Source organism: Anguilla rostrata, chromosome 3 (assembly GCF_018555375.3).
Source record: "Anguilla rostrata isolate EN2019 chromosome 3, ASM1855537v3, whole genome shotgun sequence".
Lineage (NCBI taxonomy): Eukaryota > Metazoa > Chordata > Actinopteri > Anguilliformes > Anguillidae > Anguilla > Anguilla rostrata.
Window position 1 is genome coordinate 28,587,020 of NC_057935.1, and position 112,433 is coordinate 28,699,452.

At 40.4% G+C, this 112,433-nt stretch overlaps 1 protein-coding gene across 1 annotated transcript; it reads right to left on the bottom strand.

The window, feature by feature from the left end:
- Positions 1-3,954: 3,954 nt before the first annotated feature.
- Positions 3,955-74,849, bottom strand: col8a1a (collagen, type VIII, alpha 1a). The gene is made up of 5 exons (XM_064329875.1): positions 74,592-74,849; positions 74,212-74,249; positions 72,615-72,744; positions 16,058-16,349; positions 3,955-8,621 (listed from the first exon to the last, which is right to left on the bottom strand). The coding sequence occupies exons 1-5, from the start codon at positions 74,592-74,594 to the stop codon at positions 6,709-6,711; spliced, it is 2,376 nt and encodes a 791-aa protein (XP_064185945.1). The 5' UTR covers positions 74,595-74,849; the 3' UTR covers positions 3,955-6,708.
- Positions 74,850-112,433: the final 37,584 nt, after the last annotated feature.

A 112,433-nucleotide genomic window follows, 5' to 3' on the forward strand; every position in this document is an offset into this window, starting at 1 on the left:
CTATCTGAACAAATGAGTCTTTAGACACCGCTTAAAAGTGTCCACAGTGTTAACATATCTAATATCAATGGGAAGGCTGTTCCATAACCTAGGCGCCACAGTGGCAAAAGCACGATCACCCTTCGTCTTCCGTCTAGACCGAGGGATAGCCAGTAGTCCTTGGTCCGAAGACCTAAGAGACATACCGGTGGAGTATGGAGACAGCAGATCACTAATGTATGCAGGAGCCTGACCATGCAATGCCTTGTAAGTAGTCAACATGATTTTAAAATCGATCCTGAATTTAATTGGCAGCCAGTGAAGCATGGCCAACATGGGGGTAATATGAGCCCTTCGGCAGGATCTAGTCAACAGCCTGGGGTGACATAGCTCAGGAGGTAAAAGCGGTTGTCTGGCAGTCGGAGGTTTGCCGGTTCGATCCCCTGCCCTGGGCCTTTCGAAGTGTCCCTGATCAAGACTCCTAACCCCTAATTGTTATCAACGAGCTGATTGGTACCTTGTCATGGTCCTGTGTTCTTGTCTGTGTTTTCCCTGTTGGGCCGCCAGATGGCGGCACTTCTGTTTTGTGTCCTGCTCCCCCCTGTTAATTGTATTATTGTTGTCTCGTTATTCTATCATTGTTCCCACCTGTGTCTTGTTATCCCCTCCTTTTTTGGTTTGATTGTTTTTTGAGTTCACCTGTGTCTTGTTACCCCTGTCTATTTAAGTTCTCTGTTCCCTTGACTTGGGTGCTGGTTCCTTGCGTTTGTTCTGACTTGTGTTTGCTCCAGAGATCTGTTTTGTTCCTGACCTGTGTTTGTTCCCGAATTCTGTTTGTTGCAAACCGTATGTACCTGCCTGTGTTTGTTTCCGATGTTTCAGACCCTTTGTACCTGCCTGTGTTTTTTTTACCTGTTTGTGTTTGTTCCCGACATCTGTTTCACCATATCTACCTGCCTGTGTTTTGTTTGACCTTTCCTTGTGCTCTGCCTTCCCGTGTTCTGCCCTGCCCGTGTTTGTGAGTTCCTCTTGTTTTCTGTTTTATTTCGATTTTTTATGAGTTTGTGTTTTTGCCCATTGTGGCCTTGTTTGTTCCCTGTTTGTTTGCCCTTCGTGTTAGTAAAGTCTTTGTTAATTTTCCCTTTTGAGTTTGTGTTTTTTTTTTTCCCCCTCTGCGTTTGGGTCCCCCCTACCCGTACCGTGACATACCTTGCATGGTAGCCTTTCACCGTTGGTGTGTGAGTGTGTGTGTGAATGGATGACTGAGAGGCATCAATTGTAGAGCACTTTGGATAAAAGCGCTATATAAATGCAGTCAATCCATTTATCATTTAGCCTAGCAGCAGCATTCTGGACCTACTGGAGTCGATCCAATGCTGACTTGCTAAGGCAAATAAAAATGGCATTGCAATAGTCTAGGCGGGACGAAATAAAAGAATGGATAATTGTTTCCAGCTGAGAAGTAGACACCACACCAACTTGCAGCAGGACAATTAACTGAAACATGCGGCTAAAGCAACCAAGTTTTTTCAGGGCCAAGAGGGGAACGTTCGTGACTTGTCAAGTCAGTGACCCGTCCTGAATCCTATTGAACATGGTTTTATTTACTGAAGACAAAACTGAGGGGAAAATACCATAGAAACAAACCAGAACCGAAGATGACTGCAGTACATGCCTGGTAGAGAAACACCAGGGAAGATACCCAATGTCTGGTGATGTCTATGGTTCACGGAATTCAGGCTCAGTCATCGAATGCAAAGAATTTCCAACCAAGTACTAAATATGTTGACTTTTTCTAACATTATGAATGTTTTTCTTTTAGTTACTTTTAGTTACTTTTAGTTACTTTTTCCAGTTGTTCCCCTGAAATAGGGCAACTATGTATTAAAAAGGCTGTAATTCATACACTGATCACCTAATATGGATGTAAATGCCCTCAAATTAAAGCTTACAGTCTGCACTTTTCATATTCATATTCATTATTTTATTTCAAATCCAATGTGCTGGGCAATGTGCAGAGACAAAACAATAACATTCACAACAAAATGTTATGAAAAAAAATATATATATATATATATATATATAGTGACCCAATGCTTTTGTATTTAACTGTATATATGTATATATACAGACGGGTGACAAATTGAAGGAAAAACCAACATAAAGTGTCTTAGTAAGGTGTTGGGCCACCACGAGCCTCCAGAACAATGTCAATGCGCCTTGACATAGATTCTACAAGTCTTTGTTTATCTACTGGAGAGATGGAACACCATTCTTCCAAGAGATGTTCCCTCATTTGATGTTTTGATGATGGTGGTGGAAAGCGCTGTCTAACACATTGGTCTAAAATATCCCATCAATGTTCAGTTGGGTTGAGACTGGCCATAGCATATGATTCACATCATTTTTATGCTCATCAAACCATTCAGTGACCCCTCGTGCCCTGTGGATGGGGGCATTGTCATCCTGGAGGAGACCACTCCCATCAGGAAAGAAATGTTTCATCACAGGATAAAGGTGAATAACTTTGTATTGATTTGCAGTGACCCTTCCCTGTAGGTGGACCCAAACCATGCCAGGAAAATGACCCCCACAGCATAACAGAGTCACCAGACCCCCTCACTGTCGGGTTCAACTATTCAGGCCTGTGCCGTTCTCTTGGTGTACACCACATATGTAGTTGTCCAGTTGTCAAGAGTATGGGTAACGCTGACTCATTTGCTGACCATATCACTTTTTTCCTCATCTCTGTAGATCAGTGCCTATGGTTTTTGCTCCACTGCACTCTCAAATGTGCATTCATCTTCGTAATAAGCGGTTTTTGCACTGCAACCCTACAATAATATCCCTCTATATGTAATTGTCGATGGATTGTTCTTGCTGACAGTCTGATCACATCCTGCATTGACGTTCTCAGTCTCTGAGGAAGAGTTGCTCTTCTGTTTTTCCATACAAATTGCAGTAATGCATGAGCCTTACGGTCATCAAACATGCACTTTCGACCACAATTTCCAATCTTATTTGCTGATGTCTTTCCCATATATCTAAATGCATATGTCACTTTAGTCACTGTTCCTATTGAAACACTAGCCAATTGGGCAGTCTTTGTGACTATCTTTGCTCCTACCATCTGTGCCCCAATTATGAACCATCTTTCAAAGTCACTTAGTTCTTTTCCTCGTGCCTTCTTGTCCAAAATTGAGGTCAACTGGGCTTGCATAGTATTTTTATACATGTCACAGAGCATGATAGGCTATTAATTGCATAATTGTATCATGCACTACACCTGTATGAAAACATCTGCATTCGTTATATTTTCCCATCATTATTCAGGTCAACGTTATGTTTCGGCCAAAATATTTCTCTTGATTGGCTCTGACATAGCATATGCCTTAATGGCTCAAAATCTATATATCAATCCCCAATTTCAATGTCGTTTTTCCCGCCATTCATGGCACTTACTAAATGCACATGATCACCTCATGCAAGCAACTTTCCTTTAAACATAAACAAGCATCTGTTGATCATCATTGACTCGCACAGCTGAATCAATGAAGCCACTCAATGCATCAGATCTTGAGGGTTGCCAACTGGTGCCATATGCGTTCCAACTATGACGATCAGGATGTAGCTCTTGCATGACATCACGCTGGACAAGAAACAGCAGAGCAGACAAAAGGCACTTGGCGTAAAATATACTCTATTGGAGTGGACATAATTAATGTAACATAATTCACTGTGTTTTATTATACTAACTAATAGATACCTCATTGCAACTAATGGAAATATAACAAAGCCTGTGTGCTATTCTAGGGTACCATCCTCATAATCATCATGGTGTTTTTTCCCAAAAAGCTTTAATATTTCAGGGTTACCCTGACTATGGCCACCTCGATTAATTAATTCAATGTACATTCACCATTCATATAAAAAGATTATAAAGCAGATCTGTTGGAAGGCAAATGAATGACAATCTTTTCATGAGTTCATCTTTATTTAAAAAAAATAATAATAAAAACATTAAAACATCATACTTCATTTGGTTATATGTTTAGCACCATTGTTCAGACAAAAAAGAATTTATACATGGAGTTCATTTTATCCTAATGTTTTTTCATAATTAGCCCTCTTCTGCACATATGCAAACTCAGGAGATCAGTAGTCAAACAAATAAATTACAGAAACAAATATCGAAATAAACCCTTTAGTCATTTCATCTGTGCCTTGCATTGATCGCGAGCGCGCACGTGTGTGTGTGTGTGTGTGTGCATTTGCATGTATAAATGAGTGTACACATGCACATGTACAGCGGGTGTTACTCTCCTTAGTATCACTGAAGTTCTTTCCTGGGCTGTGCCATAAAGCATCCCAGCACAAACTTTGGATTGTCACCTTACTGCCTTTGGGTTGTCAGTTTACTGAACTCCACATCTTAGCATTTGGCCATCTCTTATCCTAGTGCCTTACGGGTTCTTGGTAAACATTGAATTGTATATATACTATATATTACGTAGTAATGATGAAATTTATATATATATATATATATATATATATATATATATATATATATATATATATATATATATATATATATATATATATATATATATATATATATATATATATATATTCTATATTCTTATACATGGCCACAAACACACACACACACACATGCACAGTACAGGCCAAAAGTATTAACCCACCTGTGGTTTAAAAAAAACCTTAGGTTTTTAGGCTGAGAATTATTCAGTTAGTTATTCAATAAATATGCGTATTTATTGAATAACAAACCAAAGTACAAACACTTTTTTTCCATTTCTACCTACAGTACCACAAAAAGAGTTTTACTTCAAATTAGCATCATTTGGATTTAATTACAATTAAATAAATTATTGAAAGTCTATCCAAACATTTCTCAAATGGGGGGTGAAAGGGAGGTGAAAGGATAGTTAAATTGACTGAAATTTTAGTTTTATTCTCTGCCTCAAGTCTTTTTTAAACTATAGGTGGCCTAATTCGTTTGGCCTGTACTATAAATATATATATGTGTGTGTGTGTGTGTGTGTGTGTGTGTGTTCTTATATATAACATGTATTCATCACTACTCTTCAAAAGATCCAAGAGGCAACCTCAGCAGAATGTTTCAGTCTACTGTCAAGCCACTAAATTTACACTTACTACTTAGGACTTATACAATACTTTACAATACTTCCCTTCTGAAAGAAACATGCTCAATTTAACTGACTCATCCTTGTACATGGTGATATTTTATATTGTCTATTATGCACATACCATAATTTAAGGCTTGAAGAAGATCCCTTGTAACAGGATCAAGAGTTGCCCCTTGCATTAAAGGTAAAACACAATAAATACATAAGAAACACTATCACCAAAATGGGGGTAACTGTGGTCTCCTACAGGGTGTTGATTCTATAGCCTAAATTGGTTGATTGTTTTTATGCAGACAAGCAGTCCAGATTCACTTTAATAAAAAAAAATAAAGTTTAGCATTATATTACAATTATTTACTGGTGGGTGAAATACTATGCTTTGGATATGGACTTGCCCTTCTCATGCCTCTTCCCGTTGTGATAATTACACATCTGAATCTTTATCCATATCACCAGAGACTCCAAATGAGTACCACAACTTGATGTGCGATAATTCACTATGATAAAAATATGGAGGAACACACACCACTCCTGTTTCTAATTTTTTTCCTTTCAAAATTAACACTCACATAAAGTTCCTGGCTGCAGAACACAGTTCACAGTTTGCACAATACTGGGCAAATACGTCCATATTGTTTCAGCGGCTAATGTGACCTTCCATCTCTGCAGGCACCACTTTGCTTGTCAAATTCACAGATTGTCAACTTCAAACCCATTCTAATCTTCCATTCTACTGCAATGGCAGCTTTTCTGTTTATGTAAAAAAAAACTCTGTTCTCTAAAATAAATTTATCACAATCCAACTTTTCAAATTAGAAACAAAAAGAAACATAAACAAAAAACAAATGTGTTATCTTGCACAAACTCCTCAATGTCTATTTCTCTCCTTCAGTTGGTTTGACATGTCCTTTGTAAATATTTGGGCATGAATTCAAAAATTATTTATTCATTCTGTTCTGTGCTGAAAGAATTTCCAAAGATGGAAACATTTTGAACATTTTAAAGCTAGTTTTCATAGATTTGCAAGTCTCATATTTCTGTATTTCTGTCTGAGGGCAGCTAACAGTGACATACAAGCAAACATGTGCACAGCAGAACAGTTGATCCTTTTGGGGAAAAAAACATAATTATGTTTATTGCTGTCAAATTTGTTATTGATTGTAAAAAATAAACATAAAAAGTCCTTACACACATTCTGTGGTTGGTCTCTCTTGAATTGAAATGAAATAAACTGACATGCAACAGTCTTGTGTTTTATACATACATATAGATAAACTAAAGTGTAATACAATTAGTTTGATGGTAAAATTGAGTTGTAACTTCTGGTTTGTTTGTTATCGGAAATACTGATATGTTGTATTTTGTACCATGGTTATAAAAACAAACAACAATCTGCATATATTCTCCTTTACACTCACGCATCTACTGGATGTTTTAAGAGCTGGTCCAACTTGCCCATACGTCACTGTTGATTCAACAGCGCAATCAGATTATCTCTTTTACATAAACAACTACATGTGTACCTTTGATTTCTTTCTCTCTGCTTTCTTTATTTTTTTTACATGGGATACAGTAAGTATCCAGAGAAAGAGGAGTGAACGTATTGGCCGGCATATAGTCCTGCTGCTTGGTCTGATGGGAGTTGGATGTGCACAGTGTCGCCTAATCTTAGTGGGACTACAGCGCTCCCAGACGCCTGGTCCAGGAAGCCCTTCTTGTACTCATCGTATGTGTACATGGTTGGTTCATTGTTCCTGAAGAGAGCCACCCACACGTTGGCACCCTTGCAGTGGACATGGTAGACAAAGTAGTAGATGCCAGGGATTTCACAGGTGAAGATGCCGGTCTGGGCATTGTAGTTCTGCCGGCCGTTGTACAGGAGCTTGTTGAACACGATAGGACTGCCCACGGGGGGGAATGGAGTGGTCAGTAGGGCAGTGAAGGCTGGCATCTCCAGGGCGTTCCTGCTCAACACCTCCACACCGGCCTTGCCTTTCTTGTAGCCATATTTCTTCATGCCGTCCAGACCTGGGCCCATCTCGGGTAAAACCTGCCCCATGCCAGGGGGGATGGCCGGAGGGCCAGGAGGACCTGGGGGCCCTGGTTGCCCGGGTTGTCCTGGTTGGCCATTGAGCCCAGCAGGGCCTGGTTTTCCTTGGGGCCCCATCTGGCCTTGAAGGCCAGGTTTACCCAGACCTGGTGGGCCTGGTTGGCCAGGTGGCCCCATTTCACCTCTTAGTCCTGGAGGCCCTGGAGGCCCAATTGGCCCACCAGGACCCATAATTCCTGGAATGCCCTTAGGGCCTTGTTGACCTTGATTGCCTGGTAGACCACTTTTTCCTTGTGGACCGGGAACACCAGCAGCTCCAGGCAAGCCAGGTATTCCTTTGTGTCCACCCTCCCCTTTAGGACCCATTGGCCCAGTTGGACCACGTGGGCCTGGCTGACCTGCCTCTCCTGGAAATCCAGGCTTGCCTGGAAGACCTGAAGGCCCTGGCTCCCCTTTAGGACCTGCTTTTCCCTGTGGCCCTTCAGCACCTCCCTCTCCTTTCAGTCCAGGGAAGCCAACACCTCCTGGTGGGCCCATGGGGCCAGGCAAACCTGGGGGTCCCACAGGTCCTGGGGCCCCTATCATACCAGGGAGGCCTCCGTGACCTTTGTCTCCCTTTGGGCCGGGGGCTCCTGGTAAACCCGCATATCCTTTGTCACCTTTTGGTCCTGGGTATCCAGGCTTGCCAAATCCTGGTAGGCCAGGCCCCCCTGGTAAACCTGGTGGGCCTTGTTCTCCTTTTCCACCAGGAAACCCTGGCTGCCCTGGTAAGGCATCTTGGCCTGGTTTGCCAAGGCCTGGCAGCCCTGGGGGCCCTGGTTGTCCCCCTTCCCCTGGTGGGCCAGAGAGCCCTGGCTCACCAGGGGGTCCTGCTTTTCCTGGTGCTCCTGGGGCCCCTGGAAGCCCATTAAGACCAGGCTTACCTATCCCTGGGAGACCCCCCTGACCTGGGGGCCCTGGTGGCCCACCTGGTCCTTTCAGGCCAGGCAGCCCCGGCTGACCAATCCCTTTGTCACCTTTTGGCCCTGGAAGACCGGGAAGTCCAGGCAGGCCCTTATGACCAGGCTCTCCTCGGGGCCCTGGTTGCCCTGGCAGCCCCTGCCCCCCTGGTTTCCCCAGCCCTGGCAGCCCTGGAGGGCCAGGAAACCCTGGAGGCCCAGGTAAACCAATGGGCCCCTCAATACCGGTGGGGCCCAACTCTCCCTTTGGACCTGGCGGTCCTACTGCACCTGGTTTGCCTGGCATTCCTGGCATTCCTGGTTTGGCAATACCTGCATATCCAGGAGGACCAGGTGGTCCTGGTTTTCCTGGGGGCCCTGGCATTCCATGGCCAGGCAACCCTGGAGGACCCTGGGGTCCAGGTGGCCCCTTGGGACCAACATCTCCTGGGTTGCCCTTCTCACCTCTTGGTATAGTTTCGCCTGTAGAAAAAAGTATATCGTATTATATCTTGCTGAAGTGTAGTATCAAATGATATAACTGTTCATTTGAAAATCCCCCAGCTCTCACAAATAAAGGTAACTATGTCAGACAGCTCCAAAATTGATGTATATGAAACGCCCATATTTCTGAAAATATATACCATGACCAATTGACATTCATTTAATTTATCATCATGAATGATTAATTATTATGCCTATCTTATCACTTTCATTGTGTAGGTACCATGAAGGCACTAAAATTACAAAGCCCATATGTCTAACTCATAGGGACTCATTTTAACTACACCTCCTACCACAGCTTTCCTGTTACAGTATTGGCTTGCTGTAAATTTGAAATGTGCAACCTTCAATAAAACTGAGGTTGCCATTGTTTCACGCTCCCTGATCCATTTTCCTCTCCCTCGACTCGCCACCCTTCTCCTGTCTCCCTCTCGCGTGAGTCCACACGCCAGGAAGAGTTACCAAGGCCTGCAACAAAGCAAGGCGCATATACCCTCGGCTACTGGCTGCGGGAGGAACGAGGCGCTCTGAAGCGCTCCTATGATTAGTGGTGGTCGAAGAACCAGGAGAGCTACGCATGACCGACACATCCTGCAGAGCAAGTCCCACAAGGCAAGCGGCCTGCGACAAGGATCAGGCTGCGTGTTTTGGAACCACAGAAGGGCGAACGGCTTCCCCTTCCTCTTGGACAACTCCCACAGGCTTCGCACTGGAAACCAGGAAACATTCTTAGCAACTAACCCAAAGCAAAGGACTCAAATAAGGCTGTAACTCTGGGCATAATATAATTAGCTACGGACCTAATGTAGCCACATTTATGACTGGATTATGTAACTGTGACGGTTATTGTGTTTAATGATTAATGTAAGCGTTTTGTATGTTCGGTTGGCTCCAAGCCATCCACCGCACCGCGTTAGTTCTCATATATCATGCACGGAACAGATCCCACGTGTGATCTATTACTAACTGGTCATAACATTGCAAGATCTCGAAAAACGCACACCAATAGCTATTCAGTTACCCTGTACCCGTTTGGTATGCTTCATGCACCATTGTTTTTTCACTAGCTTTGTCTAGTTCCAAGGAGAACATACATACACACATGCACGCACATGCACACTCAACACCCTACACACACATGCACTCACATAGTTTATTATACATCATTGTATAGAATTGTGCTTTTCCCTTTTCGGTGCTTCGTATTTAATAAATTTTATTATATTTACAAGGTTGTCTGCATTGATATTATTCTTGTATTGAATTAAGTCAGCCGCTGCTAATCTTAGAATACCTTCAGGTCTTAGCTAAATCATTTACATGAATTTAGTATTCGCTGAATGTATGATATTCTGATTTGGTTAAGAGTGACTATTAATGTGTAATTTTAATAATAATTAATTTAATTTAAGTTGCCAATTTATAGTTTGTATATTTAATTAATGAGACTGATTACAAAATGTTTGGTGCCCCACTATGAGAAGTAATGGCATGTCCCCTACATTTTGGTGTGCAGATTAGCGTGAGGATTTGAGGATTTGTATTGCTGACTTTTATTCATACTTGTTTAATATTAAAACGGAAAATCTCTGGTCTCATTTCTAAATCAAAATTCTGAGCCCTGGAAAGCCTACAGAAACAATTTCAAGCCCCACCACTTGATGGTACCAAATCCATTGAGCCTGCTAAAGATAATAGGCTAGGTGTACTTTAAAAAAGTGCATTGTGGTGATTGTTGTGTTAAATTGATTGATTGTTTAATTCAATTCATACTTAGCTAACAAGCTAGTGCAAGGTTAATACAATAATAACATCATTTTTATTTTAATACATATTAACTGTTAATAGTGTTACTAGTCTGTACTACTTACTCGTTCGTATAACTAAGTTCCTGCTATTGCTGCCCTAGTCCTTTGTGTGCACTTTACAGCCAATAGAAACTGAAAAAGGTTCTTTCCTGCATTGCAGCGCTATTAGAACACTGGGAAATTCAGTGCTATTAGAGTAGTTGCTTTTAACCGTTTTAATTCAACAACTTATTTTATTGAACCATTGCATGTTACTGGCCCAATGAAGTCCCAAAGAACCATTAAAGTTCTAGGAGAATATTAAGCTTGTTACTGCCTAGCTGTTACTACCGTGTATTTCAGCTTGCACAAGTCGTTTAAGTAAAGTTCTGCAACCGTCTAGCTGCTACTACCTCGTATTTCAGCTTGCGAGTGTTGTGAAGCATAAAGCAATCTCCCGCCTAGCTGTCACTACCTTGTATTTCAGCTTGCATGAAATTTATATATGTATAAGCTTTCTACCCTCTAGCTGCTGTTACTTCCTTAACTCAGACAGCCACTCTTACCAAAACCAACAGGTGGTGCTGTAGATTCCCTGTGCTATAGTTTTAGCGTGAGGTTGTGAGTGTGAACTATGCACTCCATTTAAGCTTAGACCAGTGCGCTCACCCTGTGCCACTGAAGCACTCACTGCTCAAACTCTATAGGAACCAGTTACCAATCTGTAACTACCCTCCATTCCAACTACAGAGATGGAGCCCAGCATAGACAAATATATTTATTCCTTGGCACAAAACCTAGCCCCTGACTATCTTGAGCTCATGAACAAGTCGAGCTTTGGTGACTGTAGGAAGGAAATATCATCACTTATTAGCAAAACATGTGACCTGCACATGGTGTCTAAAGCCCAGCTGCTTTCCTGCTTGATTGTGAACTTCCAGAGGCAGATTTGTCTTGCCCTCCAAAGTAACACAGCATTTGCAGAGGAGATTAAAGTGCTCAAAGAGCAGAATGTCAGTCTCTTCCATGAGGTCCATACTGCTAATAAGAAAACTGTGCGCTATTTAGAAGATTTGCATTCAACTGAATCAAATCTGTGCTCCTACAGAGAGGAGTTATTTCATTTTAAAAGTGAACGGCTCTCGCCGACACCGTCTGTGATTCTTTGTTATTTCTTTCCCAAGCTAACACTCTGTTTGATCACTCTTTTCCACCACCAAATAAAGATGGGAAAGGGGGGGTCTATCTCTGACTCTGGTATCTCTAACTGTCTTTCCTCCAGTGACTTCAGTTATGATTGTTCATATTTGTCTGAATACTCCACCAGAAGTTCATCTGTCTTGTCTCTTCAGCGCAGAGAGGTGCAGAGCGATGCTCCATTTCACCACCTTTCTGCTCATCAAGCAGAAAGACCTCCATCTTCAGCTTCTTGTTCTTCCCTGCCACAGGGGCGAGAACTCTCCACTTTTACTTATCCCTCCAAAGGGGGGACCAGAAAGTCTTCAGACTTTCCTTCTACACTTCCCATCCACCTCAAAAGCAATTAACATCTTTCAGCTTTAGCCTTTCAGCCGGAGAGAGTACACAAAGCCCAACAAGGAACACAAAGATCTGTCTCACCTCCACCACATAGGCAGGCTCAGAAGACTTCAGACTGTTTTTGCTTTGAGGAGCTTGAGGTAACTGCTATGGATTTAGAATGTTATGATCCTGCCAATCCAGATCATAACACTGAAGATTATTTGCTAGAGATTGAACACAGTCTCTCGTACTTGTCCCATGCAACACAATGGGAGAAAACCTGACTGATTTGGAAGACTAGCTCTAAGTCTGTTGGCACTTTCATAGATTCTCAACCTTCCACCATCGGACACAACTTCAGCTTTGTGAAGCCTTGACTGAAGAGTATTCCTCTTTTGCTGATGAGACGTTAGCAACAATCGCAGCCATCCAGGTAAAACATTACCGTTCTGAGCACCGTTGTGAGTATTACCGACATTTGAACCATGCATTCTTTCAGTGCAAGAACAAGCCTGGCCTAGAGGAGACCCTCGCCTTTAAGTCCCTCTTCCTACACAATCTCCATCCTTGTGTACAAACGCAGGTCACCCTCAGGACCCATCAAGGTAACCCTCCAATGCGGGAAATCCGCAAAATTACTCAGATGGCTTGGGAGATTGTTGTCCGTCCCAGTGAAGAAAAGAGGGAAAGCAAAACTTCCCACTTGAAGCCGACAGGCTCAAGTGTTATTGCTGGAAAAACCCTCCGTTCACACACCTCACAAGACCGCCCTTTGCAGTGCAACATAACAAAGGGGGGTAACAATCATCCTCAGAAGGATACACTGAGCAAACGGTGTGTCCATAATAATAGCAGTGACTGTAGGTCCAAAGGTAAAGGCAAAAGGCCTGACTCAAACCTCTTGGACCAGAACAGACCTGAATTTCACTCCTCAGATTTGTTAGCTGACTTTCCTACAATGTCTGACCATCCCAGGACTTTGGTATTCTGTTTTGTGCTATCTTTGCTCACTGTCTTATTTTGTTTATTTCGACCTGGTCTTTATAAATGTATTATGACATGTTGTTCTTGCATAGCCAAGTAGTTAGTACCAACAATATGCCCATAATGTTTACAGCCAGTATGATAATGCTCGGTGTGTTCGCAGCTAATATGTACGGCCCAGATGTTACATGCCTGAACAAACTGTTGTGAACTTTTCAGCCATGGACCGTACTTAACTCTTGTGCTCTCAATGATTACACCAGCAGTATAATCCTGAGACCAAAAGGGGGATGTAGGTACCATGGACTACAAAAGGCACTAAAACTACAAATCACATATGTCCACCTCATAGGGATTCATTTTAACTATGCCTCCTACCACAGCTTTCCTGTTACAATATTGGCTTACTATAAATTTGAAATGTGCAACCTTCAATAAAACGGAAGTTGCCGTTGTTTCACGCTCTCTGCTCCATTTTCCTCTCCCTTGACTAGCTACCCTTCTCCCAACTCCTTCTCGCGTGAGTCCACATGTCAGGAAGAGTACGCAAGGCCTGCAACGTTGCAAGGTGCAGAGCCTACGCCTATACCTCGGCTACCGGCTCCTATGATTAGTGGTGGTCGATCCTGCAGAACAAGTCCCATGAGGCAAGCGACCTGCGACAAGGATCATGCTGCGTGTTCTGGAACCAGAGAAGGGCGAATGGCTTCCCCTTCTTCAGGACAACTCCCACAGACTTCGCACTGGAAACCAGGAAACATTCCTAGCAACTAACCCAAAGCAAAGGACTGAAGTAAGGCTGTAACTCTGGGCATAATACAATTAGCAACAGAGCGAATGTAGCCACATTTATGACTGGATGTATGTAACTGTGACGGTTACTGTGTTTAATGATTAATGTAAGCATTCTGTGTGTTCGGTTGGCTCCAAGCCATCCACCGCACGGCGTTAGTTTTCATATATCACGCACGGAAAAAATCCCACATGTGATCTATTACTAACTGGTCATAACATGGCAAGATCTCGAAAAATGCACACCAATAGCTATTCAGTAACCCTGTAACCGTTTGGTACGCTTCATGCACCATTTTTTTTCACTAGCTTTGTCTAGTTTCAAAAACCTCTCTATTCACACACTCCATTTTTTCCGTTGTTCTCCGTGAACACGTGTCCGCAGTACACAGCCCCCACGCAGGAGAACATACACACACATGCATGCACACACAACATCGTACATACACGTGCACTCACATAGTTTATTATACATAACTGTATAGAATTGTGCTTTGCCATTTTCGGTACTTTGTATTTAATAAACTTTATTATATTGACAAGGTTGTATGCATTGATATTATTCTTGTGTTAAATTACCTTTACGTCTTAGCTGTATCATTTATTTTAATTTAGTATTAGCTCAATGTATGATATTATGATTTGGTTAAGACTGACTATTAAAGTGCAATTTTAATAATTTAATTATTAATTTAAGTTGCCAATTTATAGTTTGCATATTTAATTAATGATTATAAAATGCTACAGTTTGGTGCCCCACTATGAAAAGTAGCAGCATGTCCCCTACAATTGCAATCCTTCAATTTAGATTTATTTCTGCTATTACTATTTTCTGATTTACTTTATTTGTACTTTTATTTTACTTTCATTTATGAGTCATGCAACTTACAATACATTGCAGTACTACACACTACAGCATTGACAAGCAGAGTAAAACTGATTAATGTTCTCTTACTGCATCTTAATAATTCTACTAGAAAACATATTCTTATTATGAAACAAGCTAGCATACATGGCCTTATATCTCTGCATATTTAAATATAAACACCTGATCCTCTTCATAGCTATTTTAAAGTTTGGTGTCTTCAGCAATTAATCAAAAGCTGCATGCTCATGTGGGAAATTCCTCTTGAAATCCTTTATAGATTCTTTGAATTATGTGCTTAGTCAAGAATGTAAATAATTGCACTCTGAATCCTCAATTCAGGCTTAATTTTCAGGCAGATGCAAGAAGAGACTATGTTTTTTTTGGCGAGAGAGACAATTTTTCATAACTGCTGTCTTTGAAAAATGAAAAAATGGTCAGGTGTTTTGAATAGCATTGGAGGCATAATTGGTTCATGTTAGACTCTAATATAGCTCTGGCTGGCCACTGACTGTGAGATGACACTACTATGGTTCAAATTTCCTGCCGCCCATGGAGCACAGTTTGTGCTAGATTTTTTTGCCAGAGATTGTGATGAGAAGAATTTCATTTTCTTGGTAAAATCATTTAAATTCAAAAGAAAAATCATGAAATACTCAAATATACATATGCCTTGCCATTTGAATCTTTTGCACATTTGGTTTGTGGGCCTAAATAGTTCTCTACAAAAGAACCTGAATATTTTCTTAAAAAGAAAAAAGATGAATTGTTGCTTACTGAATAAAAGATATATATATATATATCTGAAGATGGCCTATTTATAGCCCAAAAACCATTCACTTGCAGCAGTTCTTAATGGAATTAAAATGGGCAGTTGCTGACTTTAAATGGAATGCCTGGTAAGTTATAGCGCATCTTGAAATCTGCATCAGCTGCTTAATCTTCTCTTCCTGCAGGTAGGTTCACGATGTGATTTTGATTTGATAGAATTTGTTGCTTTGTGACTGCCAGATTGCTGGGGTGAGAATAAATCACTGTAAAAATAAGTGAAATGCTGTTATCATTTAGCCTTATCCTATAAATATATTTTAAAATGTATTTTGTTCTTTTGCCAACCAGAATGGAAGGCGTTAAATTTCCTGGATTTTTATCATTCTTACCAGCTAAAAACAGCAATTGCCAGTTCTGCCATGAAAACCGTGACCTAAGTAAGTAAGATAAGTTTTGATTTTTAATAGGCTAATAATTTATTAGCTATTTTACCTATTCTTTTCTTGACTTACCCCAGTTGCTACAATATAATTTTGCATGTTTTGCAAGATTGTTTGCTAGCCCATTTAAAATCACCCAAGGAACTGTACTGCAGTGATGGGAGAGTCAACATAACTGTTCTAAATCTAGAATCTGCAGACAGTGGTTTCAGAATCACAGGCAGGCATCTACAAATCCACTTCTGTCAGTCATACCTTTACCGTCCTTGCGTGGCATCTCTTTGCCCAAGTGCATGGGCAGCTGTGGAAACTCCTTGCGGTACTGTGGGATCATGTGTGGCACTTCCTTGCCCAGGTACTGCTGCTGGGGCAGCCCATCCTTGCCCAGGGCCATGTGAGGTAGCTGTGGGAGGGGCTGGTGCTGTTGTGGCAGCTGCTGAAGCTGCTTGTGCCCATAGTACGCCCCCCCATGGGCGTAGTGAGGCAGGGTCAGCTGGAGGACAAGCAGTAGGATGAGACCAGTGAAGTGAAGAGGCACAGCCATGACCTGTATATGCCAGGAGAGAGAGAGAGAGAGAGATAGAGAGAGAAAGCGAGAGAGAGAAACAAACATCACACAATGCTACAGTTCACAAATGTAGATGCACATACACAAACTGTTTTATGTGTGTGTGTGTGTGTGTGTGTGTGTGTACATATATATATATATATACACACACACATACGTGTGTACTTGTATGTGTATGTGTATATAAATGACATTATTTGGTTATTACTGTTTGTCATCTAATGTTTCACCATGCTTTGGCAATACAAATGCAAATTTGTCATGCTAATAAAGCACTTTGAATTAGAATTTGAGAGAGAGAGAGAAATGGACTTTTCTAGTGTCCAAAGCCTTCTGATGGTTCAAGTAATCAACTGCAATCTACAGTTCACTGGCCTAAATGAAGTGAGGAGAAGGCAGTATAACATTCAACCTAAAACAGCAGAGCTGTAAAGACTCTCCAGTTTGAAACAATGTACAGATCCAATAGGCAGCTGCAGGGCTTCCAAAATGTCCGACCAGTCCAAATTATGAGGGAAACCAGAAAGAAATTGATATGGCCATCAAAAAAGAATTTCTCAAAAAAGCATGAACTTCGCTTTCTTTAGGGGATGTATCCACTAAGCACCTTTTCAGGCACTGGAAATGACCAGCTCCCAGCACTCTGCCTGCACATTTTAGAATACAAATTCTTGAAAAGCGACATTAACTAGCAAGTTCTGAAAACTTGAGGAGATTCCAGCTCTGGGCACTTAAAGTGACCATACAAAAGAAGTGGTGGGCACTTTAGTGACAAGTCATGATACTCTAGCACAAATTACATTTTTAATCTAGAAGAGTGCACTCAGTAGAGTGCAGATCTCCGCCAGGCGTGTTAGCTTTGCTGATGCAACAATAGAGGCTACACAATCAATGCAACCAGACAAATACATTACAAGTTTTTACCATGTGCCACTGAAAATCCCAAAAACGCTGGTTCAGTGAAGTAACGCTAAAGGTGGTGGTGACATTCATTCATATCAGCCACGATGTGTTAGACGTTGAAGTTATCGTCTGGCACTTACATTTCAAATCTGGACAGGAACAATTTGAAAAGACCAGCGATGTAAAATATAAATTTCAACGTGAAAATGCCAACAAAATAATTGCCACAGATTCAAACATTAACGTACCCTGTTAGTTGGAAGACTATTTTGTTGGCATTTTAAAGTAGAAATTGACATTTGTTCTTTCATTCTAAACGGAAGCAGTTGTTGATCACTTGCGGCCCCTACCGGCCGGTTAGGAGGAGTGAGGAGTTAGAACTCAATGTATTTCAATGGACAATGATGGAAATTAATTCAAATAAAAATACTTGTCGTTGAACAATTTGCTAAATATTAAAGAATTCAGGTCCTTGGCCTGCTGCCAGCATGCACAACAAGTATTAGGCTGATCAGCCCAGTAGTATCCGAGATTAGCTGCGGACAGATACACAAACAAACACACACACGCGACCAAACGCATAAAAAGATGCTGATATCCTAGCCCTGCTCACCAGTTTTTAATATTTTTTTTTATTATGTTCAGGTGAAAATGTTACACAAGCACTTAAACATTTTAATGTTTTGTTAATAACATAAATAAGTGTTAGATATCTAGTTTTTAGATTATCACCTTTGAGGAACTGACAATATAATTTAATTTTGCAAACTTGCTCTGTGTGACCAAAGAAATGTTATCTGTTTTCCATCTGTCTTCTTTAGCTGCTCTCCCCTCCACAAACATCAAAGGAAACATCTTTGGGGCTATTAAAAGTCATGTTGCAGGTCTTATTTCTATACAAACCTGGGTATCCTGGGGTATTCTCTCTCTTGAAAGTTTTATTACTTTATTACATTCTGTAAGGAAGACAGGACCCCCAAACTATGTAACCAGAGGCCAACGCACAAAGATCATGCTTCTTTTGAATTTAAGTTTGAACACAATCTGTGACATTTCATTGAAATCACTGATTGAAAATCTTAACCCCTTTGCGCAGTCCCCCTAGTGGTCAGCACACCAGTGTGCCTAGATTGCTCAACTCAGACATTCACTGCTCCTACAACCAATCTAAGATCAAATATTGTCTTGGACGATCTGTTTATGAAATAATGAAATATACGCTCATTTGTGATGCCTGGGTACCTTCCAAAATAGCTGCATGTAATACCACACATCTTGTTTACGGTGTTGTCGCCCTTTGTAGTACAATCTGGCTTGACTGAAAATTAATCTGTCCAAAAATATTTTGCCTGAAGGTGGAGCTACAACAGGCTGGATTTAACAATTATTTGCATACAGCTATCACCTCTTTTGTTAGAAGCAGAAGTAAACTTCCATGTTTTTCAGAGGACTCCCTCAATCAGTGCAACCATGCCCTCCCTCAGCCATTCCTACTCTCCCTCAAGGAACAACTCTAATATGCTGATTTTACTTTAGGATAGTTTTTGGGTGCTTAATTTCAGCCAGTTAACATCCGTTGCAGTAGACATTTGGGGGTTGATATCTGCTGTTTCCATCTGAAGAATCTGAACCTTGCATCTGAACCATTTGGGCCTGGTGTTTCTTGGTGTTTTGTGTGCACGGGATCTTTTTTTTTACATTTTCATCTCTGCCCACCCATCCACCTCCCACTTTGCAAAATGATTTGCTCTTCTAAAAATTGGTTTATTTGTAATTAAAGCCAAAGGAGGCTATTTTGAGGAAAGTTGTGCCTAAGATTATTTTTAAGAAAACTCATTGTGTCATTTGGTCCGACGGAGAAGGAGATTTCGGTTGCGCTGGCTGGTGGAGAGAGCACACGCACCTGGGTAGTGTTAGCTAATCAGCCCAGGTGTTTAAAGGTGTGCTGCTGTCAACAGTTTGGGGATGAGCCCGGGAGCTATTGACAAGCTAATTGGAGGGAAGTGTTTCTTTGTTTGATGCAAACCATCTTGGTACTAATCATTTACAACACAAAGGAACCAGCTATGTTCGTCCCACACTTTCAGTTTTTGCTGGTGGCTGATCTGCTGAGCCCAGTGGGACAAAGAAATGCAAGGAATGTCACATAGACACCCAGCTGCATTTTCTCAGTCACCCTTTTATCCAGGAAATGTGAGATGCATACACATACAAGCAGGGCATTTTCAATTCCTATTCTTTTACTTTATTTTAATTTTAATTATATTATTCCTTTGCTTCCTTGATGGCAACCAGGAAAATCACTGCACAGCCAGTGCTGGACGTGTGTTTGGAAAGGATGTGTGTTCAGAGAGCAATGCTAAATGCAAATCAGAGAAGCTTTATGCCAGTACCGGTTTATAGCTTGCAATAAAACTGTTTGTGAAGAATGGCTAAACCGATTTGTAAGTATTTATTTACAAAAGTACTGTGAAATGAAAAAGAAAAATCTAACACTGTTCAATATACTTTTGTGCATTTGGAAACCAGCTGGATTGTTGTTCCAAATATATATAGAAACAATTTTGTCGAGCACTGCAGTTCCCAGCCTCTTCCGACTCACGGCCCACTTGAAAATCTCAGAAGTGTTTGCGGCCCACATCCGACCGATACGGGAGCAAAGCGCATTCTCAGAGCACATTTATTTTAACGATCTAAGCAGCTGTCCATCAGCACCACACAGCAAAAAGATACAGACAGTGAAGCACAGGCTATAATTACAATAGCCTAATTTCAATAATGGTAAGTTATCATTTGCATTGTCATACATAGCAGTTCTGGCAGTCGGAGGGTTGCCGGTTTGATCCCCCACCCCGCGCATGTCGAAGTGTCCCTGAGCAACACACCTAACCCCTAATTGCTCCCAACGAGCTGATTGATACCTTGCATGGCAGCCTTTTACTGTTGGTGTGTGAGTGTGAGTGTGTGTGTGTGAATGGGTGAATGAGAGGCATCAATTGTAAAGCGCTTTGGATAAAAGCGCTATATAAATGCAATCTGCACGTTCGCCTGCTTCCCCTACCCTGCTAGTTTTCGTCCTGTCTCTGTCGTGTTGCATGTCAGTCACCTGTCCTGTTCGCAGTCCAGTCTTCGTGGTTGTTCCTGGTCCTGTCTTTGTCCTGTCTACCCCTTCTCCCGTTTTAGCTTGCCAGATCCAGCTCACCCTTCGCCGGCCTCCCAGTCCAGCCCGGTCCGGTCCGGTCCGGTCCGGTCCCGTCCAGTCCAGTCCAGTCCAGTCCTCACCTTGCCAGCCCGGTGACGGCTCCTTGTCCGGCTCGTCTCCTCGCCAGCTCCCTGCCGTGATTCGTCTTGCACGTCTGTATACCCACCTGTCTGCCTGTCTGTCCATATGTCAGTCTGCTTGTTTATTGTCCTGTCTGCCTGTCTTTCAGTTCATGTGCCAGTCCAGTCCGTGCTCCGCCCAGTTCCTGAGCCCGGATCCCATCTGAGTTCAGTCCCAAGCCCGGATCCCATCTGAGTCCAGTCCCTTTCCTGTCTGAGTCCAGCCCCGAGTCCTGTCTCTGTCCTGCTCCAGTCCCGAGTCTGTTTCTGTTTCTGTCTGTTCCGTTCCCGAGTCCAGTCTTGTCCGGTCCTGTTCCGTTCGAGAGTCCAGTCCTGCTTAGTCCCATTCTGTTTTTCACCCCCTCCCCAGGTCAGTCTTCTGGGACGTCAGGAGCCTTCCCTTGGGGTACTGTCATTGTTCTGTGTTTCTGTGTTTCCTTTTTGGGCCACCAGATGGCGGCACTTCAGTTTGTAGTTCTGTTCCTTTTCCCTGTTTAATTGTATTATTGCTTTCTATTATTCTGTCATTGTTTCCTTTTGTGCCTCGTTATCCTATTCCCCTCTAATGTGATTGTGCATTGTGCCCTCCTGTGTCTCATTAGTGTCCTGTCTATTTAAGTCCTTTGTTTCCCTGACTCGGGTGCTGGTTCCTTGTGTTTCTGCCTGTGTGTTTCTGCCTGTGAATATCTGCCTGTCCGTTTCTGCTCGCGTTTCTGTTCTGTGAGTTCTGCCCTGCCCGAGTTCTGTTTCCGCATGTTTTTTGGTTTTTGGAAATTCTGCTGTTTGTTTTTGAAGAACTTTTTGTGCTTTTGAAAGTGCCCTGCACGGCCTTGTTTTTGTTCCCCTGGTTTCTGCTCCCGTGCTTGGATTTGCCTTTTGAGTTCCTGCTGTTTATCCTTACTCTGCGTTTGGGTTCTGGTCCCCGTTACCTGACAGTAGCTGTCTACCAACATAGTACCTGTCTATTGGTTCATCACAGTGATGATGCATTTTTCAAGAAAAAAAAATCATTTTAAAATTAATTTTTTAAATGAATGTTTTATTTGCATTAAAATATTAGTGTTTTGCTAATGTAACGGGTATAGCTCGGCTAGTTCCGGAGCGCAGTGAAAGCAAGGAGGCCTGTAGCAGTGGTTACTGTTACTCTCTAGAGACGATGCCCTCAGGTTCAAAAATACGACATTGCCCTTAGCTAATGGCGAGTTCACCTTTAGCTGACTGGTAACATATTGGACTTGGAGTCTTTGGTGCAGTGCGAATTTGAATCTCACCTCGGGCGAGTGCATTCTTAACTGTAACACTAATGATTTGGCGGCCCACTTGCAATACCCAGGTTGGGAATCGCTGGTCTAGCAAAAATATATTTAGTATAATTACATAAAGTATAATAGTGGTGTAAATAGGAATTGTGCATGTAGTAAGAGATAGACAACAGTACAGTGAACAATGGGCGGTCTTGCTTGAGGGTTTTGAGATAAGGCACTTGGGTTGTTTTGTTTTTTATTTGAGTGATAAATCATTTTGTGTGTGTTTTCTGGTATTCTAAACATTCAGACTAATGACAGTAATTAAATGTTCAGGGGGAAAACCATGGAGATGCATGTCCAAATATATAAGAAAAAGAAAAAAGTGCCAAGCACACTTTAAAAAAATTATAATATAAAAAATAAAATTATCGGACCATATTCACCTGCAAAATGTATATTTAGTGTAATAATCACATTGTACAAAAAAAGAAAAAGTGTTCATGGAAACGTTTCACAAGGTTTTTCTGTTTGCTCAGGAATGATGTGTATTTGGTTGTGTTTATATTTTGTTCGAGTAATCAGGTTGTATTTGAATGAGACAGGTTATATTTGAAACATTTAGAGACAGAATACGTGGGTTGTTCTTGTGCTGTACTTGCTAGTTCAATTGTAAGTTCAAGAAGCCTGCAGTTCTCAAAGCTGTGTGCTCTGGTGATCTTTGCCTCGCCATATTGGCAGCGCCAGCAGTGCCAAGTGGCTGTCTACCTCATTTTGGACAGAAACATTTTTAAGAAGTGGCATAGCTACATTCTGATATGATTATTTTGTATATACAGTAGTTATTGCTTTTGTGTGGTCTGATGTGTTTATTTGAAGAGCATTTCTTACCCAAGGCCATAAAAAAACAATATTACAGTATGAATTCAAAGGTTTTCCATCTTGTTGTGTCCTATGTTTTTAATGGCCTTTCTGTCCATTTGCCATTTTACAGTCTCCTAACATGAATCTACAATAAAATAAGAGAGGACAATTTTGTACTGAAAAAAGATATGCAAGACCAGATGTGTTAAAAAAAAAAATGTAAAAAAATCTGAGGGCCCCCCAAAATGGGGAAAATAGCCCTAGGCCTCTCGGGGTTAACTCAAAACAAGGCAATTCAATACAATTCCATGTTGCATTATAAAGTCTTTAATTTATTATTTGATTACATTTACGTTTATCGTGGCCTACCTATTTCATTGAAAATGTGTCACTGTAAGACTACATTATTCTCTGGTTCCCATATTTAGCATTATTAAAAAAAAAATATTTATTGAACTCTCCTGCTGTTTGTTGTAGACAAAGAGATGGTAATTAGGTTTTGCCCCACTCTCCCCTTCACTGACAGAGGCAAAGTAGAAACAGATCCTGTCCAAGTACAGGCTTAGTGACCACAGCCTGCCATTGAGAAAGGCCTTTATAAACAGTCATGGCTGCCAAAGGACAAAAGGCTATGTGGTCACTGTGAGACTGAAGTGGAAACTAGGGATGGTGATTTTCAATTATTTCACAGTTTGATTGATCATATAATTTGCCCAAATTGATTCCTAGCATGGGGAAGAATCTATTTTTAGAAGATATCTTGGACGGTGGCACCACTCGTAAAGAAAGTGGAATGCATGCATAACACACATCAGTACTTAAGTTTTTCCTTCATAATAAAGTCATAATGCTTAGCCTATTGTGTCAATAAACACTGCCGTTGTGAGAGGATACATGTTGTGTGTCTGCAAAACCAATATACATCAGCTTGGCTGAATACTGAATTCTGTTTGGCTGTGACGTGGGCATTACTTTTTCATGTTTTGCTCTGCTATGAAGTAGCGCATGCAAAAGTTCAATTGCCATTCTATGTGAATACATATTGGGATGGCAGGTATGCCATCCAGCCAAGTTACGCCTTGGTGGGGCAAGCCCCATACCTACACATCACCAAGAGTTTGGCAGTTTTCAGGGTTCCCCACAGAAATAACCACAACCACAGACTCTCAGCCCTTAAAAACATCAATTCCTGTACATTCTGACCCCATTTTAGCAGACAGAATTCATGAACAACATCACATGTCCACACAATAAAGCCCCAAACTAAGGGGATTTTGCGTTTTCTCCTTATTTTTCCTGCCACAAATGCTCCTAGCCCACAAAGAATACGTCACCCCATTGGTCATTTTATGTACATCAACCAATAAAAACATTGGATACAAACACAAAATTAACATATATACAAGTACAAAAGAGTACAACTTTGCAGCTCTGATGTCAATTTCCTGTGTAGCTCACTAGGCAGTCATGTTGTCTTTTGGAACTGTTTACAGAACTGAAAGCCAAGGGTTCAATGCCCCCACCGATTGAAGCAAATCTCTGTGCTTTTCCACTGTAGGGCCGAACGGTTACCAGGGCCGCTCCGTGCTGCTCAGGACTCCTGGGAACAGTTACCTTTTCTGTTTCCATCTGTCGGGCTGCTAAAACCAGGACTAGGAAGTAGATCTATGACTCATTACACTAGCTTGCTGGCTAACTAAAAATACAACATTTAAACTATTGCTATTGCATCAGTAAAATCTTTCCAGGACAGTTCCACTTTTGGCATTTTCATCGTGTTTGACGTTAGCTACCTTGTGTTGGAGTAACTTGCCATTTTTGTGCATTCAAAAAATATTTTTCATGACAGACATATTACTGCAAAAACATTTTTGTCTCTCACTTAGCTAGTGCAATACCAGCTGACGCCAGTATACGCCAGTCAGTGTGAGATTCGCAGGCACACTGGCACAGGACGTCTTGCTTGGTAGCAAGCTTTGCTGGAATACTAGCAACAAGCTAAACGAGCTGAGAGCGAGTGTCTGCGTATGTGGTAAGCTAAAAGCTTTTATGTTTTATTTGCAGGTAAGACCGTTTGAAGGACGCATTTTCAATTGATTTAGTATGCATACAAATTCCTGTTGACTTTTACATGGTTATACACGAGAATGTTGTAAGATAATGTTGGCTAAACTGCTTAGTAATATAACTAGCTTGTGTGCTAGCCACAGGCTATATTGTTGTTCACATGGTTAGTTAGCTACGTTACAGTGGGTTCTTCATGAATGTTATAATGCTTATTTTGGCATTGTTGGGCTTAATTACTTTTAGGAGATTAATCATTTCTGTTACAGCAAAACAGTGAGATACAGAACAGTGCTGTTACCCAAGGAAACATTGGGTAACATTGCTTTGGAACAGCTTGTTTCATTTGTGTGAGGCAAGATAGCCTATATTGTTTGTAGTAGCCTACAGTAATTTGGCATCATTTTTTGATATCATTACTTTTAATGACAGGCCTATATTTTGCCAGTTTGAATGAATGACTTATAGACAGTGTTTTGTATGTGTGAGTAACTTGGCATTTTTGTACGTTGAAAATGTGTTTTTCATAAGATTTATTTTTTCTGCACATGCAAATGTTAATCAAGGAAACAAATTTCCAATGGTAAAGTGAGACCAGCCACATCAGATTATGAAGTATGAGGCTTTATTCACAAAATAGAATGTTCGTAAACATTGACTCATAAGCAACTTTGTAATTTACCATGGTCCTCCTTACAGAAAACCGTGTAGAGATTTCACTGGGTGCAGCATACTGGCAAGGTAGTCATTGGTACATTTGAGATCAACAGAGGTTGACCACCACTGCATTAAACTGTCCAGAGCTCTTAGTGTTTTTGCATTGCTACCTCTCAGGAACTGAGACTCAGGAAATGCAACCTGATTCCTGGCCAGGCAGACTCTGCTCAGAAGTGACAGACAATTTAAAGACCTTATTAAATAGACTTAATGTCCAAGAACAGACATGATGACTGACCAATATACCACTTGTGCGTATTAATATCTCAGATTTTCACTGGTTAATAGCATAGTTTTGGCTTCACTGGAATTGTTCAACAACAGCCTGGAGTCAGAATCCATTTCCAAAGCTCCAGGCAAAGGCTATCCTGAAACAACCCCCAAATAATGAGAATGGAGTTGATACTCACTCCTGGGTTGTATGTTTTGGACAGAAAATACTGACTAGAGACTGTCTGAAATTCCCTAGTTCATGTAATTACTGTTGGAAGGTAGAAGCTGTAACCTACAGACAAAGAAATAACAGAGCAATTCCTCCACTCTCCCTTTCTGCCAAAACTGCTGTTGCTTTTGATCATCACCCCTTTACAGCTTTCCCCCTGAGCCATCACACTGTTTTTCACGTGATCTCTCTTCAACTAATCTCAGCCATTGAGATATTTCCTTTATAATGCTCTGGCCATTTTAGGACTTCAATCTGTTATTTATTTGCCTCTGAATCCCTGATTTCTAAAGCTTAAATCTAGAGTCTTATGCTTGATTTTATTTAACAAATGTGTTGTCAATATGGAAATGCTGAAGTGGCTTTTTGTTATACAATATATGAAGCACCTGAAATTACTTCCATGCTTAACATAATAACATGTTAATAGTTGAATAGATTTAATAAAAGGAAAACAAATGCTGTGATATGGAACTTTGTTCAAAGCTTTATATCAAATTTATGAACCAGGTACATGCAATGCACAGGTACAGTTGCTACCATTAGGTAGCAGTTAGCTATATAGAGAAGATTGCAAATATAGGGGAAAAGTCAAGACAAAGTAGCTGTAGCAATGCCTATGGTTAAATATCCAATTTTGCAAAATTTGAAGATCACTATCCATAAAAAAATAATTCACAACAGAGGAGAGAACAGAACCTAAAAATAGCAGTATGTAAGTAATAGTAAGCTTGCTATCTCACACTTTACCAGGCTGAGGTAATTATTCAAAAATATTCTGCTGTGCCATTTCAGTTTTGATGTGCTTTAGAAGATCAAGAATCATTAATTCAAGTAGTGTGGCTGTGCTACTGGCTAGCTTCACTGACAATATAATATAAAAGAAAATTAGGGCTGGGCATTTGGATGATTTTTAGTGCTCAGGTACACGGGATGAAGTTTGAGTGCTTGTTCCCTCCGAGGAGGGGGGTGGGGTGCATTTGTGGCAGTGTCGTTACTTTCTGTTTTTAAAAAAAACTTCCTTTTTTAACCATTCCACGATTTCTATGTTGTACCTAAACAAACTTGGAAGGAATAAAACAAAACAAAAAAACATAGCAATGAACAGGGCAACTGAAAATTCAACATAAATAATAGCCTAATTAAAATATTACTCAAGCTTAAATAAACATATTGTAGACTAAAAAATCCTTAAGTGGAATTTTAATATGATACACAATTTTGACTTGACTTTCAACTGACATTTTGACGTAATTTTCAAAGCAACTGAACAGTGGTCAAATAACATTGTGTTAATTGGGTTTGTATCCTTCATTAGACTGACAATGTTGAAAACTCCGCCACTTTAAAGTCACACCTGTTGAAATAGCTACAGACTGCGGAGGGAGGATTTCGGAAACTAACATTAATACCATAAAACTCTTATAGCTCCCATGTAAAAATAAATAATGAAACTAAACGCTAATTCACAGGAATGTATTTTCAAGTAATTTTCCCCCCAAGCACTGTATAATGCTCGAGCAGTGTGGAAACACAATTAACAGTATACAAGCTGTAGGCATGTGTTAGCTAAGACAAACGCAGCAATCCAAATAATGTTATCAAAAGTGTTGAAGTATTGTTATGTGAAGTGTTCTCACCGTACATGAATATTGGAACATTTGTGGTAGGCTATAGGCTAGGGGAAAACTGACTAATGAACTGGTTTTATTTAGCCTACTGTTATTTGTGTTGCAATCAAAACAGTGATATTAATTACATTTGGGCATTCTATGGAGGACTTCTATACAGTTAATGAGAAAATAATTCTCACCATAATGAAGAGAAACCACCAAACACCTTTCCGACAGATCAGAAACACTCTTCAGGCTACCACATGTACTGGCTCACTTGTCCTCACTGATGAAGACTAAGGGGTGTCCAGATACTTGGTCACATAGTGTTGTTATAGGGTATGGAGGGATGTTGGTATGTTGTTATGCTGATATGGTGGGTGGCTGGTGTGCTGGTATGATAGGATGTTACTTGGTATGTTGTTGGTATGATGATTTGATGGTATGGTGGGATGTTATTGGTATGGTGGTATGCTGGTATGACGGGATGTCACTTGGTATGGTGCATGTACCTCCATCCAGCACTTATATTGTACTTTGGATCATTATCTTGATGTTGTAGCTTGTCATGCCTCCTAGTTTGACTCAGCATAGGTTAGGTCAGAGTAATGTTCACTGTGTGAACTGGACTTAACCTCTTAAGGCACAAGCCAAATCTTGCCAATCCTTGCCCATTTAGGGGGTACCCTATTTAATGTGTTCATGGCTATGAATAACTGTTAAAAAATGAGTGTTTTGTAGTTGTTCCAATGACCTTTGGTATGCACGTATTGTATGTTGTTTTGGATAAAAGCATCTGTCAAATAAATTTAATGTAATGTAATGTGTTGTCAGCAGTCTTCATAAATATTGTTAAAGTAAAAAAAAAGTTAAATAGTAAAATATGGAAAGATGTACCTGTGTTTAGTTAGCAATCATTCTCTATGTTATTCACATGAGCTACACAATTATCACTAAAGCCCAATGTGACAGAATTTTGCAACCTAAGTGGTAAAATTTAAAAATGGGCTCCAGAAATGTGTTCCTTGAAGTCCATTGGTTTGTTTTGTATCCCTCATAATTTTTCTTTATGGTAAAGTGGGTCTGGGTCTTTATGAGCCAAGTCAAAAAAAGTATGTAGGTATTTATTGAAGATCAAACAGTTCTTGTTGTGTCAACCTTTCACCTTGAAGACCACCTTTTCTCAGCTTGGCATTGATTCCACCATCCTATGCAACACCATCTTCAGTTTCATCCAAGCACTTTCTGAATACTTTCCATACATGATCTGTTGATGTAACTTAATGTTTGGCCTTCTTCCTCTTCAACTGCTCCTCCAGATGTTCAATTGGGTTCAGGTCCAGCGACTGTGGTGGAAATGCTATCCTAATAAGCGTTCCTTGTTCTCAATGATTTATTATTCAACAAGAGGTATAACTGGAGTGCCATAATTGCACTATCCCTTTCTAAATAATGAAAACAACCAGGGGTTTGTTGTTTCCTCAGACTTTTGGTCCCCAAAATTAGGATATCAGCTTTGCTTCTTGTTTAACTTTGCCAGTACTCATGATTCACTACACCCCATTTTTTGGCTTTATTTAAAAATGGTATTATTATCTGCCCACACTAAAATAAATATGGGAGTTTTTTGACTGAAAATAATAATCTATGTGGTAGCCTCCCAGGCTGGGTTTTGGAATGTTTCTCTCTTTTGCGTGGCAAATTGTGGTCACTCTCTCACTCAGTCACTCACGGACAATCTTTGAGGGAGTTTTGGGGGAACGCATGCACAGGTGGTGCTTCGTTTAGTAGGACGCATGCGCAGGTGGTACGGCACAACATTTTTAAGCACAGCTTTATCGCCTAACGTTAGTTTAGCTAACCCTAACATGTTCGCGTTTCGCCTACTTTAGCTAACCTAGTTAGCGTGTACAGATCGCCTGCTTTAGTTAACCTAGTTAGCGCGTACAGATGCTATCCTGCACGCATGAGTAAGAGCTAAGGACACACAGCTACTACTACCGATACAGATATATGGACACACGGAGGACAACAAATAACGTTACAGAGGTGAGGATGTGCCATAGCTAGCTAGCTATAGTACGGAGGGCAAAACGGAGCTTTAGAATGTCGCCAGCAGTGTATGCGCGTGAGCTCGACAACACATTTCTCATAGAAAAGGTAGTTTGTGGCCTTTTTTTTGTTCATTACAGTGGTGGTACAAGTGACAAGAAGTAAGTGGTACTGTGCTGTTAGCCTTTATTGATCCCCGTACAAGGTTCATGTAAAGTAGCTAGCACAATCTGACAGCACTAACCCATAAAAATGTACTGTGAATGGTACTTCGCTCAATCGTGAAAAACATTAGATTACAGTCAGTGGCACCAAAATTTTCTGCCACACCCTCAATAAATAGCAAAAATCCCAGGAGAAGATTGAATTAAATCTTTTAACGTTATATATGTTCTGAAACGTTATCAATTCCGCTTGGCCACAGTGAGTGAAATTAGGCGATCTGAGCATATAGTTTCTAATTACATCAAAAGGATTCAGCCTTGTTGTTTGCTACCTAAACTTCAAAACACAGTCATTGCCGTTATCATGATTGTAGCATGAAGTGTCTAGTTTCAACCAACTGCCATCAACCAGAAAATATAGTTCGCCAAGTTGCGCCGTGGGTCTGGATGGTTTTGTGCTTGTTGTGGTTCATGACCACTTTGCATCAAATATGTGTGCCGAAACTAATAAAGCAGTTATAATGGTGTTTGCAAAAACATGCTTTAAATTCTGTTGCAACACAATGAAAGTCAGAGAATCTAGAAGAAAACATACAGTGTGTCGGACAAGTAAGTATTAATTAAGAATATGTTTATTTTCTGAATCCAGTGGTTCCAACTACGGTTGCAAAATTCTGGGAATATTCAAGGATGGAAACTTTCCATGGGAATTAACGGGAATTTATGGGAATTAACGGGAATAAAATGGAAATATAGCCGTATTTGCTCAGGCTGCATTTACCATGTCATATGCAGATAGAAACAAACATTTTATCATATCATAAGCAGACATAATTGCAAACATTCCCTATGACCCCCCTCCAAAATAAAGATTTTTCTCTTAACATCTAAAAAAACCGTCTTCCGGGTGTTGTTTTAGAATTCTATTTTTTAGATAGTAGAAGCGCGAGTTTTTATTAAAAGTCAAGGAATGACAGACGTGGAATAAACATGAACAAAATACATTCCATTTTACTCTGCAAGGGGTCAGTTGACTCCGCGGTTCTAGTGACGAGCAGTATACCGTGAGTAGTGCCAAGTGACGTCAGCAGCACACTACGTGACCAAAGACGGAAAATTTTGAAGAGAAGCTAACTACTTGTCCAAAATTAGCAATATTTATATGACGTCTCCATGCCGTTTCACAGCGATAAAAATATCCGACTTATCAGACAGGGTTAATTTTGTCAACAAAAAATATTTGTTACGACCCCTTTTTCCATGACGAAAACAAAACATAACAAAATAACAATTCAGAGTAGGCCTTAGGGTTTAAAGTAAACAACTCATTTATAAAATAAATGTTTTACAATAAAGAATGAATGGAAATAGATTAATTAAAACTCCTCAATTAGCATGGTCAATCAAGCTACATCACATGGTAACGTAACCGCTAGCTAGCAGAAGGTGTTGAGGTATAAACTGTGTACTTTGCATTAGGCTACTATCTGCCGGTTAACTGAAATATCATAAAAAATATAAAATATATTCACTCCAGTAATATAATCAAAACTTACCTGAAAGCATTCAGTCCTTTGGCTCCGACAGTGCGGTAGTGTTGGCAGTAATGTGGGCTGCACACGTGATGGGAGAATGTAATTTTACTGAATTCCTATTAAAAGGTGCAGTGTGTTGAATTTAGTTGCATCTAGCGGTAAGGTTTCAGATTGCAACCAAATTAATACCCCCTCACCTCCCCTCACCCCTCCCTTTCCAACAATGTAGGGGAAGCTACGGTGGCCTGTAAGTTCCAAAAATGATGTCATCGTCTACGACAGCATCGAGTAGCCAAGTGTCAAGTGATGAGGTTCCTTGATAAACTTATAAATTGCATTTAGTTACTTAGTCTGTAAAACTATAGGTCATAGCTTACAAGTAGGTTAGCGATTATGATTGTTAATTGTTCTGCATTGTGGTAGCGTTTTATTGGTAATGTTAGCTAACGTTAGCTGCTTTGCATGGTAAATCATAGAAAGACATGATGCGTCACAAAAGCTATTACACTACTAACAAACGCTTACATTACAGTGTGAAAAATTCTCATTATAAAACACCACTAACTTATTTAAAGACACTCAATTTCAAAAATAATGTATATAACCGAAATATTTCGAACGGTAATACTTACATAGCAATGATGAAATCTTATCCGTTTTCAATAGATAGAGACAGAGACAGAGTAAATCAATGATGATATTTCTATCCGCTTCTGTCTTACACCAGAAAACGATATCAGCTAGGTCCATCAGCAAACGTATGGCTTAGCTATGCCCAGAAGTCCTCAATAATAATAGTATTTCCAAGAAATTACGAAAAATCCTTAACAATGTTTCATTAGGTGCAGCGTATTTTACTGCTACCACAGAGTGAATGTGTAAGGGAATGCGATGATAACTTTAGATTATGCTGACCAATGAAACGCTATTCCAAAAGCAAAATTATACATCGTTAGAAAACTTATACTCTCACCCAGTGAATAAATGGATTGTCAATCAAGCCAGACTGTACTAAAAAAACACGTGTGGTATTACGCACAGGTATTTTGGAAGGTACCCAGGCAAATGCGCCCCCTCTAGAGCCGTTTGTCCATTCTGGGCTACTGTAGAAACATGGCGGTGCAACATGGCGGCCTCCGTGGAAGAGGACCCGCTCCCTATGTAGATACAAAGGGCTCATTCTAACGAAAACACAACGATTCTTATTTTCATGGGATTATACACTAATTAAAACATACTTATGAATATTATATTCCATTTCTGCCAAGTCTGTTCCGCTAGATGCCACTAACTTCTACACACTGCACCTTTAAAGGGATGCTGGCAAATTATCAGTACAATTCATTGATAGGTCATTCTACAGTGCACTCACTGGTGGAATCAACCAACAAGTCAAAACATGCTCTATACCAGGTTTTAAGATTAAATGATTGAATTAAATAAGCAGTCAATTATATTAATGAATTGAAAACATACATTCTTTATTGAATGCAGGCACTCTGCTTCTAAATGACCCAACAGAAGACATAATACAAAACATTAAACAACTAATCTAGAAATACCAGAAAAGAGAGAGAGAGAGAGAGAGAGAGAGAGACAGAGAGGGATAAGCCAGACCATGCCAAAATATCACCCAGTTCCAGTATAGGCGCCACAGGATGAAAGGAAACCAGCTACAAGCACACAACCAAGGAACCACCACCAAAATAAAAATAGGAAAACTCTGAAACCAAATGCAACACAAACAACTTTCTCCTGTGGCCATCTTAGGGAGTTTTCATACCTGAAAGTCCGCACCAAGGTCTGAACCTAAGTTCATGTTTTTGTTACACTTTTTGTTACATTTTATCCGGTTAGTTAGGGTTTCACATTGCAATTATGCGAGCGCACTTTACAACTTTATAACTTTACATGACATACTTACGTCCTGTCGTCATCACCTACGTGATCACCTACATCACCTCCCTATACTTGACATTGACTTGGTTTGTAAATGGGCGTGCGTCTGACGTCAGCGTGTTGTCAATTCGGCAGGTAGCCTTGAAAAACTTACATTGCTTGAGAAAAATGAATCAACAAATTTGTGTCGTTGTCACTATAATATTATTATGGCATTTCTACCTGCAGCACTAATTTCAAGTGCAATACTCAAGGCTTGTTCAAATTCGAAAAACGAACGTCCTCGTAGTGCGAAGATTATATCCTCGCCGGCAGGAAAGGAGGAGAAGACTGCAAGCAATCCTGCGAGCCCTGGCAACTCCGTTTCGGGAGAGACCAATGATGTGAGTGGCAAATACTTATGTCTCTTATTTGCTTCCATAGTGGCAGTCTATTTCAAAAGATGAGCTGTCACGAGCGATTTATTATTGTGTCCTTATTGCAATGCATTTCTCCGTGCAGTAGCATAAAGAAGATGCTTCTAGTTCAAAACTGTAGCAGGCAAGGCTACAGCATTTGGCTGGTGGCTAGTGCTAATTTCCGACCCTGCCTACGTTACTACAGCGACTGAAATAGAACAACAAAATTTAAAATGAAATGTTCATGACAGCCTACTGACAGCTGTAGGCCTGCAGTATGTCAACATATATATGCTAATAGACTATGTTCATTGCAGATTGATAGTGTGTTTTATGATGTTAATAGGGTGTTTTATAATGTGTTTTATTTAGATCCTCATTTTTTAATTATTTAATAGGGGCTAATAATGCTATCCAGGTCGTCATAAAAAGGGCATTTGACCTTTTCATTTGTCGACGCACCGCTTTTTCTCATGGCATCCCACACCTTTGGATACTGCTGCCGCAGTTTCCTTATCTTCAGGTGGCATTGCTCTCCCATCCTCTCATACCCTCTCTGTCTCATCCTCTCCAAAAATACCTGGAAAGTGTCGGCATTTTTGTGCGTTTTTTCTAGTAGACTTTTTATATTGTCGTTGGACCATATTTCCATTAAAAACTTTGTCTTCTCCTCTCCCCATGCGCTATCGCGGCTCATTTTTTCCTTCGTCTTCTACTTCTTCTTCTCTCGGTTGTTTCCTGCTCTGACGGAAACCACCGGAAATTCCTGTAAATGGTCCGAAAGTCCGAACCACCCAAAAAAATGTTTTCACACTAGAAACGAACTGAACTATGGATCAGTTTGATCCGGACCGAGACCACCTCTTTTCGTCTGACCAAATGTCGGCTGTTTGGTCCAGACCGTAGTCCGGGGGAGGTTTCACACCTGTAAATTTTCGGATCAAACTTAAAAGTCCAAAAGTCGAGGCCAAAAGGACCAAACCAGGTAGGTGTGAAAGGGCCCTTAAATACCTTACCCAGCATGGCTTGAGGATGTTTGCCCTGATTGGGTGATGATTGGGTTAAGGTTTAGAAGAGAAAGGAAGGGGGGGTCAGCTTAATTTATGGCAAGGACTAGCCTACCTAAAGGTTGCATTCAAACTAAAAGTAATGGGAAATGTTAGGCATGCAGGGTCTCCAACCCCCAATATGGTGTCCTGTGTCATATGGTTTGTCTCTTCTGAGGAGGTGAGACCCATAGATTGTCAGCATAGATTAGGAATTTGAAATTGCCCCAATCACATTTGCTTTGATGCTTGTGATGGGGAGGCCAGGCCACATTCTCATTCACTGTTTCCCTCTCTAAGGCCAAAATCTAAACACTACATATCCTACAAGTGTTTGTTATTAATTCCCAGTTTTCTATATAAAACCCACAAACTGAAAAGGTTGTTTAGTCTTTGAATCAGTATGTCACTTTGACTGATGCAACTGGAGTATTTTTGTTGATGTTATACCTAATGTTGCATCTAACTGGGGGGCTGATAATTCCCTTCTGACATTTACATGGCCAGAAAATGTATAATCTTTCAATACACATCAAATATAATCTACAACAATATCTAAATAATAACAATCTTATGTCATGTCATATTGCTGTAGACAGTCATATGAGAATCTAATGTGGGCAATCTCTCTTTTGCTGCTTGTTTTATAGTTATTCACATTTGTTCTTTTGTTTAGTGAGCGGTTTTTAAGGGCACTAATGTGAGAGGTGGAGGGTTCATGTACTGACTCTGTGTGTAGCCATGGTGAGCCGAGGCCAGTGAGCCGAGGCAAGACATTAGCTGCTGCCTGCATATTGACTGTAATAGTAATCGTATGAATTGATTAAAAAGAAAATATAATTATTAATGTGTACCTAGCTACAACTACACTACACTTATGAACCCCTGCTGGGGCATGTTTCTGCCAGAAGTGTGATTTTGATTGGGTGTTGTCACACTCTTGCATCAGTAGCCTGGTTTTGATTAGGCATTGTAGCACTCCAGTCTATAGTTTAATTTTGATTAGAAGCTGTCACACTACTATCAATAGTGTGCTTTTGATTGGATATTGTCACACACTTGCATTCATGTGACATTGATGGGGTATTCCTGATGTGCTCTGACTTTGCCCTTATTTAGGATCTTGCAGCAAGCCCTATTTAGTGTGAGATTCCCCTTGGTATAATTAGGACAACAGAAGGGAGACGCAAGGCTGCTCCCTATTCAAAATGAAGTGACATAACAACATTTAATTTATTTGCTACAAAAGTACATTATGTTTAAGTACAATGACAACTTAATCATAGTATACAGTATTTTATTTGAAAAATCAGGATATATAAAAAGTTTATGAATGATTTTCCTCAAAGTCAACATGATGCTGTTGCAATATGTGACCATGTGGAATGACAGTGTTACAGTACTATAAAAGCATTGATTTTAAACGTCCATCCATCCATCCATTATCTATACCCGCTTATCCTGAGCAGGGTTGCAGGGTGATTTTAGATGTGAAATGTAAAATAATCAGAAGTGCTTTTGGCATCTACAGAATAAAAATCACACAGCAAGCTTCTCCTTACACTCCAAAGCAAAATCAAGCACCAGCATAGGGCACACATCACACCATTTCAAACTGATTTAGTCATTAATTGCAGGATATTTGTAGTTATTTTTCTGCAGGGTAATTTTTCACAAGGTTCAAATTTGTTTACTCTCTGACTGGACAGAGTGACTTCAGTGAACTGGATCGCATTCTGATTCTGAATTCTTTCACTTCGGTTTCCTCCCCCTGTGTCTGCACGGAAACGATCCGGACATGACATGTTTGACTGCAACAGGCAATTCCAGACATAACTACACAAGTAATGTTTTCTCTGGAATATATGAAAAGGGGAAAGAAAACCAATCATGTGCCAGAGAAACCATGCTTAATGACCCTTGAATTTATAATTGCCAGCTTTTCAGCAACTCTGCTATGACAGAATGCAGTTTATAGGCAGCTGCAATGTCAATGTGCTAACTTCCTGCAGGTGGATGCAAGTGCACCAGACAGCGTAGCCAAAACACACTGTCTCCCCATTAAAAGATCAAGCATTTTGGTCTCTGGCAGAACTTGTTGGAGTGACCCCTCTTTCCCAAACATCTTTAAAATATTCAGTGGAAGATCAAAGCCAGCTAGCGGCAATTTGTTCCAAAATAACACTCACCACACTTCCTTGATGAATAACTGCATACCGGAAAAATATATTTTAAAAAAAGGCTGAAATATACCCAACAAAAACATAACTTGAGAAAATAAACATAACTTCTTTTTACTGGCTTTACACAAATGTCTTTAACTTTCTTTCTCCCCTTTCTTGTCCCAGGGTATTTCTCTCTCATTCTCTCTGTCCTTTTCTCTCTTTTTATCTCTCACTCTGTTCCTCTCTCTCTTCTCCTCTACTGGCTTGCTGAATATATTTGAGTAATCTGGACAGATCCCCGTGAGTCACCTTTACTTAAATGTTCTAAGTGATGTTTATCCCATGCTAAAGCCTTTGAGACAAATTAAGTCTTGTCATATAAATATCTAATAATTTACATTGATCATTAGCTGTCATTCATACCACATACAGATAGTCTCACTAAAAAATTGAAAAGAAAACCATCGAAAATAAATCACGTCTGTCATCTGATAGCAGGAAGAGGAGGACAGAAATTACCATCGTATTTAACACAATTGACCTGGAATAAAATCATTTGCAGAAAGATTCAGAATGCAGAAAACTCTTTTTAGTTTTAATGCTGCCTCGTTTCAGAATAGTCTCCAGGACAAATTGAAACTTGAGTGCTTTGTGACTGAGGGCCAGGACTGCACGCTAACAGGTGACCTGATTACACAGGAATTAGCTGCTGTGGTTTGCATGGCCTTGAAACATTTTCAGTTAGTGACTGGCCAGGTCTGTGGGGTGGGGGGGACATGTGGTGGACATTAAGCAGACCCACTGAGGCCTCTGTTTGTGTTGCTAGTTTAATATGCTTATTGATGGAGAGGTTCCAGATAAAGCATGCTGCTTTTCTCATGCTGTACGGCGGATACGCTCCTAACCTACCCCCCCCCCCCCCATCTTTTCTTTGATAGTTTTGGAAGATTTTTCTCTGCTGTTTTGTTTTCTAGGAAACTAGCTAGCTATATCACCATCTCTGTGGTATCTCTACAGTGACAGCGCTGTGAACACACAACATAATTCACAACTGTCCACATTGGTCTCCTTGCAGATAGCTGTCCTGATTGGTTGTTAAGATTCAGTTTTATTTCTTAGAATTGATAAATTACTGATATCTGTTGCATTACAGAAGTGTTCTAAAAAATTTTCATATTGCACCTTTAAGAAACATATGGTATTTTGGTTAATTTAATATGTTAATTTGAAAGAAGGAAAACATTTTCCACTTGCAAATCAGTTTACTAATGTATAATTCATCAATGCATCATTCAACATATGAAAATATCCATAACTGGCCAGTATACCTGGGGAGCAGGAATGATAATGCTTGCACTGGGGTACACTAACAGAGCCTCAGAAACCACAACAGAATATGTTACACTAAAGCCGCGTTTCCACCAAAATTACCTGGAACTTTTAGTCCCAGGAACTATTTTTCAAGGAACTAAAAGGTTCCTTTAGCCCATGGTTGTCTACGTTTCCACCGCTGTCTAAAGTCCCGCGAAGATTAGGCAAATTAGCCCACTGACGTATGAAAAAGCGACGTCGTCGTCGGTCCATCTGTCCTATGATTTCTTCTGTAACCCCATACTACCACCGAAGTAGCCTACATTATTTTCTAATAACCGGGACAGCCCGGAGGGGTTTATTCCACTTATATACAACGGGCTACCAACAATGACTGTATATGGTTACTTTTGTATTTATAGATTTTTATCGATTTAATCACCTGGAATTGAAATATTCTTCTGCAGCCGTTTGGGCATATTTTACCGTTGTCAAGCAAATATGTCGTTGGTAGTTGAACTTGGACCGTTGTTATGCAACAAATAGTATATAACAGGCCAATAGTCAGATTGTAACTGTTTTATATATCCTCTCAAACACATTCATTATGTTTTTATGCAAACATTCGCTTTCATGTCTTGACATCCGAAGCGACAGAATGCATTCACATTTCCAATATAACTGGCAACAACAGCAGAAAACATGCACACGTTGTAAACAATTTGCTGTTTGATTACTTTCTCATCGTAAATTCCATATAGGCTAATCGCAAAATGACAATAGAACGAAAATTCGGACTTGCGTGAAAATTTAAATTAGTAGTGGTACAGCCACCGTTTGCTTTCCTTCGAAGTTACTGCTAGCCGAGCAGCGAAGTGTGCCCTCCAGATGCGAACCATGCACCATAAATGAGTCCATAGTCTTCCTGGTCTTTTCGTGGAATTGAAGAATGGCAGTAAAATGGAGTAAAATTACGGCAGTCTGAAAAAGCTAAAGGGACGATTACTAGAATTAACCTGTTATTTTACCCTGACAAAAAGTGCGGAAGGTGATTTCCAGTTTGCTTTTACTGTATCACCAATGTGAATTACGCAGAACTACCGCATACCTCACATAACTGTATCAAACGTTTTGAGTCAATTACAACGGGCTAACAAAGAAAATCCGGAAGAAAATATTCAGCAACCGAATTAATCCGTTTGAATGTTTTGGTAGCCTACGTAATATGCTGTCCCAGCACGAATGCTTAGCATTTTATAAAACAAATACTAAAGCAAGAAAAGAACAGAAGAGCACACGTTATAATTCCAAGATGTTGGCAGGATATAACCAAAAGTAGGCTACTGCGCCGCGTAACATACAAGTTTGATTTGAAGTTATTATGAAAATAAATTGGTTTGCGGCTGCATATTTTCAAACATGAAAATGCTATTTAACACATGTGTTACAAGAACTTGAAAATAAATACAAAAAAATGCTGCGAGTACTCGACCAATCAGAAATGTTCAGCGCTGCAAGCTCCACCCAAAAGGTTCCTGTACTTTCGGAAAGTACTACCCCCCGAGCAGGAACGTTTTGGGGGGTAAAACAAAGCCCCCAGAACTAAATTTAGACCCTAGTTCCTGCGGTGGAAACACACTGAGTTCCTCAAAAGGTTCCTAGTTCCGGGGTAAAGTTCCTGCGGTGGAAACGCGGCTAAAGTGTACCTGGCCTGACTGGGGAGGAGTTGGTTGCATAATAGTAGTTGCTACTGGCAGAGGGTGAAGGATGAGACCGTTAAATTCAGAGAAACATTTAACTTACACTAAGCCAGACAGCACCCACTCCTCCTGCTGTGCCACTGTGTGTGTGCGTGCGTGCGTGCGTGCGTGCGTGCGTGCGTGTGTGTACCTGTACCCGGAGCAGGGCCCCTGTTCTGCGTATGTGTGTACACATACAACTGGAGAAGTGCATAGTCTGGTGAAGGGTGACTGTATCACACTTCACTGTGAAACTATTATCCCTTTGCCAACAAAACTGTGTCCTGTTACTCTCTCATTAAACACCCTACAGGAATACCATTCATTCATGTGAATCCATACCATTCCAGCCACTTACAGCTTGAATGATATCACACATCCACATCCATACCCCTGTCACACTCTGCCACATTTGAATGAAAGCCATCCCATTAAATGACAACGTGAAAAGACCAGGTGGCCCCCAAGTGCCTCATCGGTGAGATACCACCATTTCAACCACAGTGAACTTAAGAGTGTCTGTTTAATGTTTTCACTGCTTGGGTAATAATGGCAGACCTTTGTGTTGCATCCTTTCCTGTCCTCTCCAGTGAGATATGCTACTTTGGTGACACCCCTTGTATTGCTTTTAGCTGTAGGTGGCTCTTCCAGTGATAGGTTGTTCTGGCTTGAAAGGAAGGCTACATTCTGAGGCAAATATCATACAGCAGGTTTGGAGCTGCTGTGGTGGAGCCAGGGGCCAGGATTTATCTCCTAGCGCATGCCAGTGGAAGTAACCATTTTTGGGCTGCAACCTTGAAGGACTGTACTATAATGTTTGAAGAAGAAGCTCCCTAAAAAGCCTTAAACTTCAATGGAGGTTTGCCATATGGAAAGTGGGAAACTATCATCCCCATACATATAATAGTGAGTTATTCTGAGAATATGAGGAATAATTTCATACATCAAAATGTGTAGGTTGATTTTTGAATCGTGACTTTGCGTGCTAACATCGATGCTGTAATCTTAGTAATTCTACAGTGCTGCTATGACACGGAGAACATCTTTTGAATCACAAACTAGAGCCTGTGCAAGGTCTCAAATCTTGTGCATTCCCAGTGTCCATTGCTCAAGAGGCTGGCCAGGGACCATTGAAAATAGTGGTGTCCCATTGTCCATTTATGTCAATGGGTGGAGCATGAGCTGCATATAGAGTATATCCTGGGAAACCAAAAGCTAAGTGGGAAATATTCATTACAAATATGTCCATGTTTTTGGTCTTTTCCTGTCCAAAAGGTGCCATAAACATGCTTCAAGACAATGGCAATTATCATAAGCCATGATACGGTTACACATTTAGCTAACAAAAAGGTACAAAACAAAAAGGTAAGAGAAATGTCTCTGGCTTATGCCGATATACTGTGTGACTTAAAGTGAATCCCTTTTTATTCCTCCATGCATACAGGCTGCAAACCTTCTAATGCTGCACTCCGTCACTCTGTCCTGTGTGCATCATAAGGAATAATTGTAGAAACAATATTGTTGTACAAGCTGCTTTGGAGTTATGGTATTTTATTGCTTTAGACAATGAATCCTCTGAATGCTCGTGCAGCCATTGTAGAGCTTTTTTAAATAAAATAAAAATCAGCTATTTTAGTTTAAGTGCTTCACAATGGCAAGCACAGGGAATTTGCAATGAAACTTCCAGAAACTCCAAAGCAACCCGCACAGCAATTTCATGTGTCCTGAGGCTGTACATATTTCCTTGAGTGCAGTAGTCTTAGATTGCATGTGCTATAGTCATGTAGTTCCAACTGAATATAATTTTCTGAAGAGTAATATACATATTCATATAATATACATATGTACAACCTCTGGAGGCATGATGCTACTGTACAAGCCACACTGGAGTTTGTAAAGCCAGCAGGTTGTCAGAAAGTTCTGCATCTATCTGAAATATTTTTGTTGCACACAAAAACTGTCTAGGCCAATTGAAAACATACACTGAAACTGTAACAATAACAAAAAGAATGGAGAGTGAGCTATCCGATTATGCTGAGAAGCAAAGTTTGTGATAGCCTTTTCTGTCCACTAGAGGGAAGCCATCGCTCAGTCATTCATCTACCTGGATTATTGTGTCAAGGATCCTTTCAGATTGCTGAAAATTTGCTGTAAATTTTTTGTATGTTTTAGTATGTAGTGTTTTCTGAAACAGAAAATGAGAGGAAAAAACCATCTGTCTTGTGTTTTGTAGTTGTCCATGACCATAAAATACACTTTTGTACGTCGCTTTGGATAAAAGTGTCTGCTAAATAAATGTAATGTTAACATTCATAACAAAACAATAGCTGTTGTTACAGTTGGTTTTCTACAGGACGGAGAAATATGTAGACACATTTTCACATTGACGCACATTTCTGTTTGCAACAGTGAGAAACTGCATGTCTGGGTTATGTACAGTACTTTTACCACATTCCTCCTCTTCATCAGGAAGTGCAGAAGACATGCACATTTTCCACAGCACCAGCCTGTGTCAGAGATAATCACAGTATATGAACAAAGAGTGCAGATTGAAGTGTATCTACAGTACTTACAGAACTCAAATGTGTTTGCATTCAGTCCTGTCTCCACATTACCTCAAACCACTACTTGTTCTCTGCTTTAGAGAATCCATGGGTTACCAGAACCGTGTGGTTGCACTTCTGTTCTGTTCCTTTACAAGGAAAAGGCAGATCATGTGAAAGGCTATGTGTGGTAATGGTGAACTTTGAACTGGATGCTCTCACAGGTCATAGGTCAACGTTCACAGATAGGCAAACTGTGTTTTTTGTTCTGCTGCCTAAAATTCTTGGGTTTTGTAGACATTGTTGGCAGTTCGGGGAACCAGGCACTGTTTTAAAGATTCTGGAAACGTATGTAACATTCCTACATACCTTTGTTTTATTTAATTTTTTTCACAGATTTGACACAGATCTGCCTTCTGGATTTGCTACACTTTAATTGCCATTCATGGCTGCTCCTTGTCAATCACAGGACTGCGAGTCTACCTGTGCAATACTGTGTTCTCCACAATATTGGGTTCACAGAACTCTAACTCTAGTAGCAGAACACCGTACTGTGATGGGGCCCCCACAAATCTCTCCAGCCACTCAGAACCCTTGCCTTTCATACATACATTTTCATAGGTCTTCAATGCACGAACAGGGTTAGTTGAATTGTGTGAGTCAGGAGGGATTTTGTTGCCCACCAGGAGAGTTTGGGCTGTTTCCAAGTGGGCAGTGGGCCTCATACAGTTCCGATCTCTGTGACGATGATGAACAAGGAGCTCTAGTGCACTTTGACATTTCTCAGAGCCCTGGTGATTTTAACATAGGTCCGTCATCTACACTTCCCTGTGGAACTTGGCTTCATGCTTTTAAGAGCCCCTGCTTTATTTCACCAATGAGAAAAAGAGCAGCACCAGGCTAAAAAGCCCATAAATATGCATTGATTGCTATTTACAGAAATCTGTGTTTGATGCGCTTGATTGTTAAACCAGCAGTAATGCTCAGACCACAAAGTCAGTTACAGTTCATTGAAAAGGCTGTGGCGACAGTCTGAATGGGGGAGTTTGAAAAAGGAAGGTCAGGGTCTCCCTTGTGTCTTTGGCTGCAAACTGCGACTTTGCACACTACTGAAAAGGAGCATTTTTTACCCACATCTCTCAGACATATCTTGTCAGACCTCTGCAGAAAATACTCATCTCACCCACAGGCATGACAGCTCCCAAAAACACCAGGCCAAGGTTGGAGGGGGGTACAAGCTCTCTCCTTTACTGAACATATGACTATTTATCACCCCCTGTCCACTGTGCACTTACTGTGCTTAACATTTCCTGTACAGAGGGACAGAGGGTACTCTGCATATTTGTTCTAGAAAAAAGAAAAATCTTATCTTGAATTAAAGCAAGAATGAAATTGCATTGATTCCAAGTTTCTTGGCTGTAATTTCTTGAATTGTCAGGCCAATCAGTTGTTCAGCTCACGGAGGAGCTCTGTATCCAAATGTGAGAGGGTAAATAGTATAGTTACCTTAAATTTAGCACTTTAGTGTTGTTGCACATACATTTGCTAGACTAACCACCACCACGCTGTATATAAATCCCCCCCCCCCCCCTTTTTCATGACACTTGTTACATGTTGCCCCATCCCAGCACTTTTTTGGAGATTTGTATTTGTCCTAATACTGTATCTTATTCTTCTGCCTAGTTGGCTTTGCAGAGGTTAGGTCTGAATAGTGTTCACTGTGTGAACTAAACTGTGTTCTTGACTAGAAATAGCTGTACAAAATAAGTGTTGTATCTTACTGAACCTGTGTTTAGTAGTTGTCTATGACCATGAAATGCGCTTTTTGTACGTCGCTTTGGATAAAAGCGTCTGCCAAATAAATGTAATGTAATGTAATGTAGTCTGGAAATATTGTTTGCCAGGTCTGGCACAGTTATATAACTAAGGTGTATGTACTTATCTTCTCTTATATTTTATGTTTCTTAATAAGAGTTAAATGAATGTAATGTAAACTGAAGCTGTTTCCCTTACCTATCCCTTCAACTGTGAACACCTGCATCTTTGTGACCTGTGATTAGAAAGGATGTACATTGGTACTGTTTTCTGTATGTCGCTGGATTTATGGAATACAAGCATAACACTATTGCTTTAGCAGTCAACAGTCAAGTCTGCATTGTGGCTAACCAGAAGGCAGACTGACCACAGTTGAGCCCAGAAGTTCTGGGATGGATGTCAACCTTAAACATGTAATCAGGACATAATTTCCTTAAAGATCTGCTGAAAGGAGTTCATTTCAATTGCAGTGCACACCAACCACAAACACATACTAATGCACACCAAAAACACAAACACTCAGAAACACAAACAGCAATCATACAGGAATTCAGTTTTGGGATCACATTTAATGGATTAATATAAACAGCAAAAAACTTGCACAATATATATATAACACATTAATCAAGTAGAAATATTTCTTCTTGACCTATTCTGACAAAAGGGCGATGGCTGGTTAGTTCTCGAAAAGAAAAAAATATGCTTTCCCCCAATGATTCTACAGAAAAGTATGCTTCTCCCCCAATGTGACTTTTTACAGTTTAAATGGCATGTATGCTATTACTGTCATGACCACAATCTCCAGAAGTGAAGCAATTTGATGATATGAGACTTTTAATGACACTTGTCGCAAAGAGTAGGGGGTTCCCCGGTGTCCTGGCTAAATTCCCAATCGGACTCGCCATCTTGCCATCTAATCATCCCCTGATTTAATTGGCTAAAAAGTTATCTCCCTCTTCACCTTAGCTAATGTGTGGTGAGTGTTCTGGCACAAAATGGCTGCCGTGCATCACCCAGGTGGGTGCTACACATTGGTCGTGGGTGAGGGGAGTTCCCACTCATCACTGTAAAGCACTTTGAGCGTTCGGAAAAGTGCTATATAAATGCAATGATTCATTCATTCATTCACTTTCACACTAGTTGAAGGCAACTAAGCAAGGGGTGAAAAAAGACTTTCTTTTCATTAGCTGATTTCCTTTAGGTGCATGAATGTTGTGACTAGGCTAGCTCAATACTGATGTTTAATCTCAGACACTTTTCTGGGAATTAAAAGGTTGGTCTTGTGACGCTGGCTCAAACACATTCCTTCCCTGGTCTCACAAAATCAAAACAATGCCAAGCAGTCACAAAGTTCCACAAAGTATCTTTATAATGCTACTGAGGAGCAGGAAACAGAAGAGATTTTTTCTGTCTCATGCTTAGTTAATATTAGAGCAGTTTTGCCATGGGCCTGTTTTATGAGAGGAAAATACACATAACTGCTATTTAACACGTGTTACAAGAACTGATGTATACTGAATATAGCCCTATTTACATAATGTAGACGTTCTTCATTTTGGTTATATGCTTACTCTTATTGAAAGGTGACTGAGCACTTGATTATTTTAATATGATAATACGATTTTTGCCTCCAAATTTGCCAAAATGATTCCATTAATAAATCTGCACTTGCATATACAGCACAGTCTGTAAGTGTACGTCTGACTAGTTCTGAGATTACTATTATCCTTTACCTAAGAGATGGAAAAAGGAAAGTGTATAGAAAGAAAATAACTGCTCATGATCCAAATCATACCACCTCAGCAGTGAAACCCAGTGGAGGTAGTATTAGGGCTTGGGCATGTATAGCCGTGTTTCCACAGCAGGAACTTTGCCCCGGAACTAGGAACCTTCTGAGGAACTCAGTGCGTTTCACCCGCAGGAACTAGGGTCTAAATTAAGTTCCGGGGACTTTATTATACCCCAAAAAAAGTCCCTGCTCAGGGGGTAGTACTTTCCAAAAGTACCGGAACTTTTGGGGTGGGGCGCAAGCGCTGAAAATTTCTGATTGGTCGACTACTCGCAGTGTTTTATTTCATCCGCCATTTTTAAAAATCTGCAACCGCAAACCAATTTATTTTCATAATAACTTGAAATCAAACTTGTATGTTATGCGGCACAGTAGCCTACTTTTGGTTATAGCCTGCCAACGTCTTGGAATTATAACATGTGTGCTCTTCTGTTCTTTTCTTGCTTTAGTATTCGTTTTATAAAATGTTAAGCATTCGTGCTGGGACAGCATATTACGTAGCCTACCAAAACATTCAAACGGTTTAATTCGATTGCTGAATATTTTCTTCCGGATTTTCTTTGTTAGCCCGTTGTAATTGACTCAAAACGTTGGGCACAGTTATGTGAGGTATGCGGTAGTTCTGCATAATTTACATTGGTGATACAGTAAAAGCAAACTGGAAATCACTTTCCGCACTTCTTGTCAGGGTAAAATAACAGGTTAATTCTAGTAATCGTCCCTTTTGCTTTTTCAGACTGCCATAATTTTACTCTGCCATTCTTCAATTCCACAAAAAGACCGGGAAGACTATGGACTAATTTATGGTGCATGGTTCGCATCTGGAGGGCACACTTTGCTGCTCGGCTAGCAGTAACTTTGAAGGAAAGCAAACGGTGGCTAATTTAAATTTTCACACAAGTCCAAGTTTTTGTTCTATTCTTGTCTTTTTGCGATTAGCCTATATGGAATTGACGATGAGAAAGTAATCAATTCAACAGCAAATTGTTTACGACATGTGCATGTTTTCTGCTGTTGTTGCCAGTTATTTGTGGAATGTGAATGCATTCTGTCGCCTCGGATGTCAAGACATGAAAGTGAATGTTCGCATAAAAACATAATGAATGTGTTTGAGAGGATATATAAAACAGTTACAATCTGACTATTGGCCTGTTATACACTATTTGTTGCATAACAACGGTCCAAGTCCAACTACCAACAACAGTTTTTCTTGACAACGGTAAAATATGCCCGAACGGCTGCGGAAGAATATTTAAATTTCAGGTGATTAAGTCGATAAAAATCAATAAATACAAAAGTAACCATATATAGTCATTGTTGGTAACCCGTTGTATATAGGCTAAGTGGAATAAGCCCCTCCGGGCTGTCCCGGTTATTAGAAAATAATGTAGGTGGTAGTATGAGGTTACAGAAGAAATCATAGGACAGATGGACCAACGACAACGTCGCTTTTTCATACGTCAGTGGGCTAATTTGCCTAATCTTCGCGGGACTTTAGACCACGGTGGAAACGTAGACAACCATGGGCTGAAGGAACCTTTTAGTTCCTTGAAAAGTAGTTCCTGGGACTAAAAGTTCCAGGTACTTTTGGTGGAAATGCGGCTTATGGCTGCTGCTGGAACAGGTTCAGTCGTCTTTATTGATGATGTGGCTGCTGAAAGCAGCAGCAGGATGAATTCTTATGTCCTCAGATCCAACCAAATGTCCTAAAACTCATTAGTCAACATTTTAGGTTGCAGTCAAACAGTGAACCAAATAAATAAACCAAGGAGATTTTCAGGGCCAAAAAGTAGTATGCTATTGACTGGCAAAGCCAACCTGAATCCAATTTGAACATACGGTTTGCTTGCTGAAGACGAGACTAAAGATACATTACATTACATTTATTTGGCAGATGCTTTCATCCAAAACGACGCACAATAAGTGCGTACAGAAGATTATTGGAATAACTACAAATCACAAGTCCAATAAGGTACAATACTCATTTTGTAACAGTTATTCATAGACATGAACACATTAAGTTCAGTTCACACAGTGAACATTACTCTGACCTAACCTGTGCTTAGCCAAACTAGGAGGCTACAACATCCAGCACCTATATTGCTCTTTGTATCATTATAGGTGCATGCTGGATGTAACATGAAAGTGGCACAGGAGGTACATGTGTAACATGAAAGAAGGGGATTTAGGTTATAAAAATGATCCCAGATTGGGAGTCCCCCACAAAGTGGTGATAGTTAGTTAGTCCAAGTATAGTCTGAAGAGATGAGTCTTCAGTCCACGATGGAAGATGGGCAATGAGGGAGTGGTTAATGGAGGAAGAGGGAGCTAGGGTTACACCACTGGGGAGCTAGGGTGGAAGGGACAAGCGAGAACCATTCACCCGAAATGCAGGGGGTGCATGTTACCCATGTTACCCTGCTGCCACAAAGCGGAGTGGTCGAGCTGGCGTGTAGGATTGAATCATGTCCTGTAAGTAGGTGGGGGCCGTCCTGTTGGCTGCAGTGTAGGTGAGGGTCAGGACTTTGAACCTGATTCTGGCAGTGACCGGTAGCCAGTGGAGTGACCTCAGCAGAGGAGTGACGTGGGAGAACTTGGGAAGGTTGAAGACAAGTCGGGCGGCAGCATTTTGAATCATCTGTAGTGGCTATTAGGGATGTATTCGAATCCGAATACCGTATTCGGGAAAGCACGAATAATGCGATGGAAACAGATATTTCTTCTACCCGAAGTTGCTCGTTATTATTCGGATTCGGAAAAAAAAAAGTGAGCTCCATGACGAGATCTCATAGCCTCTATCTAACGTTACACGGGCAGAGAGAGAGAGAAAGAGAGAGGTAGCACCACTTACACACACCAACAAACTTTGAGCCACTACGTTGCAAAATGTTTAATAAATAAGTTCTATGCGTCAGCCATTATGTTTCTTCAAATCGATCCATATGATTGTGGATGGCCATTAGATAAAAATGCTCATTCTGTTTGCAACAGGACTTTGATTTCACTAACTGGTCGTTTCATTTACTACACATTATTGAACAGTAATCGCTATATTCTGTAGTTGCCCCCACCGAGTCAGCACACAGCAGGCAGTGGGCTGAGCGCTGACCGTTCCCGGCTATCACTCAGGGAAACTCTTGCATCGAGGAGGAGGTGCGGGAGCTAGCGAGACACAAGCCTGGTGTGGCAGCTGGATTTCTTTCAAACTCCCCGTAACCTATATATCAAAATCAAGCTTAGAACCTTTAGTTTTTATCTGTATGTGTTAATTTCCTCCATTAAAAAATCCCAGTCGAAATATTGAGAAAACCGACGTTTTACCTTGTATTTCAGTCAATATTCATCCGGTTAAGATGTAACATGCTGTGTATGTATCAGTCATAGGTCTTGGCTATAATGAACACTAAATCCATTCATGGTAACAGTTGCCACCAAGGGAAAATATGAGCACATCAGATGGTTTGCAGTCTATCCAAACTTAGTTCAGTAGGGGAAAATAAAGAAATAAATAAAAATTAAACAGGCAAAAAAAGTTCATGTAGGCTATTACTGTTATGTAATTACTGTTGTAAAGTAGTAATTCACGTTTCCCTAGCGAACTGCAGTAACGTTAACACATCAAGAAACGCGAACGCAGCATCATTGAAATTTAAGATTATTCCCTTCAACTGAAGGATATGTTTCTTTATATAGCTTTACTGTAAATAGTTTCTATTTCCAATGCAAAACAGAATCTTTCTATTTATAAAATATTTTTTTCTGTTTCTGATTGTTCAATGTACCCCAGTTAAGGGGGGGGGGGTGGTTCAGACAGTTCATAAAACTTAGTTTAGTTAAAAATAAAAGAGAGAGAGAGAGATGAAAAGTACAGTATGAGGATTTGGAAATATATTTCATAATTAATTATATGCCATTGCATTGCCAATGAATATTAAGGTTAGAAAATACAACATTTGCCTGATTTAACATGACTTCCGGTATAAACCACGCCCACTTCATGTCTTCTATCTGAATACAGATACAGATAATTTTGTTGGTTGAACAGATACAGATACAGATAATGACGTCTCTGCACACCCCTAGTGGCTATATAGCACAAGCTGGCAGGCTTGCAAGAAGGCAGTTGCAGTAATCAAGATGGGAGGTCACCATAGCCTGAAGTACCTAGGTGGAGTATATAATCAGGTATGGTTGAATCCTCAGATGTTGTACACGAATCTGCAGGACCGTGATGTTGCCTTGATGGCCTCCTTGAGGTCCAGCTGGTCATTCAGGACCACCCCCAGGCTCTTTGCAGAGTGAGAGGCAATCACTGTGGCCATCAACAGTGATGGAGAGCTTGCGTAGTAGGGAGGTCTTGTAGGGATAAATGTAATGTAACTAAAGATAAAGAGCCTCATAAACAAACAGTAACTGAAGATGGCTGCAGTACAGGGCTGGCAGAACAATACCAGGGAAGATACCCAGTGTCTGATGTCAATAGGTCTCAGACTTCAGGCAGTCATCAAATGCAAAGGATTTGCAACCAAGTACTGAATATAATTTATCTAAGATTATGTTAATTTGCCCAATAACTTTTGTCCCTTAAATTGGGGGAACTATGCATAAAAAGGGCTGAAATGTCTACATGATTCACCTGATACGGAGGAAAGTACCCTCAAATTAATATAGACAGAATACAATTGAACCTCCTATTCATTGGTTTATTTCAAATCCAATGTGCTGAAGTACAGAGCAAAAACAACCAAAATGTGACACTGCCAGAATACTTACTACACTGCAGATTTCAGTGTATTGAATGTGTTTTGAATGCAGGCTCTATTACAAACATTTTATGTCACAGTGTAGTTGTGAAAAAATCTGCAAAAAGTACCAGTGAAAGACTCATTAAAAAGGGAACCTAAATTCTCTGGTGAGGTACAACAAAGCTTATAGTTTGACAAGGACAAAAGTATGAGAGGGACATGTGAATATCTTTGTCAACACAATATGAAGCTAAAACAAAATAGATTCTCTCACAGTTAAGGGACTTGGCAGGTAACAATCAACCAGACCACAGTGGAAAGGACCATTCACCAACTCTTTTACATTCTCTTAACTGATCCTCAACCTGACTGACTTGCCCCCTTTGTCCAGTAGCAGCCCTTTGTCATACTGCTTTGCAAATGTGCTGGTGTGCTGCTTGTAGACCCCTGCATGCTAGCTACCTGGAACATTTATCGGTGTAACAGGACATTTACGGGTGCATCAGTTGGACAGAATAGAACCTGACTTTCTTGCACTCGTTGATATGACAAGTAGTGCTAAATGCAGCTCTAGCTCCAGTCCTAAAGGGCCACAGCACCAGCAGGTCAACCCAGGCCTAGAGGGCCATAGTGTTCTGAGCAGAATTACAGATACAGAAAAAACTTTTCCGACTGAGTCAATAAGAACAAGTGGAAAGGATACTCATAATTAAAAGCATGTGACTTAAGAGTGATTAGAGTGATATGAACCACACCTGATTCTTCTGAGAGCCAAGAGGAAACCATTTGTTCCCAAAGTAACAGAACACTGGAAGGGCTGAGATGCCATTTCTTGTCAACCAAACAAGAGATGAGTGTCAGGATGTTGTCAGTGCTATCATGGAATCATCAAAAATGGTAGGCTAGACAATAGTGTGCCAGGGGTTTTCCAAAAACAATCAGGAGTGAAAAAGACTCTCAGAGGCTCTCCAGACAGATTCCAGGATACATACGAAGAATAACTGGATTACATTGTCCACCTGAGCCGACCACAGATCATGTACTTCAATTTTCTGTTGCACATAGACTGTTCCAGGAAAATATGAACAAGGTCTTCTTATTATACAACTAGCAGCAGTGGAACCCTCTGAGAAATTGATATTTTTCTTTATTATTATTTTCTCCTGTGCTCAGACAGCATATTGAATTGGCAAATGGTTAATAATCCTTTGTGTAGACAGTTCTTTAGACATGAGTAAAGAAGGGATGCTATTGATCAAATAAGTCATTGTGTAATTATGTGTATTTCAGATTATGTTGTTTTTTAATAGGCTACATATTGAACCTTTGTTACCAGCTAACTGTACTTGGGTACACGGAAATGGCAATAACCTGGTGAACTGAATTTCAGTGAAGATCTGTAAAGTCTGGGGGAAGTAGAGTTGGGACGTGGAAGCAGTTACAATGGAATATTTTGCAATACCAGTGAGGAGTTATGGCTTTGAAAGGGTGAAGAAGAAATATAATGTTTTATTCATGTATGTTTGATGTTGAAAATATTCTGTCCCAATATTTTTGTATTTAACTTCATATGATGACAGCCGACCATTCAACCATGTGGTTCATTCTCATCTGAAGATTCTTTTTTGTCTTTTCAGAAGTCTGGCGGCCCTGGATGTATAATACACAGGGGGGCACAGACAGGTAGTTATACTGGCTGGTGGATAACTGAGCTATGAAGGTGTGAAAAGGACAGTGGAAAAAGTGGACGGTATTGAAAGTGAAATACAGTCTATCCTTATTGGTTAATTTCCCATTCATTCTGCAGAAGCATCTGAAAATTATAATTCTTGATTAAAGTCTGGATTAAAGTGCAGCCTTGTTTCCCAGTGTTTGTTGTCACAGAAATTCATGCTCTTGCCAGCATGTTTATTTATGCTGCCCTGAGTGCTGTTTTTGTGTGTTGATGTTGCTTTGTTGTTTAGGAGGGTTTGCTGCCAGTGTTATTTCTGGATGAGCAATGTTCAGGACGTCTGGATTCAATAAGAGAGATGTTCTGCTTCTTATCAACTGAAAGACCAGGCATTCAACTGCAGAATCATCAAGGTGCACAAGGCCAACCGAATCTGCTTTCAGTAAAAATAACATTATCTGTTAACATAGTTACACATAACATTAACAACTTTGTCATTGTTTCTTTCTCCCCATTTGCCTCTCTCCATTCCACACACTCTTGTTTCATATTCATGTTAAGTATTAGTTTTGCCTGATTCAGGCCTGGTGGTTCTGCTTAATGTACAATTTGCCATGCCAAATAGGCATTTCTGTGAAGACAGCTTTTGGAAAAATGTCAAGCCCAGGAGCTGAGTGTGCAGTAGCACTGCTCATAGGTTAACCACAGTAGACCTGAATGATCATCCACTTACCTCAGAATATAATGTAAAACCAGTGGACATGGCCCAGACCTGGCAGCTTTTCTTCTTGTAATTCAAAATAAATGCATTGCTTGATCATTTTAAACATGAAAATTCAACGATTCAATAAAATTCAGTATATCTAAACTTATTCAACTTATTTTTGTATGTTTTTAGAAACTAAAATATTTTTAGGAAGATTGTCTCTATTATATATGATACTTAATCTCTCAGCTTCATCCATGCTTTTGTTTTACAAAGGCTTTTAAAAACGGGTGTGTCCTCCTGTCTCTGTTCATCATGTTCCTTTGCCTTGTTTACCTTCCTTTTTGGATTCACACCAGAGTAAAGTCCCGAACTGGGAACGGCCAGCAATTGCGGAATGGCCAGAAATAACGGAACTGACACTGAACAGGCACTCAGCCATCAAGCCATTAAAAATGGATCTGTGGCATGAGGTATTACTCTCTGGGAGTGCTGCCACTCTGTCCTCACTCTCTCCAAGAGATTAAACTCTACCTGCTACTTTTCACAGAGCCTTCTGCAGGAGAGAGGCTCTGTCACGTGTTAGATTGGCGTGGTGAAGATGTGCTATGGCTTAATGTATGTTCTCGAGATCATCCATGGTCAACCCTTCACCCTACGACCAATGCTGCTGGCATCACCATTCTGCACCCTCCACGGTTCGTTCTCACATACAGTAAGGCAAAAATATTTCTTTGCTATTATGTAATGCTACCATTCTAAAGCAGATGGCCCTGACTGGGCCAAACATCATATTTTCTTGTGATAAGTGGCACCATGCTGACACACATTTTATTCTTGTCTGGCGTGATGTATAATATAGTCTTCAAAGAAGATCAAAACTACGGTGACAGGGTGCTAAACTTGTAACTAAAGGTTGTGGGTTTGAATTGGCCACTGAGGTTGTACTCTTGAGCAAGATGATTATCCTGAACTGATAAATATCCAGTTATACAAATGGAAAATATTTTATAAAGGCAAACTGTGTTGTTGCTGTGGATGAGCAAATGTCCATGAAGCAAATAAATACAAAAAATTAAATAAACTGCAAACATGAGCCCCAGCACAAAAGTAATTATAGCAACAGGTAGCAGGAGGCCTTTGAAATCCACCCATCCATCCATTATCTATACCTGTTTACTCTGGTCAGGGTTGCGAGGGTTGCTGGAGCCTATCCCAGCGTGCATTGGGTGAGAGGCTGGAATGTACCCTGGACAGGTCGCCAGTCTATCACAGGGGGCTTTTTAAATATGGAGTACATTTGCCTTTTTTGTTCTAAGTGCATACAGGGAACTTGAAGGTTCTGACCTACTACTGACCCAATTGAATGACGGACAGTATGAGCAGCATGGGGTGGAAGCACATGGAAGGGCTTTTGATCACATGCTTTATATTTTCCTGTTTCAAGGAACCTCCCCGGGAGGTGGGGGATATCTGCTGCTCAGCTGATAATGAGCAGACAGAACACACCCTGTATACATTAACCACCCCCTTAGTCTGAGCCCTTCAGTACCTGAATCCCCACCAGGGGATATTGTAGGTTGTCATGCTAGCTAGCTAGCTATCTGCGAACTCGCCATATGATAAAGCCAGCTACAGAGCCTTGTTAGCTATCTTCATAGCTTAGAAAGCTACATACAAGGCTTCTACGTTAACTAACACACCAGGAACTTGAACGTACACATGCGCAAAACAATGTGCTGAATTATACAATCATATTATGGCCTTATATCCAATAAGGGGTCGATATGTCCCAATGACTCCTGAACTAGAAACAGATTGACACAAGTTTTGTAGATCCACAGTTTTTGCATTTTTGTAAGTGTTTGCTGATATTAGGCCTATCTCCCTTACAGGCAACAGCATTTTGACATAAATTGCATTCAGCTTTATTTTCGTCCACTTTTTAAAAGCGGGCCGACACTTTAGAGCATTATAACTTGTCCACCATGAGTAAATCACACAGAACTTAAACAAACAATGTAATAGAGTAACAGAAAGTCATCATTAGGGTCACCAAGAAACGTATTATAGGCAGTGGTGGACAAAGTACACAACTCCATTACTTGAGTCAAAGTATGGATACCCCTGGTCAAATATTACTCCACTACAAGTGAATGTTGTTCAGTCAAATTTTTACTTGAGTTAAAGTACTGGAGTACTTGCTTTTAAAAATACTTAAGTGATCAAAGGTACATTTTATTTTTAATGTCAACACACTGTTGTATTGTTTCTACGATGCATTTACAGAAGCTCATTTACAGATGCATTTTTACTGTTATTAGATAGCAACACATGATAGACAGGGGTTAAATTGGGATTTGGGTGAGATCCGGTGGGAGGTGGGTGAAAAAAGGTACAAACCAATGAATGTCTCAGCTCCAAATAGTTGTATCTTTAATGTATTGTGCACATAATTGTAATTAAGGAAAACAATGTTTTAAAAAGAATGTATACTATTGATGCAAGCTTTTACATAATATATTTCAAGTTTATTGAGTGTCATTAATGCTGAGAATTGTTTTACCCACGAAAATAGTCGGTCATCCTCCTCTTGTCCTCACTTTATCCTCCTTTATCCATCTTTCTTAAACTGGTGAGGCGCAAATCTTTCCTTTAAACTAATCATTGATCTTAAACTGTTTTAATTAATTTTCAGTGATTAACAAGCATGCAAACATCTGAGTAATCAAATGGAAAGGGACACAGCTTCTTCGCATTGTGTTAGGGAGATTAAATGATAAATGCGATTGAGAAAAATTTGTTTTAATTGCTAAGCAGTGGTGGAATCTTCCCCTGATTTTCCTTGAGTATCAATACAATTAATCCACAAAATAGGCTACTCAATATTATCATATATAGCCAGCTCTCCCCAAATAGGCAGTTTTAGCGAGTAGCCTAGGCCGTATAGCCTACATTTATTTTCATTTGCAGTACGAAACTGTGCACATTTTTAATCAACATTATTTGCGGATACGCTTCTTTCTCCGCACTCGTATTCATACGCAATGCGTAGGCTAGATTGTAAACACAATTGAAGTGCAGGTTTTGTTTTTGCTGGTTATTCTGAGAGCTAACATAGTGGATAACAAATAAGATACACCAGTCTGTTAAGTGTAGACTACTGATTAAAACAGATTTTTAATGGATAAATTGAATTTATGATTTGATCCCCCTAATACGGTATGAAGACGCTGTGTGTTAGGCTACTTGTCATTTGATTAATCCGATCGTTGGCACGCTTGATTATAAAGGAAAATTACTAATTAAAACAGGTTGAGATCAATGATTAGTTTAAAGTAAAGTCTTGCGCCCCACCAATTTTCAGCTCACCAGTCGCTGCTGAATAAAACGTTATGTATGTGGGAAATATTCAATCCTATCTTAGCTGCTGACCAGCAAGCTGCTGATTTTGCTTAAGCAATCAAAGTTGCCGTTAATAATAGCCGGCGTTCGTGGGGGCTGTTTATTCACCTCTCTTTAAAATGTTGCATAGATGAAATTACATGTTAGCCTAATGAAACTACCTACCGCGTCCGCTTCCAATCAATCAAGACAATCAACGATATTTTTCTTTCTGTGTTGTCTATATAAACGACTGTTCCTCCTGAGTTTTTTTCTTCGGATTTTTGATTGGTTGAGCGAGTAACTGGCTAGAGGGAACACATGGACTGGAGCCTAAATGGACTGGATTGTCATAGTTATTTGTAAAACTGCCGGTCAAAATTATTTATTTATTTACCAAAGGTGGGTGGATGCCGTCCACCCGCGTCCACCCCCAATTTAACCCCTGATGATAGATAGCATTGCCTGAAATGTGAAACAGTTGGATGACCCTTCGCTCAAATTCCATAAAATTTCATCTGACCAATCCTAGCATAAAAACTGCAACCACTACAAGCTCAGACAACTTCATAATTAGCAAACGGGCTACCGTTAGCTAACGTTTACATACCTCGACATGCTTTTTCAGGTTGGACGGCGAGTTTTTGAATGTAGCGATGTAGTTCGTGCGCAGTAAGCAGAGGAAACGTTTAAAACAATATGAATCTTTTTGAATCTCACAAATCTCAAACATGGACTTGAGATAGCCATGGGTGCTCTGGTGGCGTAGAATCATCCTTGTCTTCTGCCGTCGGCATAATTACCGCCGCCAAGTTCAAATTGAACTGTTCAACCACTGGTGCAACAAGCAAGCACATTGAACTTGACCGATAGCGTATTAGGAGTAGGCTACTGTGGTTGGTTTTTCTCCTGTGAGTAACACAGCGTGTGGCCAATCGCATTTTAGAAAATAAAAAAAATATTCAACTGTTGATTTCAAAGCTATGCTTCAAAGTAACGAGTAACGACAACCTTCATAGAAATGTAGTGGAGTCAAAAGTACAATATTTATCTTTCAAATGTAGTGGAGTAAAAGTCATAAGTTTCCAAAAAAATAAATACTCAAGTAAAGTACAGATACTCGAAAAATGTACTTAAGTACTGTACTCAAGTAAATGTACTTTGTTACTGTTCACCCCTGATCATAGGCTGGCATGACCTGGGTTATGGTCAGACCTTAACAGGATGTAGGTTAAGGGAAGTGAGTGGGGAATAGGTTACAGAAATACTATGGCAAACTGACCAGTAACTCTGGTCCCCATCTGCCTATCCAAATCTAACTGAAAACTGGCTAACCTTCGAAGGATTCTGGGCACGGGGCAGCTTTGAATCCTGAGCTTTGGACAATTTGTAGGCTGTCTGAAATCAAAAGTCTGAATATCGTACCCACAACAAAGAGTTAAAACTCCACCCAGAGTACCTTCAAAAATAATAAGAAAAATAACAAAGCAAAATAACAAGGTCATGTCCCGATGGAAGGATTGGTTGTCCAGCTGGGAACACACTAACTAACCAGAGTCACTACACAGTGAGCAGAGGGCAAAACAAGAGTCAAGGTCAAGAACGAATGAATGGTCAAACATAAAATCCAGTCAGCATACAAAGCAGAGGTGCTAGGCAAGAATCGGAATCAAATACAACAAGCTAAGGGTCAAACAAACAAAATCATGGGACAAACAATCCAGAAAGGCTAGATGGTAATTGGAATCAAACAACCAAATGAAGCAATTACTATCCACAACACACAAAGAGCTAGTCACCACCACATGGCAGATGGCGGCTTTTTCCAAACAGAGTAACCGGAACCAGAAGAACAACATACATGCAACAGAGACAAATGTAAACAAACTTACTACAGGATTTGTAACATGGGCTACCAGGTTTTAAAATTGGAATCTTTTTATAGAAATATTTATTTTTATGCCTCCACGGTACAGCCATGGCCGGAGGCATTATGTTTTCGGGTTGTCCATCCATCCGTCTGTCCTTCCATCCATCCGTCCATCCCGATTCTCGTGAACGCGATTCTCAGGAATGCCTTGAGGGAATTTCTTCAAATTTGGCACAAACGTCCACTTTGGCTCAAGGATGAACTGATTAGATTTTGGTGGTCAAAGGTCAAGGTCACTGTGACCTCACAAAACACGTTTTTGCCTTGAGGGAAAAGATTATCGATGCCGACCTGCCCACCATCCAGGATCTGTACACCTCCAGAGTCAGGAAACGGGCAGGGAAAATCACTGCAGACCCCTCACATCCTGGACATAACCTGTTCCAACTTCTCCCCTCTGGTAGGCGCTACAGAACACTGTACACCAAAACCACCAGACACAGGAACAGTTTCTTCCCCCTCGCCGTCACACAGTTAGCTCACTGTGGCACTGTGCAATAACCCTGGAACACTATAATACCCACTGTACCTATACATTATATATACTTATTTTAGTCTAAAAAACAAAATGCGCAATACATTTCACTCACTATTGTATATCTGAACAGGCTGTACATACTTTATATACATATAGTTGGTGGTTATGTACAGTAACGTCATTTTTCTTTTTGTTACCATTTAATATTTATCTCTTCACTCATTGCACTCCACTTCTTTGCACTATTTGTATCCTGTATATAGTCATTCCTGTGTATGTCTGAAGATTGTTGTGTTGTTACTCTTTTTCGTTTGTGTAAGGACATTGAGAGCCACTAAACCGGAGTCAAATTCCTTGCATGTGTAAACATACTTGGCAAATAAAGACGATTCTGATTCTGAAAAAAAGAAAGAAGAAAAAAAACGAGTTTTTGCCTTGAGGGAATTTCTTCACATTTGGCACACACGTCCACTTAGACTCAAGGATGAACTGATTAGATTTTGGTGGTCAAAGGTCAAGGTCACTGTGACCTCACAAAACACGTTTTTAGCCATAACTCAAGAATTTATACGCTAATTGACAAAGGTTCACACAAATGTCCAATAGGATAAAAAGATGAAGTGATGACATTTTATATCCAAACTGGCTACTGGTTGGCGGAGGCATACAACCGTGAGGCGGTATTTCTAGTTACAATAAAAATTTCTTTACAGGTTTCACCCATGTTTGAACGAATTAAAGTGAATGTAATGAATGAATTATGCAATGTAAATACGAATAGCAGCACCATTTGTCCAGGACCTTATTGGTATTTTGGTTCTGTCAAATCACAAATCAGTACTAATTAAATACTGGCTCTTGATACCCATCCCTATTAGTGAGTAGTATCAATTATGTAATATTGGAGCCTGTGGCCCCACACCATTAAAAATGACAGAATAATTTCCATTCATTTATGCAATGTCTGTGTATTAAAAAACATATCTCATCCAAACAAGCACAAATTATTGTTAACATGGCAGGAACCAGCACAAAAGGTTGACAAGCAACTGATGTGTGAGTTAGCCTACTGCTTCTTCATGTTAATTGCCAGCTTCACACAGCTACGAACAGAAACTCTACAGTAAACACGTGGGACACTCACATGTGCTCTCACACAGTGGTTACTCACACATAGACATATAGAGTGTCCATATGAGAATGTCCTAAATAGACGCTTGTGCGGTGTGCTCTGCTCTCTGATCCCAGAGAACCCTTTCCTGCTCCCACTGCCCATGTTTGTTTATCAAATTCACAGGTCTACAGTAAAATCCTCACGTTGTGCCACAGAGTCTGCAGTGGATATTGAATATAATTGCCTGTACAGACAGGGCAGACTGGAGCCAGACCAGTTTCTCACATGCCTCTCTGATACCTGAACATGTGACCATGATCATCCTCCCTCTTTTTCATACTGCCCTGCCATACAAATTTACCAGCCTATTCCATTCCACAAATTGTGTGTAATACATGTAATTTATTATTGTATACCACAAAATGTTTAATGTAAAATTCTGTGTCATTTTAAGAAATGCACAAGAATAATCCTCTGTGCACTGAGCTACAAATGCTAAAAAAGCATTTATATAGGACATAAATATTTGCACACTCAGCATAACAGTGCCACAAGAAAATAAGAGAGATCTGGGCCAGAAACTCCTCTACCAAACATTTTTTTTTCAGCAGCATTTACAGTATAACCACAGCAGGGTCTGTGGGTTTGGAGCCGCACATCTTTTATCACTCAGTCTCCGACAGATTCTAAAATAATCAAATGCTACAAAGTCATCTCTCCTCTGCATGTTCTAACCTTTTCCAGATGGATATTTGACTCTTAGTAAACAAACCAAACTGTTCTCAAAGGCGTGTTAAAGACCAGCCTGTCATTCCCTTACAAGTAAGTTTTTGAACTTAGCTAAATGCCCACAATATACTCAAGGTCTTTTAAAACACTGAAAAAAGACCTTTTGGTGATTGACTTTAATGGTGAAGATTTTGAGTAGTATAGTGGATCATTCCAGGGACAGGAATGCAGAGGTAACCATGATAATGGAGAAGCCTTTCTCTGCGGTTGACTGAACCGCAGAGACATGTTGAAAAGAGGGAAGAGAAACAGGTTGGCAGTAGAAGCATATCCTACCACATGATTTTTGACAAAGCCATTTTCAAAGGCCAATGCCCCAGCAACCCCACAACTTGGAATTATATGGGGGTTGTTGGTCTATCAGCATTTTGAAAATTGATTTGATTTGATTTGATTTGAAAATTAGCACATCAATGGTCCTCTAGCAGGAGGACCATTCACTTTCTCTTAACAGCTGATCCTGTAGCAGCACTACAGTGGTCCTGTCTTCCAGTGGACTACTGTAATGCTGATTTGCAAAACAGTGCTGATGAAGGGCTGCTAGACACACAGTGGGTTTACATGATGTTTGAAAAAGTCGATTTATTGTATTAGTCTGGCTAAAACTGGACTTTTAAAAATCATGTGAACATTGTAGTCTGACTGAAATCGGACTAATTCAAATTTTTCAAAGTCGGACGAACATACCTAGATAATGTGGTTGGGGGTCGATTTACTACGGCATGTATATGCTTCAATAGGCCAGAAATTGGCCTACACATTCTGCGAATGTTCCGTAATTTACATATCAACTACTGTGGCCAAGCAGAATCGATAACGTTTCAGAAAATATATAACTTTAAAAGATTTAATTAAATCTTCCACTGGGACTTTTGCCGTTTATTGAGGGTGTGACAGAAAATTTTGGTGCCGCTGGCTATAATCGAATGTTTTTCACATTTACCGTTCGATTGAGCAAGTAGCCTACCATTCAAAGTACATTTCTATGGGATAGTGCTGTTCGATTGTGCTAGCTACTTCACATTAACCTTGTACGGTGATCAATAAAGGCTAACAGCACAGTAACACTTAATTATTGTCACTTCTATCACCACTTTAATGAACCAAAAAAAGGCGACAAACGACCTTTTCTGTGAGAAATGCATTGTCGAGCTCACGCGCATACACTGCTGGCAACATTCTAAAGCTCTGTTATGCCCTTCCTAGTATCATGGCAAAAAAAACACATTTCTGGACGGACAAGGAGACCAACTTCATGCTATTGTAAATAAGGGATCTAAATATTCTAAAATACCTGGATGGAAGAAAAATGCGGAATAGCGAACTATTCAAAAAAGTTGCAACAAAATTAGTGGAAGCAGGATTTATAAGAAGCCTTCATCAGACACACCTCCGGTCAATAAGTTGATTCTTTCCGAGTCATGTATATTGGGACAACGACAATAATCCAATTAAATCTCCTCTTTGGCCAAATCGAGCTATTAATATAGATCGATTTCAACTGTGCATGTAAACGCACTGACTGTATGCTTGCTAACTGGTATACTCCATCCCAGAAAGGTAATAATTATGTAAATTTCCTTGCTGATATTTGATATGTCTGAGCGAGAGAGAGAGAGAGACAATAAAAATTAAATGTCCACTTGTACCTTCCACATTTGGCAGGTACACTGTCTTAATGAAATTCTGGTTGTGCTGGCTCCAGAAATGAAAACTCCATGATTTTGTGCAATTGTGGGCCATGTTCTACAAAAATAAATTTAAGATGGGTAACTGAAGTGGTTATTTTTTGTAGAGACTTTCTAGAATTCAGATTTTATGTTGTCTAGCACAGGTAATCTATTGTGGTCTCTACAGATCATTGCTATTTATTTGTTCACATTTTATTGCCAATTTCATAGTTCTTGCTTTTATCTTACACCAATTTGATTTTTCATCCTTTATTTATCAAGGTGAATCTGAGATGGACATCTTTTTTTCATGGAAGCCCTGGGCCCCAGTTAAATTTGGATTGATTAAGAAAGCAATACACAAATCCTCCATATGTATCATGTAAATCTAATCTGTTAAAATACAGGGCAGTACTGGAAATATCTCCAAATCCAAATTAATGTTATAACAAAGATGATTTATTAACATGACAAAGAAACTCTTCACACTCACAAGTATGTTACATTATATGCAACATAAATTTGGAATGAACCATTTCGTATTACCACCATTGTTGTTCATTGCTGAGGAATGCTGCTCTGTCTGGTTCCACTAGAAAAATAAAAACTCATTTAACTTGTGAAGAACAATCTAAGTGACTCCCTATAAAACTGGAGTGAAAGAAAGAAGGGTCCCTACCAATGGATGTCAAAATCTCTCTCACCTATCCACGGAAGTACACCTGCATCTGGTTTCCTGCCATCGCTCTTTTGGCAATAACATCACCACTGAACTGTATGCTGGGAGAAAACCCCCCACCTTTATAGATCTCTCAATGAGAACCTGATGCTGATGGATGTATTAACGTCTCTCAGAGTATCAAGAACACACCTGGCTACATGCTGGCCATCTTACCTTAGGGAGAGATGACTGCTAATCTACAAGCCCACCTATGATGCTTGTACACGCGTGCATACATCCTCAAACACACACACACACACACACACACACACACACACTGCTTCTGTTTCTGTTTATTTGGGATTAGACATTTGAAGGAAAGTCCCACCTCTCACCTCCCACCTCCCACATCCTCACCTGGGCCCAGCGACATCTTTCTTTATTTTCCACAAGGGAGTTAAAGCTAGCGAACTTTAGCGTGAGGGAACAAGCATAGCAGCAGTCAGCTGCATCACATTTGGGATGACATACTGGTGGCATCTCCTGACCTAGTTTCAAGATTTCACAGCCCTCCAATCACTCTCTGATTCCATGACCCTTTGCATATCTGAGTTCAGTCTCTGGATAACCCACTCCTCTTTTCTGACCCCCAGGAGAGTGGTTTATCCAATTTTACTGACATGATCTAAATCTGGAATTAATGAAGCTTTACAAAAGAATTTAATTGTTTATTAATTATTTATATTATTTTAAATAGTTGTGTATCACCAGTCGGTCATTGTACATAATGTTGACTTAGCTGCCCTCTTGGTCACATCTCTCTTGTAAAGGAGATTCTATAAGTCAAAGTGTTTGTCTAGTTAAACAAGAAATTATTATTATTATTATTATTATTATTTAGGACACAGTCTAGGAATTCAACTGACCAAAGGACCACCACACTGCCAGTATTCACAATCCATTCTGATTCAGATTCAAATTATTTTATAATAAACTTTTTTTTTTTGCTTATGAGAATGAAAGCAATAAACACTGTAGAAGATTTAAAAACCCACAATGCAGGCAAAAAGACAATATACATGTACATATTAAAGCCATAAAATATACCATATAAATACCATATAAAGACATTAACGGTTAGACAGCTCATATAGCTCTACCACTTTTTCTCTTAATGAGCTGTTTAAAAGATTCACTGTGCTTGGTAGGAAGAAGAGTCTACAGTATTTTGCCTCTGCCACTGCAGTGTGCTGTTAGAAAAAAAGCATAATTTGTCCTCATCTCATTCCCAGAATTCTTTTCACATGTCCAGATCCCACAGCACGCCAAGTACGCAAAACACCAAAGAAAAAATTTACTTCACAGACAGCTACACTGAAGAAATTACAGGTTTGAGGAAGTACATAACCCCATGCACTCACTTTAATCACAAAGTGCAACAGTCTCACAGATTGCTGCTTAAATAGCTGCAACCATAATAAACATGTTCATGTATGTGTTTATGTGCCACTGAGAGACAGGAAGCTGTGTATATAGACACAAAACCCAGATGATCGCTGGCTGTCTTTATGCTGTGCTGTTCTTGAAGACTTCTTCTTCCATCCATCATTCCTGTTTCCTCCTTATAGTATCCAGGAACTGTGGCTAAATTTGAGCCAGAATTTTGTCTTTATGGTGAAAGTGCCTGAGATGCATAATTTTCCTATTAGGCAGAGTATCTGATGTCTGGGAAAACTAGTCAAACCTGACCCAAAGCCAAACTGTTTGTTAAATAATACTGAAGGGCATAAGAATTTGTTTTTCCCATCTCCACATTTTTTAAAAGTAGACTTTTGCCAAAAAGCAAGATTGTTGTGGTTTGATTAGGAATATTATCCCTCCCATCCTGCTCTCCCCACCAAAAGTCTGCGTGATAACAACTGTATGCATATTTTCATGAACAGTGTTTCCTATATAATTTTTTCAGGTAATAATTTCATTAAATGTAAAAATGGGAATTCCCAAAAAATGAATTAGGGGAAATGCGGTCTCACATGGTAACAATGCGGTGATATGAAACATAACTACTAATACAAATTTTGGTTGTATATAGGAAAGTGAAATTGTAACATGCCTATTTTGTAATGACAAAATGCAGTCATTCATGGAGGAACATTTGGAATAATCTTCACATGCCTTTGGTTTGTGATAGAATTAATATAGAGTTTGTGAAAGTTTTTCAACAAGGTGTGGCTTATCATTCAGTATCTGGGCTTGCTGAAATGGGGGATTGGGGGAAAACCTTGTAATGTGTTACACAAGCATAATGCTTAATTCGCATTGACACAACTTGACTTGTGTCACAATAACCCTCCCGTCTCCTTCCCAGATCAGTCTCTTTTTCTCTGAACAGGAAAACACCTTGAGAGAGGTCCAAAACTGAACCTCAGAACTATTAAAAATGTATCTTCCATTTCCTTCAGCGAAGAGAGGACTTATCCTCAAAAAGTCCACGGTCAAGGGTTGCTAAACATGATCAGATGCCTACCCAATGTAATCTGTAGCTCCAACAATATTGCAGCTTCTGGAAAAATATGTAAGTCAGCGTTGCCGTCAACACATTCTCATGGAGTAGACCTCATGAAATAAACATTATTAAATCTTCCAAATGCAGGCTGTTCATGTTACGACAAGGGCATTCTAAGGGCACTGGGCAAAGGCCCAGAACAGCAGGGCGACACAGCTGTGCAACTCCAAACTCACCACAGTGTTTGCCATTTTGATGATTTACTGGCCAGTCAAGAGAGCTTGCATTCTTTCTTTTCTCCTTTACTTTACTTTTCTTTCTTTTCATCACGTCCCACAGGTAAACAGTTTGCAGTAAAGGAGGGGGCACAAACACATACAAACATGAGGAAACAACACAGATAATTCTGAGGATAAAGGAGCAGCCGTGCGGATTACGCCTACCCCCATCCCTCTGACCCGGGACACCCTGTGTCAGCCTGGCGGGGCAGCCTGGAGAGGTATGCACTATTTGAGGTTCTCAGGGTGTTCGCACACCCACCCACCTGTCGGTTAGCCATTGTTGGAAAGGGAAATTTGCAAAAAAGAATGCAACCCTTGCAAATTCCTCATCTGGAGCTGTAGCTAAAAATAAACTGATAGCAACCAGCAATATCTTATTAGGTGAGGTCAAGGGTCGTGGGGCCAGAGTCAAGTGTCAAGGTGCTGTCTGGTTTGAGTACACTAAAGACTAAAGCTAGATTTAGTACTGAAATGTGTTTAGTTTTAGTTTTTTTTATTTGATTAAGAGTTCAAATATCATAAAAATAAATAAAAGTACAGCAGAGGGTTAACTCTTCTGGAATATCAGGAAATATCTGCACTTATACTTCACTTACACTACATACAAAAATATGCAATATATATATATATATATATATATATACACAGACAGGTGACAAATTAAAAGAAAATCTTGAATAAATGACTGGAGAAACTGAAAATGAATGCAAATGTCTTCGTACAGGTGTTCTGCATGATACAATTAAGCAATTAACATTCTATCATGCTCTGTGGCATGTATAAAAATGCTGAGCAGGGCTCGATTATGGATCACGATGGCAAGAGATAAAGATCTAAGTGACTTTGAAAGAAGGTTCATTATTGGGGCAGGGATGGCAGAAGCTCCAACCATAAAGACTGCTGAACAAGCTAGTATTTCAATAGGAAACAGTGGCTAAAGTTACATCTGTATTTAGATCTATGGGAAAGAGATCAGTAAATAGGGTTGGAAATTGTAATGGAAATGCACATTAAATGACCGTGATGCTTGTGCATTAGTGCAATAGGTGAGGAAAAACAGAAGGGCAACTCTTCCTCAGGTGACTGAGAATGCCAATGCAGGATGTGATCAGACTGTGTCAGCAAGAAGTCCATCAACAACTACATAGAGAGGAATAGTATTGTAATATTGCAGTGCATAAACCCCTCATTACAAAGACGAATGCACATTTAAGAGTTCAGTGGTACAAAACCCATAGGCACTGGTCTACAGAGATGTATCAATACATCAAATGAGGGAATATCTATTGGAAGAATAGTGTTCCATCCCTCCAGAAGAGTTTCAGAGACTTGTATAATCTATGCAAAGGTGCACTGAAGCTGTTCTGGTGGCTCATAGTTTCCCAACACCATACTAAGACATTTTATGTTGGTATATATATATATATATATATATGCACATATGGCTCTAGAAAAAAATAAGAGACCGTCCCATCCACCCCATATTTTTCTAAAGAAGAATTGGGTTACTCCACCAAATATTGATTGTTGAACCCTTCCTAAGTGAAGGTATTGTTATTTTATTTTTTTATTTATGGGTATAAACTGAAAGCAGAATTCCACCCTGAGTTTTTCATTTCTTTGTAGAAACGGAGCTGTCCTTCTGATTAAAATGAGCTCCAAGCCAACTCTTTACCCGTAGTGAGTTCAGAGATATAGCCCCACTATGGAGTACAACAGGGCAGGTGGTTACTGCCCATGGCCAGGCATCAGACAACGGAAGTCACTGGTTTCCACTTCAACCGAGTGCAAACATTCAAAAATAAAAAATAAAAGATTTTTATGTTTAGGTAAAATCATTATCTGTTTAGGGTTCATTATTCCAGTGGGTACACACCCCATATATATATATATATATATATACAGTGTTGGGGAGTACTGAACTACATGTAATTAAACTAGTAGTTTAACTACATTTTACAGTAGCTTGCTGGTAGTTCAACTACATTCATATTTGCATAGTGATTCAAGTAGTTAAATTACTTTAGCCATTTTTTGTGTAGTTAACTACTGAAACTACAAACAAATATGGGCCATAAAAGGAAAGGAATGATTTTTAATTTTTATTTTACCATTGCTTTTCTACTGTAATTGAACCCCCTTTGACCAGCCCCGCCCTGTTTTTCATTCATCCTGACCGCTGTGAAGGCATGCACAGGCAGTGCATTCGTCAGGCAGCCACCACAACACACTTGACCTTTGTGTAGTGCATGTGCAAAAGGGCGGGCGTTGCTCACACAGAGACAGCATCATCATGGATAAGCCTCCCAAATCTCAGCCTGAGGAAGAATCACCATGGCCATACTTAAGCAAATACGTGACATTGACTAGCTCCACCGACAGCACCTACCTTTGTGAGCTATGCAAGCCGAGAGTAAATACACTTTCTGCTGCAAAGACGTCAAACACAAATCTAAGAACACATATAAAGGTGAGTGTATTAACATTGACTTTGCTAGCCAATTTAGCAAAGTTTAGATAAGTTAGCCACATTTTAATGTTACATACAGGCAAGTGATTTAATTCAGTGAACGTTAACCGAAGTGAGGGAGGGCAATCACATACCAGAACGGTGTGAACATGCAACTAATTCTCTAGACTAGCCTACTACCAAATACCAAATCCAAATATCCAGGGGTATAGAATAAAGACCCAGGTTTAAATCCCGGACGAGCCCCCAATTATGTTACGGCTAGCCACAGGCAAACCACAACATAAAATGGAGTCGAACAAGAGATTCAACAATAATGATTTAATCCAGAATTAATAGACAAGTTTCACAATGCACTTGAAGATAAATACAAGCATCCACGTATCACCACGTAGCAGTACAACAATGAATGAATGAATTAATACAATGGTAATAAATACTAGGTAGCAATCAAATGGGGTGATCCTCCAGGCCCGTCTGTGTAGAGGACTCCAGAAGGATCACAGGGCTGTAGTATATATACTAGAGTCTATCAGGTGCAGTCTATTTGGAACAGGTGTAGCTCATCCCACTGCCAATCACCAATTAAGCAATCTAAGAGCAGAGAGCGACAAGAGAGCGAGAAAGCTGACTTTTCCAAAATGTTCTATATATATATGAAAGGAACAAGAGCATTTCCCATGCACTGGAGTATGTTATGAAAAATTCACAATGAACTGTGTTGTGGAAAATATGCCTGGGCTGAAAACATACCCCCAAAAAATCTCTAATTGAAGGTAACAGCATATGATAATCAATTATTTTTATTTCAGTGACAAATGAGATTTGGAACCCAAAAGGAGACTGAAATTCATTTAGCAATTCAGCATTGTGAAAATAGTAGAGGAGATTTTGATATTTCCAGCTAATGTGAAGGGAAAACAAAGTACTATATTAAACTGAGACCTGACAGTTCATCTCTTTCAGTCTCTTACTCTTTCTATGTTAATGTCTCTGTATGCCTTATTTTTCCTGTCTGTCTCATTATCTCTTCCTACTTCTCTGTCTCTGTGCACTGACATGATCAGACACAGTGATCGTACAAAAATTTGTGGTCATCATCCACTGGGGACTTGAGAAATGTATACTAGGACTGAGCTCATCACACCTTCTGATTGGTGTTTTACAGAAAGCATGCTGGTTTCATTAAGATAAAGCTGCTAGGTACAGATCTAATCATTAAACTGGACCCAATCAGTGCGTTTACATGCACAGTTGAAATATTTGGCCAAAGATGAGATTTAATTGGATTAGTTGTCCCAATATACATGACTCGGAAAGAATCGATTTATTGACCGAGGTGTGTCTAATGAAGGCTTCTTATAAATCCTGCTTCCTCCAATTTTGTCACACTTTTTAGAATAGTTTGCATTCCGCGTTTTTTCTTCCATCCATGTATTTTAGGATATTAAACTCCCTTATTTACGATAGCATGAAGTTGGTCTCCTTGTCCGTCCAGAAATGTGTTTTTTTTGCCATGATACTAGGAAGGGCATAACAGAGCTTTAGAATGTTGCCAGCAGTGTATGCGCGTGAGCTCGACAATGCATTTCTCACAGAAAAGGTCGTTTGTCGCCTTTTTTTGGTTCATTAAAGTGGTGATAGAAGTGACAATAATTAAGTGGTACTGTGCTGTTAGCCTTTACTGATTGCCATACAAGGTTAATGTGAAGTAGCTAGCACAATCGGACAGCACTATCCCATAAAAATGTACTTTGAATGGTACTTGCTCAATCAAACGGTAAATGTAAAAAAAACATTCGATTATAGTCAGCGGCACCGAAATTTTCTGTCACACCCTCAATAAACGGCAAAAGTCCCAGTAGAAGATTGAATTAAATCTTTTAAAGTTATATATTTTCTGAAACGTTATCGATTCCATTTGGCCACAGTGAGTGTATAGTTATGTAAATTACGGAACATGCGTAGAACTCCTAGGCCAATTTTTGGCCTATTGAAGCGTATATATGCCGTAGTAAATCGACCCCTAACCGCATTATCTAGGTATGTTAGTCCGACTCTGAAAAAATCGACTTTGTACGATTTCAGTCAGACTACTACGACTAATGTTTACATGAAGTCCAGTTTTAGCCAGACTAAAAAAATAAATCGACTTTTTCAAACATCATGTAAACCCACTGAGTGTGTCTGTTGCAAGTGGAATCACACCAAACCACAAAATACTGCTGTCTAAGACAAGCCAGTGAGGGCCAGTATTTCCTTTTCTCCATTCCAACCTTCAGCCCATGTCTGCTTTTACTGCCCATTTTTTCACAAACTGGCAAACTGTCTCTTGATTACTGATTAAACTGTTGGGACATTGAGTACGAGACACTTTATGACCACATTCTTTTCTAAATAAACGGAATATTTCATGGCTGTGTTTAATTTGGCCTCTGATAGGGACTCTGTCTGTTGATTGTCAGCCATCTATCTGAGAATGTGTTGTGAAATACACACCATTTAGTATAACAAATTCTTCACTGACAAATAACATTTGCATATTATGTGCTGTAAATCACTATCCAGTCCTCAACAATTTCAGCATATATGAAATCTTCAAGCCATCTGCTAGTGAAATTGGAAAAATAGTTATCATATATACATTTTCAAAAATGTCCATATATTCTCAGTATATTGCAGTTTATTACATTTTGGTCAATCTAACCTTGACAGAAGGTGAAGCTGTGTTCTGTTGAACTAATACCTTGCATACAATACCATTCAGACTCGCAGTGACATTTTCATTGCCTGCTTGTGAATAGTCTCCCCTCCATAACAGAATTGAAATTGTTTTGCTCTGTACACTCCTCTAAGCCAGCCAGTCCTCCTCCCATCCTCGCAGAATGCCAGGAGCCCCTCCTTGAGGGATTGAACATTTTGGCAATGTCTTGCCGTATCTCTGCACCCCAGACCAGGTCCGGGGTTCCTGGTTTCACACTGTGCACATGTTCCTGCTTAGCTGCAGAATTCCACAGGAAATTGACTTTCCCTACAAAGAGCTGCAGGCCTGGGGGAGACCACTCTGGGGGGGCTGGGATTTTGATTTTCTTGCACCTTCCAAGGGAGAGAGCACTGTGGAGAAGAGAGTGCCAACCCAGCTACCTTCCCAATCCCCCCCCCCCCCCGCCCCTCCTGCAGGCTGGGATGGTGAGGAGGGGCATGGGGTACAGTATGTTCCTGAGGGGTATGAGGGATGCTCCTGTGAATCCACCCCCCCCGCCCCCCCCGTTGAAGATAAAGCACCGTTCCCTTAATCCCACTGGGAAGTTAAGGAAGCCACCTTAAATGCCAGAAAACTTGGCAAAGCTACAACATCAAAAAGCTCTTACTACAGTCAAGGAAAATAAAACCTGCTGCTTTCACACGCATCTGACACACAGCCCAAAAACCCATAGCATTTTATCATAATTGGTCTAAAATATGGACATCATTGCACAAAATCACACCACACACAAACATTAAGCGAAACTTAAGCGACAATTCCAAAAATGAGCCCTTATTTTAGCTTCTGCTCTTGGATCACTCAAACATTTATTTGATGAAAATCAAAGTTTTTTTCTCTTTATTTTTGAAACTTTGGCTATTATCCTGCTATTATCCTAGCAAGTGATTCACAGTCAAGCTATATCATATCATCTCTCGCAGTTCAAAACAGAAACAGTTCTGTATCTTTATGCAACTATCGAAATGACTCCAAATTGACGCAGGCTAAATATCTGTCCCATCAGAACGTCAGGAAATATAGTACACCTTGATTAACTCAATGTTCTTGTCCTTCTAAACAAGCAGTGTAGTATTCCTCTTGTAACTTCCACATAATTTTAATTATTTAATTAATTTTAATTAAGGCAGGGACAAACACCAGAAACCAGCTTAGAGTGACAGCATGCACATTTTATCCTTCCATACACCTCTTTTCTCTGAGTGAAAACTTTGGCCAAGGAATTGCATACTTGAAAAGATTCCATATTTTTAAAGCACACAGTGTGTGTACACACAGACACATACATGTTAAAATGAGAAAAAATCCAAGAATAATCCAGTCATTACTTAGATCAAAGCAGTCATTTATGATAGAACACATTTCACATACATTGAACTGAATGCATTGTAATATTAATGTTTATAAGCGTAGTATTGACATTGAAATTGTGTGGAGAACATGTGCTTACCTTCATGTCCGTGCGGCTATGGGAGTGGATGAGCCACTGTTGTGAGAGAACTCTGGAAAAGAGCTCTGAACGGCAACAGGCAGCATGGAATGTCCTTTTATGAGCAGGTGGGTGGGGTTTACCCAATCTTCTGAGGAGGTGGGCAGGAGAGAGGTAGACATGAAGAGGAACAGAGAGAGATAGAGAAAAGGGGCAGAGACAGAGAGAAGGTTAGTGAGAAAGAAGGGGAAAAACAAGAGATGACACAAAAAATCTTTTAAATTGGTTTACACTGAAGAGGGTAATAAAGTTTCCGAATGTGTGTATGTCTGTGTGAGTGTTTGAAGGATTTTACTGGAGAATTATACCGGAGCAGAAGATGAACAGTTGTCCAGATGAAGATGGATGGAGGAAAAATGTGGTGGAATCATATCCAATATCCAATATCTTTCGCATAGCTCTTACTTCAGGACTGGGATTAATCACAGGCATCAATCTACATTACAAACAAATTATTTCAATAACGACAAAAAATTACTTTCAGTTTGAACTCAAACCACTTTTTTGTCTGTTACTTCATCCATAATTATATTTGAGATTCACGTATCTGCAGGTTGGTGAAAGAAATTAATGTATTTTAGGTCCATACAACATGGTGCAGCCAAAATGTATTACAATATCCTTTAATAAAAGCTCAGAATCTGCTCATATAAAATTATGGGGTACAGAGCCAAATCAAGAAAATCTTCGTCCCAAACATTATGGAGCTCACTGTATATGCATGTTTAGATATATGCACTATTTATTGATAAATAATTATTAGTTGTCCCAATTTCTTGGCTTTGTTAATTTCTTTTGTTACTCCTTCAGAACTGCAGCAATATTGGACATATCTTGTTCTCTGTTCACAGTTCACAGTTAATTAGACATTTGTAGTTAATATATCAAACTTTGTTGTGAACTCTCATTATAAAAGGAAAAACATACATGTACCGCATAGATATGCAGTACATGAAAACAACATGGGATATAAAGGCTCCATTGTGCAAATTTACAAACTTATATAAAGCTTTTTTAGTGTTTAGATTACTAGTCAGTCCAAAACCCCTGCTCACAGTACCTTTTGCACTACACAGTGAATAGCATTAAATTGATGCAGGTAAACTATATTTGATTCAATTACTTCCTTATATAAATGTGCTCTGAACAGCACTATCATCAACACTGATGTACAAAATCCTGAAATCTAAGAAATGACCCACTTTAATTAAGACTTTCCATATGCAACTATTTTCCTGCCAATGCTATTTGAATAGGGTTGAACTGGCCATGAGGTCATAGCATTTCACAGAAGAGGCAGTTATGAAACTGTGAAGGAGGCTAATGTGTAAGAGTATAACTGCGTTCAATTACTTTGACTCATTCAACAAGCTGCGCACAGCCTGCCGGTGTTCTCAGGAGGGATACTTTCATTAGTGATAATATTGATGTTATTCAAATGTAAAATCAAATTTTCCCACTCTTCCAAACTGAATGGAATTTATTTCTTGTAATAAAAATAAAGATTTGGTTAACATTACCTGACCATAATGTTTCATTTGCTTTATGTAGTACTTACTGGAAGTTTGTGGGCTGGTAACTGGAGATTCTCCTAAACTGAAACATGACCAAAGAGAGGACAAATCTGAACAGATGAAAAAAATCTTTTTTTAAATGTCTCAATTAGAAATTCAATTGTATCATTAGTCACTTGACTGTGCTGTTGGAGTGCCTATGGGGAACCCTGAAGGATAACTAATGAAATACATATTTACAATGGTAAAATTTAAAATGATCTAGGGCATAATTACCCTTTAAAATTACTCAGTTTTGTGATGTGGAAAACCCAGGGTTAAAGCTTAAATTATCTCACTAACCCCATAATCTCGCTTTGTAGTACACCCAACTGGTGGCCCTATTTATATAGAAAAACAAATTCTAAAAAATAAATAGCCTCACCATTGCCACTATTGTTCGATTTCCTTTGGTGAAGCAAAAGAAGGCAAAAATGAAAAAGAGCTTTTGTTGTTATTAGGGCAATCCTTCTTGGAGTCACAAGATGAAAGGTAAAACCAGGGCTAAGCTATTTCATCTGTTCAGTTTCCTGATGGAAATAAAGGTAAATTATTTGTCTTTGCTGCTTTATGAGATTGTTCAGCTAATCTTTGACAAAAATAGGAAGTTGAATGTTGACAATAATTAGTCATTTTTGATCTCTAACCTTGATCTACAGAGTTGACTGACTTTTTTTTTTTTTTTAAAGAACCAATGGAATTTTAATTGAAGCCACTACAGTTGATTGCAGGGAAGTATTCTGGGCATTTCCTAATCACCTCAACATGAGTCTTGCCTGTCTGGCTCTTAATCTCATGGTACCATGAATTTGACCAGACTGACATTCCGGAATGCAGGGTTCTTTTTGTTAATAGACAAAACGTCTGCTTCTTCTGATACCTTGTGATCTCATGTAGATGGAGGAAAGTATTTGCATCAATTAAGAATGCAACACAGGTTATAATGTGTTGGAACCAATCAGACTGCAGTAGTTTTAGCAGAAACATCAATTTCACAAGCTGAAACTTCCATTTCAGGATGTTTGAGAGGGAGAGAGTGAGAGAGAAAGAAAGAGAGAGGTAAAGAGAGAGAGAGACTGAGAAAACCCCCACACTGATTCTGCCCATGCACTGCTCTCCTTGACATGACTTATCCTGTTTCATGCCTTATGCAAAGGCTAATGATGAAAAATGAAAATGAAGGTAAAACTTCCATATTTAGAGAGAAATGTTAGTACTGATGGATCTTCACCAGAAGTCAGGAAGACTGAATGGGTTTTCACAACAGTTTTTCAAATTTGAGGTGTCAGGTAGGTAAAGTCAGGTAGCATTTGGCCTCATAATAGTTGTGTGTATTTATACTGTCCTGGTCCTTAAAGGGATAGTTCACTCAGAATTTTAAAAAATATTATTTCAGTTTTAGTGTTTGTTTTTCACTGGCCCAGGCAGTTTTTGTGTGCTTTGAATGGTTAAAAAAAAAAAAAAGTATCTGGTGACTTCCAGGCCCATGAACCTCAATGAGTTCGCTGCATGGCCTGCAGCATTAAAATGTCTGGCGACTGATGACATTTCATCTTTTCTCTTAATGGCATATTTATGTTCGCAAATTCTAGTTTTGCCATTAAGAAAGAAGATGAAAGGTCATCAGTCACCAGACATTTTAATGCTGCAGGCCATGCAGCCAACTCATTGAGGTTCATGGGCCTGAAGGTTGTTAGTCAGTATCCCTGAGGCGGAGATCGTGAGAACTGCCTTTTGAAGAGGGAGGCCTGGTATATCTTCACTTTAAATACGGTTGCACCTAATGGTATGAATGAGGACCTGTCTCTTACGTGTTTTTATAAATCCATCGTTTTTTATTTTTATAAATCTAACCTGTTGCTTGTCCATCTGATGATGTTGATAATCTTTGTTGATGTTATTATGTGATAGCCTGTCAAGTATGTGTCAACATAATTGGTCAATTATGAGATTGGATTTATGGGTGGAGATAATCATTGCCTTGAATGACACTTGATGAATTATCATTGGTTGATCATGAGGGTGTGTCTATTGGTGTGGGTATTTAAACCTTGAAGGCACTGCGCCAAAACGCTTCTGTGCTGAGACGTTTTGACAAAAATAAAATCTGATTATGCAAAGTGTGGCCCTTTCTTTTCAACATTATTACATGACTGTGGAGGGGTGGTGTGGTTAGGCCGCCATCTGCGGGCAGAGAGGGAGTAGTTTTGCTGGCATTGCAACCCAGGTGTGGGTGATGACAATTAATTGCTAATTGTTTATATGCTCTGTCTGCAGTGAAACCGGGGTGCTGGAATGAGAGATGCACATGGGAGCGACGTGTGTGCAAATTCCCCCTTCCTTATTGTGTGTTTTGTTTTGGTTTTTGTATGTGCGTACTGGAAGCACAATAAAACCCATGTGCGTCTGAGCATGGAGAATTGTGTGGTTTGTGGGGAGAAGGACTGCGAACTTGTTACAGTGGTGGCCCGTGCGAGGGGAGAGAAGAGACAAGAACAAGATGGAAGGAGTGAGGGTGATGGAATCGGCGCTGGGGCAAGCACTAAGCCATCTAGCAGCGTTGCAGGAGAGACAGACCACCGTCCTCTCAGATATGAGGATGCCGGCCGCCCCTTTGCTCTGGCTCAGCAGCTCCGGGACACCGCTAACCAGTGGCTCCAGCCAGCAGTGCACTCGGTGGTGGAGGTTGTTGAGCAGGTGACGCTCGAGCAGTTTGTGCTCAGGCTGCCGACAGCCACAGCCGACTGGGTGCGCAGCCACAGACTAACGTCGCTGGACGCCACCGTTGCCCTGGCGGAGGATCACCTCAGCGCCCTCCAACATCGCTCTCCAGCTCCTGGCCCCGCCCCAAGGGAACCCTGGTCTGGTCCCAACACCAAGGAGGAGACCACCAGGGGGACCCTCGTTGGTAGCTGGGAAATCTGCCTTTTCTCTCCCCAATACCCTGTCTCCCCACAACCCCTTCTGTGTTCCCTCATAGCCCCCGGTCTCCGTGGTTGCAGCACCGGACACCCAGAGGCCTCCTCAGACCCCTGGGCAGGAGTGCTGGTGTTCTGGGCAGCCCGACCATTTCCGCGGGAACTGTCCCCTGATGGAAGTGGGGCAAGTGGTGCGGGTTGCTGGCTCGCCAGCTCCCTCCCCTGGTCAGGAGGGGATGTACCGGATACCGGTAAGGATTCAAGGGGGTACACGCCAGGCTTTGCTGGATTGAGGGTGTAAGCAAACCATGATTCACCAAAGCTTGGTTCAGCCCGAGGCATTGGTGGAAGCATTGTGGGTGTCAACTAGATTAGCTGCACACTGTGTATTGCTAATGGGGATCCTAAAGAAATAAATAAATAAATAAGGTGTGTGCATGGGTATATTCACGATTACCCAGTGGTGCCAGTGGAAATTCGACACGGGAAAAAGGCATAGAGTAAAGGCTGCAGTTAGCTCTCGCCTGTCGCATCCCCTTTTATTGGGTACTGATTGGTCAGGGTTTAATAATATAATGAAAGGTTACATGGGGAAGCGATCACAGCCAATAGGAATCTGTGAGGCATGTGATGTGCTCAGTGGAGACGCAAGGTTGTCCGACGCTGCTGAGGGAGAGGCGAGGTCAGGAGAAGCTCTCGCGAGAGCTTCCCCGACTTCCAGCATACATCTCCAGGAGGATTTTCCACTCGAGCAGTCTCAGGAGGATATTTTACGCTTTGCCTTTGACTAAGTGATGGCTATTGATGGTCACCGGGTGTGCCCTGGCACCGCTCTAGCTCACCCATATTTTTCTATTATTAAAGATAAAGGCTATATCGTAACTCTCAAACCAGAGAGGAAAACACCCAGTTGTTGGTACCGAAGAACTATCGGGAAATGCTTTTCCAGGCGGCTCATTATAATTTGATAGCTGGTCACCTGGGTATTGATAAGACACTGAGTAGGTTAATGGCTCAATTCTATTGGCCGGGCATTTGGGGCGAAGTACAGAGGTGGTGTGCATCTTGTCCTGAGTGTCAGTTAGTTAATCCCATAGCCACTCCAAAAGCGACGTTGTGTCCATTACCGTTAATGGAGGTCCCATTTGAACGGGTGGGGATGGACCTCATCGGGCCATTACACAGAAGTGCACGCGGGCATCACTTTGTGTTAGTTTTGTAGAGCTACTTCAACATAAATCTCCGGTGGGATCTGAAGGACTGAATAAGGATCCTGTCAAGAGAAATGTACAAAGATTAAATAATAAAATCACATCCAATGAGAAATTTAATAACATTAAACAATGATTTGTAAATTTGTGCACAAAGATTGTCGTAATTGGGAAAGTGGCTAAACCCTTTATTGTTTGCAGTGCATGAGGTTCCTCAGGCCTCCCTTTGAATTACTTTTTGGGAGGCGGCTACGTGGTGTGTTGAATCTGATTAAGGAAAACTGGGAGAAAGGTCCAAGCACCAGTAAAAATGAAATTCAGTACATTCTGGACCTCAGAGCAAAGCTCCACACAGTAGGGGAATTGACATGGGAGGATTTGCTGCAGGCACAAGAACGACAACGGCGCGCATATAATGAAGGTGTTCAGCTGAGACAATTTGCACCGGGAGATAAAGTGCTTGTATTATTCCCATCTTCTACCTCCAAATTACTTGCCAGGTGGCAAGGGTCCTTTTTGATCACACGGCAAGTGGGGGATGTTGATTATGAAGTTGTGAGGTCTGACAGGGGTGGTGCAACACAGATATACCACCTCAACCTCCTAAAAGCATGGAGAGAGGTGGCTCCTGTTTCCCTGGTTACCACAGTGAGTGAGAGAGATGAGTTGGGTCCGGAGGTGACAAAACAGGCCAATTCTACCTTTGTGATGACCATCTCTCACTGTGCCAGGGAGCAGATGTGGCCTGAACACAAAAAGAAAACTATGCAGGCAGAATTGCAGGCTATGTTAGAGATGGGAGTGATAGAAGAATCAAACAGTGCGTGCAGCAGCCCCATTGTGCTTCTGTGTTGATTATCGCAAGGTGAATGATGTCTCACACTTTGATGCTTATCCCATGCCTAGGGTCGATGACCTCCTGGACTGGTTGGGCACTGCTCGTTTTTTTTACGAAACTGGATTTAACCAAGGGGTTATTCCCATGTCGTCAGAATCTAGGGATAAAACAGCTTTCTCCACTCTGTATGGATTGTATCAATTTGTCATACTTCCATTCGGGCTGTTTGGGGCACCTGCTACTTTCCAACACCTCATGGACCTGGTGCTGCTGCCCCACTCTCCATATGCTGCAGCCTACTTGGATGATGTAATCATCTATAGTGACACCTGTGAGCGGCATGTGGAGCATGTGGGGGCGGTGCTTAGGTCTCTGAGGTGTGCGGGGCTTATGGCCAACCCGAAGAAGTGTGCAGTTGGCGATGGGCAGGTGCATCCCTAGGTTGATACGACAGCAGCTATTGCGTCCCAAGACAAAAAAAGAGGTTAGATCCCTTGTAGCATTTCTGCCATATTCCATTCTACTGCTACTTTATACCAGTCTGGCCAGTGGAGGATGGGCTCCCCCTCTAAAGACGGTTCATCTTGAGATGTATTCCCATTGGGAAGTTTTTTCTCCCCACTATTTGAGGGATTTCTCCCCATTGGGAGTTTTTTTTACCTTATGTACTTGCTACTTGGGGATTCAGGTCTGGTTTGTGCTCTGTTTCTTGCCTTGCCACTCTGTAAAGCGTCTTTGCCACAGTTCTCTGTAAAATGCACTATACAAATAAAATTGAATTTAATTTGACACAAATCTGCTTCTCCACTGGACCGAATACCACAATTTATTTAATCTTGTCATCACAGAGAGTACTTGTATAGAAGTAGAAAAACCCAATTTAAACATATTTCCCAGCAAAATGAAAAAATAATCAATTGTTAAAATGAAGGTGAAAACTTTAAGGTAATTTGTTGATTTTGTAATGAAATATTAACGATGTTAATAAACAAATTAACCAGTTTATTTAATCAGGCAAAGTACAGGTTAAACCTACTTTATAAATGTGCATGATTACAAACCTAACAGGATAAGAGCAGCAGATCTGTAACAATCTGCTGCTCTTATCCTGTTAGGTTCTTAATCTTTTATTTGTAAATGGTAAATGGACTGCATTTATATAGCGCTTTTATCCAAAGCGCTTTACAATTGATGCCTCTCATTCACCCATTCACACACACATTGACAGGTCAGTTTGACTGCTTTCCATTTGTCAGTGAGGTTTCCCCCCGGCAGTGTTTAAAAGGAGACATTGCCGCGGTCCAGATTCGAACTAGAACCCTCAGATCTTCAGATCTGACGCTCTACCAGTTAAGCTACTCCGACTCGTGAGACATTATGCACTCTGCGATACTAAAATGGCAGCATCAGCGGCGACACAGTGTGTGAAGAGGATACCTCTCACACCTATTTCCGATACTACTGCGGATGACGAAATGACTTTTGCGCCAAAAGAGAGAAAATCTGAGTTTGATCCGATTTCTTCAAAATGTGACTGATGCTGAGGAATACGAATCGACGTTGTCGGATGGACGTTGTAGTGTTTTTACCTAAACACTGAAACAACACATGTCATGCTAACACTTAGCTTATATTTATTCACGAGCTCTCAAAAATGGTCGACCGCTCTCTGGCAAAGCCTAGATCTAGGGGGGGCCCGACGTGGTGTCATACGTCATGACGTGTTCTGCACATCTCCCCTGCTAAGAACATTGTTTACGTTTCTTTTGTTGGTAAGCTATAGGCAATCAATTACCCATTACAACAATGACTAGTTACAGCAATATTGTCACGCGTCGAAGTTGGGTGGACCCAAATGCAGACTCAGGCAGCGAAGTGGCGAAACTCCCGTAGGAGATGTTTAATGCAATGGTACACAATACAGCAAGCAGTCTCGTAGCCAGTTGGTGCATAAGATCAAAACCAGAAAATCCACCGGGGCAAAAGTACAAAAACAGAAGGCAAAATCAAAATCGAGAAACAGGCAAAGATCAAAACAGGAAATCAACAAAGCAAAGATGGCAGGCAAAAATTGGTGGTCGGGAAAACAGGCAAGAGCAAGCGCAAAACTAACAAAAGAAAACCACTGGAAAGGCACTGAAAACAAAGGCACAATTTGGCACTGAAGAGCAGGGAAACAGAGAATATATACCATGTGAGCCAGGTGAGTAAAATGAGAGATAATTGAACAGAATGTGAGAATGCAAACAGGGAACAGGTGAATTAAATGAGAGTGATTAACGAGTGCATGAGAATGCGGCCAGAACAGGTGAGAGTGATCAGCTGAGGGGAGAGAGAGTTAGAGGAAACCACGCCCATACTACAAACTGAAACAAAGATTGTGCAGGAGAGAAACAGATAATCAACTAGAAAGTGAAGTGACAACAAAAACATAACAAATATGACTCAACTGATAGTTTACAGAACTTGTTACTCTTTTTTTATTTTTTTTTTTTATTTTACTTGTTAACACAAAATCCACTCCCTTGTTTTAATGAACAATAAAGGCATTTCTTGTCTATTTACATTTCCTGAATGAGCCTCAGAGGTGCTTTAGTGTTTCTACATGACCTCCTGATTTCTGCTTTCAGACACTCATCACTTCCCATTACAGGTGTTTCAGATACAGGTGAGTTTGCCTTATCAAGATTCACATTTGTTTCCTCTGTAACACTTTGTTACTTTTCAGGTACCTTCAGTAAGTGTCTGCGATTTCTCCTGTATGTTGTCCCTTCTTGTGTTTGTACCTCATATGATCTTGGAGCGACATTCTGCAGTACCCTAGCTTCTAGTCCCCAGTGTTTTCCGTTGTGCAGTTTTACCCGGTCATTAGGTTCCAGCTTGCTCAGTTCTTTTGACCCTCTGTCATAGTTTATTTTCTGTTGCAGTTTGTCCTTTTGCCTTTTCTCAACTAAGCCTTTGTCCAATGCACATTCATTTTCCAGTAATTTTGGAATTCGGGTTTTTAGCTGTCTATTGAACAGCAGTTCAGCTGGTGACCTCCCGTGTGACAGTGGAGTTGCCCTGTAGTTCAGTAGTGCTAAGTAAGGATCAGTTTTGGAATCAACAGCTTTCTTAATCAGCAATTTCACGATTTTCACTCCATTTTCAATGAGAGCGTTCAACTGCGGATACTTTAGACTCAAAGTCACATGTTTGAACTCAGAGGTCTTTTCAAAGTTGCGGAACTCCTCACAGCTGTGGACCATTATCGGGTCATTACATAATCAGGTATGCCATGACGTGCAAAAAATGACTTGATGTGTGTGATAACCTGTGATGCTGTTGTGTTTTTAGCTTGAGGTAGTCAACCAGAAGCACATAAGTTCTCCCTTCTAGCTCAAACAAATCTATACCCACTTTGCTCCATGCTTTACACACATCCTTATTCTCAACCCACATGGGCTCTTTCGTCTGTCTGACCCTATGTTTCTGACAGGTTTCACATGAGCGTATGGTGTGCTCTATGTCTAAACCCATGCCCGGCCAGTATAACACTGCTTTGGCCCTTCTCTTAGACTTACAAATGGAGTATTGAATGTGCAGAGTTTGACACTCTCCTTGTCTAGGCCTATCTGCCTAAACCCTGAGGACGCATCTAGTTTAGAGAAGTCCCCTAGGATTCTAGTCTGTTCAACTCTGCTTTTATTCTTCACCTTAGAGCTAGCGGCACCTTCCTAGCAGCATGAATGACAGGTCTGTTTGGCTTTTCTAGCTCTATTTTGTGAGTGACTTTAAGTTTTCCTATGCCCTGAAAAACATCAGCATAATCATCCTCTACATTTCCTGTGCCCTTGTCACTTTTCACCCCATGAACACGTTTTACTAGACCTATTGCATTGCACATTTTAAGCCCAATTATAGTCGGCTTGCTACCTTGTACAATTACAAATGGCACATCAAATCGCTCACCTTTTACGGACATTACCAAAGTGCATGTACAGTGCATCAGTTTCACTCTGTCCTTGGTGTTCACAATGGCTGGAATCTCCAACCTTGCCAGTTCAGTTTCAGACTGTATGTTGGCCTGTGCGCCAGTGTCCAACTTAAAAAGAATGTCTGTTCCATTGACAGTGCACTCGGCAGTCCAATCCTCATTCTTCACCACACTGGAGACTGTTCCCACGAAGAGGTCCCATGAAGCGTCGCTACCGTCGTCGCTGTTGTCCCCGTCGATGCAGTGGATTTTTCTCTGTATCTGTTTGCAGACCTTGGCAAAGTGGTTCTTTCCGCCGCACTTTTGACATTCCCTCCCGAACGCCGGACATTGCTGCGGTCTGTGTTCCCCGCCACAGCACAAGCAGTGCCTCGTCTCAGCACTGTGCCACTTGCTCTTCGCGTGCGTTTCGCCACTCTGCCGCTTTGCTTTGTGATCAGTTGCATAATCTATTTCTATGACTGTGTCTTTCAACTGACTACAGTCCATGCTTTTCAGTCTATTCTGTGTCACTTCTCTTGCCTGACACATTTGTATCGCCCTGCTTAGCGTCAAGTCAGTCTCTCCAAGTAACTTTTCTCTCAGTCTCTTGTCACGCACCCCCATCACAATCCTATCACGGACCAGCGAGTCAGCTAAACCGCCAAAATTGCACGACTGACTTTTCAACTTAATGTCCATAATAAATTCTTCAAGTCTCTGTCTGTGACCTGCTATTAAAAACATACCTTTCGTAGGTCTCATTTTTTCAGGGAATACAAAAGGCTTCAAATCTCTCCACCACCACATTAAAATCCGTTTTTTGCTCCTCAGTTAGCTGCATGCTGTTGAAGACATCCAATGCGTCTGCACCAGCTACCGTTAGAGGTCGAACCGTTGCTTGAACTTTCTCCATTTTTCCGCCGGTGACACGTCATGACGTATGACACAGACGCGTTGGTGGATATGTTTTTGACAAAGTTACATGATCTGTGAAACTATACGTCATTGAATCTGGCTGGGGGGCATTTGAAGACGACATGTTGCACATTTCATTCCCTGCTAAAGACTGGAGTTTGTTTAGAAACAAAGTTTGTAGAGACCTTGAAGTCCCTGGTTTGGACTGTGTCTACAGTGCCGCGTGGAATAGCGCAACACCGCAAAAAGGCTACTGCATATTTGCTAATAGTCTTGAAAAGGATCCTGATGATTACGTTTATATGTGCAGCGGTGAATACACATTCGTAAGCCGGCATAAAGAAAACAATGTCGAGAAGATCATGCATGACCTGAAAGTTATGTTTCTTTGGAAAGACATGTCTGTTCTACATGACGTTTTCAAGAAGATAGACAGGTTGTTCAAATAGTGTGACGTTTTGGATAGATACTAAGACATCAAAGTAAAACTTTTTCAGACGTGTCAGTCTGACCTCGAGTGTGACTGTGTGGTGGCCCATTTGGAATCACCACCCATTCTCTACAAGCATTAAAAAGGCTGACACCTCCAAGACAGTTCATCTCAAAGACTTGTTGACACGCTGACTAACCATGTCGCTGGTAAATGAAGCTGCAATGCCTGAAGACTACGGATGGCTTGACGATTGGTGCGAAAATCTAGGGGAAAAGAATTTGACATACATGCAGAGGTCTGAGTCTACTGAATCGCTAACAACATTGCCTTCAACAGGTTGCGATAGTGGCAACATAGCCTCTACAGCCCCTGGAGAAGACGTAGTTGGATGTATAGCACCGCTGGGCTTCAAACAGATAAAGGCAGCTGTTGGTGTCATACTAGAACACATCATTGGTGTAAAGTTGCAGGAATGTTGTTTCGGCTGTGAAGTGGATCACCCGAGTCAGATACAGCATTCATGTCTCTTTGAACGCATACTTTTACCAATCGCACATTGAGGATACAAAACAGAGACTTTTCAAGCTCGAATAACTACAAGCCTTCACATGTCTTCTGGACACATACGGACTACATACACACCCGCAAAAAATCCATGGTTCTGTGGAAGCTCTTGTCTACGAGCTTGAAGAAGAACCAGACATTTGTGAGAAACTGAAGGAAATCAAGGAAAAACTTGCTGATCCACAGTGTGAACAAGCTGTTTTTGACGCACTGAACTGTTGGCGGGGAAAAAGCGATTGAGTTGTCTCAATATGGGAAATGTCTGTGCCAGTACCAGTTTGTCAAAAGATCTTGTTAAACAACGTACAAAATTTGAATGAACAGCATTGTTATATAAAATTATAGCTGATGAGGTTGACAATTTTAACACTAAGAATGCGGTTGCTGATTGAACAATCTTAAAGGAGTACCATGGTGGTTGAACGTGACACTTCCCAGTTGTCTTCAGGCAACAACAAAACAAATGTGCATAATTTTTTTATTCTTCAGTCATTTCAATGTACTTTAAAACGTATTTTTCTAAGCCTAAATTTCCTACTATAAAAATTCACCCGAACCGTCTGGGCGTGGTAATGAGAACTGTCAGTTAGCTATGATTGACAGACCGTTCCCCGTTACCATAGCTACCCCCATGATACGCGCTCTCTTTGGGAGACTGAATTTTCACAAGCTAGCTAGCTTAGTAGTATATCAAGTATCGATAGATAGCTAAGGTAAGGACGTTGACTTGTATCCAGTTACAATTTTTGCTATCTAGCTAGCCAAGTTAAGATAAAAGCACAACTATAACGTCCTCATAAAAGCGAACTAGCAAGCTAACGTTATGCGATAACATTGCCTTATGAAAGCAAACCTCCTAGCTAGCTAACGTTAGCTAGCTAGCTAAATGAATATAACCAGAAATAATCTAAAGGAACTCTAATTTAAGTGAACCTAACGTTAGTCAAATATTTGCATTGTCTGAACAGCAGGACAGTGTGTCCTGTCAGATTTCTTTACGGGGCGTGGAAATAGGAGTGGTTACTGTATTCGTGACGTAGAAAAATGACAACTTTCTCAACCGGTTGAAAATGGGACGATGAATTTAAAACGCATATTTCTCCAAAAATACAGAACGGACATATTTAATACTTTGCTCATTGTGTTTCTTCAATGCCTCTTGTGCAAATAGCACATAAAACCGAGAAAGTGTGAAAATCACCATGGTACTCCTTTAAAAAACAAATGATGTTAGCCAGAAAATTGTCTACAGAGTGGGGTGATCTTTTGCGCATGGGTGAAAATGCTGTCAAACCATGTCATGTGACTGTGAGCGATCTTTTAGACCGCATGGAGCCATGTCGAAGGGGTTTCGGCATAGGACACATCACCGGTCTTTGTACATACATAACGGATGTCTGTGTAATGAAGCTGTCTAAAAACAAGTCAGTAAATGTGTGTAAAGTAGTAGAAATACTGGTCAATTTCCTGCTTGAGAGAAATGTTGATGCATGTGTTAAATTTTTAGACTACCTTGACACACTGAGTTTGTAATCTTGTTGAAAATGAAAGATGTGAATCAAAACAAATAATGTCATTATTTGTTCAGGTATTTGGTGAGCAGGTATCATGACAGATCTTCTGAAATCTGTTTACTACACACCCTCTAACGGGTTCTTTTGGTGGTAAAACACGTTTAAAAGAGGCTGTGTTCGAAGACACGGGTGCGCATGTCTGACAAACAAGTTTCTGAATGGTTAGCCGGAGTGGATGCCTATACTCTTCACAAGCCTGCACGCATTAGGAGTGATAGTGCACGATATCAACACTCAATTTCAAGCTGACCTGGTTGATAGAACTATGTACTCAAAGGAAAATGACAACTTCAAATATATGTTGACTTCCCTAGATGTTTTTAGCAAATACGCATGGACACGTGTTTTAAAAAACAAAACAGGAGCGGAGGTAGCGCAAGCACTAAAATCCATACTGAAGGAAGGAAGAAAACCTCAAAAACTACGGACTATTAAGGGCAGAATGTGGCGGTATCTAACAGCCGTCAATTCCAAGCAATATATTGATGTCTTGCAAGATTTAATTACCTCCTACAACAACAGCTATCATTGGAGTATTAAAATGAGACCCGTGGACGTATCCAGAGAAAACGAAAATAATGTATTTCAAACCTTACGGGCTGAAGGATGTAAAAGATAAGAATATTGTGTTTAAATACAATACAGGCGATGTGGTGTGAATTTCCAAAGTAAGGGGCCCCTTTACAAAGGGGTACGAGCAAAATTATACGCACAAATTTTTCACCATATCAGAACACATTCCACGAACAAAGCCAGTCTACAAGTTGAAAGATAATGACGGGGAAATAATAGACGGATGTTTTTATGAAGAAGAGTTGCAAAAAATCTAAGTTGGTGGGGATAAAAGTTTCAAAGTTGAGAAGATTTTAGAAAGAAAGAAAATGGAAAAATTATGGTTGGATTTTGGTAAAATGGCTTGGCTGGCCTTCAAAATTCAGCAGTTGGGTTCGCGAAGAAGAAGTTGTTTAGAACCTTTTTAACTTGTGTTTTTGCACACTGTGTTTCATTTGGGGGTGAACAACACCATGGGTGATGACGGATTTTACATAATGCTACCTTGTAATTCGTCTCATTCAGTGTATCCTGATAATGAGATATCAAAGTACAGAACAAAACTATCCAGGCCATTAATACTAAAAGGCGATTGGCAGGTCGGGTTAATCGAATTCCAGTATCCAAGAACGTGGGAGACTTTTCGCAATGTAGATGGGTCTTTTATCTTCATTGATTAAAAAATTAAAGAGTCAACCGGATGCAAGCTGCGCGCAGGGTTTTACCCGAGCATTACAGAGTTAGTTGATGAGATTAATCAACACATAGTTCCACACCATGTAAAGTTTGGTTATGACTCTGTAAAAAACAAAATATACATACAGACAAGGCGTGACATAGCTCTAAAGTTCTATGAAAAACGCACAATAATTCTGGGGTTAAAGTGGCAATCTCGAAGATTTCAGTTTCGTTCTCTTTGGCGGTACCAATGGCGAGAAGCGGCGAGAAGCGGTAATTGCAGGTGTGTTTTTGGACCTCACTTCCCAACTTCCAAACAGTGTCGCCTGTGTGTGACGTCAGTCAGCTGGCACCTGGGCCACAATAACTATAATACTTACTATTTACTGAATAAAAAATGGTTGTTATAAAAGTAACGTTATGTGCATACTCATGCATTGTCTAACATTATGTCATGGTTCTGTGTTTTCCTGTCTGTGTTTCCCTTGTTGGGCCACCAGATGGCGGCACTTCTGTTTTGTGTCCTGCTCCCCCCTGTTAATTGTATTATTGTTGTCTCGTTATTCTATCATTGTTCCCACCTGTGTCTTGTTATCCCCTCCTTTTCTGGTTTGATTGTTTTTTGAGTTCACCTGTGTCTTGTTACCCCCTGTCTATTTAAGTTCTTTGTCCCCTTGACTCGGGTGCTGGTTCCTTGTGTTTGTTTCCTACTTGTGTTGGTTTCTGACTTTGTGTACCTGCCCGCTTTGTCCTGCTTCCGTTTCGTGTATGTGCTTCTGCCCTTGTACTCTGCCTGCCTGTGTTTTTGAGGTCCTCTTGTTTTCTGTTTTTTTTTTTCTTAGATTTTTTGAAGTTTGTGTTTTTGCCCTTCGTGGCCTTTTCTGTTCCCTGTTTGTGTTTGCCTTTTTGGTTAGTAAAGTCTTTGTTAATTTTCCCTTTTTTTGAGTTTGTCTTTCTTTACTCTGCGCCTGGGTCCTGGCCTCTGTACCGTGACACATTAGGCTAACTTAAGCTGTCTTTACACTGCCGAGCCGGGTTAAGATGCTGTAGCAGACCTGGGGTAGAATTAGTGATGATCAATTTCCACAGACATTCTTTATCCACCTTTTACCCGGTATGAACATCGTTACACTGCAGAAAAGAATCCTTGGGATTCACTGTGGCTCGTTCAATTGTGTATGTATCTCGTGCACAATAAACATTGTCTTTCTCGTGAATGATTGTTGTGTGATATTTTTTGAAACAACTGCCATTTTACTCCTGGTGTTTCTGGTTTTGCTAGCTAAACTGTTTGAGAATAAAGCTGAGCTGGGTGTTAAATTAGCAATCAGAACAAGAAGAATGAAACAAAAACAAAGGAGATTTTGTCAAAAAGGGGAATCAAGGCTGAAGGAACGTATGAGGAAGCATAATAAAATTATAACAACGCTAATCCATACTGCCATATTTTTTTTATACAGTTTTCTCCGGCTTGACATCTTTACACAGAAATCAGACCCAGCTCTGCTCCACCTATACCCTGGGGTTAATGCACTGTGTAAAGACTGCTTTATTCTGATTATTATAATATATTGATGAACTTGATGGCAATGTAAATAACGGTAACGTTAAGGCCAGGTCAGATCAATGATTCGCAACGAGACGAAGCGGTTTTAGAATGTTGCAGAGAAAATTGCAGTGCTGTGAACTGGTTAGTAACAGAGCCATTGCCTGCCCTGGGGTCTCAAAAGACCCACCTTGTTGAATCTCCAAGTGCAGTTTTAGAACGTTTACAATCAGACGTCTTGGAATTTAGCAAGTTGCATCCAGTCTCGTTGCGAATCATTGATCTGAACTGTCCTTTAGTTAGCTACATTGCAACAAGGTAGCGTTGCATTCGAGAGACGGTTTGCGAAGTTGGTACCGGTTGGTAGCGTTAGCTAGCGTTTTTTCAAATTGTTAGCTGACATTCGATTATGTTAATTACATTAGCTAGCTAGCTAACGCAACGTTACCTGATATGAGAGATGGCTACTGACTGTGCACAACGTTGTCTAAACTAATGTTGCCTTTCTTGACATGGTCCGGTAGCTAGTGTTAGCTGTGCAAATAACTATGTAATTTAGTAACGTTACATTGTCATCAAATGCAATACAAAATCTACATCAACAAATAATATGACCTCTCATGTTACACAAAAACGTTTTAGGGTTCCATAACGCTAGCAGACACGGAAAAAACAGTAGCTACGCTGCTCACACTCACAAGTGAGTTGAAGAGCGAGCCTGTTCCGTTAGCTCCACCTACCCTCTCTGGCGGACCAACCACTGATGGGTTATGGAAAACGCGTCACTAACTGTGCGCCGCTTGTGATTTTTTCACAGGAATGCCGCCACAGACACCCAGTTCTTCAATCATAATATTGTTATTATTATTATAATAATTTAATTAATATAATAATAGGCTCAATCACCATTGTGTTACCTAATTCGGCAATATATAGTGATTTAACAGACATTTATTTTAATGAAAATCTTCGAGATTGCCACTTTAAATAAGGAGGATGTTTTTGACCTAGCTGAACAGCCAGAGACGTCTGAAGGGCATCCGGAAAGAGTTTATGCTCTGAACCCCACTGATATATACGGGGGGTTCTACACACTTTTTGTGTACACCGATATAATTGAGCATCAAGTTGTGGGCGACTACATTGTACCGTTGTTGAGATGTGTACATATATCAGGAAAAGACAATGAGATAGTCACTATTAGATATGACAAGGTGCACTGCGTACCTGTGTCTAAAACCCACATCAGTGACATCGCTATAGAAGTAAAAACTGATCAAAACTACTATTTTTTCCCAGGTTGATGTTTCGTTGGGTGAAACATCAACAGTATCATAGAATGTTTAATGAACTATGATAGACACACCCTGGAATCACTTTTCTCTGAGGGGCTTTTTTACAAGGATACAGCCAGACATATGGATGCAGCAGACCCCGCTGGCGATAATAATGGTCTGACAAAGAGAGCAACCTTTACTGTGACAGAAACAGAGCTTCAAATAGATGTATCATACATGGAGATTGGACAATTATTGAGGAAGTTGTGCTGTTTTGTCATTGTTAGACATTTATGCTGAATGGGCTGCCAGAAAACCAGAGATTTTCACTGCCAGATTGACTGCAAGATTGACAAGGGATTCCCACACTTTTATGACATATTTCCTTAGCAACCAAGTGTTTAAATAGATACCAGTTACACCAAATTACATATAATGTATTGTAGTGGTATATTCTTCCTATTTGATGTTGAATGCATGGAATAAAAATATTTAAACTGCTTAGAAATCAACTTTAATGTAGGTTGAAAGCAGAAGTTTGGATCCTCACTGCCTCTTGTTCACACCCACTCAGACTTTGAATTAATTTATGCAGGCTTAGTCACACCCCTCCCTTGAATAACAATGATGCCTTTGACAAGCTGTACTTAAGCTGTATGTAAGAATAGTACTTTAAAGTTACATCATCATTCTATACCGCTTTCGCTTTGTTTGTTCGCCTTTCTTTGAACGTCATCTCACTCCTGTTCACCGTTGTAGATATCTTTCCAAGAAGGATAAGATCTTTCTCGTCCTCAGTTAAAGATGCCATGGAAAGTCTTATATTATAGATCATGTCTGGGGACAGTTTTAGCGTGCAAGAAGAGTTTTCTTTTCCCTTCTTCGCACATTTGCAATCAAACGCAAGAATTTTCCCCATCTCCTTCTCGCTATCAGGGTTCACAACATCGACTGAAGTCAAAACTTTAGCTTCCTCAGCGGCGACAACACCGGATTCATCTCGGTCATCATCAGAAAACTGTACGCTTTCCTCAATGTCTGATAAATGTCCGAGACATCACCTCTATCCACAGAGTAATCCGTAACCATGTCAATCCATTCGTTCTTGTCGCTGGCACTTTCTAAATTCAGCTCGGTAATTTGGCGGAGAGCTTCAGCCACATTACTAGCGTTGTCACACATGATAGAATCTCCCGAGACACTCGTAATCACTCATAAAAGAGTAGACTAGATTGTAAACAACACAAGGTATTTCCTGACTACTTATACAGGAATGCCATGTGGAATGGTCATTAATATGAATGTCCCGCTGTGGTAGGGTGGGCGTGGTTTTGCGTTGGCTGCAGAGAGAGAGTGGGCGGGGCGGCTCTCGGAACTCTGCGCCACAACTGTTGGGGATTATTAATCAGCACGGATGGTTAATTGTTTGATTGATGGACAATGTGCTGATTACCTCGACAGTGAGCCTGGACGCTTAACTCTCTGGGGTCTAAGGGTAAAATGAGGCACACTGGTGATTGTGCGATGCTCGGACATTTGTGTAAATTTCATCAACTTTATATACAGTGATTCCAAAGTGTTTCATATCTTTGTTTTCAGCACAAACTCAGCTACAACAATATGGCAGCAGTAAGTAGGTCATAATAATGTGTGGATTGTAAACTGCTCTAAAAACACACAAACTGTAAACAGTAGTTTTGAACATGCACAGGAATGTTGTAATAAAACACACTAAACAATTGTGAATAAGACTTTTGGTCACTGAAATGTGTTCTTCAAGGTCTTGGGTATCAAAAGATGACAAAATATTTTAGCAAATCCAATGAGAAATATAAAATAAATTGCTAAAAGTTAGTGTTGTGACTACTATTTTTCAACACCAGGTGAGAATGGGAGGGCAAATGGCCTTTCTGTAATGAATATGCGCATTGGGTAGGAATACCTGCCAGCTAAGTAGGCTATTCACACCTGGCCGCATGCCTCCCCACCACTAAGACAAAGACTCAGTGAGCCATTTAGAAGACAGAAACAAAGAAAACTTTTGATTTTACAACATTTATTGAAGTAAACTGCATGGAAGATGAGATGAGACTGGTGTACTCTTGCAACGTCTGCCTGGCCTCTTAGCTAGTGGTGAATTAGGCCGTGTTTCCTGATCAACATCTCTGCAAATATAATAAAAACAAAATTGTTAGGAAATGTGAAATCAAATCAAACTTTATTTATATAGCACATTTCCTTCAACAGGTGAAAATTAAATGTGCTTTACAAAAAAGGGACAAACCACTAACTAATGAAAACAAAATGTATGAAATGTGACATCATATACAAACAAAGAACCAAACAAACACAACCAGACGCAGAGAGGTAGCCTATAATTTTGAGAAGCAATGGTTAGAATCATTCGTAGTGTGGGAATTTACAAGCGCGCATATTAGTGAATATTCCTACAAACACACAGAGAATGTAATACAGCACACATTTACAAATAATGCAAGCTATCAACGAAAAAACATTAGCTTAACTAAATAAACACTGATATTCCAACTAAACTACACGCAACTCATCAATAACAATGCCTCAATCTGAACTAGGCTAGGTCTGTTTAGCTAAGTGGTTATTTTATTGCTATTTCCCGAACTTACTTAGAGTATGCTAATATCGATTGTGCAAGGACATCAGTTTTAGAATCCTAGCCACGCCACTACACTCCAGGCATGAGCTATTTATTACGAATATGATCGAAAAACATACAGTCTACCTGATACTTCTAACACAACCAGATGCAGAGAGCCTAGCCTATAATTTTGAGATGCAATAGTTCGAATCGTTCGTAGTGTGGGAATATACAAACGCGCACATTGCTGGATATTCCTACAAACACACACATACGTTGCAATACAGTACACATATTTACCAGTATGATCATAAGAAATATACTTACGCATGAATTGATCCTCAGCTGGATCAGTTCGCTGTTCGAAATGACACCGCTCTTCATCAGTGTCGGCTTCCGGACGGACCATTTTCCAAAATTAAACGAAATGTTCACCTCAAAAGAAGTGAATTAGGCGACACTCTGTGACATTCTATCCCGCTTTCGCGGACTTGGCATTTCTCACATGGATCTCGCATCGCCCCTCCTTTAGTTTCCTTCTATGGAGAGTAATTATAATGTTGTTAACATGTGAATGCGATTTGGGCGGACTTCCTGCTGAGCGAAATTCACATAGTAATGAGTAAAGTTTAGCGAAGCATACATGATCTAATTAATCAAATTTGGAACATTTAAAACAATTTATATTATTTGCCAATGGGCGCATTGGAAAGTCGCAATTCTAAGGTTTCTGTCAATGTTTTTGTTGCGTCTGTATGATAACAGCACGTGAAGTTAATCATCCAAATAGAAACGAAAGTTAATTTCATCTTGTCGAGCTCCGCCGGCGGAGCTCTCGACCCCAGAGGGTTAAAAGCTGGTCTACAGAGACAGAAGAGGACGGACTGGAGACGGAGGAAGAGCTGATGGATGGTCAGCAGTGAATTGTGTGTCTGTGTACCGAACAGAAAGCCGCGTGGCGGCCGTAAAAATCTCGTCTCTCTCATCTCTTAAACGAGCGGTGGCACTCAGCTTGCTACACCCGCCTATTGTCCTGCCCCCTCGCAACAAGCAGACGGAGAGAGAGACGAGGGAGAAAGAGAGTTTATAATTATTTAACTTTTTCGCATGTTTACTGATCAAATACGAGTTTGATATTAAGGTATTAGAAAGTATACATGTTTAAGAAGTCATTTCTGCAAAAAACGGAATTTTGGTGAAAAAAAGTGTTTTCAACTAAAATGTGATTTCTGGAGAATCACCTTGTGCGACTTAAGCCTGGGTTCAGTGGCTCCTGTCACAAATGCCAGTAATGTGGTGGAATTGTTGGCACCAATTCACAGCGATATATTCTTTCAAGAAAAATTGATGTTAAACGGCGTTGATATTAAAATACAAATGACCCGATCAAAGGGTGAATTTTGCCTAATGCGCAGTGACACCGTGGCATACAAAAGAAGCTTTCTTACAGCATCCTTATTTGTTAAAAAAAGTTCCTGTATCCCCTGCTGTAAGACTAGGTCACGCTCAGGCATTAATCTCAGCTACTGCAAAATATTCTATTGATAGAGCATATCTAAAAAAAAAATTCCATACCTGCTGGGACACGTGTCTCCAATCAGGAGAATTTGTTTTTAGGAACACTACCAAAATCTATTGTGTATGGTCGACAATGATGCATTTACGGGTGCTTACGATAAGAATCCTTTGGCATTCAAACACTATGATCTAGAATTCTTAGCGGTCTATGTGGATAGACAACAATATCCAGCTAAACCTCTGCAGCCCCAATATCTGATGGGGTCAGCCGTATGTGAGTTTTACCAGCTAACACCCGCCTCCGGAAGACACCCGACGAAGAACGCGGTCAACATTTATCTCTAATTAAGGCTTGAAATCTACAGTTGGAAACTCATTTCAGACAGCCTCTGCCACATACTATAAATCTGATAGTTTACGCTATATTTGATAGCATAATTGAAGTATCCAACCATAGACAGGTCCTGGTGGATTACTACTGAGAAAATGAATACTGTACAACTAACAGCCATTATGGACAAAATTTCTGCAAATACGCATTTTCTTAGTGTGTTAGCATGTGACCAGTTACCTGAAAGACCTGTACAGAGACTACCTTCATCTGTAATAATTAATACACACACCTCGGATCTCCCTGGGGAACACTGGCTAGCCGTCTACATAACAGAGGTGTTTTTTTGATAGTTTTGGAAACAAACCAAACCACAAACGGTTTACACCATCCATCTATACGTTTTTAAGAACTTTGTGTTCCAGACTGCAATTCTCAAACAAGCAGGTTCAAGACCTTATGTCGATCACTTGTGGTGAACACTGCATTTTTTTCCTCTATCACATGTCAAGAGGATTAAACTATGAAGATGTAACGTCTAAATATTCTGATAATTTGGTTAAAAATGATAACAGTCTCACAATTTGTGAAAAAATTACAACCGTGTGTGTGTATTTCTAATATGTTCAACTGTATTCAACATGTACAAATGGGGTAAATGTTCATAACTGTTCATAAATGTGCATAACGTTCATAAATGTTCAAACTTTAATGTACTGTGATGATGGAAAATAAAACAAGACAACAAAATTATAAGTCAAAGTTTCGTTTATTAACAATGTTGAAATATACAAAACACATTTCATAGTAAGAATAAAAACACATTTAATAGTGTGAATTAAAAACACACCATAATAAGAAGTGAAAACACATTTCACAGTAAAAATGAAAAAACAAAAGGTAGAAAATACTAGATGTTAAAAGGAGACATTTTAAAAGGAGAGCCACGAGGCAGTGTCCAAAATCGGAGATCTAAACATAGGAGTTTCTGGGGTTCTTGTGGGTGTTGCGTAACCAGATGCGCCAGTGTTTTTATATGAATTGATTTTGTCGTTAACACGGCGGTCTGGAACTGTAGAAAGTGGTATGTTTAGAGTCGCAATAGCTCTCAGGAATTCGTGCCAATCCAGCGGTCTCCTTCTAACATTCACCATTTGTGGTGCTGCAACACTTTTCACTAAATCAAATATGTGGGTACCAGGAATAACGGTACCATTTAAAATAAATTTGCCTGATTCCTTCCACGAAGCCACATCTTTCGATTGAAACATCTCATCTAAAATGTATTGAGTATTCTTTCTGTTTCTCAATGGCACGTTTTTCAAAACTTCTTTAACAATATTATCCCCCTCCACACCAACAGCGGCGGTTTGTGTTCCTGCTAAAGTCTGCTCTGCATCATTCTTTACAGAAGGTGTCGGTACAGCCAGTACGTATTAGTTTCAAGTTCCCCCTGCTTAACCAATGACAAGTATCTATGCAATAATGATGTGTATTGTTTGGCTTTCTCGTGTGGGTCCAAATCATCTCTACTCAAAACATTCTTTATAAGAGGCGTCCAAGTCGTTTTCCACAGTCTGTCTTATAGGTATGGGAGTGCTGTTATTCCTTAATCTATCCAACTGGCGTTGGGGGACTAAATACATTTTCTCAGCATACTCCATCACAAGGCAGGTAAAAGGTAAACTTTTATTTGTTTTTAATTCATAAAAACAGAGCATGCCACTCTCGCACCAACCCCACCCTTCCTACTTCCCCCCAGCTTCTTTTAGCCGCGTTTCCACCAAAAGTACCCGGAACTTTTAGTCCCAGGAACTACTTTTCAAGGAACTAAAAGGTTCCTTCAGCCCATGGTTGTCTGCGTTTCCATCGCGGTCTAAAGTCCCGCAAAGATTAGGCAAATTAGCCCACTGACGTATGAAAAAGCGACGTTGTCGTCGGTCCATCTGTCCTATGATTTCTTCTGTAACCCCATACTACCACCAAAGTAGCCTAAATTATTTTCTAATAACCGGGACAGCCCAGAGGGGTTTATTCCACTTATATACACAACGGGTTACCAACAATGATTATATATGGTTACTTTTGTATTTATTTTTTTTATTTCGATTTAATCACCTGGAATTGAAATATTCTTCTGCAGCCGTTTGGGCATATTTTACCGTTGTCAAGCAAAACTGTCGTTGGTAGTTGAACTTGGACCGTTGTTATGCAACAAATAGGATATAACAGGCCAATAGTCAGATTGTAACTGTTTTATATATCCTCTCAAACACATTCATTATGTTTTTATGCGAACATTCGCTTTCGTGTCTTGACATCCGAAGCGACAGAATGCATTCACATTTATATGTATAACTGGCAACAACAGCAGAAAACATGCACACGTTGTAAACAATTTGCTGTTTGATTACTTTCTCATCGTCAATTCCATATAGGCTAATCGCAAAATGACAAGAATAGAACGAAAACTCGGACTTGCGTGAAAATTTTAATTAGTAGTGGTACAGCCACCATTTGCTTTCCTTCGAAGTTACTGCTAGCCGAGCAGCGAAGTGTGCCCTCCAGATGCTTTTTGTGGAATTGAAGAATGGCAGAGTAAAATTACGGCAGTCTGAAAAAGCTAAAGGGACGATTACTAGAATTAACCTGTTATTTTACCCTGACAAAAAGTGCGGAAGGTGATTTCCAGTTTGCTTTTACTGTATCACCAATGTGAATTACGCAGAACTACCGCATAGGCTACCTCACATAACTGTATCAAACGTTTTGAGTCAATTACAACGGGCTAACAAAGAAAATCCGGAAGAAAATATTCAGCAACCGAATTAATCCGTTTGAATGTTTTGGTACGTAATATGCTGTCCCAGCACGAATGCTTTTTATTTAAAAAAATTATAAAACGAATACTAAAGCAAGAAAAGAACAGAAGAGCACACGTTATAATTCCAAGACATTGGCAGGCTATAACCAAAACTAGGCTACTGCGCCGCATAACATACAAGTTTGATTTCAAGTTATTATGAAAATAAATTTGTTTGCGGCTGCAGATGTTTAAACATGGCGGCTGAAAATAAACACAAAAAAATGCTGCGAGTACTCGACCAATCAGAAATGTTCAGCGCTGCAAGCTCCACCCAAAAGGTTCCTGTACTTTCGGAAAGTACTACCCCTCGAGCAGGAAATTTTTTGGGGGTAAAATAAAGCCCCCGGAACTAAATTTAGACCCTAGTTCCTGCGGTGGAAACGCGGCTTTTGTTACTCTCCCACTCTGGCCCTTCCCTTCCCTTCCATGGAGCTCCAACACAGGTAAGAGCGTACACACCCCTCACACACCACACACTCCTAAGCCACTGGGGTTACCCCTCACACGTGCCCAAACTCAGCATAAAAACAGTGTACCCACTCTGGCTCCCCTGTGCCTCAGCCCCGCCTCCGGAGGGGGGAGACCTCACCCTGCCGTCTCACAGGGGGAGTCACTAAAACTAAGCGGGGTCTCACGCACACTCACATCTCGTACTCCCACACACACACACACACACCACAGACAACATAAAGATAGAAATTAAAGATAGGATGTAGTTGACCCACGCCTCGATGCTCTACATCAAAACCCTCATGGTGTTGGTCCTCACAGAAGTAGCGCAGTGTCCTTACCACAGGCTCTGCACAGTGCCGCTCCTCCCAGAATCCCACCACTATTTCCAAGTCCGGGCGCAGCTCAATCCTCGTGGCTCCAGTGCAGCATCCGGGACTGCCAGCCAGCCACCGCCAGAATGGGAGACAGCTCAAACAAAAAGGAAACAGAAATAGCAATAATTAAAGAAAAAACCAATCCCAACAAAACCAAACTAACTTAAAGCTAAAAATCCTCGGTTGAGGAATCAAACATTCACCCCTGGCATCTCTCACGTTCTCCCTCTCACCTGCCTCCTTAACCTTGCAAGCTCGTTAGAGCAAACACGAAACAGCTGCGCCACGCTCCCAACTCCCGCGACTGGCGAATCGGCTTACGCCCCGATCTGCATGTGCACCCAGACTCCAATAATCAATCCCCCAGCGAATCCGGCACAGCTGTCAGGCTACCTCCTGACACTTACACCGTTTTATTTGACTCTCTCCAGTACACCATTGTTTCTCGTTTTCTGCCCAGATTTTGCACCATTATTTCCAAGCCCTCTTCCTTTCTTATATAAAAATAAGTGTTCACCTCCCCTTTCTTACATAAAACAGGTGTTCATCTCATCCGGCCCCTGCCGGTTGTAACACTCATGACATGGTCTATTTGAAAAGGCATGTTTACATTATAGGAGACTGTGCTTACATTATATGAATGTTTCTGCTGGTTTTTTATAATTTGACCACGGTCTGACCACTGTAACTCTACAAGTAATAAGCAATGTTAATGCAGCGATATGATCCATCATAGTGGTGATGGCTGTAAGCTTAAGTGCACTTCCCTTCCACAGTATGTAGACAAATTCGTCAACGGCCGGATTGTTTTGTTTAGCATGCTTCCAGTCGCATTCCCACATAACTTCAACCTTCATCCCATACGTCTTTGTAAAAGTTTCCAGTTTGTCATCAAAACACTTTCTTAAAACCCCATATGGTATCTTTGACAACGGATGAGTGTGGTTTGGGTTATAACTGCATGCGTGACCATGATGCATACAACCGTTAAATTCAAGAGCTATTCTCACGCCGTCTTTTTCGTAATAGCCATGAACATAATATTTACCCACTATCATCTCACCGTGTGTCAGAGCGTGGTGCACATCTACATTTCTGGTTTCCTTGACAAATTCTAACCATTCAATGGAAATGTTTGAATATGCTTTGTGTTGGTTAACGTAAGCGCTGTTATGTGTCAGAGCTAGTGTGTCTCTGTGGAGAAAACGTGTCTTGTAGACAGCCATACAGCAGGACGCTAGTGTGGTGTGGTTAAAAGGGTCAAGCCCTGTACTTTCGATAAATTCGTCACGGTATTTTAAGCACGCCTCTCTTAGCAGGACAACATCATTTCTACCATAGGTGTACATTTCTTTCTGGAAGTCAAAAACACCGTCAGCGACTTCGTTGTACCACTTGTCAAACTTGGCCTTATCTGACATGGCCTCATAACCATAGTAATGTTTGTCGGGATAAGGGCCTCGGTAGTTGTCATTTTCCTGCTTGTTAAATTTGTGCGGGAAATGCTCAGATTTAACGCTGTGGCCGTTTTAGCAAGACACATAGGGATGAACAAGTAGCTATCTATGTATCGCTGCTTAAAACACTCATCGTACATGGAAATCAGCCTACAACCCATCATGGTGATTTTTGGAGTAATGCCCACTTTGGAAAAATGTTCCGAGAGAATAAAATTGTCAAATCTCGCAGCATTGTGTGCTAGCCATGTATAACCTATATCTAAACTTACTCAAAAGTTTTTCAATACAGTCATCCCTTTCATCTGTAAACTCTTTGCCATTAAATGTGATGACACAATGTTTGCTATTCTCAAACCGCGTCTCAAAGTCAAAAAATGTTTTAAAAAAAAAATAATGTACAATGAAAATGTACTTGTATGTTGCAATTATGTTCTGCATCTGGTAACAAATCTTCACCGCAATGAACACAACGCCCTGTAACACATTTGTGCGCTTTTTTTTTTTACCCTGACATGGTAGCGTCTGTTACATTTCTTACAATACTTTGTAACATCACATGGCGCCACTAACACTCCTGACTCACCCGTGGAAACTGGCTGTTTGTGTTTCTCAAAACAAAAGCCTGATTTGCAATACCTTGAACAATCATTGCAATATTTTGGCATTCTCGGTTTCTTGTGACATTCAGAGTCATTGCACACATCACAACTGAACTTGCAACTGTGGTCTCGGCGATTACTAAATCCAGCATAGCAAAATTGACAAACATATGGTTCGTCAAGGAATGCCTTAAGATTTCGTATCATATAGTGATGGTCGTCATGAAGATATAAGAATGCCGTCCTGCTGTGTGGTGTGTCGCTTGTCTGATATTTCTGCAACGTTTGTACCCGATCTGTAGAATACAACAATTTCAATCCCTAAGGCGCTCTCAAACTTTGAAACATCTTTAAACCATATTTTCTGTTGTACTGTAAAAACTGTGCATGTATGTATGTCTGCAGCAACCTTCTCTAGTGTGTTGGTGGGTGCTTGCGGTTCCAGATGTGCGAGACAGATTGTGAAACACAGGTTGTTTGAAATGTTAGAAGGACATAATTAATTCATCATGTTCTTGCTAATCACTTCATTATGTGCAAGGTCGCGCAGCTTTCTATACACCCCACCATTCTTACTGCGTGCTATAGAAACCGTTAGCTCCAAGTTGTCATCAACCATGATTTGCGTGTTGCTCTGCAAAACTCTTTCAATGGCATCCAAGAAACGCTCAACTCCGTAACCATTTTCTGGAGACAACATCGCGTTCACATCTGTAGTTAGGCTGGACCCTCTCAAGGTAATGTTAAAAATGCCCTTTTCCCCAACTAAGGTTTTAGAAAACTCGACTATGTCACTCAGAGTATTATGTAAACGTACTATGTATGCGGCCATATCTGTGTCAGAGACCCCCCTGAAATTAAACGGCCTGTGTAAAACCAGACTATTAAATCGAGGTCTTGCCACTATCGTAAAATCTCCGACCACGCCACCCTCTCTTACCAACCTTTTTATATCCACACTGTCTAAGTCATGATTAGATGACGCGTCGGTGCAACCAGCCCCATTTTTCAGAGTATGTAGTGTGTTATTGAAACTAGCAATATTATCAGACGTACGGTAAATGGAAACATCATTTATGAGGCTGTCTGCTAATGTGTCTGGGTCTTGGGCACTATCCTCTACATCTAACAACGTGTTAATGGTATGCAGCGTGTTTGCATTCACCATCTGGGGTATCAAGCCTTCTATGTTTGGTTGACTGTGACATTGTGGTGTCTATTTTTCTGCAACATGCCTCCCACTCCCCCTTCTGACTCACAACAAAATTTTTACCTTTTAGTTATTTAATGAAATTAAATGTGTTCTGACAAAAAGCATAAAAAACCTCTAACATTCGCAGTTGCATTCACACAAGTTAGCCTAGTTAAGAGATCAGCATTAAGAACATCAACTATGGGAAATGTTTGAAAGACAGCTTAAAACATCTGACAATGCACCCCAATCCATTTTACACAATGTGAAAACTTAGATAATCTTTGTCTGATTGTTTAATGTTCTAGTCAACTCCTGGTATCTACGCTCCCATCTCTGATTAGCATCAACCAACGTCTGTACAACATTCTTTATCCAAACAACATTCTCTGCTAGCTTTTCAACAGTCTTGCATTGCCTCTCAAAAACAGACACGTTTCTGTCAAACCGGTCCGAATAACGATGGAGTTTGCCAAGAACCGTGTTGCAATCATCGACTGTATACAAACACAACCGATCATACCTTTGACGAGAATCTTCAACGTGTTCTTGGTTGTTGCATAATCCAACATCGTTGGAATCATCCGCAAAGTCTTTAATAATTCCCCCCAGCGATGCGCTTTCCGTAGACCGATTCCTCGCGTCAGTAGGCGCCGGTAGGCTTATATCGTTGTTCTCCTTCGAGTCCGTTTGTAGATCCCCAAAGTCAGCTTCGTCCCAGAATTTAATTTGTGTATCCATCGATGTTATCCAAATCCACAGCCTCAGTTTGGGGTGTCTGTTCACACTCTTCAGACAGGCCGGGGTCTCCTAGCACGGTATCCGCTGTGTAAAGATCTGCAATTCAGTGTAATAATAAAATACTGTGGTTAGTTCAGCACTATCGATCTAGATTTCTCTTTTTCATCCAGTTCGACATTAAGGTCACAGTGTGTAGGATTAGTGGGATTTATTTGCATAAATGAAATATAGTATTCATAAATATGTTTGTCGTTATCTGTAACTTTGCCGCTTGATGTCACCATCCTACACAATACATCTTTTAAACGACCATGATTATAGGCATTTAGATTTGATCTCACCTATGAAATTGTCCTCCAACGAATTCGAACGTTTTGCCGAAACGCCAACCTCCGCGTCTGTAGTCTTGTGCACGAGATCTTTCTGCTTAGAACCCCCCCCCCCCAGCTTTACCATCAGCAGGCGCAGGCCTTTCCAATGATTGGCCTGAAAACTTTCTTGACTCCCATCGCTGCGCTGACTTGAACCCCGGCGGAGTGATGGATTGTACCAGATTTCGCAGACCTACTAAATCGCATTCACCAGCGTTAGTAATACAGTTTTATCACCGAAAATGGATATTCATGAAAAAAAGAGATAGAAGAATAGGTCTGCGCTTACCAAGAGCCTGCTGTTCGGGCACACTTTGATCACACAATACAGGCGTAATAATATCACCAGACACTGAAAGGTATAATAAAACAGCTTTAATTAACAGCAAAATAATAACACTTGTCAAAATGCTATTTTCTTTCATAGACACAAATGAATAGACCATACTAACCAAGAGAGACAAATCCTTGAATTTAATTGATTACGTTAATGGTATCGCATTCAGCAGCACCTATCAAATAAATAGGCTAACTGTTAAACAAAACAAATCAGACATAACGCTAAACGTTTGTAATGCTACATGCAATTCTAAATAAAACAAATTCTGTAAGAACAAATAAATCAAGTTACTCAAAGTGAAAGAATCCATCGTAGGTGTCAGGTTGCGTGGGGGGTTGGGACCCAAACGCAGAGGGCAAAAATACAAAAACTCCAAATGAAGAGAACAAAAGACTTTACTGAAAGAAGGGAACAAAAGGGAACACAAAGCCTCGCAGGGCGACCTTCAACAACAAAGGGAAACTACAAACGCAGGAACAAAGAAAATGCAGAAAAATACAAAACACGAGGAAACCAGAACGTGGGCAGGAACGCATGGAGCAGGTACTTGGGTAGGGGCACACAAACAACCAGACATAACCACAAGGATCCAGCACCTGAGTCAAGGAAGAGGGAAACTTAAATAGAACAGACACTGACGAGACACAGGAGGGCACCATGAACAATCAGGCCACAGAGAGGGAAGAGAAAACGAGACAACCAAGAACCAATAATTGGACAATTGGAAACAATCAAACAATTACACAGGGGGAGCAGGACACAAAACAGAAGTGCCGCCATCTGGCGGCCCAACAGGGAAAACGCAGACAGGAACACAGGACCATGACAGTAGGCTTCTCAAGATGCGCTTGCCACCAGGTCAACTCGATAATTAACCTCAGGCATTACAACCAACAGGTCTGGATCAACACGTCACAACATGCCCCGGACAACACTCAAAGCCAACAGGTCGGGTCGACACATGTCACTAAACACACAAACACACAAATGTACAGTATAGTGTCATATAAATGTATAGTGTCAGAAACCTCTCTGGCAAACGGATGTCTCCTTTTAAACACTGAATGGGGAGGTGTCAGAAATCTCACTGAGAAATTAGCCTGTCAATTAAACTGGACTGTCAATCAAACTGACCTGTCAATCAAGTTTACAGGGGGGTCATAAATCACAGGGGTCCTAAATCATTTTTGACAGAAAGTGTAGGATATATACTACTTGTGTCCTTATGTGTTTATTTTATACTTTGTGTATTGTTGTGTACTATGTCATGCCATGTGTGCCAAAGGCAATTTTCCTCTCCGTGTGGACAAATAAAGTTGTATTGTATTGTATTGTATTAAGCACTCTCACATTAGCATTTTTATCTGAATATATGACCACCTAGGCATTACTAATCTTTTTTTTAAAGCATATAGCTTGTTTCAAGTATGAGCAAAATAATTGATTTCAGACAAAATTGAAAATCTCATTAATTCCTATTAAAACAGAATACTACTTCAGCATAAACTTGTAGACAAAAAGAAAAAAAACCCCCTTGGTGGTAGGCAGTGCTTGCATGAACACTCAACCTCTCTGACCTGAGGTTCTGGCTATCTACAACTTCCATGCCTACTTTTTCAAATTAAACCTTTCATTCTAACTGTCCGGACATTGTTTCGAATTTTTGGCACAGGACATGCCTTTTTTCTGAATAAAATGTATTCTTATGATGAGAAGCTTCTCATACATAGACAGCTTGAGTGAGAAGTTATAGGCACAGTTGAGGCATAATTTATGAAATATCTCTCTCATGCTAATGAGAATGTTAAAACCACTGCACCAGAGAAACACCTTGTCATAGCTCAAAAATTATGTGAGAACAGAAGGCAGAAGGGTTTTCCCCCAATAAATATTTTTTTAGTCTGAGGATGATGTTGAGCAGAGTCATTTTAATGGTGGAAGTCATTTGAGGATAAAATACTCCTGTTTTTTTCAGTGGGTTCATACTGTTGCTTTCACAGCAAGGTTTGGCTCACAGATTCATCACTGCAGAGGGCCTAAAGCTCACACTGCAGCCTTTTAAGCACAGCATGCGTACAAATGACTGTTAAGGCAACACTGCCATTATAACTTACCCAAAAAATGGGTCCACAGTTACGTCTGGAAAATCTGTTTGCATTTTATCACCCCTCAATCCAAATGTGTGTTATTATAGACTGTGATTTAGGACAGGATGCTGATGATGGCTGGGATAAAATAGAAATGAATACAATTCCCTTTGGGCAGCAGGGATGTGTCAGAGGGCCATCCTGCGATAGACAGAGCAAACAAATCAACTAATTCCTTCAACAAACACCCACTCAGTCATTCACTCACTCTCTCACTCATCTACACATGCACACACACACACAAGCAAGCATGCACATGTTTATGAGTTTATATAAGGTAAGTAATTTACTCTGTATTCTTGAATTAACAGTAAAGATTTAATGCATACATGGAATGCAATGGTACGCTTTCCAAAATTTCAGACATTCTGTTGGGTAGAATTATTCAGTAGATGTGCTACTCAGTGTATGACAAGGTTGGCTAAATTTAAAGAGATCAGCTTTGCATTCTTGATATAGCTTGGTATTCCGCATAAAGCAGGGCATTTTGGGTATAGTTTAGCATTCTACGTATATCTTGGTATTCTGGATAAAGCGCCTCACCCCTTATAAAATGGATTCCATCAAACCAGCAAGACATTAAAAAAAGAAAAAAAGGAATCAAACATGCAAAAGATGTCAGCCATGTATGCTGTCTCCTGGAGGGAAGTACGTCTAATGTAGAAGGCCCTCTTTGGTCGTCTGTAGAGCTTTGATTCATTGTGATCCTAGTGAGTCATCCAGTAGAAGGGGAACTAAGACTGAGTTTTGAGGTGTTGGATAAGGTAACACAAGCCAAATACCAAGTACGTTACGTACATGTGGAGACATTCATGCGGGCACACACACACACACACACACACTTCAGTATAAGCAAGCTCTTGCTTCTGCTAGATCTGCCTTTTTCTCAAAACTTATTGAACAAAATAGACATAACCCAAAATTCCTATTTAGCACTGTGGATAAATTAACTAAAAAACAATCATCAGAGTTTTCATCTTATCCTTCCAACCTTAGCAGCAATGCCTTCATGAACTTCTTCGATCAGAAAATTGAGGCTATTAGAGACCAGATTTCCAAACTGTCTCCATCATGCACTATTCCTGTTCTTGCTAATAAACAGCCCCGCACCTGGTTACAACAGGAAGATTTACAGACAGCAGTACTGAGCTGTTTTATGCCCATTAGCATGATTGAGTTATCGAATTAGTCATGTCTTCAAAACCGACGACTTGTGTACTCGATCCTATTCCTTCAAACTGGATTAAAGAACTATTTCCAGTACTAGGCCAGCATATCCTAAAATTGTTAATACATCCCTAGTCACAGGATACGTACCTGAGTCACTAAAAGTGGCAGTCATTAAGCATTATTGAAGAAACCAAACTTAGAACCCGATAAATTGGAAAATTATAGACCTATTTCAAACCTTCCATTTCTTTCAAAATTATTGGAGAAAATTGTGCTAAGCAACTAAGTGCATACCTTAGCTCTAACGGTATCCATGAGGTATTCCAATCTGGGTTTAGACCCCCACACGCACAGAAACCGCACTTATCAAGGTTACAAATGATTTACTACTGTCAGCCGACCGTAACTCTGTGTCGGTTCTTGTGCTCCTCGACCTGAGTGCAGCTTTTGATACAATTGACCATGGAATACTCCTGGACAGACTCCAGGCCTGTGTTGGACTTCATGGACAGGCACTTGCATGGTTTGGTTCATACCTCTGTGACAGGAAACAGTTTGTCAAATTAAAAGAAGATGAGTCCAGCTCCTCAATAATGAAATACGGTATTCCACAAGGATCAGTACTAGGACCAGTACTCTTCTCGCTATATATGCTACCACTTGGCAATATTATCCGGGGACATGGCGTAGAGTTCCACTGTTATGCGGACGATACCCAGATTTATATTTCAATGAAACCTGGCGAAGCACTGCCGCTTTCACGGTTAGAGGCCTGTATTGTAGATATCAAGGTTTGGATGCTTTCAAATTTTCTGCTCCTAAATTCAGACAAGACTGAAATGTTGGTTTTAGGTCCCAAAATATTAAGGGAGAAATTGTCTACTCTCACCTTAAACTGTGATGGTTGTTTGGCTGAACCTAATATGGTCGTTAAAGACCTTGGTGTCACCATTGATCCTGATCTATCTTTTGACACCCATATAAAAACACATCCAGAATTGCCTTCTTTCAGCTGCGCAACATAGCTAAAATTAGACATTTCCTGTCAGTCGAGGATGCTGAAAAATTGATCCATGCATTTGTTACGTCTAGGTTAGACTACTGTAACGCCCTGCTTTCTGGCTGCCCTAATAACTCGTTAAAGAGTCTCCAGCTTGTGCAGAATGCAGCTGCTCGTATCCTGAGCAGAACTAAGAAGTATGAGCACATTACACCAGTACTAGCGTCGCTTCACTGGCTACCCATTAAGTATAGGATAGACTTCAAGGTTTTGCTCCTGACTTTTAAAGCTCTGCATGGACGTGCACCTGTGTACATATCGAACCTGCTCCTACCTTATAAGCCCACAAGGTCACTCCGATCTCAAGACGCAGGCTACTTGGTAGTCCCAAGAATTTCCAAGAACCTAAAAGGTGGTAGGGCTTTCTCCTACAGGGCCCCACTACTGTGGAACCAGCTTCCATTATTTATAAAGGAGTCAGACACAGTCTCAATATTTAAATCTAGATTAAAAACGCACCTCTATGCTCAAGCTTACAATCAGTTATAGTCTGGAGACAGGGTGCGAGAAGCCTGTAGTCATAGAGCTTTCTAGGTGGCAATCCTTTCCTTACTGTCACCTGTCAATCAGCTGTGACCCGACTTTACATGGGCTGGCTCTTGATAGGCGGGTATGGTTGTCTACCCCTCATGATTGCATGGGCTCTCCATCCCTGTCCTAGTAGATATGCAGCCATATTCTACTCCTGGCGGCGTCCCACAATACATAGCACTGGCACTTACTCACTGTCTGGTATATTGCAAATCCCTTAACTGCTGTTTCCACCCTCTTCCCCACGCTGCCGGCGGGGCTCTTGCCCCAACCCTCGAGAGTGCTTCGAGAGTCGTCTGGTCTCCCCCACCTCTGCGGTCCAGCCCCTCCTTCGTCATTGCCTCCACCTGCCCACATCTGCCGCCACTTGCTGTTCCCCATCACCGCCACCTGGCCCCACCCATCATCTGAGCCACATCACTTATCATATCTTCTGCATAAACTGGCTGACATGCTGGTCACCAGTCGGCACCCTGAGCCGACCAGAGGAGGATGGGTTTCCCCCTTGAGCCTGGTTCCTTCCAAGGTTTCTCCCCATCTGCCACAGGGAGTTTTTCCTTGCCACTGTTGCCTTAGGCTTGCTCCTGTGGGGGTTTAGGCTAGGGCTGTCTGTAAAGCGTATTGTGACAACTGTTGTAAAATACGCTATATAAATAAAATTTGATTGATTGATTGACACACACAGAGTAAGAGAGAGTAACACACGCTTACACAACAGATGATAGGTGAGGACACATCTGAACCCACTGCCAGATGACAAAGGCATATTTCTAATCAGACAAGGTGAACTTTACCCTGACAAAAAAGGAACAATCTAGAAACTCCCCCAGAAAACTGTCACTTCATCAGCCCCTCACTGCATCTGTGACATCCTGAAATATGTTTCCGTTTTACCCATCATGAAGTACTTCTCATTCTTACTTTAAAAATAGGTATCATAGTTAATATTCAGTCTGGATTTGTTAGTCATAAAATTTAAATCTTTCTGCTCTAATGTGTATCCAAATTGCATAAGAAATGTGACTGGAATAGGTCTGTGCATTAACAAATACTTTTAAATTCCCTGTGCAATCAGAATCATATTTTTATCATTATATTATAAATAACGGATCAAAGAAAATAAATACTATGATACTGCACACTTGTTATTCCATTGTGACAGGTTTTATCCTGAAAGCAAAAAAAAAGATCTTATACTGCCCACTGCTGGTGGATTTGACTACATTATCAGCATAGGAGCAATCAAACTTTGATTTCAGATTGGAAATGGGGTAGAATTACTGATGATAAACTAAGTTGTCAAATATCAATGGTTTGTTCTCCTACATAGACAGCTAACAACCCAGATGGCAGATAATTGTGTTGCAGAACTTGATCTGGGAGAGGGAATTGGGCCATCTGAGGGCCATGCCTACTGGTTAAGTAAGCTCACACCTGGATTATTGCATTATTGATCCCATCTCAGGAGCGTGTGCTTCTTTCCACATTTGGTGTCTGAGATTGGGGGGTTTTGTGACAAGAGAGCGTGTCTGAAAGCAAACTCACAGTATCCATGTTTTGTTTATTTTGTCTTTCTTTGTTTAGTTCATTATTTTTATCTATATGAAGCCCTTGAAAGAGGAAGATTTACGTTTGCTTGTTTGTTTAACCTCTTAGCGCAAACCCCCTAGTAGTTGGCACGCCTGCATGCCTAGATTGTTCAACTCAGACATCATTGCTCCTGCAACCAATGTATGAGTTGAAAACAGAAAAGTTTTGTTTTAGTTTCATTAGTAGACGATACACGACAACTATGCCAAATTTTCGCAGCTCCACCTTTGTCGCTCTGGTCGTTCATTTAACAAGCACCCCCTCCCTGCAGTCTCATCTGCAACTACATCCCCCCCCCATGATATAATGGACAATATTTTCTATCTGGGCATTCATAAAAATATTCTTTCACCCCTCAAAAATCGTATTCCGTCATAGCAGCAACATAAACCCAACAATAGCCCTAAAATATGCCAATACAACAGTGAAAACGCTCCTCACTGAATAATGAAATAAACGAGACAAAGTTTTCAAAAATGATACCATGTCATTCTACAGTCAATATCTTGTACTAAATATTGAATAAATATACAACCTTTCCATTGGTTTTATGCATAGAGATGTCCCTTTCGAGACTGAGTGGTCATATATTGTCTTGGACAATCCATTTGTGAAATATACGTACATTTGTATGCCTGGATACCTTCCAAAATAGCTGTGCGTAATACCACACGTGTTGTTTACGGTGTTGTCGCCATTTTTAGTGTAGTCTGGCTTGATTGACAATTGATATATTCAGTAAGTGACTGTAAGCTTTCTAACAATGTATAACATGTCTCACTTAGCTTTTGGAATAACGTTTTAAAGATCAGCGTAACCAAACGTTTTCTCATCATCGCATTCACTTATGTATTCACTCTGTGGTAGCAGTAAAAGACACTGCACCCAACAAAACGTTATCAATGATTTTCGTAATTTCTTGGAAAATATTATTATTGAACTCTTCTGAGCATAGCTAAGCCATATGTTTGCTGATAGACCTAGCTGACATGGTTTTCTGGAGCAAGACAGAAAAGGAGAGAAGTACTCCTGTCACTATCTACTTAACAAAGATAACATTTCATCATCACTATGTAAGTATTACTGCTCAAAGAATTTTGGTTATATACGTTATTTTAGAAATTGAGTCTTTAAATAGGTTAGTGGTATTTTATAATGAGGATTTCACACTGTAATGTAAGCGTTCGTTAGTAGCTCAGTAGTTGTTGTGTTTCATGCACTGGATATGTGTGAGTTGGATCATCGCCAAAATGTGGTGGACGGTTGAATATTGTTTTCATGTTGTCCCATCCCCATACAAGAAAACATTACATACTGTAAAGTACAAAAATACATACAAGAATTGTATTTTTAGTTACACATTTAGGTACTGTGCCGCATTGTGTGACAATATTTTTGCATTATTTCTTTTATCTGATATCAATGTTTCATCTTAAACATCTGTAAGGGGCACATGTATATGCTTTGTAATGGACAAAAAAACATTTTATTCATTTTTGGAGAGATTTTGGATATGTTTCTGATCTCCTAGATATTTTAGACCACTGTGCTGACAAAAAGCTTGTAATTGCCACTTGACAATGATGCAAAAGTGAGTTTCTTGAGTCAAAACAGTTGATTTGTAGTGAAATACGTGAACATGTTCTGATGTACAGCAATGCATAATTTATTCATGTTGCATAGATTTGGAGATGCTGGGTACACTGCTTAGTTTTTGCTTCATAGATCTTTATTAGTTCTACGTATCCACCCTTAGATTTTATGAACTTGTGGTCAAGGAGATTTTGATCCAGGACATATATAGTTTAACCTACTGTATATATGGGATCGAACCAAAAAAGAGCACATTCATTTTTGCTTTTTTGCTTGAACAGTTGCCTCTGTTGCACTTTATTTCTTCCTAAATTATGAACATAATCTAAGTTAGTATTGTAAATGGTACAAATGTATTGCTTCATTTAAGCCATTTCTCAAGTCTCTGTAGTGCTCCATCTGGAGTTATGAAACTTTAAATAGGGTACCCCTTAAATGGGTTTGGCCAGATTTGGCATGTGCACACAGGGGTTATTTTTGCTCTCTCAATAAAACACCAGTGAAATCTGGGAATTATCTCCCTGTCCCAAGCTCTTCTGTCCCTCCCAGGAGTTTCACTCAGCTTGTGACAATTTGGAACCGAAACCAAGCACAGAAGCATACTCTGAAGATGGAGACGTCTCCAAGAGTATAAATGGAGATGCAGCTAGTGTAAGTGCAGGAATCACAACATTAGGCTCTCCACAGTCTGTTGCTGAAGGCTCACACGACCAGTCTCATTCTGACTCTTCTCCTGTCAAATGTCAAGTTGCAGAAGAGGCATTTATTGAACTTCATGAGAGGATGGTCACGGTGTGCAACTGGCCAGTG

Bases quoted from the DNA above. Each gene is read 5' to 3' on its own strand.
- col8a1a (XM_064329875.1), bottom strand. The intron at 72,745-74,211 runs GTAAGTACTACA...CCACCTCCTCAG, and splicing joins TACCAGCCCACAAACTTCCA to AAGATTGGGTAAACCCCACC. The intron at 16,350-72,614 runs GTAAGCACATGT...TGGCATATACAG, and splicing joins ATAGCCGCACGGACATGAAG to GTCATGGCTGTGCCTCTTCA.